This window comes from Xiphophorus maculatus, chromosome 3, assembly GCF_002775205.1.
Source record: "Xiphophorus maculatus strain JP 163 A chromosome 3, X_maculatus-5.0-male, whole genome shotgun sequence".
In the NCBI taxonomy this organism is placed as follows: domain Eukaryota; kingdom Metazoa; phylum Chordata; class Actinopteri; order Cyprinodontiformes; family Poeciliidae; genus Xiphophorus; species Xiphophorus maculatus.
Genome location: NC_036445.1, coordinates 30,138,346 through 30,273,589, shown reverse-complemented (window position 1 = coordinate 30,273,589; position 135,244 = coordinate 30,138,346). Strand labels below are relative to the sequence as shown.

The 135,244-nt window shown below is 39.9% G+C and overlaps 5 protein-coding genes and 1 pseudogene across 8 annotated transcripts; 3 read left to right on the top strand and 3 right to left on the bottom strand.

Annotated features, from left to right (window-relative positions):
- Nucleotides 1–51,079: 51,079 nt before the first annotated feature.
- Nucleotides 51,080–59,955, top strand: LOC102225625 (annotated as a pseudogene).
- Nucleotides 59,956–60,541: 586 nt separating this feature from the next.
- Nucleotides 60,542–71,657, bottom strand: LOC102231251 (acidic amino acid decarboxylase GADL1-like). Its single transcript, XM_023330411.1, has 16 exons — nt 71,309–71,657; nt 70,686–70,787; nt 69,218–69,336; nt 69,002–69,128; nt 67,335–67,425; nt 67,110–67,219; nt 66,241–66,356; nt 65,891–65,970; nt 65,632–65,686; nt 65,435–65,551; nt 65,294–65,358; nt 64,632–64,713; nt 64,259–64,458; nt 62,941–62,992; nt 62,755–62,844; nt 60,542–61,072 (listed from the first exon to the last, which is right to left on the bottom strand). Exons 2-16 carry the CDS (start codon nt 70,714–70,716, stop codon nt 60,899–60,901), a joined length of 1,509 nt encoding a protein of 502 aa, XP_023186179.1. The 5' UTR covers nt 70,717–70,787; nt 71,309–71,657; the 3' UTR covers nt 60,542–60,898.
- A 3,858-nt stretch (nt 71,658–75,515) lies between these two features.
- Nucleotides 75,516–103,676, top strand: LOC102225363 (dolichyl-diphosphooligosaccharide--protein glycosyltransferase subunit STT3B-like). Its single transcript, XM_014470409.2, has 16 exons — nt 75,516–76,265; nt 89,843–89,951; nt 91,143–91,430; nt 91,981–92,046; nt 93,232–93,331; nt 94,209–94,307; nt 94,561–94,707; nt 98,057–98,105; nt 98,236–98,390; nt 99,119–99,330; nt 99,778–99,965; nt 100,049–100,220; nt 101,335–101,508; nt 101,585–101,698; nt 101,797–102,006; nt 102,731–103,676. The coding sequence occupies exons 1-16, from the start codon at nt 75,991–75,993 to the stop codon at nt 102,809–102,811; spliced, it is 2,439 nt and encodes an 812-aa protein (XP_014325895.1). The 5' UTR covers nt 75,516–75,990; the 3' UTR covers nt 102,812–103,676.
- Nucleotides 103,677–103,953: 277 nt separating this feature from the next.
- kiaa1143 (KIAA1143 ortholog) lies at nt 103,954–107,010 on the bottom strand. 2 transcript variants are annotated; one of them, XM_005803471.3, is made up of 3 exons: nt 106,811–107,010; nt 105,225–105,366; nt 103,954–105,126 (listed from the first exon to the last, which is right to left on the bottom strand). In XM_005803471.3, the coding sequence occupies exons 1-3, from the start codon at nt 106,922–106,924 to the stop codon at nt 104,909–104,911; spliced, it is 474 nt and encodes a 157-aa protein (XP_005803528.1). In that variant the 5' UTR covers nt 106,925–107,010; the 3' UTR covers nt 103,954–104,908. The 2 variants fall into 2 exon arrangements, with proteins under 2 accessions (XP_005803528.1, XP_005803527.1); XM_005803470.3 differs by having other exon boundaries at nt 105,216–105,366; nt 106,811–107,009.
- Nucleotides 107,011–108,013: 1,003 nt separating this feature from the next.
- On the top strand, nt 108,014–110,125 carry LOC102230988 (transmembrane protein 42-like). 2 transcript variants are annotated; one of them, XM_023330458.1, is made up of 3 exons: nt 108,014–108,183; nt 109,125–109,193; nt 109,280–110,125. In XM_023330458.1, exons 1-3 carry the CDS (start codon nt 108,022–108,024, stop codon nt 109,421–109,423), a joined length of 375 nt encoding a protein of 124 aa, XP_023186226.1. In that variant the 5' UTR covers nt 108,014–108,021; the 3' UTR covers nt 109,424–110,125. The 2 variants fall into 2 exon arrangements, with proteins under 2 accessions (XP_023186226.1, XP_014325894.1); XM_014470408.2 differs by having other exon boundaries at nt 109,047–109,193.
- A 1,579-nt stretch (nt 110,126–111,704) lies between these two features.
- LOC102230729 (palmitoyltransferase ZDHHC3-like) lies at nt 111,705–130,235 on the bottom strand. Of its 2 annotated transcripts, none has more exons than XM_014470405.2 (7): nt 130,136–130,235; nt 128,044–128,476; nt 127,820–127,944; nt 125,896–125,992; nt 125,593–125,674; nt 124,443–124,573; nt 111,705–112,394 (listed from the first exon to the last, which is right to left on the bottom strand). In XM_014470405.2, exons 2-7 carry the CDS (start codon nt 128,401–128,403, stop codon nt 112,179–112,181), a joined length of 1,011 nt encoding a protein of 336 aa, XP_014325891.1. In that variant the 5' UTR covers nt 128,404–128,476; nt 130,136–130,235; the 3' UTR covers nt 111,705–112,178. The 2 variants fall into 2 exon arrangements, with proteins under 2 accessions (XP_014325891.1, XP_023186855.1); XM_023331087.1 differs by lacking the exon at nt 111,705–112,394 and adding an exon at nt 117,341–119,909.
- Nucleotides 130,236–135,244: the final 5,009 nt, after the last annotated feature.

The window sequence follows — 135,244 nt, the reverse complement described above, 5'->3', positions numbered from 1 at the left end:
CCATCCATCATTATCATTACTTTAGCTAGCAATAAAAAAACTGTTTACTGCCTTTTTTTCTCACCAGCAGGTAGCAATGTGAGAATGACCTACGTCATGCAAAATCCACCCTTCAATTTCAATTGCATATTGATGACTCCCTTGTGTATAAATGGTTTCTAAACAACAAAAACCTAAATGCAGAAGTCGGTCCAACATTAGCGATTAGAAAGTCTACGTCCAGTTCAGTGATGTGGGCCTGGATGAAGCAGGAGCTAATTTAACTCTTTCTAGGTAAAAGTGACCTCAAACAGTTAACAGCTTGTTTCCTATTAGATGAAATCCATTTTGAAAACTGACTGAAAAAACATGGTTTCTTAAGCCCCGGCGTGAAAAAGGTGCCTGAAGTTGTAAAATATTTGAGCAAAAGTCACTGAGAAACAACTGATTTGTCTTTTTTTTTTCTTTATCAATTGGACTTTAAATCTGGTCCTCCAGAAATGCTTAAAGTACAAACATTCAGCCTGGATGGTGACCATGAAGAAGATGAAGCCAGCCACAGTGTGTAAAGCCTGAGTAGAGCGAGGAGCTCTGGACCAGTTTGATGAAAGTCACGCCATGATAACTGATCCAAACCGGACTTAAACAAATAAACGAGGCTTTCAATTTTAAACCATTGCAGTTATCAGCTCAAACCACAACAATGAGCCCAGTTTGGTGGAGTAAGACTGCTGTGGCATCAGCTGAACGGTTTGGCTTTTACTAAACATGCAGTAAAAAATTGAAAGCTCTGTGTTCCCTTTTATTTGTTATACTGTGAAAACACTGTGTGCTCGTAAAAAAAAAAAAAAGAGAGAAAAATTTGGCTTCAAAGTCTCAGATAAATAAAAAAACAAGACATACATTTCTAAAAAGGTCCATGTGATCACAGCTTCCTGAGAAAAGACTTGTGCATTGTTTGCTAAATCATTTCTTAAGACTTGAATTAGAAACCTGGTCCTTCAGAATGAACATCCAGCCTGGTGAACAGAGCAGGGAGAAACTCCCATTTCTAGCCAGGTTCAGTGGACCAAACCCTGGGAAAACACACAACTCCAGTGCAGTCAGTGTTCAAAGAGTGTTAGCCTGAACTAGCTATGTTAGTGCTTGAGCTTTTGTGAAGATAACAACCTTTAAACAAACTGTACAAACAAGGAAATTACAAAAGATTCCCAAACATGAGGTGCAGCAGGTGAAAATGTTTGTTTTTTTTAAACTAGCTTGGTGTCATGAATTGGTGTGGTGAAGGGCGGTGAGGCAGACGCAGCAGGCCCAGGATGAGATGATTATGGCGATTTAATGGTGCAAATAGGCTCAAACAATATGGCTCAGCACTGGTAGCAACAGGCTACATGCATGGACAAGACACATAGACAAGGACCCGACAACACACATAGACACAGGTGAGACTAAATACACAGGAGGAAGGGGAAGACAGGACAACACGCAGACTCAGAGACACAGGAAACTCAAAATAAACACACAGAAAAACACGGAACGTTACACTTGGGTGTTAAAATACCTCAGATGTTGAACGAGACACGCAACTCGCGCTTTCTACTCAGCTTTCTACTCCCTGCCAGCCATATGGAGTCTGCGGCTACCGTAATAACAATTTATAGGAAACATTTTATTCCCTCATTCATAAAACGCTAAAGTCGGGGACTTTTCCGGGGACGTCTTCAGCCGGGGAAGTGTTAACAAGATACCTATCACGCATTAACGTGATTGCGCTCAATTCTTTTTCCCTGCTTGATAGCAATGCGCTTCCGTAGGAATAAGACCAGAGGATACTTACTTATACTTATCTACCAACCCTGAATAGGAGTATAGTTTATCCCCTTAACTGCAGGTACCAAAATCACCAAAAATGACTGAAAAGGTATACCCAAATGAAATCAGCTGCTGTTCTTGAACAATTTGGAGCAAAAGTTTGGTCTCTCTATGAAGAAGACAAGCTAAATTTTGTATTTATGTAGTCAAAAATACTTTAACTGTAAGTAGTTTGTAGTTATTACGTTTGTAACACAAACATATTTAAAAATTTTGCTACAAGAGTTTTAATTTTTATTCCTTGTAAATGCACATTGAGTGTTGAATGTATGGACTGGAAAATACAATAAATCTGTAGAATAAAGTATTCTGCTCGTGTATTTCAAGACTGATGTAGATAGCGCAAAAAAGAGATGTCATTTTGGACATGTTTATTTTTGAGGATGTACAAGTGTTGTCCTTGGACAACACCTGATATACAAACTTTAAATGACTGAAACTCCTCACTGCTTCAACAACATAAAGTCATCATGGTCCCTCTCTCCCCTCTACTCCTCCTCCTGGGATCGTACCCCCTCTACCGGTACGATCCCAGGACTAGCCAAGCTCCCACAACATGTCAAGCGATCTGCGGTGCCCCACACCATCAGGCTCCGGCTCTGGATCTCATCTGCGTCTAGGCCTGGATCTTCTCTATGAGTGGATCTTGTCTGGCATGAGTGGAACGGCGTTCCTTAAATATGATCCAGCTGGCCACGTAATCATTAGCGCCTCCCACAATCCAAGACCTTAATTGAGTGGCAATTAATCGACCACATTGCCACACAGCAGGAGGCCGTCACACTGTTGTACTCTTGTACAGAGAGGGTAGCCTGCGGAAACTGACTATGTCATTTCCATGATGAAATGACGTTCTTGCTTAAGATGACTGTTATTGTTGGTGTACCCACATGCCATGCTATGTGGCAGTTTCTCACTCTCAGCTATGTGTAGGTTGGAAAGACTGTGCGAATATTAAGACTGTAAAAGAAGAATGAGTGGCCAAAACACCAGTAACCATTTGAAGTACTTTAGAGGCTTTTATTTTTAAAATACAAGTCAAGAGGATGTAAGCAGAAGCCCAAGCATTTATGCCCGAGATCCGCTGAACTGACATGTGCACGCCTCCTTCTGGCCCTCTGTCATGCGCAGTTCTCCTTCAAGCTTGGACCCATTGGCTCCTTCAGGGGAACGCAACTGCTCCAAGGTGTGTACCTCCTTCAAGTGTGGGTGAGCGGCTCCTCTCCAAGTATTGAGCCACAACCTTCCACGCCCGTGCGTCTGTCTCAAATCTCCACTTGTCTCACACTGCTCACACGTTGGCCATGTGGAACGGAAGCCTCTGGGCCAAATAGACCAAAGTCCCCTTAAAGATGTCACAAACAATCTACATGCTTTATGGCTCTGATATGTTGTTGATGTCGTCTTAGTCCCCATCTGACCTTAGGTGCCTCGCATTCTGGTACCTTGATGGAAGCACAGTTAGCAGTCACAGGAGGGCATTGGAGTACAGTGAATTCATTGTCATTTTTATCAGTGAGGAAGATAACTGACTTTTTATAGGGAGAAACTTCCTGCAAAACCGGACTTGGGATAACTGTCTGTCTCCTAGAAATACCTGATTCCTCTGGTAGTCCTTCATTAAAACCCTTGAATCGCTCTTAGTCTGATCCCTCCCTTATGACAGCCTGCCCTGGGAAGCCTCACTACTGGCTGAACCCCAAGACAAAATCTCCATCTGGGTCATAGGGATACTCAAACCCCTCCACCACGTTAAGGTGGCGATTCTGCGGAGGGGTCACCAGCAGATCGCGATGGATGTTTAATCCAAGGGATCCCCCATCCTGAGCAAGCACAAGGCAACAGTGGAGAGGAAAACTCCCTTTAAAAGGAAGACACCTCCAGCAGAACCAGGCTCAGGATGAGCAGCCATCTGCCGAGGCTGGCTGGCTTCAAGAGGGCAAAAATAATAAAAAAATTAAAAAATCACACACAAACACAAAACTGTCAGCAACCCTGTGAAAGAAGAAAGACAGAATTAGTTACAATATTAGTTTACGTTACACATGTTAAAAAAGGGAGATCTATGAAAGTAGTGCTCAGTCTATAAGATAGATATTGACAGAAAATAGTGCCCAGACTGTTGCAGTCTGAGCCTGTAGCAGTAAACTACCTCTCACTGGAGTCAGTCCTGAACGAATAACATGTAACAAAAAGTTAAACTTCAATACCTGTGAAAGAACTTAAAGAATTGTGTTAGTTCACCATTATCTACAAAGTGATGTTGCTGTGTTCCCATATCCTGGACAAAAATTTTAAAATGTTTATTAAGAAATAAACATGTACTGTTTTCAGAGTTTATGTTTGTGTTTGAATATGTTAATGTTCTCAGACAGTGTATGTTGAATGTAACAACAGTTTATGTAAATCAACCATGCAGCGCCAATTAACCTAACAGTCATGTTCTTACTGTGGGAGGAAGCCGGAGCACCCGGAGAGAACCCACGCATGAAACTTTTATTATGTCTGAACCTCTTTTCTGCAAGGCAACAGTGCTGCCAACTGCGCCATTGTGCAGCCCTCTTTCCCAATCCATTAGAACAAAGTCTAGACTATTACAGTATAAATGGACGATGAGAATATACATCACTCCTGTAAAACTGAATAATTTAACCCCATCATTCTAGATTTGTGTATGCATGGAGGAGAAAGGGGCAATATTACATTGCTTATGGCAATGCAGCAAAACCAGAGCTTTTTGGGAGGAGGTTAAGAAAATAAGAATTATTTTCAAAGATGTGTTAATGAATCCTGCTCTATGTAGAGAGAGACAGGACAATCAACCATGCAACACATACTCACACCTAAGGAGATTTTGGACAGACCAATTAACCTAACAGTCATGTTTTTACTGTGGGAGGAAGCCGGAGTACCCGGAGAGAACCCACGCATGCCACTTTTATTATTTCTGTAGGAGGAAGCCGGAGTACCCGGAGAGAACCCACGCATGCCACTTTTATTATTTCTGTAGGAGGAAGCCGGAGTACCCGGAGAGAACCCACGCATGCCACTTTTATTATGTCTGAACCTCTTTTCTGCAAGGCAGCAGTGCTGCCAACTGCGCCATTGTGCAGCCCTCATTCCCAATCCATTAGAACAAAGTCTAGACTATAATAGTATAAATGAATGATGACAATATACATCACTCCTGTAAAACATATAAGCAATTGGTTCCTTTTGTACATGTCTGAGGGCCTTTATGTATATGTGTATGGAAAAAAAAATTCCCTTTCATATCTTTTATCCATCTTCTCCTTTTTGTCCTCTTCATTTTGCAAGTACACCGTGTACTCTGAAGTTGTAAAGGCAGGTGTAGTCCAGATTGCCCCAGTTGCTGTTCACCTGTAGATTTACATATCTGAAGGAATCAACTTTATTGGCCTGTAAGCCAAGACAGATACAAATTAGGGAGGTTAGATTGATAATCCATAGTTACAAATAGACAGACAATACAATCAAAGGAGGTCTGTCTTATGGAAGCCTAGTTCAACTGGCCTTGCTGTAAATAGTTTGTCTCAAGATATCAAGGTAATTATATTGAGGTTTTACTAGCCAGAAAACAAAATGTTATGTAGTAACACTGGGATTTTATTGTTTGTTATACAGAGACAAGGAAAATTATTGTTTTGTGAAAGTTGTTGTGACTTTTTTGCACTTATATGTTAAGTATAATTTGCATTAGTCTAGATTTAGATAGAGGAAGTTGTTTATTTTTGAAAAATGCTTAACATTATCTGGTTCTGTATTTTGTCACTGTCTTGCTTCTGTTGATTTTGGTTGCTAGGTAACGAACAGCCGTTGTTATCAGCTGTAACTGTTTTCTCAATAAAAACTGAACAAAAATGTTCAGTAAAAGAAATCCGAGTCTCCGATTGAGTCTCTTGATTGAAGAAGATTCCACACCGTAACAATAAGACGTTGACTTTTTGTTTTTTGTTGTCAAGACATAATAAAAGTCTTATTAACGAGATTTATGCCAAGAAAAAATATTTTCCTCCTCAAGTGATGGCCAAAAAAATCAACAGTTTTTTCCATCTGTTCAAGTTAATCACTCTGTATCTCTGTTTTGGAATAGTTATGGTTAAATAACAAAACTTGTGGCTACACATATGCAAGGTGGTGCATTTAGGCACTATTTCTAGCCAAAATAATTGTTACAATCTTGACTAATTAATTAATTTATCAATGCTATCTATCAGTTACAGTCTCTCTAAACAGCTATGGATGTGCAGAATTAACATAATTTCTAATGGATTAAATTGAAATTTTCATTGGAGCATTTTGAATGGAACAATAATACGGTACTTTATTTAAAGTATTTTTTATTTTAATTGAATGCTAGTAATACCCAGTGAAGAACCTTATGGTTGTATGTTCGGAAATATGATCAGTATTTATAACAGGGTCAGTCACTCTGGGCTTCTGTGAGAACAGTATTTGGTTCATAAAACATTAATTTGACACATTTACAGGAAGTTTGAAGGTCTGTATTTGGTCGCCATCTTCATCATACAAGAAAGTTCCCAAATGAGTTTCCCCGTCTTCTAAATTCTTCTTTCCCTGAGACAAAATTAGATAGAAATGCAGTTCATTATCTTGTTCTTTCTAGATATGTGAAAGTTAGTTGGTGTATCTAAAAACATGTCACATCCTGAGATAAGCAGAAAATTAATTAGTGCAGACAGAAAGTTTGCATAGTTTAGAATGAGATCAGGTGATGTCATACTGAATCAATGCTATCACATTTTAAATGTATACTTAATATATACTATAGGTGGATATATATGTTTTACAGTTTTGACACTCATTTTACTTGACTTACATAGACAGAAAATTCTCTAGGAGCACTAGAGATTGAGGAAGTTGGTGAAACAATTTTGGGAATATGACCCAGGGACACATGGGTGACGGTGGCTTTGTGGGACAGTGCTATGGATAAACGTCCCGGGAAATCTGCAAAGGCCCAGCATTGTCCTGGATCCAAAGTAGTTCTTCCCTGAAACAGAGAACAAAACAAAGTTTAGGTGGGGTACCAAGACTCAGAGAAAAGAAAACCGTAAAGCCTAATATTATATCAACAAGAAACACCACTTTTCCTAATATTCATTTAATGATCTGAGTATCATTCAGACCTTAATAACAATGTTTGGGCTAATAGGAGGTAGCCTGAAAGAAGTCCCAAACAATCCGCACGCTCTATGGCTCCGATACGTAGTTGAGCTTGCCTTGTGTAAAATCATTGCTCCTGTACACAAAACAGAAATAATGTGAGTCGGAAAAATTTAATACTGAAAATTTGAAAACTAGTTTATGATCTTATTTGTAATGGCTCACCTTGAGACTCCAGGGCAAAGTTGGCCCACAGATCTGCTTGTGGTAGAAGGTAGTCAAGCTTTCTCTCCAACAACTGCAGCCTGGAGGGATGTCCCTCATCCTTACATCCAGAGATTGCAACCTGTGCACAACATAAAAGTTAACAGCTTGTTCTCGTGTTTGTTCATGATAATTAAATCAGTGTTAAGATTAGGAAGAGAAAGCCTACCATGTCTATTAGAGTTGGTGTGGCAGATAACTCTGAAGGTTGTGATTGCAGGGAAATAATCCTCTTAAAACAAGCTGATAAACCTGAGCAGAAGATGACAGTGAGACAACATTCAAAATACAGACTTTCTATAACACTTCCAAAATGACTCTTTGTAGAAGGAGAGTATTTACCAAAAGCAACGAACATGAGAAAGACAAAGACAAAGATGTTAAAACCAAACTGCATCAGATTCATCAGAGTGTCTATCATCTGTATTTCTTGGTCAGTCATGTAGTTTTCACGACTATGAATCCTTCCTCTAAATGTTACTTCCCTATTTGCAGGGCGCCTCTTTCTAGCCCTAGATGGAAAATATACAAGTGAGTTAAGATATACATTGATCAGCAGATGACTGCATAAAACATAAGAGTTAAAAAAATTGCTGATTTAATATACCTGACTGGCGTCTCTCTGTATGAAATAACCGGGTTTCCATACATGTCATAATATCCGTTGTTTCTCAAACGTTCACTTGTTCTTTGCATGACTAAAAAAAACAAAGACAGGGAAATGTGGTCAGTAAAATATCTCTTCTCTATCTAACTCTTCAAATGGGTGAATTCCTATAGGAACTTCTCTCTTATTGACAAAGGTCCCAAAGCGCCTGATGACAGAAGATGATGATGTCACATAGTCAGCCTATGTAACATCACAATGCTCAGCAGAACCTGCCCACAATTCATTTCTGGCTCCTCTAAATTCATTTCAAACATTTAAAATAAATAATGTCCATTCTGCTGTTAAATTAGTCAATCAAATCACTGCTCTCAACAAAATCAAGAAATGTTTACTTCCCTACTGGCATTTACATAAAGTTATTGGACAGTTTTTTAGACATGTTTGATAAAAAATTTCCACTACTTCTCTAGAGCGCTTTCTCTGCAAAAACACACTGTACTGTACATTTCCTGTTATATGTTTACAGTTCAATATGCACATTATGTACATTTTGACAAAGTTGTCCTACTCAGTTGCACATTATTGAAAGTTTTTGCTATTGTTGTTGTTAATATTGTTTTCATATATACTTAAAAGTTTAGGAACTATTGTGTGAACTTGTATATATCCGAATGCAGTTGTTAAATCTTAATTTTCTATTTCTATTCTATTGAACTGGTAGACCAGGCATGTCCAAAGTCCGGCCCGGGGGCCAATCACGGCCCGCGGCCAGATTTCATACGGCCCGCAGCTTCGGTTTTATAATGTATTATTTATGGCCCGCCTGCACTGTGAAACAGAATAAATAAATCATAAAACTTGAAGCTGTAATTCCTCCTTTCACCAAATGGTGGCAGCACCACTTTAATACTATCAGTCTCTGCCTCCATGCAGCGAACCGCTCTCCACTCATTTCTGCCACTGCAAAGAAAACGAGGAAAGTTTACAGTGAGGGCCGCTGCTTTCAAGAGAGATGGGAATTATAATACTTCTTTTCTGAAAATCAAGGCGATTGTGCTTGTCTAATTTGTAATGAGACGGTTGCCTTGTTTAAGGATTTTGACGTAAAGAGACACTACCAGACTAAACATGCTAACACATACAACAAGCTAACAGGAAGTGACCGTGCTGAAAAACTAAAGCAGCTCCAAGCTGCACTGGCATCACAACAGCGATTTCTTTGGGCCTGAGTCAAAAGAAAACACCACCAAAGCAAGCTACGAAGTTAATGTTAATAGCTAAACATGGCAAACCTTTTACTGAAGGTACATTTATCAAAGACTGTGTTATGAAAATGGTGGAGAACATTTTGCCCTGAGAAGAAGCAAGAATTTGCGAATGTTTGCCTGGCAGTAACAGTGTGGCACTGAGAGTTGAGGACATGAAACTGAGAGTTTTGAACGGCAACGTCTGTCACTATCAGCAGTGAAAAGCCAAAAGAACATTTATGCACTTGGATTTATGGCACTTATTTTTATTAAACTCTTGAGTAAGATTTGGTTATGAACCTGTAGATGTGATACAAACTATTACTTTCTGAAAGATATTGTAAATGACAAGAGCAAAATTCACTTGTTTTAAAATTTAATAATAACAGACAACTTTGCATTACTTATAACTCCTGTTTAAAATGTTCTTGAGGCAAAGATATTTTTAAACTCATGTAAATTTAAGGTATTTTATACAGTTTGTTCAATGTTATCTGACTCTTCAGATATGAAAGAAAAGCAGAATTTCTGCTTTTAGAGTTGCCTGAGTGGCTTATATTTGGTTATTTTGTCATTTGAAAAATAAAGATAATTGTGACAATGAAAATTGTTTTATAACGGTGTGTATTTGCATGAAACTTTTGTAGTTAAAAAATGTCCGAACAAACTATTGGCCCCCAGGCATCTTGACTTTATCAAATCTGGCCCTCTTTGCAAAAAGTTTGGACACCCCTGTGGTAGACTCTCGTGTGAATAAATCAATGGATAACATAACTAGGACTAGGTACAAGAGTGCTTTGTATTGGACTGGATTGAAACTACTAGAAGAATTAAACATCTTTTAGAAAAAAAATATTTTCAAGAATTGATTAATTTGATGTTCCATAGCATAGACTGCATGCCTCTTTAAAGCATTTTAACATAATGCTGGTGAATAGTTAAAGAAATACATTGCAAAATAAGTGCTGTGTTGTGTTGCTCAGACTCATACAGATTTATTTTACCAACTTTAGAAAATAAAAGTTTAAAAAAGGAAATATAAATCAGTTCTTGTCTTTAATCCTTTTTGATTTATATGAATTACAGAAGTTAGAGGATATTATACAAAAATAATACTGACCTGAAACCAAAGTATATAAAGGAAGTTGTACCTTGAGTATGGTCATGTACCTCTGACAGCAAAGTCAACATAGTGATTCATGTTGCTGAGTTTTGTGATTTTGTGAGAAGTGATGTCAGCAACGCGTTACTTAGTTACTTAGTAACCTAGTTACTTAGTAACGCATTACTGACGTCGGACCACTTTTTTCAGTAACGAGTTATCTAACGCGTTGCTATTTCATATCCAGTAGTCAGACTACAGTTACTTATCAAAATCATTTTGCGTTACTGTGCGTTACTATTTTCTTTTGGAATTTAATTTTATTTCCTCTACGCGTCTTGTCGAGTGATTTTTATGCAACAGTGTCAGCAGCAACAGAAACGTAAACAATGGAAGAAAGAAGGAGATGCGCATTTTGTTGGTAGAAAAACAGGAACTACTTTGAGTTTCTGTCGCCAAGTCCGATTATTATAAGCGGCTTTGGGCTTTTTTGTTTTTTTAAGTCGCTAGCAAATGTAATGAGTTGCGGGTTGCGCTGTTTGGACTCGTTTTTGAACGTGAAGTTGCTCATTTGGGCTTGGAAATAAGCAGACAGAAACCCCAGAATGTGTCTGACCTCCAACTGGTTTTAGTCAGGCTCTCCCTGTCCATCATTTCCCGGATGATCCGTCCCGCTGTGTCGTTGTTAATGTCAAGTCAGTTATGTCCAGCTATCCAGAACACTGGAAGCATCGAGACTAATTTGAACTGAGCAATCCCAAGCAGAATGGGACTGCACAGAATGAATCGTCAGTCTGATCCTCTATGTTGGGTTTTCTTGTTCAGTACTCATATTTGCAATGAAACACACTTCTTTTCGTTAGATAGCTGTGTTCGCTTTATTGCTAACGTTCAGGTTATTAACTTCTTCACTTCCATTGGTTAGAACAGTGCTGCCTATACACAAGAACTCGCTCTCACTGCCCCCTCTGCCTTCCTCTGCCTCAACAGCTTGTCAGTGACAATGGCCGTCAGTTTACTGGAGAGGAGTTCCAGTGTTTTCTTAAGAACAACGGGGTACGACATATCACTTCAGCTCCTTATCACCCTTCAACAGAGGTGTGACCAAGTCACTGTGTTGCAAGTCTCAAGTAAGTCTCAAGTCTTTGTCCTCAAGTCCGAGTCAAGTCTCAAGTAAAGACAGGCAAAAGTCGAGTCAAGTCTCAAGTCAGGAACCTTTAATTTCAAGTCATTTTGAGTCGTTTTTATTATTTTATTTTTTTTATAATTTGCAATTATACATAAAATTCAAATAATAGACCATTTGTTCGTTTTAAAATATGTATTTATCTCAAATGATAGAACATTTGTAGCTGAACACAAAGTATAAAAAACATTTTTAAATTGGACCACTTTATTGCCCAGTTCTGTTAAACTTGATATTCAATAAAAAAAGACGAAAATGCTGACATTTCCACAGCACAATACAAAGAACCATAACAGCAGTTTTTTCCTCTTTTTTCCGACCTGTCAAAACAATATATTGTCAATATAATTTCCCAACGTAGATGTCTTCAAATACACCAACCATCCTTAGATGATACTAGACCCGGCTCATCATCATGATGGGACAGAGAGACTCTGTTCCCTGTGTTCAGGTCCAGAATCTGCTTTCTGTTCCGGAGCCCCGCTCACTATCCACCGGCTTCCTGAGCTAACACGGTGCACATTATTTGTGGAGGCATTTGAAGGACCGGATTTATGGTAAATAATCACCAATTTAACCCGGAGTACACATGCTAACACGAAGTTAGCTAAAGTCAACTATCTTACAGCAAAAGAAAAGTGCCACCTACCGATCTTTGTGAAGCTTCAAATGCCGGACAAAGTTGGACGTCGTGGCATCTCCATCCGATATTCTCTTCTTGCATGTTTTACAAGTTGCAGTTCGTTTTTTAGTCGAAAGTTCATAACCTACGTAGCCAAAAGAAATTACTCGCGGAAGCATATTCGAGCGGTTATTTCGTATTTCGTTCCCTGAGCTCTGTAGCTTTGCCGCGGTTTTTTAAACGTCCAAATCCTGTTAATTTGATTGGTTGTGCTGCAGCTACGTACACATACATACATAAGGAGAGAGGAAAACCATAGTGACGGTCTGCGCATATTGATACGGAATGAGTGAAATTAATTAATGACGCCACTTTATAAATAATGTGTTTTAAATTTTAAGACTTTGAGTAAAAAATATCAAGTCTTTTCAAGTAAACAGCTTCAAGTCGAGTCAAGTCCCAAGTCAATGGCATGAAAGTCAAAGTCAAGTCCGAGTCTTTGAGCATTTTTTCAAGTCAAGTCTCAAGTCGTGATTTTAACAACTCGAGTCTGACTCGAGTCCAAGTCATGTGACTCAAGTCCCCACCTCTGCCCTTCAACGAACGGACAAGCTGAACGGTTCATCCAGTCATTCAAGAGGTCCATGAAAGCCAGCCGGACAGAGGGGAGACCTCTGCAATTGAAAATCGACAACTTCTTACTGGCTTACAGAAACACAGTTCATGCAACAACTGGACAAACACCTGCAATGCTCTTCATGGGACGAAATCTGAGATCTTGTTTGGATCTGTTGAAACCGGACATTCAGAAGGATGTTGAGGACAAACAGCCTTCCTTGGTGGAAACAAGAAGGAAGAAAAACAGATCTTTTGACATTGGACAAAAAGTACTCGTCAGGGACTATAGATGCCCAAGTCAGAAATGGTAGTCTGGCACAATTGTGTCAAAGACAGGACCTCTGACATACAACATAAATGTTGGAGACAACTCAGTCTGGCGTAGACATGTTGATCAGATTCTAGATGTGGAGATCCACAAAAGTCTAGAGCAACCTGAGGACACATCTACATCTCAAGATTCAGAAGAGTTCACTTTTGCTACTTCTTCTGGGGTTCAGAGTTCGTGTGAAACCACCAGTGTGCCAACAGCTGAACTTTCCACACAGAGCACCATAGACTCTGGTCAAACAGGTAGACGTTATCCTGAGAGAAATCGCAGAGCACCTCAGAGACTGAATTTGTAGATTACCTGTTCATGTATAAAGGAGCAGTTTAAATGTTAAGAGTACCTAAGCTGTTTTTGCGTTGCAGATATCTAAATAGGTGTCATGTTTCTGTTTGAGCAAGTTTATTGGATTACAACATTTAGCTAAATATATTTTTGGTTCGTCAAAGCTGGATGGGAGGAAGTGTTATGTATGTGATTAAACAATACATTATTCAATGGCACTATTTTGTGTACTATGTGGAAGAATACCAAATGTGGTATCAGCACATTGATCTACCTATGTTCTTGGGAGAAATGTTCAATAAACTAAGTCACGTTACACCGAGGTTCTGTTGAGTTCATATAGTTAAGTTATGAGAAGACACATAACACGCCCTGAGGCGGCGAGGAACGCAGAGAGTCAGGGTCTCGGTTGGAACGCAGAGAGTCGGGGTCTCGGGAGGAACGCAGAGAGTCGGGGTCTCGGGAGGAACGCAGAGAGGAGCGCCGGCTGATTCAGGCGCAGCGAAGAGAGGCGGAAAAGCAGCGGCTGCGAGCTCGGAAAGCTCCGGAGGCGCTGGGGCTGGGTCTGGAGAGTGTGGTGGGGTGGCTGGAACGGATCTTCTCTTCTGAAGAAACTCGTCGTATAGTTCAAAAACCATCTCCAAGACGATTGAATCTCTTTTGAATCGATCAAACGGGTAAGAAAAGTCCTTCTCTGAACTTATTTCGGAAATGTTCATCGGAAATGATGGGGCTGTCGGGGAGTGCTTCTGGCTCTTAGCCAGGTCGTAGTCCGACTCCAAACCCCTCTCCTCCAGCAGCAGCGGAGAAGTCAGGATCTCTACGTCCTGGTAAAGATCCCTTTGCGCCAACTCCAGCTGCTGTTGAATCCATTTCTCGCTTTTGATCTGGGCCATGATTGCCGCTACCTCACCTCGGTCTGGTCGGTTCCTTCTGTCATGAATTGGTGTGGTGAAGGGCGGTGAGGCAGACGCAGCAGACCCAGGATGAGATGATTATGGTGATTTAATGGTGCAAATAGGCTCAAACAATATCCAAAGTCCACAAAACCTGGCAGCACAGTTGAGCGGAATGCTAGGGCTCAGCACTGGTAGCAACAGGCTACATGCATGGACAAGACACATAGACAAGGACCCGACAACACACAGGTGAGACTAAATACACAGGAGGCAATCAGGGAACGAGAAACACCTGGGAGCAATCAAGGGGAAGACAGGACAACACAGAGACTCAGAGACACAGGAAACTCAAAATAAACACACAGAAAAACACGGAACGTTACACTTGGGTGTTAAAATACCTCAGATGTTGAACGAGACACGCAACTTGCGCTTTCTACTCAGCTTTCTACTCCCTGCCAGCCATATGGAGTCTGCGGCTACCGTAATAACAATTTATAGGAAACATTTTATTCCTTCATTCATAAAACGCTAAAGTCGGGGACTTTTCCGGGGACGTCTTCAGCCGGGGAAGTTTTAACAAGATACCTATCACGCATTAACGTGATAGCGCTCAATTCTTTTTCCCTGCTTGATAGCAATGCGCTTCCGTAGGAATTACACCAGAGGATACTTACTTATACTTATCTACCAACCCTGAATAGGAGTATAGTTTATCCCCTTAACTGCAGGTACCAAAATCACCAAAAATGACTGAAAAGGTATACCCAAATGAAATCAGCTGCTGTTCTTGAACAATTTGGAGCAAAAGTTTGGTCTCTCTATGAAGACAAGCTAAATTTTGTATTTATGTAGTCAAAAATACTTTAACTGTAAGTAGTTTGTAGTTATTACGTTTGTAACACAAACATATTTAAAAATTTTGCTACAAGAGTTTTAATTTTTATTTCTTGTAAATGCACATTGAGTGTTGAATGTATGGACTGGAAAATACAATAAATCTGTAGAATAAAGTATTCTGCTCGTGTATTTCAAGACTGATGTAGATAGCGCAAAAAAGAGATGTCATTTTGGACATGTTTATTTTTGAGGATGTACAAGTGTTGTCCTTGGACAACACCTGATATACAAACTTTAAATGACTGAAACTCCTCACTGCTTCAACAACATAAAGTCATCATGGTCCCTCTCTCCCCTCTACTCCTCCTCCTGGGATCGTACCCCCTCTACCGGTACGATCCCAGGACTAGCCAAGCTCCCACAACATGTCAAGCGATCTGCGGTGCCCCACACCATCAGGCTCCGGCTCTGGATCTCATCTGCGTCTAGGCCTGGATCTTCTCTATGAGTGGATCTTGTCTGGCATGAGTGGAACGGCGTTCCTTAAATATGATCCAGCTGGCCACGTAATCATTAGCGCCTCCCACAATCCAAGACCTTAATTGAGTGGCAATTAATCGACCACATTGCCACACAGCAGGAGGCCGTCACACACGTTGTACTCTTGTACAGAGAGGGTAGCCTGCGGAAACTGACTATGTCATTTCCATGATGAAATGACGTTCTTGCTTAAGATGACTGTTATTGTTGGTGTACCCACATGCCATGCTATGTGGCAGTTTCTCACTCTCAGCTATGTGTAGGTTGGAAAGACTGTGCGAATATTAAGACTGTAAAAGAAGAATGAGTGGCCACAACACCAGTAACCATTTGAAGTACTTTAGAGGCTTTTATTTTTAAAATACAAGTCAAGAGGATGTAAGGAGAAGCCCAAGCATTTATGCCCGAGATCCGCTGAACTGACATGTGCACGCCTCCTTCTGGCCCTCTGTCATGCGCAGTTCTCCTTCAAGCTTGGACCCATTGGCTCCTTCAGGGGAACGCAACTGCTCCAAGGTGTGTACCTCCTTCAAGTGTGGGTGAGCGGCTCCTCTCCAAGTATTGAGCCACAACCTTCCACGCCCGTGCGTCTGTCTCAAATCTCCACTTGTCTCACACTGCTCACACGTTGGCCATGTGGAACGGAAGCCTCTGGGCCAAATAGACCAAAGTCCCCTTAAAGATGTCACAAACAATCTACATGCTTTATGGCTCTGATATGTTGTTGATGTCGTCTTAGTCCCCATCTGACCTTAGGTGCCTCGCATTCTGGTACCTTGATGGAAGCACAGTTAGCAGTCACAGGAGGGCATTGGAGTACAGTGAATTCATTGTCATTTTTATCAGTGAGGAAGATAACTGACTTTTTATAGGGAGAAACTTCCTGCAAAACCGGACTTGGGATAACTGTCTGTCTCCTAGAAATACCTGATTCCTCTGGTAGTCCTTCATTAAAACCCTTGAATCGCTCTTAGTCTGATCCCTCCCTTATGACAGCCTGCCCTGGGAAGCCTCACTACTGGCTGAACCCCAAGACAAAATCTCCATCTGGGTCATAGGGATACTCAAACCCCTCCACCACGTTAAGGTGGCGATTCTGCGGAGGGGTCACCAGCAGATCGCGATGGATGTTTAATCCAAGGGATCCCCCATCCTGAGCAAGCACAAGGCAACAGTGGAGAGGAAAACTCCCTTTAAAAGGAAGACACCTCCAGCAGAACCAGGCTCAGGATGAGCAGCCATCTGCCGAGGCTGGCTGGCTTCAAGAGGGCAAAAATAATAAAAAAATTAAAAAATCACACACAAACACAAAACTGTCAGCAACCCTGTGAAAGAAGAAAGACAGAATTAGTTACAATATTAGTTTACGTTACACATGTTAAAAAAGGGAGATCTATGAAAGTAGTGCTCAGTCTATAAGATAGATATTGACAGAAAATAGTGCCCAGACTGTTGCAGTCTGAGCCTGTAGCAGTAAACTACCTCTCACTGGAGTCAGTCCTGAACGAATAACATGTAACAAAAAGTTAAACTTCAATACCTGTGAAAGAACTTAAAGAATTGTGTTAGTTCACCATTATCTACAAAGTGATGTTGATGTGTTCCCATATCCTGGACAAAAATCTTAAAATGTCTACTAAGAAATAAACTCTGAAAACAGTACATGTTTATGTTTGTGTTTGAATATGTTAATGTTCTCAGACAGTGTATGTTGAATGTAACAACAGTTTATGTAAATCAACCATGCAGCGCCAATTAACCTAACAGTCATGTTCTTACTGTGGGAGGAAGCCGGAGCACCCGGAGAGAACCCACGCATGAAACTTTTATTATGTCTGAACCTCTTTTCTGCAAGGCAACAGTGCTGCCAACTGCGCCATTGTGCAGCCCTCTTTCCCAATCCATTAGAACAAAGTCTAGACTATTACAGTATAAATGGACAATGAGAATATACATCACTCCTGTAAAACTGAATAATTTAACCCCATCATTCTAGATTTGTGTATGCATGGAGGAGAAAGGGGCAATATTACATTGCTTATGGCAATGCAGCAAAACCAGAGCTTTTTGGGAGGAGGTTAAGAAAATAAGAATTATTTTCAAAGATGTGTTAATGAATCCTGCTCTATGTAGAGAGAGACAGGACAATCAACCATGCAACACATACTCACACCTAAGGAGATTTTGGACAGACCAATTAACCTAACAGTCATGTTTTTACTGTGGGAGGAAGCCGGAGTACCCGGAGAGAACCCACGCATGCCACTTTTATTATTTCTGTAGGAGGAAGCCGGAGTACCCGGAGAGAACCCACGCATGCCACTTTTATTATGTCTGTAGGAGGAAGCCGGAGTACCCGGAGAGAACCCACGCATGCCACTTTTATTATGTCTGAACCTCTTTTCTGCAAGGCAGCAGTGCTGCCAACTGCGCCATTGTGCAGCCCTCATTCCCAATCCATTAGAACAAAGTCTAGACTATAATAGTATAAATGAATGATGACAATATACATCACTCCTGTAAAACATATAAGCAATTGGTTCCTTTTGTACATGTCTGAGGGCCTTTATGTATATGTGTATGGAAAAAAAAATTCCCTTTCATATCTTTTATCCATCTTCTCCTTTTTGTCCTCTTCATTTTGCAAGTACACCGTGTACTCTGAAGTTGTAAAGGCAGGTGTAGTCCAGATTGCCCCAGTTGCTGTTCACCTGTAGATTTACATATCTGAAGGAATCAACTTTATTGGCCTGTAAGCCAAGACAGATACAAATTAGGGAGGTTAGATTGATAATCCATAGTTACAAATAGACAGACAATACAATCAAAGGAGGTCTGTCTTATGGAAGCCTAGTTCAACTGGCCTTGCTGTAAATAGTTTGTCTCAAGATATCAAGGTAATTATATTGAGGTTTTACTAGCCAGAAAACAAAATGTTATGTAGTAACACTGGGATTTTATTGTTTGTTATACAGAGACAAGGAAAATTATTGTTTTGTGAAAGTTGTTGTGACTTTTTTGCACTTATATGTTAAGTATAATTTGCATTAGTCTAGATTTAGATAGAGGAAGTTGTTTATTTTTGAAAAATGCTTAACATTATCTGGTTCTGTATTTTGTCACTGTCTTGCTTCTGTTGATTTTGGTTGCTAGGTAACGAACAGCCGTTGTTATCAGCTGTAACTGTTTTCTCAATAAAAACTGAACAAAAATGTTCAGTAAAAGAAATCCGAGTCTCCGATTGAGTCTCTTGATTGAAGAAGATTCCACACCGTAACAATAAGACGTTGACTTTTTGTTTTTTGTTGTCAAGACATAATAAAAGTCTTATTAACGAGATTTATGCCAAGAAAAAATATTTTCCTCCTCAAGTGATGGCCAAAAAAATCAACAGTTTTTTCCATCTGTTCAAGTTAATCACTCTGTATCTCTGTTTTGGAATAGTTATGGTTAAATAACAAAACTTGTGGCTACACATATGCAAGGTGGTGCATTTAGGCACTATTTCTAGCCAAAATAATTGTTACAATCTTGACTAATTAATTAATTTATCAATGCTATCTATCAGTTACAGTCTCTCTAAACAGCTATGGATGTGCAGAATTAACATAATTTCTAATGGATTAAATTGAAATTTTCATTGGAGCATTTTGAATGGAACAATAATACGGTACTTTATTTAAAGTATTTTTTATTTTAATTGAATGCTAGTAATACCCAGTGAAGAACCTTATGGTTGTATGTTCGGAAATATGATCAGTATTTATAACAGGGTCAGTCACTCTGGGCTTCTGTGAGAACAGTATTTGGTTCATAAAACATTAATTTGACACATTTACAGGAAGTTTGAAGGTCTGTATTTGGTCGCCATCTTCATCATACAAGAAAGTTCCCAAATGAGTTTCCCCGTCTTCTAAATTCTTCTTTCCCTGAGACAAAATTAGATAGAAATGCAGTTCATTATCTTGTTCTTTCTAGATATGTGAAAGTTAGTTGGTGTATCTAAAAACATGTCACATCCTGAGATAAGCAGAAAATTAATTAGTGCAGACAGAAAGTTTGCATAGTTTAGAATGAGATCAGGTGATGTCATACCGAATCAATGCTATCACATTTTAAATGTATACTTAATATATACTATAGGTGGATATATATGTTTTACAGTTTTGACACTCATTTTACTTGACTTACATAGACAGAAAATTCTCTAGGAGCACTAGAGATTGAGGAAGTTGGTGAAACAATTTTGGGAATATGACCCAGGGACACATGGGTGACGGTGGCTTTGTGGGACAGTGCTATGGATAAACGTCCCGGGAAATCTGCAAAGGCCCAGCATTGTCCTGGATCCAAAGTAGTTCTTCCCTGAAACAGAGAACAAAACAAAGTTTAGGTGGGGTACCAAGACTCAGAGAAAAGAAAACCGTAAAGCCTAATATTATATCAACAAGAAACACCACTTTTCCTAATATTCATTTAATGATCTGAGTATCATTCAGACCTTAATAACAATGTTTGGGCTAATAGGAGGTAGCCTGAAAGAAGTCCCAAACAATCCGCACGCTCTATGGCTCCGATACGTAGTTGAGCTTGCCTTGTGTAAAATCATTGCTCCTGTACACAAAACAGAAATAATGTGAGTCGGAAAAATTTAATACTGAAAATTTGAAAACTAGTTTATGATCTTATTTGTAATGGCTCACCTTGAGACTCCAGGGCAAAGTTGGCCCACAGATCTGCTTGTGGTAGAAGGTAGTCAAGCTTTCTCTCCAACAACTGCAGCCTGGAGGGATGTCCCTCATCCTTACATCCAGAGATTGCAACCTGTGCACAACATAAAAGTTAACAGCTTGTTCTCGTGTTTGTTCATGATAATTAAATCAGTGTTAAGATTAGGAAGAGAAAGCCTACCATGTCTATTAGAGTTGGTGTGGCAGATAACTCTGAAGGTTGTGATTGCAGGGAAATAATCCTCTTAAAACAAGCTGATAAACCTGAGCAGAAGATGACAGTGAGACAACATTCAAAATACAGACTTTCTATAACACTTCCAAAATGACTCTTTGTAGAAGGAGAGTATTTACCAAAAGCAACGAACATGAGAAAGACAAAGACAAAGATGTTAAAACCAAACTGCATCAGATTCATCAGAGTGTCTATCATCTGTATTTCTTGGTCAGTCATGTAGTTTTCACGACTATGAATCCTTCCTCTAAATGTTACTTCCCTATTTGCAGGGCGCCTCTTTCTAGCCCTAGATGGAAAATATACAAGTGAGTTAAGATATACATTGATCAGCAGATGACTGCATAAAACATAAGAGTTAAAAAAATTGCTGATTTAATATACCTGACTGGCGTCTCTCTGTATGAAATAACCGGGTTTCCATACATGTCATAATATCCGTTGTTTCTCAAACGTTCACTTGTTCTTTGCATGACTAAAAAAAACAAAGACAGGGAAATGTGGTCAGTAAAATATCTCTTCTCTATCTAACTCTTCAAATGGGTGAATTCCTATAGGAACTTCTCTCTTATTGACAAAGGTCCCAAAGCGCCTGATGACAGAAGATGATGATGTCACATAGTCAGCCTATGTAACATCACAATGCTCAGCAGAACCTGCCCACAATTCATTTCTGGCTCCTCTAAATTCATTTCAAACATTTAAAATAAATAATGTCCATTCTGCTGTTAAATTAGTCAATCAAATCACTGCTCTCAACAAAATCAAGAAATGTTTACTTCCCTACTGGCATTTACATAAAGTTATTGGACAGTTTTTTAGACATGTTTGATAAAAAATTTCCACTACTTCTCTAGAGCGCTTTCTCTGCAAAAACACACTGTATTGTACATTTCCTGTTATATGTTTACAGTTCAATATGCACATTATGTACATTTTGACAAAGTTGTCCTACTCAGTTGCACATTATTGAAAGTTTTTGCTATTGTTGTTGTTAATATTGTTTTCATATGTACTTAAAAGTTTAGGAACTATTGTGTGAACTTGTATATATCCGAATGCAGTTGTTAAATCTTAATTTTCTATTTCTATTCTATTGAACTGGTAGACTCTCGTGTGAATAAATCAATGGATAACATAACTAGGACTAGGTACAAGAGTGCTTTGTATTGGACTGGATTGAAACTACTAGAAGAATTAAACATCTTTTAGAAAAAAAATATTTTCAAGAATTGATTAATTTGATGTTCCATAGCATAGACTGCATGCCTCTTTAAAGCATTTTAACATAATGCTGGTGAATAGTTAAAGAAACACATTGCAAAATAAGTGCTGTGTTGTGTTGCTCAGACTCATACAGATTTATTTTACCAACTTTAGAAAATAAAAGTTTAAAAAAGGAAATATAAATCAGTTCTTGTCTTTAATCCTTTTTGATTTATATGAATTACAGAAGTTAGAGGATATTATACAAAAATAATACTGACCTGAAACCAAAGTATATAAAGGAAGTTGTACCTTGAGTATGGTCATGTACCTCTGACAGCAAAGTCAACATAGTGATTCATGTTGCTGAGTTTTGTGATTTTGTGAGAAGTGATGTCAGCAACGCGTTACTTAGTTACTTAGTAACCTAGTTACTTAGTAACGCATTACTGACGTCGGACCACTTTTTTCAGTAACGAGTTATCTAACGCGTTGCTATTTCATATCCAGTAGTCAGACTACAGTTACTTATCAAAATCATTTTGCGTTACTGTGCGTTACTATTTTCTTTTGGAATTTAATTTTATTTCCTCTACGCGTCTTGTCGAGTGATTTTTATGCAACAGTGTCAGCAGCAACAGAAACGTAAACAATGGAAGAAAGAAGGAGATGCGCATTTTGTTGGTAGAAAAACAGGAACTACTTTGAGTTTCTGTCGCCAAGTCCGATTATTATAAGCGGCTTTGGGCTTTTTTGTTTTTTTAAGTCGCTAGCAAATGTAATGAGTTGCGGGTTGCGCTGTTTGGACTCGTTTTTGAACGTGAAGTTGCTCATTTGGGCTTGGAAATAAGCAGACAGAAACCCCAGAATGTGTCTGACCTCCAACTGGTTTTAGTCAGGCTCTCCCTGTCCATCATTTCCCGGATGATCCGTCCCGCTGTGTCGTTGTTAATGTCAAGTCAGTTATGTCCAGCTATCCAGAACACTGGAAGCATCGAGACTAATTTGAACTGAGCAATCCCAAGCAGAATGGGACTGCACAGAATGAATCGTCAGTCTGATCCTCTATGTTGGGTTTTCTTGTTCAGTACTCATATTTGCAATGAAACACACTTCTTTTCGTTAGATAGCTGTGTTCGCTTTATTGCTAACGTTCAGGTTATTAACTTCTTCACTTCCATTGGTTAGAACAGTGCTGCCTATACACAAGAACTCGCTCTCACTGCCCCCTCTGCCTTCCTCTGCCTCAACAGCTTGTCAGTGACAATGGCCGTCAGTTTACTGGAGAGGAGTTCCAGTGTTTTCTTAAGAACAACGGGGTACGACATATCACTTCAGCTCCTTATCACCCTTCAACAGAGGTGTGACCAAGTCACTGTGTTGCAAGTCTCAAGTAAGTCTCAAGTCTTTGTCCTCAAGTCCGAGTCAAGTCTCAAGTAAAGACAGGCAAAAGTCGAGTCAAGTCTCAAGTCAGGAACCTTTAATTTCAAGTCATTTTGAGTCGTTTTTATTATTTTATTTTTTTTTATAATTTGCAATTATACATAAAATTCAAATAATAGACCATTTGTTCGTTTTAAAATATGTATTTATCTCAAATGATAGAACATTTGTAGCTGAACACAAAGTATAAAAAACATTTTTAAATTGGACCACTTTATTGCCCAGTTCTGTTAAACTTGATATTCAATAAAAAAGACGAAAATGCTGACATTTCCACAGCACAATACAAAGAACCATAACAGCAGTTTTTTTCTCTTTTTTCCGACCTGTCAAAACAATATATTGTCAATATAATTTCCCAACGTAGATGTCTTCAAATACACCAACCATCCTTAGATGATACTAGACCCGGCTCATCATCATGATGGGACAGAGAGACTCTGTTCCCTGTGTTCAGGTCCAGAATCTGCTTTCTGTTCCGGAGCCCCGCTCACTATCCACCGGCTTCCTGAGCTAACACGGTGCACATTATTTGTGGAGGCATTTGAAGGACCGGATTTATGGTAAATAATCACCAATTTAACCCGGAGTACACATGCTAACACGAAGTTAGCTAAAGTCAACTATCTTACAGCAAAAGAAAAGTGCCACCTACCGATCTTTATGAAGCTTCAAATGCCGGACAAAGTTGGACGTCGTGGCATCTCCATCCGATATTCTCTTCTTGCATGTTTTACAAGTTGCAGTTCGTTTTTTAGTCGAAAGTTCATAACCTACGTAGCCAAAAGAAATTACTCGCGGAAGCATATTCGAGCGGTTATTTCGTATTTCGTTCCCTGAGCTCTGTAGCTTTGCCGCGGTTTTTTAAACGTCCAAATCCTGTTAATTTGATTGGTTGTGCTGCAGCTACGTACACATACATACATAAGGAGAGAGGAAAACCATAGTGACGGTCTGCGCATATTGATACGGAATGAGTGAAATTAATTAATGACGCCACTTTATAAATAATGTGTTTTAAATTTTAAGACTTTGAGTAAAAAATATCAAGTCTTTTCAAGTAAACAGCTTCAAGTCGAGTCAAGTCCCAAGTCAATGGCATGAAAGTCAAAGTCAAGTCCGAGTCTTTGAGCATTTTTTCAAGTCAAGTCTCAAGTCGTGATTTTAACAACTCGAGTCTGACTCGAGTCCAAGTCATGTGACTCAAGTCCCCACCTCTGCCCTTCAACGAACGGACAAGCTGAACGGTTCATCCAGTCATTCAAGAGGTCCATGAAAGCCAGCCGGACAGAGGGGAGACCTCTGCAATTGAAAATCGACAACTTCTTACTGGCTTACAGAAACACAGTTCATGCAACAACTGGACAAACACCTGCAATGCTCTTCATGGGACGAAATCTGAGATCTTGTTTGGATCTGTTGAAACCGGACATTCAGAAGGATGTTGAGGACAAACAGCCTTCCTTGGTGGAAACAAGAAGGAAGAAAAACAGATCTTTTGACATTGGACAAAAAGTACTCGTCAGGGACTATAGATGCCCAAGTCAGAAATGGTAGTCTGGCACAATTGTGTCAAAGACAGGACCTCTGACATACAACATAAATGTTGGAGACAACTCAGTCTGGCGTAGACATGTTGATCAGATTCTAGATGTGGAGATCCACAAAAGTCTAGAGCAACCTGAGGACACATCTACATCTCAAGATTCAGAAGAGTTCACTTTTGCTACTTCTTCTGGGGTTCAGAGTTCGTGTGAAACCACCAGTGTGCCAACAGCTGAACTTTCCACACAGAGCACCATAGACTCTGGTCAAACAGGTAGACGTTATCCTGAGAGAAATCGCAGAGCACCTCAGAGACTGAATTTGTAGATTACCTGTTCATGTATAAAGGAGCAGTTTAAATGTTAAGAGTACCTAAGCTGTTTTTGCGTTGCAGATATCTAAATAGGTGTCATGTTTCTGTTTGAGCAAGTTTATTGGATTACAACATTTAGCTAAATATATTTTTGGTTCGTCAAAGCTGGATGGGAGGAAGTGTTATGTATGTGATTAAACAATACATTATTCAATGGCACTATTTTGTGTACTATGTGGAAGAATACCAAATGTGGTATCAGCACATTGATCTACCTATGTTCTTGGGAGAAATGTTCAATAAACTAAGTCACGTTACACCGAGGTTCTGTTGAGTTCATATAGTTAAGTTATGAGAAGACACATAACACGCCCTGAGGCGGCGAGGAACGCAGAGAGTCAGGGTCTCGGTTGGAACGCAGAGAGTCGGGGTCTCGGGAGGAACGCAGAGAGTCGGGGTCTCGGGAGGAACGCAGAGAGTCGGGGTCTCGGGAGGAACGCAGAGAGGAGCGCCGGCTGATTCAGGCGCAGCGAAGAGAGGCGGAAAAGCAGCGGCTGCGAGCTCGGAAAGCTCCGGAGGCGCTGGGGCTGGGTCTGGAGAGTGTGGTGGGGTGGCTGGAACGGATCTTCTCTTCTGAAGAAACTCGTCGTATAGTTCAAAAACCATCTCCAAGACGATTGAATCTCTTTTGAATCGATCAAACGGGTAAGAAAAGTCCTTCTCTGAACTTATTTCGGAAATGTTCATCGGAAATGATGGGGCTGTCGGGGAGTGCTTCTGGCTCTTAGCCAGGTCGTAGTCCGACTCCAAACCCCTCTCCTCCAGCAGCAGCGGAGAAGTCAGGATCTCTACGTCCTGGTAAAGATCCCTTTGCGCCAACTCCAGCTGCTGTTGAATCCATTTCTCGCTTTTGATCTGGGCCATGATTGCCGCTACCTCACCTCGGTCTGGTCGGTTCCTTCTGTCATGAATTGGTGTGGTGAAGGGCGGTGAGGCAGACGCAGCAGACCCAGGATGAGATGATTATGGTGATTTAATGGTGCAAATAGGCTCAAACAATATCCAAAGTCCACAAAACCTGGCAGCACAGTTGAGCGGAATGCTAGGGCTCAGCACTGGTAGCAACAGGCTACATGCATGGACAAGACACATAGACAAGGACCCGACAACACACAGGTGAGACTAAATACACAGGAGGCAATCAGGGAACGAGAAACACCTGGGAGCAATCAAGGGGAAGACAGGACAACACAGAGACTCAGAGACACAGGAAACTCAAAATAAACACACAGAAAAACACGGAACGTTACACTTGGGTGTTAAAATACCTCAGATGTTGAACGAGACACGCAACTCGCGCTTTCTACTCAGCTTTCTACTCCCTGCCAGCCATATGGAGTCTGCGGCTACCGTAATAACAATTTATAGGAAACATTTTATTCCCTCATTCATAAAACGCTAAAGTCGGGGACTTTTCCGGGGACGTCTTCAGCCGGGGAAGTTTTAACAAGATACCTATCACGCATTAACGTGATAGCGCTCAATTCTTTTTCCCTGCTTGATAGCAATGCGCTTCCGTAGGAATTACACCAGAGGATACTTACTTATACTTATCTACCAACCCTGAATAGGAGTATAGTTTATCCCCTTAACTGCAGGTACCAAAATCACCAAAAATGACTGAAAAGGTATACCCAAATGAAATCAGCTGCTGTTCTTGAACAATTTGGAGCAAAAGTTTGGTCTCTCTATGAAGAAGACAAGCTAAATTTTGTATTTATGTAGTCAAAAATACTTTAACTGTAAGTAGTTTGTAGTTATTACGTTTGTAACACAAACATATTTAAAAATTTTGCTACAAGAGTTTTAATTTTTATTTCTTGTAAATGCACATTGAGTGTTGAATGTATGGACTGGAAAATACAATAAATCTGTAGAATAAAGTATTCTGCTCGTGTATTTCAAGACTGATGTAGATAGCGCAAAAAAGAGATGTCATTTTGGACATGTTTATTTTTGAGGATGTACAAGTGTTGTCCTTGGACAACACCTGATATACAAACTTTAAATGACTGAAACTCCTCACTGCTTCAACAACATAAAGTCATCATGGTCCCTCTCTCCCCTCTACTCCTCCTGGGATCGTACCCCCTCTACCGGTACGATCCCAGGACTAGCCAAGCTCCCACAACATGTCAAGCGATCTGCGGTGCCCCACACCATCAGGCTCCGGCTCTGGATCTCATCTGCGTCTAGGCCTGGATCTTCTCTATGAGTGGATCTTGTCTGGCATGAGTGGAACGGCGTTCCTTAAATATGATCCAGCTGGCCACGTAATCATTAGCGCCTCCCACAATCCAAGACCTTAATTGAGTGGCAATTAATCGACCACATTGCCACACAGCAGGAGGCCGTCACACACGTTGTACTCTTGTACAGAGAGGGTAGCCTGCGGAAACTGACTATGTCATTTCCATGATGAAATGACGTTCTTGCTTAAGATGACTGTTATTGTTGGTGTACCCACATCCCATGCTATGTGGCAGTTTCTCACTCTCAGCTATGTGTAGGTTGGAAAGACTGTGCGAATATTAAGACTGTAAAAGAAGAATGAGTGGCCACAACACCAGTAACCATTTGAAGTACTTTAGAGGCTTTTATTTTTAAAATACAAGTCAAGAGGATGTAAGGAGAAGCCCAAGCATTTATGCCCGAGATCCGCTGAACTGACATGTGCACGCCTCCTTCTGGCCCTCTGTCATGCGCAGTTCTCCTTCAAGCTTGGACCCATTGGCTCCTTCAGGGGAACGCAACTGCTCCAAGGTGTGTACCTCCTTCAAGTGTGGGTGAGCGGCTCCTCTCCAAGTATTGAGCCACAACCTTCCACGCCCGTGCGTCTGTCTCAAATCTCCACTTGTCTCACACTGCTCACACGTTGGCCATGTGGAACGGAAGCCTCTGGGCCAAATAGACCAAAGTCCCCTTAAAGATGTCACAAACAATCTACATGCTTTATGGCTCTGATATGTTGTTGATGTCGTCTTAGTCCCCATCTGACCTTAGGTGCCTCGCATTCTGGTACCTTGATGGAAGCACAGTTAGCAGTCACAGGAGGGCATTGGAGTACAGTGAATTCATTGTCATTTTTATCAGTGAGGAAGATAACTGACTTTTTATAGGGAGAAACTTCCTGCAAAACCGGACTTGGGATAACTGTCTGTCTCCTAGAAATACCTGATTCCTCTGGTAGTCCTTCATTAAAACCCTTGAATCGCTCTTAGTCTGATCCCTCCCTTATGACAGCCTGCCCTGGGAAGCCTCACTACTGGCTGAACCCCAAGACAAAATCTCCATCTGGGTCATAGGGATACTCAAACCCCTCCACCACGTTAAGGTGGCGATTCTGCGGAGGGGTCACCAGCAGATCGCGATGGATGTTTAATCCAAGGGATCCCCCATCCTGAGCAAGCACAAGGCAACAGTGGAGAGGAAAACTCCCTTTAAAAGGAAGACACCTCCAGCAGAACCAGGCTCAGGATGAGCAGCCATCTGCCGAGGCTGGCTGGCTTCAAGAGGGCAAAAATAATAAAAAAATTAAAAAATCACACACAAACACAAAACTGTCAGCAACCCTGTGAAAGAAGAAAGACAGAATTAGTTACAATATTAGTTTACGTTACACATGTTAAAAAAGGGAGATCTATGAAAGTAGTGCTCAGTCTATAAGATAGATATTGACAGAAAATAGTGCCCAGACTGTTGCAGTCTGAGCCTGTAGCAGTAAACTACCTCTCACTGGAGTCAGTCCTGAACGAATAACATGTAACAAAAAGTTAAACTTCAATACCTGTGAAAGAACTTAAAGAATTGTGTTAGTTCACCATTATCTACAAAGTGATGTTGCTGTGTTCCCATATCCTGGACAAAAATTTTAAAATGTTTATTAAGAAATAAACATGTACTGTTTTCAGAGTTTATGTTTGTGTTTGAATATGTTAATGTTCTCAGACAGTGTATGTTGAATGTAACAACAGTTTATGTAAATCAACCATGCAGCGCCAATTAACCTAACAGTCATGTTCTTACTGTGGGAGGAAGCCGGAGCACCCGGAGAGAACCCACGCATGAAACTTTTATTATGTCTGAACCTCTTTTCTGCAAGGCAACAGTGCTGCCAACTGCCATTGTGCAGCCCTCTTTCCCAATCCATTAGAACAAAGTCTAGACTATTACAGTATAAATGGACGATGAGAATATACATCACTCCTGTAAAACTGAATAATTTAACCCCATCATTCTAGATTTGTGTATGCATGGAGGAGAAAGGGGCAATATTACATTGCTTATGGCAATGCAGCAAAACCAGAGCTTTTTGGGAGGAGGTTAAGAAAATAAGAATTATTTTCAAAGATGTGTTAATGAATCCTGCTCTATGTAGAGAGAGACAGGACAATCAACCATGCAACACATACTCACACCTAAGGAGATTTTGGACAGACCAATTAACCTAACAGTCATGTTTTTACTGTGGGAGGAAGCCGGAGTACCCGGAGAGAACCCACGCATGCCACTTTTATTATTTCTGTAGGAGGAAGCCGGAGTACCCGGAGAGAACCGACGCATGCCACTTTTATTATTTCTGTAGGAGGAAGCCGGAGTACCCGGAGAGAACCCACGCATGCCACTTTTATTATGTCTGAACCTCTTTTCTGCAAGGCAGCAGTGCTGCCAACTGCGCCATTGTGCAGCCCTCATTCCCAATCCATTAGAACAAAGTCTAGACTATAATAGTATAAATGAATGATGACAATATACATCACTCCTGTAAAACATATAAGCAATTGGTTCCTTTTGTACATGTCTGAGGGCCTTTATGTATATGTGTATGGAAAAAAAAATTCCCTTTCATATCTTTTATCCATCTTCTCCTTTTTGTCCTCTTCATTTTGCAAGTACACCGTGTACTCTGAAGTTGTAAAGGCAGGTGTAGTCCAGATTGCCCCAGTTGCTGTTCACCTGTAGATTTACATATCTGAAGGAATCAACTTTATTGGCCTGTAAGCCAAGACAGATACAAATTAGGGAGGTTAGATTGATAATCCATAGTTACAAATAGACAGACAATACAATCAAAGGAGGTCTGTCTTATGGAAGCCTAGTTCAACTGGCCTTGCTGTAAATAGTTTGTCTCAAGATATCAAGGTAATTATATTGAGGTTTTACTAGCCAGAAAACAAAATGTTATGTAGTAACACTGGGATTTTATTGTTTGTTATACAGAGACAAGGAAAATTATTGTTTTGTGAAAGTTGTTGTGACTTTTTTGCACTTATATGTTAAGTATAATTTGCATTAGTCTAGATTTAGATAGAGGAAGTTGTTTATTTTTGAAAAATGCTTAACATTATCTGGTTCTGTATTTTGTCACTGTCTTGCTTCTGTTGATTTTGGTTGCTAGGTAACGAACAGCCGTTGTTATCAGCTGTAACTGTTTTCTCAATAAAAACTGAACAAAAATGTTCAGTAAAAGAAATCCGAGTCTCCGATTGAGTCTCTTGATTGAAGAAGATTCCACACCGTAACAATAAGACGTTGACTTTTTGTTTTTTGTTGTCAAGACATAATAAAAGTCTTATTAACGAGATTTATGCCAAGAAAAAATATTTTCCTCCTCAAGTGATGGCCAAAAAAATCAACAGTTTTTTCCATCTGTTCAAGTTAATCACTCTGTATCTCTGTTTTGGAATAGTTATGGTTAAATAACAAAACTTGTGGCTACACATATGCAAGGTGGTGCATTTAGGCACTATTTCTAGCCAAAATAATTGTTACAATCTTGACTAATTAATTAATTTATCAATGCTATCTATCAGTTACAGTCTCTCTAAACAGCTATGGATGTGCAGAATTAACATAATTTCTAATGGATTAAATTGAAATTTTCATTGGAGCATTTTGAATGGAACAATAATACGGTACTTTATTTAAAGTATTTTTTATTTTAATTGAATGCTAGTAATACCCAGTGAAGAACCTTATGGTTGTATGTTCGGAAATATGATCAGTATTTATAACAGGGTCAGTCACTCTGGGCTTCTGTGAGAACAGTATTTGGTTCATAAAACATTAATTTGACACATTTACAGGAAGTTTGAAGGTCTGTATTTGGTCGCCATCTTCATCATACAAGAAAGTTCCCAAATGAGTTTCCCCGTCTTCTAAATTCTTCTTTCCCTGAGACAAAATTAGATAGAAATGCAGTTCATTATCTTGTTCTTTCTAGATATGTGAAAGTTAGTTGGTGTATCTAAAAACATGTCACATCCTGAGATAAGCAGAAAATTAATTAGTGCAGACAGAAAGTTTGCATAGTTTAGAATGAGATCAGGTGATGTCATACTGAATCAATGCTATCACATTTTAAATGTATACTTAATATATACTATAGGTGGATATATATGTTTTACAGTTTTGACACTCATTTTACTTGACTTACATAGACAGAAAATTCTCTAGGAGCACTAGAGATTGAGGAAGTTGGTGAAACAATTTTGGGAATATGACCCAGGGACACATGGGTGACGGTGGCTTTGTGGGACAGTGCTATGGATAAACGTCCCGGGAAATCTGCAAAGGCCCAGCATTGTCCTGGATCCAAAGTAGTTCTTCCCTGAAACAGAGAACAAAACAAAGTTTAGGTGGGGTACCAAGACTCAGAGAAAAGAAAACCGTAAAGCCTAATATTATATCAACAAGAAACACCACTTTTCCTAATATTCATTTAATGATCTGAGTATCATTCAGACCTTAATAACAATGTTTGGGCTAATAGGAGGTAGCCTGAAAGAAGTCCCAAACAATCCGCACGCTCTATGGCTCCGATACGTAGTTGAGCTTGCCTTGTGTAAAATCATTGCTCCTGTACACAAAACAGAAATAATGTGAGTCGGAAAAATTTAATACTGAAAATTTGAAAACTAGTTTATGATCTTATTTGTAATGGCTCACCTTGAGACTCCAGGGCAAAGTTGGCCCACAGATCTGCTTGTGGTAGAAGGTAGTCAAGCTTTCTCTCCAACAACTGCAGCCTGGAGGGATGTCCCTCATCCTTACATCCAGAGATTGCAACCTGTGCACAACATAAAAGTTAACAGCTTGTTCTCGTGTTTGTTCATGATAATTAAATCAGTGTTAAGATTAGGAAGAGAAAGCCTACCATGTCTATTAGAGTTGGTGTGGCAGATAACTCTGAAGGTTGTGATTGCAGGGAAATAATCCTCTTAAAACAAGCTGATAAACCTGAGCAGAAGATGACAGTGAGACAACATTCAAAATACAGACTTTCTATAACACTTCCAAAATGACTCTTTGTAGAAGGAGAGTATTTACCAAAAGCAACGAACATGAGAAAGACAAAGACAAAGATGTTAAAACCAAACTGCATCAGATTCATCAGAGTGTCTATCATCTGTATTTCTTGGTCAGTCATGTAGTTTTCACGACTATGAATCCTTCCTCTAAATGTTACTTCCCTATTTGCAGGGCGCCTCTTTCTAGCCCTAGATGGAAAATATACAAGTGAGTTAAGATATACATTGATCAGCAGATGACTGCATAAAACATAAGAGTTAAAAAAATTGCTGATTTAATATACCTGACTGGCGTCTCTCTGTATGAAATAACCGGGTTTCCATACATGTCATAATATCCGTTGTTTCTCAAACGTTCACTTGTTCTTTGCATGACTAAAAAAAACAAAGACAGGGAAATGTGGTCAGTAAAATATCTCTTCTCTATCTAACTCTTCAAATGGGTGAATTCCTATAGGAACTTCTCTCTTATTGACAAAGGTCCCAAAGCGCCTGATGACAGAAGATGATGATGTCACATAGTCAGCCTATGTAACATCACAATGCTCAGCAGAACCTGCCCACAATTCATTTCTGGCTCCTCTAAATTCATTTCAAACATTTAAAATAAATAATGTCCATTCTGCTGTTAAATTAGTCAATCAAATCACTGCTCTCAACAAAATCAAGAAATGTTTACTTCCCTACTGGCATTTACATAAAGTTATTGGACAGTTTTTTAGACATGTTTGATAAAAAATTTCCACTACTACTCTAGAGCGCTTTCTCTGAAAAACACACTGTATTGTACATTTCCTGTTATATGTTTACAGTTCAATATGCACATTATGTACATTTTGACAAAGTTGTCCTACTCAGTTGCACATTATTGAAAGTTTTTGTTATTGTTGTTAATATTGTTTTCATATATACTTAAAAGTTTAAGAACTATTGTGTGAACTTGTATATATCCGAATGCAGTTGTTAAATCTTAATTTTCTATTTCTATTCTATTGAACTGGTAGACTCTCGTGTGAATAAATCAATGGATAACATAACTAGGACTAGGTACAAGAGTGCTTTGTATTGGACTGTATTGAAACTACTAGAAGAATTAAACATCTTTTAGAAAAAAAATATTTTTAACATAATGCTGGTGAATAGTTAAAGAAACACATTGCAAAATAAGTGCTGTGTTGTGTTGCTCAGACTCATACAGATTTATTTTACCAACTTTAGAAAATAAAAGTTTAAAAAACGAAATATAAATCAGTTCTTGTCTTTAATCCTTTTTTGATTTATATGAATTATAGAAGTTAGAGGATATTATACAAAAATAATACTGACCTGAAACCAATGTATATAAAGGAAGTTGTACCTTGAGTATGGTCATGTACCTCTGACAGCAAAGTCAACATAGTGATTCATGTTGCTGAGTTTTGTGATCTTGTGAGAAGTGATGTCAGTAACGCGTAGTATCGTGACTAGGCCTGTCACGATAGCAAATTTTGCTGAACGATTAATTGTCTCAAAAATTATTGTGATAAACAATAATATTGTTTGAAGACCTTTTTCCACTGAAAATGACGTAATAATGCATGCGATTTCTTGCCAAAGTTAGATACACTTTATTTTCAAAAGAACACTAAACACTGGAGCTGATAAACAAAATACACAAAACAACCAAAAACAAAAATAAAATGGATTCTCAGTCTCCATTAACAAAAAATGTACTGGAAAAAAAACTAAACATAAAGCCAAAGTGTAAATAAATACTGCATTCAACCAAATTAGGGCAGATTATGAAGTGTGTATATTATGTTGCCCTTCAGTAATAATTAGATTTAAATAGAGAAGATGGGCACATCGACTACCTGATGCAATAGTTCACACTACACGATTTTTTGCTCCTATTTTTCCCCTTACAACAATCTTAAAACGTTGGTCTTTCTAAGATTGTGTGGTGTGTTACGGTAGATCATCGTTGCCGCTCCGATCTAAATCAGGGATTTTTCTCCACTGGGACCTTAACGCAGCCTGTTGAATGTGACAGGTAGGCAATCAGAAAGCGCGGATTCTCCTCCGTGTTTTCTGAGGGGAAATTACGGAGGGGAATCCCAAACAGCTGACACGGCGCAACCCGAAGTCCAGCGGACATTGGAGATGATATGTGGAAACATTAATGTTTATTCAACATGCAAAGAATATAGAAATGACAAGGGGAGGAGTTGGAGCGAAACCGGTAACTTTTCAGCTGTTCTTCATAATGATTTTCATTCAGTCAGGACTTTACGCTGACACTAGCCACATGCATTGCAGGTAGATTGTAGCAAAGCATTGATTAATGCCTGGTTTTAAAATTAGTTCACTGAACTTGCAGCCATTATTTTGTGCCCATTGTTGGACACCACACAGCAGGACCGAACCCGATCGAACCGTTATACCTAGGATTTCTGTCGGCTAATGTGTGATCTGTCAGGTTTTGAAAATGGGCCGACAATCGGCCGATAGCTCTAAGATCGTGTCGTGTGCACTGGGCTTTACACTAAGGAAATGAGGAAGGGAGGAGTCAAGAGATACAGCCGGCATTAGGAGAGCAAGCTGAGTAGTATAAAAGTTGAATGGTGAAAATAGCACAAAGTATGCAGGAGAAGAAGCGTGGCGAAATTTACGGAGCAACCAGGAAAGTGGAACTCAATAGTGTGAATGAATGCCTACAGCATTCACACTAATAAAAATGTGTAGAGGGGTAAAGTGGAGGGACCAATGGTTCCCTGGCCCAACCTGTTCTGGCGAAGCTGCGCAGGTCACTTCCAGTTCAGACTTGTGGGAATAATGTATTTAGTGCCCACAGATTATTTATTTTCATAGCGCATGCTCACTGTGACCTATTAGTACCCCAGCAACAGTTGCCATGCTGCTGACAATGATGTCATCAGCCTGATTTCAAATGATGTCAGTGCCACTAGGCCCTTCTAAGGATGCCTCTGTGATGTCATAGTCCATGACATCACCAACTGATCAGTTGAGTCTCCGGTCAGTCAACACAAAATTCATTTGGACACTTTAGCTGACGGAATAAAGATGAGCAACGAAAGTGAAGTTTATGTGAGACCCAACGTCTCCTTTTGGAGCGAAGTCAGAAAGACTTGTTCTAACAGAGTTCATCCTGGGCAAACCACCCCAGATTATAGGAAGAAGAAATTTCTTGGAGAACTTCTTTGGAAAATAATAGAGAAAGTGGCAGACGGCCCCACCATGCATCTCGTCAGAGAAATCTTTTCGGAACAGCACAAAAAACTTTTGGCCTTACTGCTAAGGAAAACAGGGGAAATAAACGTGGACGTACTTTCAGACGTAGCAGAGGAACTGAGTGAAAGAATTTTCCAAAGTATTGCGAGGGACGCGTTCCACTTTGCTTCAGGACTTAATTTGATTGCACTACTCGACTACCCAGAAGGACATGTATTTATCGTGAGAAAATTCAAACGCCACTTGGAGAATCCGGTTCCTAAAAAGAAAATGTTTACGACTACAAAAATGAAGATCAGGAGGACATTTTTTCCCAATGAGGATTTGTATAGTGATGAAAATTGCCAGAGTGAGTCTTACACTCAGGCAGAAATGGATCCAGAACAGTTTTTGAAGGACGCAAATGAAATGGGATTTAAACGGGGAACTGAAGCTCAAAGAAAAAATATGGTGGAAAGAATATTTTGGAGACTGATTTATATATCAAGTTACAGATCCAGCTATGGCGCTTATAAAATGAAGGACACCGACCCTGTCCACAAGAAGCTTGGTCCAAAACTTTGGGAAGCAGTAAAAGAGATAGATTTTGTATTTTTTGAGGAGATGGAGACAAAACTCGGCCAGGACATATTTCAACTTCTCAGCGGCAACGATGACTTAGTTCAAGAATTATTATTTAAGATGATAAAAAGTGAAAACCCGATAGTGATTTACAAACTCACTGAATGCTTCAGAAGAACCCTGGCACGTCCAAGGAATCTTCATCTGAAGAAAAATTATATTAGCAAGGTGTGGAAGTGGATTGAACAGGCTGTCTGCTGTGGAGAAGATTTGGAAGAGAGTCAAGATGTTTTTAACAATGGACCAAATGTTGAGCCTCGCCCTGCCTCTGACTCGGAACCGGCTTCTGACTCGGGACCGGCCTCTGAGTCGGGGCCGGCCTCTGACTCGGGACCGGCCTCTGAGTCGGGGCCGGCCTCTGAGTCGGGGCTGGCCTCTGACTCGGGGCTGGCCTCTGAGTCGGGACCGGCCTCTGAGTCGGCACCGGCATCTGAGTCCTGTCCGGCCTCTGAGTCGGGACCGGCCCCTGAGTCCTGTCCCACCCCTGAGTCCTGTCCGGCCTCTGAGTCCTGTCCGGCCTCTGACTCGGGACCGGCCTCTGAGTCCGGTCCGGCCCCTGACTCGGGACCGGCCTCTGAGTCCGGTCCGGCCCCTGACTCGGGACCGGCCTCTGAGTCCGGTCCGGCCCCTGACTCGGGACCGGCCTCTGAGTCCGGTCCAGCCCCTGGCTCGGGACCGGCCTCTGAGTCCTGTCCGGCCTCTGAGTCGGGACTGGCCCCTGAGTCCTGTCCCACCCCTGAGTCCTGTCCGGCCTCTGAGTCCTGTCCGGCCTCTGACTCGGGACCGGCCTCTGACTCGGGTCCGGCCCCTGACTCGGGTCCGGCCTCTGACTCGGGTCCGGCCTCTGAGTCTGGTCCGGCCCCTTACTCGGGGCTGGCCTCTGACTCGGGGCCGGCCTCTGACTCGGGGCCGAGTTGGGACTGGCCTCCGAGTCAGGACTGACCTCTGAGTCGGGCAATAGGGCGAGTCGCCTTTTGGCATTTCAACTTAGAAAAGCCCAAATAAATCGACATGTCCCCAAAATAAAACCCCCCTCAACAATGCAGACTAAAACACAACTCAAAGAAATAGCTGAAGCATTCGCAGAATACTATAAAAAACTATATGATAATACGGACAAAACACTCAGGAAGATGTAACATCCTCTTTTTTCAAAAAGATTAATCTCCCAACTTTGTCAGAAGAAGAGTCGCTGGAAATGACCCGACCTATAACTTCACAGGAAATTATGAATGTTATTAAAAACCTCAAAAACAACAAATCCCCGGGGACAGATGGACTGCCAGGGGAATTCTACAAAACATTTAGCCAAGAACTAACGCCAGCAATATGTAAGGTATTCAACAATGCACTAACAGAGGGTGACCCCCCTAAATCATGGTCTGAAGCCATTATATCGGTAATCTATAAAGAAGGTAAAGACCCAACTATGTGTGAAGGCTATAGACCCGTGAGCTTATTATGCAACGATTTAAAAATACTAACAAGTATAATGGCAAAAAGAATGCAAAAATATATAGCTAAATTGATTAAACCAGACCAAATGCGATTTATTCTGGGGAGGCAGGGAGCAAACAATATTAGAAGAATATTAAATGTAATGTCATATACAAAATTTAAATCATTATCCTCCCTTTTAATTAGTTTAGATGCCCAAAAGGCTTTTGACAGGGTAAAATGGAGTTTTCTATACCAGACATTATTGAGATTTGGATTTTCACAGCAATTTGTTGAATGGGTGAAAGTAATCTATAAAAATCCAAAATCCCGAATTCGAATTAATGGGTACTGTTCAGAATTTTTTGATCTCAAGAGAGGAGTTAGACAGGGGGACTGTCTAAGCCCTCTACTATTCGCGGTTAATATTGAACCAATGGCAGAAGCAATAAGACAGAATAAACAAATCCAGGGAATAAGAGACGAGGGAGGGGTGGAACATAAAGTATCGGGTATCTGTGATCCTGGATCCCTTCATCCCTCACCGTCATTATTGCTTTTCATCCTGAGGTAATACAGTTTCTCATGTGCCTCAATAGGGAACACAGTACCATCTTTACTCAGCAGTTCATTCTGCCCATCTGTGAATGTTACACTAGCTCCATTGGCTGTAGCTGATATCACAGAAAATATGCTCTGTGGGTAGGACGGGATTTTTCATAGTAACTTTAACGTACCTCCCCTTTGAGTTCAACAGTTCAATCCGTGCATCACCACGCTTCAGTGCAACATTGTTCATCTTCTTTCCATCTGCCAGTTCCATGTAGTTTCTACTTGGGTGAAAAGTCTTGTCAATTCTTGTGAACAGCTCTTCATCAGTGATGATGTGTGATGTGGCTCCACAGTCCACCATTATTCCATTCAACTTGATGTTGTCAGGCAGAAGATTCAGGCTGACTTTAAATACCATGGTCTGGTCCTCCTCATGGTTGTCCTGAATGTCTTAAGTCTGCTTGGCATAATCCTTCCGTTTCGATCTTCTGCATGTCTCGTCACTATGGGTTGTACTTCTGTGGTAGCTGCACCATTTTGGCGCGGTCTTTTGGCGGCAGTCTCTCGCCATGTGCCCGCGCTGTCCACAGTTGTAGCAGTTTACTGTCGTCATGTCCACTTTCATTACATTATCTGACTTCGGTTTGCTTCCAAACTTTTCTGTCTCTTCATAGCTTCGCAGTCTGCTCTTAAACTGAGTGAATGTCAAATCTTCACTGCTCTGTGTTGTGTGAATAGCAAAAGGCTTGTATGATTCTGGGAGTCCCTTCAGAATCATTGCTATTATTAGTCCGTCACTAATAACCTCTTTTGCATTTCTCAGAGACGTTATTGCTTTTTCAGCACGTAAAACATAGTCTGTCACTGTCTCGCCGGGTTCCTTTAATAGGGACGTGAGCTCCGTGTAAAGGGCGATGATCCTGGGCTTACCCTGGCTGGCGTCATGGCCGCGTAATATCTGCAGAGCTTTCTTCCCATTGTCGGCGGCATCTCTCATCACCAACGACAGGCTCTTATCGTCGAGGACCTGGATTAGTTCCGCGTAACATTCCGCGTTTTTCTCTTCCTCTGGGTCCGCGGTAGATAGGATGGTGTCTTTTAAGCCTAGAGTTCTTAAGTAAGCGAGGAACTTTACCTCCCAAAGTTCGTAGTTGTTTTCGTCTCCGTTGAAAACTAGTCTGTCCCATCGTCCTCCCGTCCGGTGCCTGGGCCCATAACCTGTTGCGTTTTCTTGTTCACTACTCATATTTGCAATGAAACGCACTTCTTTTCGTTAGATAGCTGTGTTCGCTTTATTGCTAACATTCAGGTTATTAACTTCTTTACTTCCATTGGTTAGAACAGTGCTGCCTACACACAAGAACTCGCTCTCACTGCCCCCAGTGGACAACAGCAGTACAACATGCACATAAACATAAAGTGACAGGATACAGAACTTGCCACGGTACCTTTCAAAGTAAATTAGAAAACATGAACACATAATACAAAATAACTCAAAGATAAGTTAAGATGAGAACATATTCTAACACTCTAGATGTGGCAGAGTTCCTAACTGACCGTCTGGACCGAAGCTGATGTTAGCTTCTGATTGTATCAGAGATTAATTATCTAGTCCAGGTTTTAAGTATGTTAACTTTTAACCCTCGTTTGCAACGGTGGGGGTAAATTAGACCCTGCTTGGCATAACTGCTATGTGTTATGGTGGTGGTGTTAGTTCATAACAACAAGGTTCAAATTGGATTCCTCTGTGTTTTACGGTCAGGACGGTGGAGCTGGCCAGCTAACTGTGTTCACTGGGCTGCATGACGGCATCTAACATGAACTCTGGTGTTCACTTGAACGATTCAGTAATTCTGAGAAGGTTTAGAAGGACGATCTGTGATGTTAGCATCATGGTCTGGGAACATAAGCATATCAAAAAAGGCACATTGAATAAAATGGTGTATATCAATACATCATTTTATTGATATACACAACATCTGGACACGAGTCCTATGGTTTAATGCAGTGATTTTTTAAATAAGTTGTACAAGTTATTACATTTTCAAATATCAGACCTGTTGTGTAGTGTATTACATCAACAAAGTCAAACAAATCAATTAGATTTTGGTTCTTACTCAAGATTTGACATTTCGGTTTGCAAAACCCCCATCAGTCTTTGTACTTGTACAACATTTTGTCCAAATCTTGAGTGATTTTGTTGATTAAACGTCACATTTTGTTTTTAAAGCAGCAGCACTAGCTGCTCAAAGCGACTTGAAATCCCCTCAGTCACAAAGGGCAAACATTTAAATCAAACAGCTTTTCAGATTCAGACAGGAACACAAGCGCCCCCTGGCTTGGATTCAGATGTTCATCTCAACATCCTGACCCACCAGTTCAGAGGCAGAGACTCTTCTTCTGTAGAGACTCTTGGGTTTTATGTAAAGCCCTTCTGAGACTGTGATAAAGCTGTTTGAATATTAGCAAGATTGGGTCTGGTAAGCTACCAGTAAACAGCCATGAAGACTAAAACAGATCAAATGGCAGACAGCACTAGGCAAACATTATGTCTATGTTATGTATGCCTCATGTTTTCCTGAATCATGTCTTTGTTTTCCTATGTCTCTGCTCTGCTGATGACCTCAACAAATCTTTTCTCTCTGCCATTCATAAATGCCTCATCACTTTCTCACCCTCCTGCCTACATCTTCCATACTCTTTATCCTCAGATTTAATTCAACCTACACATGACCGTCTCTCTCTTATAAAGCAATTTCTCTGCTGTTACCATAGCAACATTTGGCAAAATCTCACAGCCATTGATAAGCTTTCTAGCCGAGGGCTCCGCGCTCACATTTGAATAGAGGCACATGCACAAACACCCACAACTTTAAATATATTGTAAGATAGCACAACCAGTGAGGTGTGTGTATGTGTGTGTGTGAGGGTGTGTGTGTGTGTGTAGGAGAATATGTGGGTGTACAAATTTGAGGTGGGCAACAAGTACACAAATGTGATCCACTGTTATAAAAATTTATAAATATATATTTTTTAAAAAAGCGTAGCTGTGAAGCAGCCAGTCATGTATAATGGATCTGATATCAGTGCTGAATTACTCACTCAGAAGATCAAATAGAAACAGTGATATCATACACAGACTGGATGTGTGTCAAGACTGATCCCAGTCTCATCCAAATAATGAGTCACAGCGAAGTGGAAATGCTTCTAAACAGGAACGCTTCAAACTTCCAGTGCTCTCGTTATTTTTAAGCTGTAGGAATTTGGTGCAAAGTATGTAAAGCAGCTGCTGCAAAGAGACTAACAAGACTTAAAGGGCCACTGCACAAGGAGCAGAATAGGAAACGGAACATTACCTACCTACCTACCTACCTACCTACCCCTAGTGGGGTTGAGAGGGCTGCTAGTGCCTACCTCCACCGGTGAATGGGCAAGAGGCAGGTTCCAAGCTTGTGAAGCTGTTGGTGTATGTAAATGTGCTGTATTGGTGCAGCTATTAAATAAATTTGTAATTCAGTACATTTTATGTCGGTGTTTCAAAAAAAGAAACATTGGACAGCTGTAACGATCCAAAAGTCATTTTGGATTCCACAGTGTTTCCTGAGCTGTAAAACTTACAAGGTCAAAAAAAACAAGTACAAATAGTTAAGAATAAAAGGAAAAGAAAAAAGGAAAAGCTATTGCTATACTTTTAAGTCTCAGAAAGAAAACAGAAAATTCCTTCTGTCCAGAGATTTCACTTTCTTCGTTCCTATCCACAATAACGGCTAATTTGTGTAATATTATTACATTACTAAGAAAGGGTTCGGATTAAAATAAACCCTCTTTTCTGGCTGCAGACCCTGGGGAGTCCACCCAGCCTTGGACTGAACCACATCGATCCTCAGTGCTGGATTTGAAGAGCCTCCAGCATCGGGCTCTTGACTCCAGCTGTGCTCTAATCCCCTCAGACAGGAGAGGATTCTGTCAGACAAATCCAGCCCAAATCACACACACACACGCACGCACAACGGTTGCGCATGTCCTACAGCTGGAATATATGATGCAAAACCTGTGATCAAATGTCTATATCAAGTATAAGTACTTCATGGAATTATTTCTTGCACTCACAAAAACACATTTTAGTAAACACAATCTGATTTTGTTTATTTCAACACACTGAGAGGCCATGTATAAAATATGAAGACAGAAAAATGAAAAACCACACAGGAGGTAATGTAGTTATTTGACTGTGCTATAAAGTGGCACTATGAGCCTGGAAAATACATAACACTGCCCCTTTAAGCCGACATACATTAACCATGGGTGCATGACACGGGTAGGAGAGAGAAGGGGGAAAATAAAAGTGGTTGACCTTTGATGACATCTAGAACACATACTAAAGAACACATTCTAAATTCGCACATTCAATTCAGAGTGAAAATAACAAAAAAAAAATATAAGGTGCTTTCAGACCTCCAATAATGCAATGAAAACAAGTTCATAATTATTTAGAAACACTAATGTTTTTACTCCAGAAGAGCTCAAAAATCAATATTTGGTGGAAGAACCCTGAGGTTTTCAGTGGGGTTCAGTGCAGTGGTCTCTTATCTTTTTCTTATCTTGTACCCTATATATGTACAGCTCTGTCAGTGACATGTGGTGAGGTTCGTAGCTGGTTATGGACAACGTCCATAATAATAGCAATCCATAATAACTGCACAAGGCAGCTTTTTAGATGAAACACAGTTTAAAACCTACCATTAAAACAAAAATCATACCACCCTCTTGTGTCAAAATGGAGAAGAATGGCCGCTTACAAATAACCAATTCCAATAAATAGAGATAGCTTAATATTTTATATGCATAAATGTCTTAACAATTTGTTCTGTGCTCGAAACAATTAAATATTTATAATCTTTTAGGATCTTAACTCCTCAAATTCCAGCTAACTAACATGAAATTATGACTGTTAACATGTTTAAAAAAGAAATAAGCAGAAGTAGGACTGGTCAGAGTTCAACGAGAAGGAGGTTTTCTCATTTTATTCTGCAGAAAACCTTTCTGCAGACTCGTCGGTTCTAAAGTGAACACACTGATGGCTTGTTCAGACAGAAGAATTATATCAGAAAATCACTAATCTGTGGTGACTGCTTTAAAAGGCTGAATGAGAAAAGAAGTAGTTAAGAAATGATGTGTCTCAATCCCATGAATAACATTGTTTTCAGTGTAGAGTGACAAGGTATCAACATTTAGCCCTCCCTATATTTTTGAACATCTTTGAAGAATTGCTCCTATTAAAACACTGATTTATGTTGCTCCTCTTATTTTTGTTCGTCCAACCAGTCAAGGTCCTTGAAAAATGCATTATTTGTTTCCTTGTCCAATCATGTTGGACAAGATGGATTATTTTGATTATAATCCATCTTGCGTGACACTCCTTTATCCCCCTAACTTCATGGCAGAGAATACAGAAATGAGGCATTCGTGATTCGTTATTGTTTATTTCTTCCTTAAATGAAAAGTAAATATTTGCCATTGAAATGAAAAGCAGAGCAAAGCGAAAATAACATGATTATAAATGTGAACTATAAATGGAAAGTTGACAGCAGAAGAGAAAAGTGCATCCAAATCGATGCTCAGACTGTTTACCCAAATGTTGCTGTTCACATTAACATCCTTTAAAGAAAAAGTAAAGAAAAAATATTTAATTGGTTTATTATTGCCTAATAAACTGTATGTGCTTGTATTGTACTCTATGAACCGTACAAGAAATGTGATCTTGTAAAACCAACGGCTTTTGACAAATATGATCAAAGATGTTGAAGTTTGATCTAATGAGAGATCATCGTTTCATAAACAATAAAAGCCCAGAGGTTTAGATTTTAGTCCATTACTGGAAAGTTGATCATCGGGGAAAATAGTTATTTTTAACGTATAACAAGGAAAATTGTCTGAAACATCCTCACAGCAGCTGTAAACGGTAAAATTCAATGAACAATGCAACTGACCTCTGGTGTGGGCGGGGCAGGTCGTCTTTGGTTACTGAGTGAACAAAACAAGATAATCAATAAAGAACCAAATTAATCACAGCAGTCTTTTGAAGCCTGAAATAAACAGTTGCTCTACTCACTTCTTTGGTGACAGATAACGCTGTTTGTTGACTTTTTTCTCGCAGACGACCACTTCTGCAGCAGGAGCAAAAATGTATTTCACAATATCACATTTTTAGCACTTCTGCTCATTATAAAATATTTTTGAAACCACGGCTGAAAACTTACAAATAACTGACTCTGAGGTCAGTCGAGTTGTTTGGGCGTCTGCAACAATTATACATGTTGTTCTTAGTCTACTTTTAGTTTTTTTAATCACTTAATGTCTGATATTCTTGTTTGCAATAAACATAAAATTATTACCTTGAAAATCTATTCCAGATTTCAGGCTTTATTTTTGATTTAAAGTTTCATTTAAGGCTGGACAGTGTCTTTTTGCACTAGGTTTCTATTATAACTGCTGCTGGATATTTGAGGGTTTTGATTTAGTTGGTTTGATTTTAATAATGCATTTTAACTTGCTTTTATTACTTCTTTTATTTTTATGTTATACTTTTTAAGTAATTAAGCTGATCAAGTTGAGTTTATGTTTTTTTAAAGAGAGGGCCCATTCCATTTGCATTTAAGAAAATTAGAGAATATATTGGACATAAACTGTTTTGGGGTCATTTGTTATGTTTGTAATCTATCTGAAAATTTATGGAGGGATCTGTTCTTCACACATTTGCTCTAACCTTTTGCAGAAATTAAATTTGAGAATCTGTGTTTATTCTCTAAAAGGTCTTGGAGGTAAAATTCTTGCCTTTTCTCTGGTCTTGGCGGAGGCCTCAGAGGGTCCTCGGTGTGTTTTCTAGTGATGAGAAAATTGTAATTTCTTAAGGTCAACTTCAGTTACTCTAATTGGTCTCAGTTTTGAAGGTCAGCAAACATCAACTCAACACACACAAAAGCTTATATTACTCGATTTTGAGAGATTTACTCACCTTTTCCTGTAGAAGAATATGTTTTTTTTGTGTGTGTGTGTGTGTGTGTGTGTGTGTGTGTGTGTGTGTGTGTGTGTGTGTGTGTGTGTGTGTGTGTGTGTGTGTGTGTGTGTGTGTGTGTGTGTGTGGAGGCGTGTGCAAAGAGGATCAGCACAAAGATGATGGCAGGAATAGAAATAACCACATGGATAGATTTCTGCATCTGGTACTTTGTAGTTCCTGGAGATGAAGATTTAAAATAATCATAATGAGAAAACCTCTCAGTTCCCTGTGTCCAATGCTTTGATAACAAAAACATTTTTGTTGAGTCTAACCCTCTACAATTAATTTGAAAGTCCTGGTTTGATTCCTTCCACGCCAGAAGGGGGCGGTACAGTTTAGGTTTCTCAGTCCATCTCCTCCAGCAACCACAAACGTGATGGTGGATGTCGTCTTCCAGACACCTCGTGATATGAGTGTCGCAGTGTCTGAAACCTCGTTGTTGATGGGAGGGACACTCCATGAAAACTTTGGAGGATGTGATGAACATGAGTGACTGACAGAGCAGGAGACATTTACAGGTGAACCAGCATTCACCTGAGCTGGAACTGAGCTCATCACTGGTTCCTCTGGAGAAGCTGAGGATTAAAACCAAGGACATTTGCTGTTGCTCATATTGTAAGAAAATTAATCAAACAGCATGTGAATGATGTAAAATATTAGTAAGGATTCTTGACCTTTCATGACAATAAAAACACAGCTGTTGTTAAATCTGTATTTGTTTGTTCCTTTCTCTCCATAGAAACAAAAAGGGCCGTTGTCAAAGGGTTTTATATCATCAACCTCCAAAGAGCAGTCTCCTTCATTCAGGTTTCCCATAATTTTGGTCCGATCCTTGAAGTGGTCCAAAACATTACTGCGGGCACTGTGGTACACCATACACCCAGTTTTTTTTTGTACCAGATGCCACGAGTCAGGGGCTGATCCTCGTTGTCCTGGAAACTGCAGGGGATGACCACACAGGACCGAGTCAAGGCACTGAATCTGACAGGGATGTCAGCAGCCAGGACAAGGAAAGCTGTTTGGCCGGGGGAGGACCACTTAAACTTAAAAAGGTGTCGTCAGAAATTATAGGATATTCAATACAGAAGACATGAAAGTTATACAGGTACACAAAACTGACAGCCTTAAATATGAAATAATGCACACAAAGAGAAAAAAAAAATGCAGGACGCAGAACAAACTAGAAAATTCCTGACAAAATTTAACCGGGGCCTGCCAAAGTGTGCCTGTCAGTTTGGACCCAGCGTCCTGATGCTAAAAATTAGCATCAATGCTAAGCTTAGCTAAATAGTAGCCAATAGCATGTGGAAAATCTCAAGCATCTTGACTAATATGGTGGATCCGCTAACAAAATCCTCCAGTGTGAAGCGGCAGCTACATACGAAAGTGCTCCCTGTCTTTATGCAAAAGTCGGGACCTTCATCTCTTCGGATCGCGTGGATCCACTGCCTCCGTTGGTCCGGGTCCGGACAAAACTGAGGCAGTGAACAAAAACAACTACGCCAAGACTGAGCCATTTTCCTAGCCTTTTAATGCTAACGCTTTAGCCACCGGAAGTTGTCGAACCCCACATCCACTTTAAAACCCAGAAGCATGAAAAGGGTTGCTTTTTCACTTGAACACGGGAGGGGAGGGCTGATGATTAGGACTACAAATATGCCATATCTGTAGTTCTAACTAACACTCAGTTAAAACACAGGGCTTTGCTGCCACTTAGAACTACTGGCTGTTTTGGCCAGTGTATAACTGATTTAACCCAAACACTGTTACTCATAGGATTAGTGTAGCCCTTTAACATAAAGCTTGCTGAAAATTTACAAATAAAAGCCTGAATATTCCTCTCAGGCCTTTGTTTCCCTTTTCTCTCAGGTTAGTGCAGAGAGAGCTACAGATATGAATCGTGGTACTATTGGAGAGGAGAAATAGCCCTCTGCTTCAAATGGTTTTTGGATCGGCCTTATGGTTCCTGAACGGGAAGGAGTTGTTTGGACTGCTTTGTTCAGAAAATGTGACCAAAGCAGTCCAAACAACTCCTTCCCAGAAAATGTGACTGCTTCAAACAGTTAGAATTCTGTCTCTCCCTGTGTGTCTCACTCACATGACAGTTGAGCTGCTCTTTAGGACTACAATGACTGAATGTCAGAACTACAACATGGCGGAGCTGTCAGTTACTACAAAGGAGGACTGAGCTGGCCTTTAGATCTACTTGTGTTCTGGGCATTATACTAATCACTGTTACACCTGGGATTAGTTTGGCGCTTTGAAATGAAGCTTACTGAAAATTTCAAAATAAAAGCCTTGACAATTTTTACATCAAGTAATTGCTCTTTTGGGCTTAATGTGACTGGTTTATCCAAAGCACTGTTACACATTGGATTAGTGTGGCCATTTAAAATGAAGCTTACAGAAATTTTCAAAATAAAAGCCTGAATATCCCCCTCAGGTTAGTGCACCTTAGCTATTTTTCTGACTTATTAGCCATATCTAGTATACTGAATGGAGTAAGTCAATTATAGACAACATTCTAGTGATGCCCCACATGCTGCTAACAACATTCACGCTAACATAAGGATTTTGGCTCATTATAACTTATACACTCATTTTAAGATACTGAATAATGCAAGTCCATATTAGTCTTTAATTTTTGTCCTCTGTTTATCACTGTAAATAATAGCCGACTCTATGAATAAATTTTCCTGACTCCATGACTAACTGAACTCATATAGAGGATACTACAGCTACTTCCTCTGCTTTCATGATGATGACATCTGTTTAAGGTCGAGATGAATATTTGCTTCTGCGTACGTGTAAAAAGAGAAAGGCATATTACACAGGATGGATTAATAAGTTATGTTTTATGTTAAGTGTCAAAAACTGCCATAAGACCTTTTCCAAGTATCTTATCTGAGAAAAAACTTGGACTAGAGCCAGATTGTTCCAAGAAAACACAATATAAGGTGTCTTGATAAAACTGCTTTAATGAAAAACACATTAAAACAAGAGTTTCAAAGCCATCCCAGCTAATATGTGAGCTCAAAAAATTGCAGATGAACTGGTTTTACTCATGTCCATGAACTTTCAAAACCATTGATTCTGATTTGTTTGCAGCCCTTGGGTTCCTCGAGTTACGCTTGAAGAGGTGCCGACACATCATATCTTATCTAATCTCTCAGTGAAAGAGAGAGAACTCTACGAAACCTAACAGGTACCAAAGCAGCAGGAGAGAATTTCAGATGAGTGCGTGTCTTCAGCAGTAATTGGTTTGTTAGCGGCCAGGATTTATTGCAGGTTGCAAACTACTCAAGACGGGGGCATGTTATGTTCAAGGACTTTCCTGTTCCTCAATGATTTTATATTCACAAATGTCTGATAAAGGTGAGAGGTTCCAAAAAATATATTAAACTCTTTGATTCTGATCAAAGGTCAATCTAAGTGAATAGGAGGTTTCAGCAGGAGAAGGCTTAAAATATATATATGTACAGCTCTGGAATAAATGAAGAGCCCACTGCACTGGACCCCATTGAAAACCTCCTGGTTATATCACCAAATATTGATTTCTGAGTTAAAACATTTGTATTGTTTTTTCTAAATGAATATGAACTTGTTTTCTTTGCATTATTTGAGGTTTGAAAGCACTGCATCTTTTTTGTTAATTTGACCATTTCTCATTTTCTGCAAATAAATAGAGAAATTTTATTTCTCATCAGAAATTGCTTGGAGAAATTCCATGCAATTTCTCCAAAATTGCTTGGAATTTCAGAGAAATGTTGTCAGTAGTTCGTGGAATAAAAGTACAATGTTCAATTTACTCAAACATACACCTATGAAAAGTAAAGTCAGAGAACTGATAATCTTGAATGGTCTATTAATTTTTTCCATATATATATATATATATATATATATATATATATATATATATATATATATATATATATATATATATATATATATATATATATATATATATATATATATGTGCTGGGTGCTGGAGAACTGAAGAGAACCCATGGAGAGCGAGTCACAGCAGAGAGGCAACAGAATAAACGAAACAAATTCCTGTGAGATATTGTCATATTTTGTAGCGTGTGAAAAGATCACATGTGAAGCACTTTAAGACTGCCTTAAAGTTCATTTCTCCGATTTTCTTTGTGTTTCACAGCACTGGCTGCATTTCCATTACCTATAAAATTGAGCAAATTGAAATGATGAAAATAAATGCATTTCATAAAAACACACCAACTTCAAAAATCCCATTTTATGATAAAACAGTTTTTGTGCTAGGAAGAGGAGGTTTTCAGCCATGTTGAAATAGATTTTTTACATAAAACTGCAAAGGTAAAACTTTTTTCGCATCACAATCCAAAGCCGGATGTTACTACTGGTGAAAACAACAAAGACGACAGGAAGTAGGAGCAGGGTGAAAATTTGTTTTAGTTTTTCCAGACAATGAGCACTGGCTCCATCACAGCTCTCACAGTTCAGAAAACGTCGTGTCATTCCAATCCACTGCTCTTCTGTAAATGTAAGTGGGCGGGGTTTGTTGCTCCAACACATGAATAAGATGTCAACGTCTCCTCTGAGATGATGAGCACTGAATTATGAATATGTAAATATTTACATCCGGTGTTTCCATGTTTTTTTAATGATCTATCACATGTGACTGGAAATTAATTTTGCAACATCTCAATTGCAAAATTGTGCTTTTTCGACATCAGACAATGATTTGTGCATATTGGTAATGGAAACACAGCTAGAGTGGAACCTGGCACTGAAAGTATCGCCATAACAAGAAGAAGTCAGCATCCACTGAACTGAAGTTTGTCTCAGATAACATGATCTTTGGTCTCTCTCCAGTCTTCCAGACAAGGTCACCAATGGACTATATTGACTGGATTTCCCTTTCTTTTCTATACTTATCATTTGAATACCCCATGTGACTGATATTGACAGATTCTTAGATTCATTAACTTCCCTCAGTGCAGTCACTTTCAGTAACTTTCCATCCTGAATGAGAGGGGCAATGTTCAGTTTAGGGATCCCGTGGCACAGCAGCATTTCACCCACTGAAAGAGGATTGCATAACCTTAAGTTTGACTGCAGCTTTGAGTGGATTTGTGTCGGCTACGTGTCTTTTACTTCTCCCTGCATCAAAATGTCCACTCTGCCCTAAAGAGTTATTGCATATTTAGTCCAAAAAGCTCAAACAAAAAAACATAAGCTCAGTTGTTGGATCTGGAGCAAACTTAACTTGACATATTGCATGACTGGAAGATAGTAAGACTAAAATCCTGAAGAATGATATGCAGCTTAGAAGTTTTCATGATACTGTAGTTTATTTGTATTTTTCCAGCATGTTGTGATGCTTCTTGTTGAAGGTCATCAAGTGCGAAATGTTCAATGATTAGCCAGAGCTTCATTTATGGACTGAAATCTTTCAAACAGCTTTAGAGTGGAGAGCGGCCAGCAGAGGTGTTTAGAGCTAATTAATGCTGATAGCGTTGCCCATTTGGTTTCTGCACCTCCAGCAACCCAATTGTTTTTATCGCTACTGTAATTATGTGCACATCTCTAAGCAGTTATGGTTCGATGTGCCATAAATATCTCTTACTACTCTCCAGTCTCCTGCTTCTGCTTGAAATGAAAATATATTTGTAAATTTTGCTTTAAAAAAATCATTCTTGTGTGACAATTATACATAGCATTAAATAAAACTGTAAATTCAGGTGTAATCAGGCAACATGGTGGCATGGTGCACCTTTCCTGGTGGTTTAATGTTCACATGGATCAGTGGGAAATTCCATGACATCAGGACAGTCCAACCTTCTGTCTGTATATATAGAGGCATCTTACTGTAAGTGTGTATTTGGGCTGCAGGCAACAAAAATTACAGTTGCATCAATCTGACGATCAAAGTATGGACAGACACATGAACGGTGAGTTCTACAAAACACAGCTTTGTTCATTTAATTTTTTTCCTTTAAATTAATTCATTCATTTACTTGGTTTGCATAACAAAAGCTATGGAAGAAAAAAAAAGTCAGACTTTTTTCCCTCAGAATTATGACTATATTGCCAGATTAGTCAGAAGTTTTGGGGAGGGGAAGTCTAAATTCAGAGATTAAAGAAATAATTTTTTTGAATAGGCCTGTCAGGGAAGAAATTACTTTAACAAGAGTCTGGATGAGAAGAAATAAGAAATTTATTAAAACCTTGCAAGGTCAGAACGGAAATACAGAGTCAAAGGAGTTTGTCAAGTTTGCTCTGACTAACAGTGGACTTGGCTTCCTTTTATAGGTTCTGGTCAGAGAAGAGAGACTTGATTGGACAATAGGTGTGAATCCCTGATTCTTATGTAGCAACAATTCTGTGGAGCCCAACTCAAATGGTCTTGCCATTTCTTTATTGTTAAGGAAAGGGGTTTGTTCTTTAATGCTAAAGGGGGCAGATAAGTCCTGGGTTGGGGAAGTAACACTATAGTCTCCAGGAAGGTTTGAAGGGAAAGGAGGAGATAGGATTAGAGGAGAGAAAGAATCAACAACATAGAAGTCTGGCTCTACGCCTGCAGAAAGAGATAAAAACAAAAAACTGAGAAACCACAGCAACAAACAACATATGCAAAAAACTGAGAAACATATATTATAATCAGAACAATGACAACATCACTGAAAAATACGCAGTACAAGTTAATACAAGATGTATTTGCAACAATGTAGTGCAAAAATGTAGTGTATCTGAAAAACACCTGAATTTAAACCTCTGTAGGGGTGTGTGTGTGTGTGTGTGTGTGTGTGCGTGTGTGTGTGTGTGTGTGTGTGTGTGCGCGTGTGCGTGTGTGTGCGTGTGTGCGTGTGTGTGTGTGTGTGTGTGTGTGTGTGTGTGTGTGTGTGTGTGTGTGTGTGTGTGTGTGTGCGTGTGTGTGCGTGTGTATGTGAGAACCAGGTTTTTATATCCTTGTGGGAACCTATTTCTATCTACAATGTGGGGTTGTGGGGACCACTGCTTCTTATGGGGACATTTTCTTGATCCCCATGAGGATGAGGCGAAATACTTTTTTGGGGGTTAGGGGTTAAGTCTGTGATGGTTAGGTATAGGGTCAGGGTGAGGGCTAGGTATGTGATGATAAGGGGTAGGGTAAGAATTAGGCTGTAGAAGATTAATAGAAGTCAATGTAATGTCCCCACAAGTCATGAAAACACGACTGTGAGTGTGTGTGTGGTTGGTAGTGTGCTGGTTTATATAAGATTCTCCATAAATTTACATGAATTTGTATGTGATTAACTTTAAAGGTCAGACCACCGTGGAAGAGCTGATGAACCCAGAAAAAGGCTCTCCAGGTGCTGGTGAGGACATGGAGGCTGCAGAGAGCTTCATACAACAAGCCATGGAAATAATCCTCCAAGAGGCCGTGAAGAAAGCAACCAATGTCAAAGAGAAGGTCAAACTATGTCCTTCCTTCCTGTTCCTTAGCACTTCACTGCTGTGCTACAAAGTATACAGGGTGTGTGACAGTAAAAGTTGGCCTCTGTTAAACAGGTGTGTGAGTGGCGGTCCCCTGAGCAGCTGAAGGAGCTGCTGGACCTCGAGCTCAAAGACACGGGAGAGTCTGAGTCCAAGATCCTGCAGTGCTGCAGAGACACCATCAGATACAGCGTCAAGACTGGTAACTGAGTGAAATGTTCTTATTTTGTGTGCTTGATAACATAAACATGAGGATGCAGATGAATTGAATTGAATATTCTTCATTGATCAATATATCTTAATGTTAAAGTTCAAAGTACTCAAATGTATCAATTTTATTTGACTGATCTTTCTGCCATAAGCTGGCCGCTGGCTGAGCACTGAGCTCAGGCAAGAGTGGCCTGCAGTACCTTAGATGTTGTTTTGACAAAAAGCACACAGCAGGTCAATCTGAGAGTCAAAGCGTAGATATATTTCCTGAAGTCACAAGTTGCCGCTGTAAGTTGGTGTTTCAGACTTGGAGAAGTGTCAACCAGTCGATAAGCTCCATCATCTTATGGGTACTCATTTTCACCTCTACAGGTCATCCTCGTTTCTTTAACCAGCTGTTTGCAGGGATGGAGCCTCATTCCATGGTGGCTAGCTTCATCACTGAGGCAATAAAAACCAGCCTGTGAGTGAGACAGCATCATGTTATAAGCCTCATGAAAACATATTTACCATTGGTTTTACATACAGAGTATTATAGCCAACCTGCATTATTCCATGAAATTCCATCAGGTACACATATGAGATGGCCCCGGTCTTCACTCTGATTGAGGATGCTTTACTGAAGACCATGATGAAGCTGATTGGATGGGAGGAGGGAGGCGATGGACTCTTTAATCCCGGTGCGCATAGCAGCATTATTTCTGTCATTTGTTGAATCATAATGGTCTTTATTGGAATCTTCATTCCTGTTTCTGACAATTGCTGCTCTTCCTGGGTTTACTTTCTCCTCCAGGAGGCTCCATGTCCAACATGTATGCTGTGAATTTAGCTCGGTATCGTTACTGTCCAGATTTCAAAGAGATCGGGATCTACGCTTCTCCACGACTGGTCATATTGACATCTCAGGAGGTGTGATTCTACAGAAACTCGTCAGAAAAGTTAGGCTTTAGATTAGTTTTCCAACACTATCGACCAAACAGGAGGGAAGGCCATAAAGAAAAACCTTTGTCATTATTACCTCTCCTATGACGTTTCATTGGCAAATGCATTTGAACCCAGAAATATACGTACATTGGATAAGAAGACATGACTTTTTCTAACTGTCTGACATTGAATCAGACTAAAGTTTTCCAGTCTAAAGTTTTTGTGATGTAGGATCATAAAAACTGCTTCTGTTTGCTATTTGCCAAAATAAGCACATTAGGCAAGCTATTGCCTTCCTATGCGATTCCAATTGATTCTCATCTACCTCCACTGCTCTGTCTAGGAGTTTGTCCACACAGCACAGTTCCTCCAGTAGAATTTAATTTGATTAGCAAACAGAAAGAGGTATTGTGAACAATGACATCAATTCTCTGCGCTGTTTTAGAATTGTTGTCTTCCTACGGTTGTAGTTTAGCAATGACAGGGAGGAAGTGAAAAAAGCTGTTCAGTTCGTGTTGGCAACACTTCCACATACTGAGCAGTTAAAGTCAGATCAAGACATATTATTGCTGGGAAAGATGTTCGACTTGGCACTTCTGTCTTCGCAGTGGGGGATGGCTGCTTACCTAGCACTCAGTTTCTCGTAGGCTTCATAGCGTAGTTGACACATGACATACCTCACGGCCAAATGTTAGCGATTCTGTAAAATTTAGTCCACACCTCCAGGACGCAATCGTTTCTCAAGAGCTGAGGATCCAGATCTACTGGGCGAAGCAAAGCATAGAACAAAGGGCTGGTTTTTAACAGACTACCACAACAGTAAAAGCAAAAAGCTTTGTGAGAATGCTAACTATAGCTGGTAAAAGAGTGTCACTATTTATAGTAGAACAAGTCCTGTACCGAGAATTGCTGACTCAGCATAAAAGAAGCCATTACTTCCAAACCAACACAAGAGGTTACCGCATTTGTTTTCTTGTGTTGCTTTCTTGAAGTGTTTGGCCGTATTGACCATGACAACGTTTGGTAGAAAAAAATGGGGAAGCTAAACCGTCCCAACAGCAAAGTAGAGAAGTTGAAGCATCATGTTATGTGTGTTATTTGTTGAAATGTGTTTTTACAAAGTGTGTATCTCAGCTTCACAATCTTGGCATAAAAAAACTGAAGAAAGCTTTAAGGGTGAAAATACATTTTCACATCATCATATGTTAACAATGGAGAGAAAGAAGTAAGTGTTGATCCCACTGGTGAAATATATATGAGCGTTATTTAGTTGCCCTTCAGTCAGTTAAACAGTTTCTTGTTATTTTAAATAGAATAAAATATAAGTATAGAAAAGTAAGCGTTGCAAATATTTCGATTTCTAAGCAATGTTATCGTTTTCAGGGTCATTACTCCCTCGCTAAGGCAGCAGCTTTGCTGGGATTCGGCACGAAGAACGTTTATGTGGTGCCTTCTGATAACAGGTAAACTGTTCCTGACACTTTCTGGCCCTCTTTCAAGTATTATTTCTGAAAAAGCACAAAGAAAAGTAATATGTAAGGGGTACTTTTATCTGGCACTGTAGAACTACACTGTAAAAAAAAAAAAACGCGGTAAATTTACAGTAAAAAATGGTGAAATGCCAACAGTTACTGACTGTAACTTCCAAAACATTTATTACCATAGAAAATACATGGAATTACAATAACTCAATAAACATATATTTCAAGTAATTTTGACAGTCATGAAATGTAGAATGTATTGTAAAAATATTGTAATACTGCCAGCAGTTAATTACCCTAAAATTAACGGTACTAATCAGCCACAATTACAAATTTTGCTGATATTTATATCTACAATGTAAAACTGTAAACCAGACAGTAAAAGTCATTTTTAAAAAGAACAGAATGCTGGTGTGATATTTTGGTTTCTTTTTTAATAATGCCTTTCAGTTTCTCAAAGGTGTAACTTTGAGAAACTGAAATTTCAAAGATAGACAAAGGATCAAACAGGCGAAGCACCGATTGCGAGGCAAACTCCTACAGCCAACGCCACCATCGTTTATGAGAGACTTTATTAAATGTTGAATTTGGGATTATTTAAGGCTACTAGTTATTTAACACTACTAGACTAAGAGCTCACAGCAACAGGTGAGATTAACATTGTTCTAAAATGGCTGCCTCATATAGTTGATCTTAAACCATATATTCCCTCCTTTTCAGGGGAAAAATGATTCCATCTAAGCTGGAAGAAAAAATACAGCTGGCAAAAAGTGAGGTGAGCCACCCAGCTTATTTGTGTGTGGGTGTGTGTGCGTGTGTGTGTAGGAGCGTGTGTGTGTGGATGGGCGGGTGGCTTTATTTTTTGCATCTTTCATATGTCTTTGCATGTTTGCACACACGTGTTTCTTCAGGGTGCAGTTCCTTTCTTCGTAAATGCCACCGCTGGAACAACAGTGCTCGGCGCGTTTGATCCCATCGATGAGATCGCCGACATCTGCGAGAAGCACAACCTGTGGCTCCATGTGGATGTGAGCAGCTCCACTGGTTTATTACCCCAGGTCTCCACAGCATCTCACATCATCATTGTTGTATTTTTATTTTCTTCAGGCATGCTGGGGCGGAGGCGCTCTTGTGTCAAAGAAGCACAGGCACTTGTTAAAAGGCATCCAGAGGTGAGCAGCAGGGCAGTCGGAGGGTATTTTGTGCCTGTATGGGTCACACGTATGTAAATGAAAGCATCTGTTACAGGCTGGAGCTCCACTCCCTAAAGATCTCATTTAGAAAGATTAAAAACAGTCAGAGTTTATTATTCTTATTCACCCTCCAAAGTGACAGATAATAACATCAGACTAATTAAGAGTTAGTTATAAAAACATTCTGAGTTCTGAACTAGCAGAATAAGATGACTCCCTCTGGAGGACACACCCTAATAGCATGGCATGGTCTTAAAAGTGACTCAAAATCACAGATTCCAAATGTTAGCATGCACTGCGTAGTACGTCGTTTTAATTATTATGTTTTTACCCCCTAAAAGTAGCAGATTCCATGCATTCTAATAATCACCTAAAAATACATTAATTGATTTATGGGCAATTTTTATAATTTTTTTATTTGAGTAGAGTGACAGTGGATTTCCTACCAGTGCCACTGCTGACAAAAAATAATCTCAACTTTCATTTATACATTTATGAAAAGACAGGATTTAATTATGACTGAAAACATGCTTACTGTTCCTGTTTGTTCCTGATTAGAGTCAATTCTGTTGCCTGGAACCTTCACAAAATGCTGATGGCTACCCTGCAGTGCTCCGCCTTCCTGGTCCGAGACAAGAGTGTAAGAGATTACCTGATTACCTGATCTGTTGCAGAGAAAGGCATGTTTTAAAAAGTCACTAGTGGAGGCAACAATCTGCATTTTTGTATTATGGTAAAGCAATATTTTAGCTCCCCTAAAGTCGAATATTTTTCACAATTGTATCTAAACTTTTTTTTTTCTTCTTCTTTTTACAAGTGTCTCCTACAGCGCTGCCACTGTGCTGGGGCTTCATACCTCTTCCAGCAAGACAAGTTCTACGATGTGAGCTATGACACCGGGGACAAGTCGGTCCAGTGCAGCAGGAAGCCGGACGCCTTCAAGTTCTGGCTCGTGTGGAAAGCAGTAGGAACCAGAGAGCTGGAGTACAGGGTGGACAGGGCCCTGGCTTTGGCCCGGTGAGTCCTGGGAAGAGGAGTCTGGGATAGTTTACTTTTTCTTACAAACAGATATGCAGAACTGATAGTCAAAAAAATACAAATGAAGGATTTGTGAAAAAGATTATTGAGCAAACGGCACCTTTCTGAATAAACACAGTTTATACATTTAAATGAGGTGGTATGAATACATTTTGTCAAAATTCTGTAGGTGCATTTAAAAATATAACTATTTTGAAAAGTTCATTTTTTGTCACTTGTTTCAAAGTACAATTTATATGTCACATAGATTCATCACACTTGAAGTAAAATAGCTCAAGCCTTTATATCTTGTAAAGTTGATGATTATGGATAATTACTAATGAAAACCCAAAATTCAGTTTGTTGAGAAAAAGTTTTCTGTCTAAGTAAACCCAGCAGATTGCATCAAGTTATTGACTCGCAGTAATTCATCATACTGGGCATGGATGTAGCCACAGTAGAGGAAAACTCCCCTCTAACAGAAAGAAACCTCCAGCAGAACCAGAACCTGGCCCAGTGTGAAGAGGCTGAGTTTAAGAAGTCAGATCATACACATCAATCTCTTCTGATTTTAAATCTTCTTTGCAGGTATCTCGCACAAGAGATCAAAAAAAGAGAAGGATTCAGATTGGTAATAGAGGTGGGTTTTTCTTTCAACCAATATATGTATAATTCCAGACATATTCATTGAGGTACTTATTGTAAAAGTTATCAGATATGTGACAAATTTCCATGTCTAAAGTATTTTGTTTTGAAAAAAAATGTCATTCACAGCCTGAGTTTGCAAATGTTTGCTTCTGGTACATTCCACCGAGTCTGAGGAACCTTCCAGAAAGCCTCGAGCTGTGGAAGAAGCTACACACTGTAAGGAGTCTGTTTTTAATATGTTGGCATATGAAGGTTACATTAGCTTCAGCATCTTTGTTCAGATAGAGCTGCAGTATGCAACTTTCATTTAAAACAATATGACTTTGACATATTTGTTAAAACTATCACAATGTCGTGACAGATAATCTGTGAAAAGTTTGATCTCCTCCACCTCCTCCCTTTGCTGCTACTCAAGAAATGCACCACCTCCAACTGAAAACAACCAATCAGAGCCAGCAGGCGGGTCTTAGTGCTGTCACTCATTCTCATGTACTCACTGCTGAATGTGCTAATGGCAGAGAAACTACTTACCATTACTGGAGAACTGTTTATCTGCCATCCTCAGTGGACATGCTAACTAGCCTGAGTATCCACAACAGACTATGCTAGCTACAGTGTAGCAAAGAGTAAGGGCAAAGGAGGTCTTTTTCTTACAGAGTGTCTCATACCATAGTGACAGTTTCATCAAATATGTAAAAAAAAAAAAGTGTTTATAAAAGTTACTGCAGCTTTAATCATTGAATCATGTTGGCGAACAGAAAATTCTGCTTTTTCTTACACATGCCACTGCTGTTTTTTTGGTTTTTTTAGCTGAGTTAGAATATAAGAACATAAGAACTGCTTTTACTCATCTCTTAGGACCATGAAGCTAATGTTGAGCAAACACTCCGTGACTTTTAAGCATGCAATCCTCAGTCTTTCATTCCTGAACCAGACCTCTGCTGGAACCTGTCTGTAAGTGTAAAAATTAAAAACCGTGAAAGTTGTAGCCTCTCTCCTTCGCCTGCAGGTGGCGCCAGCAGTTAAGGAGCGTATGATGAAGTCTGGCAGTATGATGATTGGATATCAGAAGCATGGCGACAAGCCCAACTTCTTCCGGATGGTGGTGATCAGCCCTCAGGTGAGCAGGCAGGATTTGGACTTTGTCCTGGATGAGATACACAGCCTGGGAAAAGACTTGTGATTTCCATCAAGAGCTTTTATTCATCCACTGGATGGACTTGAAAGGTCCATTGTTTTCTGGAAGTTAAAGGAATCAACAGAAGCGGTAGTCGTAACGAGAGTCTGCATCAACACCTGGATCCTGCAAACACATCTGGTGATCTGTACATGTACAACAATTCTTCTACTTTTCATCCATACAAAAGCCAGAGATGAGCTATAATTTCCAAAAATTGTCAATCCACAAAAATGTATTGAATATGCTTGTCTAGTCTATGAATTTGATGCATTTTAAATTTTGACATGTTTGAACATTTTGTATGTACACTGAACAGCACTGTTTCCTTTTTCTATTCATTGTGTTGTGCCTTCATTTCCATTATTTTTGTGCTATTTTCATGAGTTTACTTGTATTAGTATTTGTTATTGTTGATTTACTTTTTTCCATGAAAGGTTTTGCAAAACAGCACTAAGTCATGAAGTTTAAGTGTCCATCCTCACATCAAACAGTAGCTGTTTCTATTGACCATACAATTGCACAAATTGAAATTTCAAAATAAATTTTCTTAATGTAAATGTTTGACATCAGACTTCTTTTATTAGCTACCCACACTTACACCAGATTACAGTCCAAACTGTAGAAAGTTACTGTACAGCTTTAGTCAGAGATGCTGAAATCAGAAGTCCAGTCGGTCTCCAGTTTTCTACAGTTGTCCGGTTCATCAAAGCCCTCAATCATCAGAATAATTACTGTCAAGCACATCACTGACAGTAATGATCAGGCACATGGTTACTGAAGGGCTTATAGCCTCACCTTCAGAAGCTGTTGCCATAACAACAGCAGGTGCAATTTGTACTTAAACAGTTTTTATCCAGAATGCTTATATAGCACAGTGTAAAATATACAAATGTTGGAGGTCACTAAAATAACCATTAAATAGATACAATTCTGAAGCACATGAATAAGTTGTCATACGTGTTTCATGAATGTCCTGCTTGAGACGTCCCCGTGTCAAACGTTTTTGTGAACACTGCTACGAACAGACAGCATTTATTTTGAGGGGAGAGAATGTGGAGACCAATAGATACATCTGACCTTATGACCCATGATCCTGAAGTCTCATTTACACAATGAAAATGAACAGCACACACGCTTTAGAATGACCAGAGATAGTTGGTTTATTTTTTTTCCAGTTCCATGAAAAAATATTTCTGACACAAAGTATGAATTCAAAGATGACATGGAAATAACGTTGCACTCTTACAACACTGTGTGCTGAAAACTTACATAACGCAACTCTAAACCCCACACCCTAAACTTAGATCACTTTTCACACTTGTGAAATCAACAGCTTCCTCAATTGAAAATATAAGAGTCATTGAAGGAAAAAAGTGCCAAAAGTAATATATTCCAAGAACAAATTTCAACTCAGAGTTGTTAATACAAGATATGCAGGGACACGATTCCACAAATGATTCTTTCTAAACTTTCAGAAGATATGATCCCCTGAGAAACTGTCAGAGTATCATAAGTCCTTTCCCAGGCTGTGTATCTCATCCAGGACAAAGTCCATGTCCTGCCTGCTGACCTGAGGGCTGATCACCACCATCCTGAAGAAGTTGGCTTGGCCTCTGTGGGGCTGGTAGCCCACCATCATGCTGCCCTTCTTCATCATGCGCTCCTTAACAACTGGCGCCACCTGGAGGCACAGGGGGGCAACAAAAGGTACTAAATAAAAACTCCGTAATTGTGGATACAAACTCAAACAACAATAGCATGCCAGAGTCTATAGCAAGAACTCATGACCCGTAGGTTCAAGGTTCAAGTCTGAATTTTAGATACTGGCACAGATCTGAAACTATTTCTGTCAGACTGATTAAATCCGTCTATACAGTAACTCACTAGCCAAAAGAAATACATTTTGAAATACCAATTGTTTGCAGCACCATCTATTCATTGACTGAAAAACATAAAGGGCACTCCAACTTGGAGTTTATTTTAACTTAAAATTGACCAGCAAAATTATTTTTCTAAGCCCAAAGAAATAACACGCCTTACTTAACAGGCGTTACCCATTCTTCTACATACCCATAGAAGAATGGTTATGTATTAACAAAAATGACCAAAAGAGCTGTTCTCATGATTCATAAACTAAGTGCAGATTGTAGTTTTGAATGTTGTGTTGATCTAAGGGACAGCTGAGCCTTGGCTAAGAAGGTCACCAAACACAGAAAGACAGAAGCAGATAAAATAAGGTCTCTTCTATCACTATTACAACTGTAAAACATTTGGGAACTGAGGACAATGATTGTTGAAGCTGTGTGTGTGGAATTCTTGTTTGTTCTACATCTTCATCTGGTCAACAGTCCAGAGTCTCCTTTGGTGTGTATTGTGTGCTTCATGACGTGCCATTCATATTGAGACGGGTCTGTACTGCAGACAGGCCAGCCTAGTACTATATTATAGAGCCAATGTATTGTAACATACAGAATGTGGGTTGGCATCGTCTGGCTGGAATAAGCAGGGGCCTCCATGAAAAACATGTTGCTAAAAACCTGAATGTACCTTTCAGCATAAACGGTGCCTTCACTAGTTACTTATTCCATACACAGGTCTGTACCATCACAGACACTAACTCCTGAACTGTGTACAGGGAACAATCCGGACAGTTCTTTTCCTCTTTGGCCCGGCGGACACCACCTTCAAGATTCCAAAAACAAAAAAATAATCTTCTGATCACAGGACGTTTTTTTCACGTTGCGTCAGCCCATCGCAGATGAACTGGGGCCCAGGGAAGCTGGCGATGTTTCTGAGTGTTGTTGATGTATGGCTTTTGTTTCACATGGTAGAGTTTTAACTTGCCCTTATAGATCTAGTGACAAACTGTGTTTACTGACAACTGAATATTCATGGGCTGCACAGTGGCACAGTTGGTAGCACTGTAAGAAGGTCCTGGGTTCGATTCCCAGCCCGGGGTCTTTCTGCATGGAGTTTGCATGTTCTTCCTGTGCGTGCGTGGGTTCTCTCCGGGTACTCCGGCTTCCTCCCACAGTCCAAAAACATGACTGTCAGGTTAATTGGTCTCTCTAAATTCTCCCAGGTGTGAGTGTGTGTGTGCATGGTTGTCTGTCCTGTCTGTCTCTGTGTTGCCCTGCGACAGACTGGCGACCTGTCCAGGGTGAACCCGTCTCTCGCCCGGAACGTAGCTGGAGATAGGCAGCAGCAACCCTCCCGACCCCATTAGGAACAAGGGTGAACAGAAAATGGATGGATGGATGGATGGATGGATGAATATTCATTGAAAAGGATTTGCAGGTTATTGTATTACATATTTTTTTATGTTTCTTCACACTTTAACAATAACATTGTTTCATTACATACATTGTGTAGTTTTTCCTGGAACTCTGGCCCATCTGGCAGGTCTCTCAGACTTGGCGGGATGTACCAGAAGCAAACATTTGCATATTCAGGCTGCAGAAGAACAAAGCAAAAAAAACAAATAATCACACTATTTAAAATTCAAATCTAACGAACGTTTAACATTTCATTAATAAAAGGTAAACTTACCTCCATTAAAAGGCGGAAGCCTTCCCTTTTTGTAATTTCATCTGCAAGATACCTACAAAAGAAATTAGTGTAGTAAAAGAGTGCACCAGGTGAAAATGGTAAAATGAAAGGGCATGCTTCAAGAACTTAACCGAAGAAAAAAAAAATACATTTGTCTTTTGCAAATGTTAAGGATTAATACCTCCTTTTGGCAAATAAGATCTCAATATTAGTTTTCTCTGCTTGGAACTAAACCCCTTGTTCAGAGACTCTCTCCAATGCAGAGAGCAATGAGAAGACGGTTGCAGGAAGCTGAAATAGCCCTGCAAGGTTGTTTGTTTCGAGGCTACAGACTGGGATGCACTGTGCTAGCCACAAAGAAAGGACATCAATGTCATGACTGAGTGTCTGAAAGACTGTATAAACTTCTGTGTGGACAACATCATCCCCACCAGAGCAACCAGAACAGTGGGAAGCTTCCCCAGTAACAAACCCTGGATCACCAGTGACCTGAAGAAACTGATAACCAAGAAAAGAGAGGCTTCATTGAGGGAGACAAGAAAATATCACAGAAGCAACTTAAAGTCAACATTAGAGGTGGCAAGGAGCTGAGGTTCAAAATGCCACCATACAGCTGCTTCAGTAAACCCACCGTCACCTGAATGAAACAGGAAGCACCGAGGATCAATGTTCTGTCTGATTTCACATGTCAGAAACTCCAGAAGACACAGATGGATGCCTAAATAACCACCTGAAAAACATATTGCAGTTTATGTGTCTGTAATGCTGATGTTTATAAGAAAGGGAAAGCAGACTTTACTTCTTGAGGAAGCTTAGGTTCTCCAGTGTTGTTGCAACAACACTGGAGAACCTAAGCTGCATTTTTTTCTTCAAGCGTTGTGGAGAACTCAATCTCTCCTGCCATCATCTGCTGGGGCAGCAACAAAGAAGCTCAACCAGCTGACTGGGAAACAGTTCCAGAACTTCTGGAGACGACTGTGTAAAGAAGGACTCTTCATAAAATGAAGAACATTACAGATAATTCTGTATAACTCATTTGGATGAGCATCCTCTTCATCCAAATGTCAGACAGCAACAGAGTGCCTCCAGTCAGAGGTTTCTAGAGAACCACTGTAATACAGACCACAACAGGAGATCCTTCCTGGCTGCAGCCATCAGAGTCTACAACTTTTTTTTCCTCTTTAGAATTAATAATGTATTTTTGGATTGAATTGAACTTAGTCACCACAAAGCACAGCAAAAGCCTTTCTTAATTCCATCTGGACAGGTTCCATCCTGATGTAAGCAGGTTGAACCGTCGCCCTGCAGCCAAACTGACCTGGCCATGGCGAGAGCTCTGTCCACCCTCTGCTCCAACTCGCTGGCACCCAAAGCCTTCCACATGAGCCAGAATTTGAAGGCATCTGGCTTCCTGCTGCACTGGACAGACTTGTCCCCGGTGTCGTAGCTCAAGTCGTAGAACTTGTCCTGCTGAAAGAGGTAGGAAGCCCGAGCAGAGTGGCAGCGCTGGAGGAGACGCTGCAGAGAGACAGCAGGGCTACATGTGATGGTTTTTTCCCCCTCTGAGATTGCATTTATCCAATTGCAATTCCTAGGTGTCTTATAAAATTTAAACACCAACATTTTTGCTCAAGTGTTACAAGGTGCCTTGCATTTCTGAGTAATGGAGAAATCATCAGAGCTGCTCTTACACTTTTGTCTCTGACCAGGAAAGCTGAGCATTGCAGACAGGCCATCAGCATCTTGTGAGGGTTCCAGGCAACAGAGTCGACTCTTTACAAAGGAACAGAGGTGAGACATTACAGTCAGTGGCGTCATCACAGGAAGCACCTGGCTTTTCTATATCTCATTTCAATGAAACTTAACATACAACCAAACACAAATTCTCAACTGATTTAAAGGAAACATCAGACTCATACTCGTTACTCGTCTGAATTGAGGGGTAACAACTTGTTCTTCGGTCTCACTGTTACTGGATGCTGATCACTGCACTTCCTACTGAACATTTTTTGTTAAAGTTTACTTTAGATTTGCAACTAAAGATATTGACTTTAGTTGCAAAGTCAATATTTTTGCAACTAAAAGATACTGACATGGAGAAATATCTTGTGTTAATGTGTATTAAGTTATATTTTCTGTTTGAAGTAATAAAATAAGCACTTAAAAGCATCATAAGAGGATGTCTCAAAAGTGGCCTTTTTACATGACAATCATTTGTTTTTAATGTGCCCGTTTGTGTTGTTGCACTGTGCCCTTGAATTGCCGCTTAGAATTGAAACAAATTAGCAGATGTTATCTATTCTGGAACGGTTGTGTGTCTTTCAAACACAAATGACGTTAACCGGTGAATCACCTGTGAATGCCTTTCATTAGGAGCTTGTGCTTGTTGGACATGAGAACTGCTCCTCCCCAACATGCCTGTTAAAGAGAAAAACAAAATGATCATGCATGCTAATGTCATGGTTGCGTTGTGGGAATGAAGTCCTAGACTTACATCCACATGCAGCCACAGTTTGTATTTCTCACAGATGTCTGCAATTTCGTCAATAGGATCGAAGGCTCCAAGGACAGTGGTCCCCGCTGTGGCGTTCACTATGAAGGGAACTCCACCCTGCACTCAAACACAAGCATTTGATCTGACTTTCTCACAAAAGTGTTGACCTTACATTTCTTTCGAATAAAGTTTCTCACCTCACTTTTAATAGACTTGATTTGCTCCTCAAGAGTAGAGGGAATCATCTTTCCTCTAAAATACAAAAACAAGTTGGAGTTTCATCATAACATTTCTTCAGAATAAACAAACACGTGCTTTTACACAATTGCAAAAGAAATTAAACCTTTTGTAGATAATATTAAATTATTAATAATACAACCAGGTCTTTGAGACTAGATCTGAGAGAACTAGAAGCAGCAGAGCAGGATGAGTTCCAACGTGTGTGTGGCGATTTACCTCTTATCAGACGGAACCACAAAGACATTCTTTGTGCCGATTCCCATTAAAGCTGCAGCTTTTGAGATGGAGTAATGACACTGGAAGAGATCAAAACAGAGCTTATGTGCAGTTAAAACAAAAACCATGTAAAGCCGCCTGCCTGATCTTCCTTTTTAAGAGTCAAGTCCACTTGGTTGTGAAATCCACCAGCTCAAACAAGCAGTCTCTTTATTACACTATAACTGATTATTTTTTCTTATTTTTTTGCTGACAGGAAAAAAAAAACTGCTGCCTTTTATACTGTGAATCTCAATGGAAGTTTTCTGCTGGGACATGTTTAGGGACACGTTGTAGATTAAGAACCATACCTCTTGTGATGTGAACACCGCCAGCCGGGGAGCTGCAGAGTTTCCAAGCTCCTTGATTTCAGGAAAATGACGGTACCTGGCTAGGTTCATGGCGTACATGTTGGACATCGACCCACCTTAAAAAAAACAAGATGGACACATGATGACCCCAGATCTACTGACAGCTAGTCTGCTCTGCTGTGAAAACAAAAAACAAGCAGCATCTTTGGGTTCCTCTAAAAGCTGCCAACAACATTTGTTCCTTTACAGACTTCCTCTGTTTCTGGTTTTTTGTTAGTTTTAGATTTTCATTATCAGAAAAAGATAAGCTCATAAAACTGCAGTTTTCAAACACTGGTTTCATTCGTTGAGTGATTAAAGCTTTATGAACACACGGTTAAACCTGCTGGTGGAATTGTAATAAATGTGTGCCGTTTGGACAACTTTATTTTACTTATGGAAACATGAGTGGAAGCAACTATGGAACTGTGACTTCTCCGTCAGAAAATACTGGAGGATAAGATCCAGACATGATCATATTGTCTATGACTTGTGTCTTCAGCAAAACAATTCTGTAAAGAAAAGCAGGCAAAAGTTCCACAGCAAGGTAAAAATACTCATTTCCTGTCAACAATGCCAATTCTTGCCTGCCTTCATTAAGTGAGGAAGTTAACTATCTTTTCACACAGGGTCGGCTTGGTTTGGGGCTTTAGTCAAGCCTCAACTAAATCATTTGACTCCTGCATTCGTCCCGGTTGATATTTTGTTTGATGATTCAAAACATTTTAGTGGGACAAAAAAAAAAAACAACAAAGAAATGTTTAAAGGGACAAATACTCTTTCACTGTTTAATATCTAGTAGTGAGCTGACTGCCAGTGTAGACTAATACCTGCATTAAAGAGTCCATCTCCTCCTTCCTCCCAGCCAACTGTCTGTATCAGCTTCTTGAGCACAGCATTCTCCATCAGAGTGAAGACTGGAGACACCTCATAGGTGTACCTGGGCAAAAAGACACATTTCACCATCAACATCCTATGATATAACAGACAGTAATATAACAGTAAGGCTAAAGCATAATTACTTCATATTAATTAATAATAAGTGAGGGTCTCACAGGCTGGGTTTGAGGGCCTCAGTGATGAAGCTAGCCACCAGGGAGTATGGCTCCAGCCCCGCAAACAGCTGGTTGAAGAAATGAGGATGAGCTGGAAATGAAACACAGACGGGTTCATTCAGGGAGACAAAAAATCTACTCGCATATCATCACAGAGCTCCAACTAGGACAGAATAATTATGAAAGATTAGAGATTTATAATAACCCATTCCAGGTTTAAGCTTTCTATGTGATGCAAATTAAAGTAGGGCTAAAACCAAATAAGCATTAAGAGGAGTATGCAGACTCCAAAAAGGCTAATTACAATCTATTCACAGCAGTAATGAGACAAAACTGCAGAATAAAATTTATACATTTCCATTTCAAGTAAAACCTTTGTCTGTAAATCTGTTCAACCCAGAACTCAAGTGGTAGTTTTAACTTCACCTGGTTCAAATCTTGTTAAAAAAAATGTCTATTAAGCAACTTCTGCTGTTAAATTACAGCTGAAATCAGTCAATTCCACAAAAATAACCAAGCAGAAAGAGTTGAGCTTTTCACATGTTGATGTCAGAATGATTTTTTTAGCTGCAGATTCATCCTCTGCTACAAATGATCAACCATTCACTAAAGGAATGCTGTTATTGCATTTCAGGGAATACAATGTTTGTATGCACCTCAATAAAGCCATGCAATAAAGATTTGCCATGTGATTCATATCAATATCCCACAACAGTGATACAATTACACAAATATTCATTTTTAATTGATAAACATCAAAACTTTAAACAAACAGTCCAGGTTAAAATGTATTGAAACTACTATCAAGCATTGAAGAAATGGTGATTTACAGTGTTCCTCCCTACAAACTGCAAAGAGAAGCAGGATCCATTCACAACTGCATTGTCACTTAACGAGTCATGATGAGATTGCAAAAGTACCCAGGAGCAGCAAACCTCTAGTGGAGGTAATTAATGAAAAAATATTGGCTTACAAAAATACCAAAAAAAAAAGATTGATCCAGTGGATTTCGCCTTCTCATTGTTCATCAGAAACCACTGAAGTTCATTACTGCTCCACTGTAGAGCAGAAAGATCAATTCTGTTACTATGGACACAACACAGCGAGGCTGGCTGCTTCACAATCATACATCTGGTGCTTCGATCTGAGTTCATTCATGGTGTTGGAACTATTTATTCTCCTTTTTTTTTATCCATTTGAATTTTGTTAGTTTATTTGTATTTTTTGTATTATTTGCAGAGTTAATTTGTAGTTTAATAATTGTTGATTTTATTTATCTTTTATTTTTATTATTTAATTGTTCTAAGTAGACAGGAAGTAATGTGGGTCAGTCCACTTTCTATAAGTATAGGGGCCTGGTAAAGGACCAGCAGGCATTTGGGTTTGGGGCCTATGGTTTTTACCAGAGCAAGAGAGGTAGCATGAGAAGAAAGGAAAGTTTGAACTCTGTAATTGTTTGTTGAAATAGGAAAATAAATCATCCAGAACAATCAACAAGTTTGGACATTGAACCTTCTTTTGCCTGCGTACAGAAACTTGACCCCAGAGCCTTATAGTGGCTTGATGGAACTTTAATTGGATGTTTGGTTTGGCAAACAATCGCCACTACACATGATATTCATATACTGGTCTTGGCTTCCATTTGAATTCATTACAGTCCGACTTACTGGGCTTGACACTGTATCTGATGGCGTCTCGGCACAACTCCAGGATCCTTGCCTCAGACTCTCCACCATCTCTAAGCTCCAGATCCAGAAGCTCCTTCAGCTCCTCTGGGGGATGCCACTCACAAACCTGTTTAGCAAGTACAACAGTGTTCCTGCCAAGGTTCACTCAAGTATTACTTTCTGCTACATGCAAAGGAAAGATATTAAATTTTTAACCTTTTGTCTGACATCAGTGGCCTTCTTCACTGCATCTTCTAAAATCATAGTCATTGCTTGTCGTAGAAAGCTTTCAGTAGCAGCAAAGTCCAGAGGTGGGTCATCCAGGGGATCATTGTCTACGATTACAGAGCAAACATTCTAGTAGTAGTGCAGACTTAAAAACAAACAAACAAACTTATATATACAGTATATATACAAACACTATGCCAGTGTTATGACTCCTATGATCTTTGTATTGTTAAAATTTTTCTTCCTGTATTATTTGTGGCATGTGTTGCCTTTTAGTAATAGAACAAGATTTGTTAAAAGCAAATACTAGCATTTGAGTACTTATTAAATTATTTTCTAGTCAGCCAAGGCTGGCAGAAGATCCACAATTTTAAAGGTTACCTGGTGTAACCCAAAAAGACAACTTTTCCCCAAAGGTTGTCAAATTTCACAACGTGACCTTAAAAAAAAGTTTCCTCATAGGTTATAGCAACCTTAACAAGAGACTATGATAATATACTTGTGTGTGCGTGTGCGTAACATTTCTGCACTTTCACCGTGAATGGACAAAATATCTTCCACATTCAGCCCCGGCGGCATGGAGGACATGGCCCGCCCACCAAGTCAGCCGTGCTCGCCATGGATTGGAAGCTGTTTTATTATTATTCTTTTTACCTCAGCGTGGCCAAATTTCTACTATTTCTGCCTCGACTTGGTGCAGCAGAGGCTTCCGGACTTCCCATTTCTGTGCCCCGCACTTTTTTTTTTTTTTTTTTTTACCGTCGCGAGTTTATCCGAGCCGTCTTTAAACGCAACATGAACTCTAAGACGCTCGCGACGGTTTGCACAGTTTTTTTTTTCCCCAAACAAACTGAGTAATCTGAGTGATGCAGATAATTTTACCTAAATTATTTCTCGTTAATCCATACAATACATGACGTTAACATTGCTAGCAAGAATAACTACTAGTTTTGTTGTCATCTGTTCAGAGGTGGATTAGATACTTTTGGGGGAAAAGGTACTTCTAAGAGTATTTTACTGCACTCTACTTTTTACTTTACTTGAGTACTATTATGTACTACTGCTGCTACTCTTATTTGAATAGTTTGGTTGTGCATTTATTTATTTAATATTAATAGACATTATAATTATATCTTGTTTATAATCTATATTAAATTAAAAGCCCGTTTTCTGTCCCCTTCCAAACCAAGCCATCGCCCCCTCTGGAGCCGGGTCTGCTCCTACATGGATATTATGAAATATGTCCACGTGCATCAGTAGCAGCCTTGCACACGTAGCCAGTGTCTAAGAAATTTGTAAAGTGGCATGTACTGTATATTAGGAAAAAAAAAAATCCAAACAAGCAAAAAAAAAAAACTTTTTTTTTTTTTTTTTTTACGGTTTTTGAATAATAACATGTACAAAATAAATGAAATAGCAAACTCTGGAACGGAAGGATACAAGTGTTGCATCTTACCTTCGATGTGCGTTTCTGTACTTGAAGCCATTCTTTTAGTGTCGTCCTTCTTTCCGTGCTCCTAACTTGACTTATATCTGCAGTTGTATGTCGCGCTGCCCTCTAATGACAAGTTATGGTTATTAGGCAGCGGCTCACTGGAGAGTTTAAGCGAGTTGTCAGTTTTACGAGGACGTGTCAGGACAGAGAAGCGGAAAATTCCACAAAAGATTTTGCTTTAAGAACCAATGGAAACCAATGTTCCGTCCCTTCTCATATTACAGCGGTTCCAACTGTCTTTTCCCTGGATGGATCTTTATGGATCACGTTCTTGTGGACATACGAACAAGAATAGACTAGGTTTTCATCTCTGCTGTATTAGAACCCGATAGACACTTGCGTGTATAGCAAGCCGTTCTAACAATTAATTGCCAGACTTGCCATCGCCTCACAGAATTTCAAAAGGACGTGGCTTTAAAATTCAAGTTTGGTAAACTTGTTTTAGTACAGCAGAGGATTCGAAAAGCCTGGAGAGTGGGACATGGTGTCAGCAGTGGCCCCTGAAATTCATGTCTTTTATTTGTTACAAACAGAGTAATGAAGCCGAGGCGCAAATTCAAACTGGAAGACTCTATTCATCTCACCTGCCCAACCAAGGATGTCGTCATGCGCCTCCATTCCAACCTATCGGTGATGATCTCCTCCTCCAATCATCAAGCGTCGCTCCCTTGATAAGATTCAGCTGTTCATCGGTTGACTGAGCTTCAACCTTCCTCCGCCTTCAGCTCAAGACTTCTTCAATGTCCATTCAGTCTTCGGCATCCTCTCCACCACCAGTGTCCGAGCCCACGGGGGGAAGACGTCTCCAATCTCCACACACAGCGGCTCATTCTCTCTGACAGCGGTCTTCCTCCTGGGTCCGAGCGCCAAACACTTTCATTTGTCAATTAAACTTTCTAATACCACACTCTCTCTCTCCTCTCTCTCTCTCTCTCTCTCTCTCTCTCTCTCTCTCTCTCTCTCTCTCTCTCTCTCTCTCTGTGTACGAGTCTTTCCAGATTGAAATTATATTTCATACATTTATGCCTCCTAATTTTGAGGACTATACCTTATAACTAATGAAAACCCAGAATTTCGTTTCTCCATAATATTTAATATTACGTGAGAACAATAAAAATGATTTTAAAACACAATGTGGGGGTACATGGACCTTGCTCGTGTACTGTGTGATTGGTAAGGGATCCTTTATGAATGATGCATGAAGGCATCCAGCCTGTGGCATTGAGAGGTGCTACGGAAGCCCAGGTTTATGGCAAACCTTTTTGTATTTATTCAATAACGATATCAACATTAACATCAATTTCACATCTACACATCTGTAGTTATACACAAGTTGAAATGATTAATTTAGATGAAATATACCAACAAAGACCGTATGTACACTAGTCAAAGCTTTGAAAGCTTTACCAATTCACTGGTGCAGCTAAAATATACTAGCTAGTTAACTTGTGTCTCTAAGACATGTACCAGTATACTGGATAGTACAGTGGATAAAAACACACCAGTTAATTAGTAACTTCAATTTTGGCCCAGATGTCAATTAGTAAGGTCTAAAATGTTCACTGCTTCAATGGTTTGGGGCCAGGGCCGGCCCAAGCCTCCATGGGGCCCTAATCGAAATGTGGTTTTGGGGCCCTCTATTTCTGCTAACAATGTGAACTGGCTGCAATCAGCAGTCCGATCATTAGATCATTCACACACCTGCTATAAACCTATTGCCTCTCTGGCAGTGCTGTTTAGATTATATACATGTATAATATAGGATACATTTATTGGCCAACTGATTTATTGACCAGTTGATTTCTGGGCACCAATTTCCTTAATTTTGGGGGAACGTGATCTGCTGATACTTACACGTGAAGTCCATCTTATCCCCTAATCTTATCTTCATCAGCAAAGGTTTAAAAATCAGTCTCTGTCCTCTTCGCTCTACAGTGAGAGGTTTGACTGACAGAACGACCCACCAGGTCAGGTCTGAATGATTATAGTTAACAATATTCACCCCACTGTTGCCAACTCAGTGACTTCCTTGCTATAATTAGCGACACTTCAGACAAAAAAAAAAATTCATAACAGCCAAAATCAAAATCGGCAGGTCAGGCTTTTTAAGAATCGGTAACCAGGGATCGGCCAGAAACTGCAATCAGTGCAGCTCTACACACATATTCTTTTACATTATATTACATTATATTACCAAGGCACATTAAAACAAACCTTTATCTTGGCTTTTTTCTGTTCTCCCTCTTACTTTTGTCCCGTCCTGAAGTATAAGTCCTTTTATGAGTCATTGTTTTGCTTACTTAACTTCTGACCGGAGCTTTGGACGTTTGGATGCAGCTCATGGTACCGGCGAAGCGTGCGGTACCTACCGCGGCCACCAGGGGTCCCCAAGAGCAATAAATATTTTTCTTTTTTATCCATGAAATAATTATTTCTACATAAATGATCAAATATATATTATTGTAAAAACAAATCACTTCATAGTGAAATTGTGTTTTTGTTATTATAATAACATAGAAATTATTATTAAAAAAGAAAAAGAAAAGAAAGAAATCAGCTCCACTGAAGGGGACCCCTCAGTGGCCGTAGAGCCCTAAGTGGCTGCTTAGTTTGCTTATGCCTTGTGCCGGCCCTGGTTGGGCCCATTTCAGATGTACTATTGAATTAATTGATCTAAAAATGTTGGCTAGTTAACTAAGGCACCTTAAACAAGTAGAGCATCAAGTACTGACTACTCACTTATATGTACATTTTTTGTCTGCAAGACTAGGACAGAGTAACTGACAGTATAACAAAGGCAGAGGAACAACATGCAAACTGAGATGGCCTTGGTTAAGTTTACAACCTCAAACCCTCATTCTTCCAAATCACCACACCAGGCAGCCAGGCATTCGTCCCTCAGCTGAGCCCATATTTATCCAGGTCTCAGGGTTTTTTAGGTGGTAATCATACGCAATTATGCTCCTATAAAGTAAACAATGATCCACAGGAATTACAAAAGATTCCAGTCATGCTCTACGGCAAGTTTTTTTTTTTTCTTGAGAATTACATCTGTCAAAATATAGCTTCCCTTTTTTAATATTTTGCACACATAATGCCCCATGGTGATGTTAAAAGATCAGCAGTGGTACAAAAAAAATATATAATAACTTTTATGGATTCAGTGGAAAATGTGAGTAGGGCCGGAAGTTAGCAGAAGTTAGCAAGTGTTGGGATAAATCGGCTCATTTACAGAGCAGCTGGAAAACATTAAATTCAAAAATATGGACACTAATAATAAAAATAATAACAATAGCTACCTGGGAGGGCTCCGGGGTGTCCGGGGCCCTGGCACTGTGAGGCTCTCAATACTATTTAATGATAAATAATAAATTATCACCTCTGATAAAACAAAAAATATCTATGAATATTTGCAAATTACATTTCAAATTTTAGTGAGAGAAGAAAAACTTTTTTTCTAAATGGATGAAATGTTTACCTTTGATAAATAATCTCTATTTTTTGGCATTTAATAACCGTACAAAAGTATGTTCTTCTCCAAACTCTGATTTTATAATCATTTTGATTAAAAAAAAAAAAGTCAGCGCAGACAGGATTTCCTGGGATTTTATTTTTTGTTATTTAAAGTGTTATAACATTGCCAAAACCCTGCAGTAATGTTGATAGATTCTACTCCAGATGTTTCTCTAGTTAAAGACGGCTGCAGTTCAGCAAAAGCTTGTTAAGCCACTAATTGAAATCTAATGTGTTGCAGCTGGGAAACTTCCAAAACAGGGCCGTGTCCCTTTAAGGCGAGGTTTTAAAACATTAGTCTTGTCTGAGCAAATACAGTGACTTGGTCAGAGAAGTAGTCTAAACACAGATAACACCGCCACCTAGTGGTAAGTGTACTTATCCTCCAGGCCTTCCTCAAAGTTTTGCCCTCAGTCACGCTAAGTAAAAATAAGTTTTGCTCAGCTTGACCGCAAATGTTACATGACCTTGTGAAAAAGAGACAACTTGTAATTTCTGATAAATATCTACACAACAAGAAATGTGCTATCATTTCAAAAGAGTTCTAATTCCATTTTAATTCTATTTTTATGTTTTAAAATAAAGAAACAAAGCTTTTCCAAAAAGAAGATTGGCACATATTCTTAGGATGTTGGGATTTGTGATAAATTATGAATAAAAAAGATACCCCTAATGACGGGAGAAATAGAGTTGACGGGTGAAATGTATAATTTAAATTTGTTCATGATGTGCTTCAGCGCAGGAATAGAAAGTCATTTATTTAATCATTAAATTATTATCGTCTAGCTTTTCTAATGATATCAGTAATACAAAATATATTTAAATATATTAATAAATTATTTCTATATTTATTTCCAGTTTTAATACATTAAAACTAAAAATAAATTTAATACATTAATAACACATTTAAATTGTTACTTCACACACACACACACACACACACACACACACACACACACACACACACACACACACACACACACACACACACACACACACACACATATACAGGGGTTGGACAATGAAACTGAAACACCTGGTATATATATATATATATATATATATATACCCCTGTATATATATATATATATATATATATATTTACCTCTATTTCTTGCGCAAATTTTCTCTCTATTTAAAACTGGGTTCAGTTAATCTCACAAAAAAGTGCCACTGAACCAGGAGCCATCAGCGCACATGATAGCTGGTCACCTGTACCGCAGTCGGCCCCTCCTCCTGCCCCTCCCCCGCCTCAACGGCTTTTGCTTGTAGGGTGGGGGGAGGGAGGGAGGTACGTCATGAGGGTCAAGCTTCGGCTTTCTCATTAGTCCTTATGCTTGTCTGTCACGCTCCGTGTCACCTGATTGGACTTCCGCATTAGCGGTGTCCGTCCACGCTGTACCTGTCTCGTTGTGAGAGGCTGACGACTCTTCCTGTTCCACGAACAGATCCCGCCCCTTTCATTCAGCTCCAAGGAAGGAAGGAGGAACTCCTCGAGCCGCGTGTGACACTTCTAGGGTGCAGCCAAACTGTGCTGCAATGTGGTTCCTAGGAATCGTCTAGCTGCTCCTACCTTCAGCGGGGAATAAGGTCAGACAGTCGGGAATCTCAAAAGCTACCTTGGAGGGCTCCGGAGTGTCCGGGGAAGGTGCTGCGAGTGGCGCAGAATAGGAAGGCAAGAGGGGGGTCCCTTCCTGTGTGATAACAGATAGCTCCATTTGCTTGGTTGCCACCGCGAGGCTGACGTAGAATAATGGCGGAGCATCACCAGATTTCCGAGAGCAAACACAAATCCTCGCTGACCTCCGCGGCGACGTACTCTGGGAATGGCCGCAGCAGCACCGCGGCGGCGGAGAGAGACGGCATGGCTGGCGCCGGGGGAGGTCTGTCCGGCGGCCTGTCGCAGCCGGCCGGCTGGCAGTCCCTGCTGTCTTTCACCATCCTGTTTCTGGCCTGTCTGGCCGGCTTCAGCTCCAGGCTCTTCGCTGTCATCCGCTTCGAGAGCATCATTCACGAGTTTGACCCTTGGTAAGTTGTCTTCTATAAAGCCGACTGGTTGCCAAGATTTGCGGAGCCTTCTTTAAGACATATTCCGGTGTTTTCTCGCAAGTTTTCTGGGTGTTTGGTGATCCTGAACGTGCTGTTGCTGATAGAAAGAAGCGCTGAAGCAGCAGCAGCAGCGTAGGAAATTTGGGGAATGATGACAATTTCAACCCGGAAACAAACAGCTGCGCCACCAGTCCCTCTACCAGATTTCTCCGTTGTTTACTCAGCGTTCACCTCTGACTTTGTTGCTCTGGAGCAGCAGCACTGATTGCAGGCTGTAATGTCCACATGTTCTGGTTCTCAGCTGCTTTGCAGTTTTGCCGCACACTACAGAAACTGTTCCTGTAGACGTTGGAATGTTCCTTAAGTATCAAAACCTTTACTTTAGTTTTAGAAGTGAAATTATCTCATGCAGCTGATTGTTTTTTTTAAGTGCCTATCTAGTGGTGCACATTGCGCACTGATCAGAGTTTAGATTTTCAAAGCTGAATGCAAAATCTGCTCAAGGAACAAATATTGAGGATGATATTCAGACATGCACTAACCAGCCAGTTTATTGAGCACAGCTTATTGGTAGACTGTCTCCCTTTTAACTTCAGGTCTGACTGAGTTCCTCAAGACCTGAATGTAAGGAACTGTTGGAAATATTCCTGAGATATTAGCCTGTTAACCTTGTTTCCATCAAGGTTCTTTATGTACATTTTCCAATATGTGGAGAAAATGGAAAATGTTGATGGAAACAGCAAAATTCAAGATAACTTACTCGATTTTGCAAAAATGTTTTTACGCTTGCTTGATGTGATTTTTGGCTTTTCCAAGAAAGAGTTGATGGGCTAAAGGGGAGATGGAAATACATTTGTTGAATAATTTCAGACGTAGTGAACGCTCACATCCACTGGTGTGTCTGTGTCTTACCAGACTCATGAAACTCGCATTATCCAAAGTCTAGAGCCCCAGCTCAGAGGGGAACACTGTCTTCATTTTCCTGAGATGTGTGCTCCATGCTAGTTTGCAACCTCTACTTCCTGTTTATTACAGCCACCAACATTGGAGAAAAATCCTGCATAGCCTGGTTGATTCCCTGCAGACCAGTTGATGGGAACATACCTAAATCACATTTTCTGTTTTTTTTTGTTGTTCTTTTTTGTGACATTTTTAAAGTTCGCTTAATGTTCACATGACACTTGGATGGAAAACATAGCTACAAAGATCTTCACCATGATTCACCAAATTATCACCATGCAAAGCTCCCAGTCCAACACTTCCCAAAGGTTCTCTGGTTGACATGTGGTGAATGGAATCAAGCTGATCTTCAAGAACATGCTCTGAGATTATTTGTAAAATTGAGCAGCTGCAGATGGGAAAGAAATACTCAGTTTGTGCCAATTCTCTCACACCTTTATTAATATTGTCATTATTATTATTACCCTATATTTCACCAGAAAAAAAATTAAACATCTCTGACAGCAGCACACAGTTTACAGAGCATTCACAGCAAAACAGAAAAAGTTAACACCATCATAAATAAGTTAGCTAAAAGACTCTACAAGTGAAACATTTACAGATGAGTGAGTCCTTCTCAGAATCCATCTTAAAAACATTTTAGTGACAACAGCAACCTGAGGTTTGTGTATTTCTGATCCAAGAAGATGGAGCAGAAAACTGAAACGATTTCTCTCAAAGTTCAGTTTGGACTTTTAAGTCCTAAAGGTGAACATTCCAGTTTTGTAGACCAACAAATACAGGGTGTCCCAAGCTTGGTAGCCCACCAGGCTTATAATTCACTGCAGGAAACCCTGAAAGTTGAAGGACGAAGTCCAAGTACAGGATTACAAATAAAAATGCACCAACGATTGAGTCTATGAGAGACTAAGGCCATCAATCCAACCCAGTTGTATAATGTGCAGTGATGTTTAAAACCTTCTAAACCTGTTTGCTTTACATCACCAGCCTACCAGAAAGGATGGAAAAATGCTTTCAGGTTTACCCCAAAATTCTGACTTTACCATCTAAATGAAATACAGACTCATCAGACAAGACAATGTCTTTCCTAACCTCTGGTTGTCTGTCTGAGTTCAGGGACTGTGCCCTTCAAAGGCAGCATCTGAAGGTTGATTACATCACAGCGCTGTGATGAAGGACGGCCAAATCCGAAGGCTCCTCCAAACATATCCTTGTTTCCTTGGATTTAAAGGACAAGTGGTGTAGGATCCTTAGCAACCCACCTATCTTGAGATCCATTGAAGGCTGAACAGGAGATTCCAGAAAACGTCCTAAGCCAGGCAGTCACCCTTCTTTGCTATTGCTGTTACTGGTGTATAAAAACCCCTGTAATAAATAAACAATGCTTAGACTGTTGGGGGTGCAAGTAAAGCCTGGTGGCTCACCAGGCTAATGATATACTGAGGGAAGGCCTGGGAGATTTGTTTTTATAAATATGGTGATCGAAGCAGGAGTGCAGTTTTAAACATAAGTACATTAAAATCTGGGGTTGCAAAAGTTTAAAACTTATCAGTTTTTAAGGCGTTTATCATCCCCATATACATGTTTTAGTGTGATTTATTTATTTATTGTTAAAAAAATTGTCAAGTCACCCCTGGCAGGCTGCAGAATTAGGTCACCAGTGTTTTCATTCAGACGAAGGGCTACTTTGTTTTTGCACACTACATTTTTGCTTGATAAGTGCAATTCATAAAACAAAATTGCTGCTGTTTTGTTTTATTTAATTTGAGAGTCCACCAGCTTACATTCTAATCTCAATCTACCCAAGCGTTCTATTTGGCTGTTGCGTTTTCCAAGTCTGCATTGCATCACTGAGAAGCGTTTAATGATTACTGAGTCTGCTGGTGTGGATTTAACGGCCGGCCTGGTGTCTGTCTGCTGGCTCACACAGAGCAGACCTGAAAGCTCTTCCTGGGTGAGAATCCTTTAGTTCCTGCGCCGTCGCTCTCCGAGAGCCTAATGCAGCACGGCACGGTGAAATTTATTCTTACAGTGCTTCATTGTTCCATCACCCTCCTCCACTGTTTGACAGGTGGCTTTATGTAAACGAGATATTTGGTTAGCTGGGGAATCGTGGGAGTCCTCCTGTGTCTGTGAATGTGCCTGTGTTCTGTCCTTTGCCCACATCAGGAAGTTAGTAGAATATTTAGGCAACGTTTGGCCAAAACCTCACATCTGGCTGATGTTTAGGGATTAAAGACGCAACAATTAGACTTCTGCGTGCCGGTTTCAGCTCCTAGTCATTTTAAATGATTCAATCTTTTTTTTTTTCATTTTACTGATGGTGATATTTTTTTAAGAACATATAAAAACTATGTTCATACTATATTTTTCTAGTTTTTCTCCTATGAGTACTCTTTAGGAACTAGGTTTTACTAATATTTTAAATCAGAAATTAAATCAAAGTATTGATTTTACATTGGAAATGCATAGAAATGGGAAAATAAGCTTCTTTTTTTTATTCTTTATGGGAGTAAATGATGTACCACTATACCAGTATCCTTAACAGACAGCTGGATGTCCAGATTCAAATGAAAACTCTTCAGATTCCAATGATCAGGACCATAATGACTAACAAATTGGCACTCCTACCACTGGAGATGAGAACGTGAAGTGTCTTGTCGTCAACGGTGACTTCCTGCCTTCCTATTAATAAGTTCAGATAGCCAGTCTCCTGGTTGTAATGTTTACAAGCATGTTTTATGATATTCTTTAAGCTGATGTTAGCTTACAAGCCATTTTAAGTTGTCATGTGAATCAAAGACAAATTGATTACAAAGTTAATTATCAATTAATGAATTAGTAAATTAATTGCATCTTGCTGCAAATTTTGTATTCCTGTTATCTGCTGGAAGTCTTGCTCTCTCTCTCTCTTGCACCCTGAATGAACCGCAGCCATCTTTCCGTTTGCCTAATTAAATTTTTAAACACCTTTTTGATACTGGAGATAGCTAGCTTTAATTAGACTTTCCTCAGTAAGGCCCTCCACCCCAAAGAGTGTTGTCTTCTTCTGTGGTGCCCATGCTGTGTCTGATTCAGTAGTCAGCTGATTTCTTGTTGCATCTCTGATGGAATCGCATATTCTGAAAGGAGTTTTCATTCATCTAGTGGAAATCTTGTGTTAAATAAACCTTTGATATATATTCTATATATAATAGTGGGAGTTTTTCCTTAAAGGGTGAACAGGAAGTGAATTTGCTCTGGTTGATGACAGTGTCCCTCATGGTGCCTCGCTACAAGGTTGCTATCTTTTTGTTGTTTATCTTTAGGAAGAACATTGCAGGAGAGCAAACGGTTGTATGAGCCCCCTGCTGTGCTGCTCCCCCTCCTTCCTTCCTCCTCACCTCCCCCGCCCCCCACACCCTGTGTCTCTTTGATGCGTCTGGTTAATGGTCCCTCTCCTTCAGAAGCTCCAGATCAAGCCACTACAGATCTGACAGTAATCGACGTCGGCATGAGGCAGCTAGCCAGTAGTTGGTAGTGCTTTGAATGTTGGTCGTGTTAAACATGCACCGATCAGCAGCAGAATCAGAGCAGAGAGACAAACGGCTTCATTAGCGCTCATCTCTGTCTGGTGCGCTGAAGCTGGTTAGCTGGACCTCCCTCTGAGGGTCTGGCTCCATCTGAGCCACGTCTCAAACGCCGGCCGACAGTCCAGCTCTACGGTAACGCCTTACACATTCCACAAGAGTATTCAGTTATCACTTCCAGTGGCCTTCGACTTCTTTGTGGCCAATTTAAATTCATGAGCCATTTTGAAGCATAGAAATTCCACTACATTTTTGGAAAAACTGTTGCTGAATGTGGCAAATTCCATTCAAGATGAGATGCTTGAAATCAAGACTAAAAACCCACCAAAGATACCTTTGATTCATAACCGAAACATTGATCCAGACTTTCTATGTACATTTGCTTCATGATTTTGATGTGAGTGTTTGACAAAATGTAATGTTCATCGCTTGCTAGTTAATGACTGCATGATGTTTCTATGATATAAAGCATTTTGAACTGCCTTGTAACTGGAATGTGCCATGCAAATAAACTACCGATGGTTTTTTTTGTAATAAGTGACACTAACTGCGTTTTCATTACAACTGTGCTCAAAACCCTTTTTGATATTCCACTAATGTTGAAAAAGCGCAATTTTGCAATATCTGTGTTTCCATTAAATTAGAAATACAATCAAAATCACATGTGAATAAGTTTGTTCACTCGATAAATCAGTAGTAACATCGGGTTGTTGACTCGCGTGATGTGCAAAACGTCTTTCCATTGCAGTTTTACAAAATGCACTAATTTTGTCGCAGCCGAAACGCCACCTCATCCCAGCGCAAAAACTTTATCAAAAACCAAAAAAGTAAGTTTCTTCGAAATTGACGTGTTTTCTTGAACAAATTGTATCCATCCATTTTCTTACACCCATGTTCCATGTGGGGTCAAGAGGGGTGCTGGTGCCTATCTCCAGCGAGGGATTTTGGGCGAGAGGCAGAGTACACGCTGAACAGGTCACTAGTCCATCGCACAGCAACACAGAGACAGATGGGACAAACAACCATGCACACACACACTCACACCTAAGGAGAATTTAGAGAGGCCAATTAACCTAACAGTCAGGTTTTTGGACTGTGGGAGGAACAGAACCCACCATGCACAGGGAGAAGATGCAAAGTCCATGAGAAAGGTCCCTAGGGCGGGAATCGAACCCTGGACCTTCTTGGTGCAAGGCAACAGTGCTATCAACTGTGCCCCATGAAAAAAAATATCTTTGTAATTACAATTGTTTGGTCAGTGGAAGCAGCTGGTGTCAGATGTTATAAGGTCACAATACACCTTGAATGTTCATATCTTATTTTCTAGACCTTTGTAGAGGTAGATGAGATCGGTTTCACATGCAGGTATCAGTCGTTCGCTCAAAATGAAAGAAATCAGGGCAATCGATCGGCACATTCCTACTCCTTTAATACCAACATCCTATTTGCCTCATCACTAAAACTCCCATGTTTTTCATAAGTCTCTGCAATTTTAAACTGCATCTGTTTGCTGATATGGTGTAATGTTGATGCTTTCATATAATACTGTGAATATCTGAATATGACACATTAACTTTTTCTAGTACGAAATCCTCACTAGTCTAAAAGATCCATCCATATTCATCCTACATAAGAGTCCTTTGTATTCGTGAGTAGACATTAGAACGCAGTTTTATACTTTAGTTCTCCAACATTCAGCCATATACACACATTCCCTGTCCTGGACTGCCTGTTGAGTTCAGTCTTAGCTATTTATAGTATTTTTTAAAAAAGGCTCAGATTAACTTCAGATAACTGGTTAAGGAAATGTATAAAAATATTTACATCCTAACAGTGGTGCATAACTTAGATACTGAAACTTCAGATGGCCTCATTTTTCATGAGCAGTAACGGTAGAAAGACGCCTCATCTTCACAAAAGGCTTTTCAGCACTGTAAAAGGGGGATGTGCTCATTTAAAGTGTGCCATCATACCACATTGCAGCTCAGTTCCGATCTACTGCCAGGTCTGGTTAAACGCCGAGCTGTAGCGTTGGTGTGTTTCCATGGCAATACTTCATTCAGTTTCTCCTCGATAACTGCTATGGCATTTATCCTGAAATTCCACATTTGTTTGGGGCTGCTTCATCTGCGTTTTGGTAGATCCATAATCCTGTCTTTCAATGTGTTTTTTAACAATAGGGCGTCTGAAATCAGATCCTCTTGAGGATTGTTTTTACCAGGCCATATGCTTCGCACATCTCCCCGAGTACTGGTGATGTGGACATCATAAAAATAAAGCTTTCTGTCAAATTTCACTCTGGTGTTTTCTTATAACACTGCTCCTGCATCTGAGGTTGCTTGTAGCCGACGATTGTTGTGCATGGAGTTGGATCTGTCACAGGTTTTTGCAGACATGCTCTGTATCTGCTCTGCAGCGTAGCCTGCCTTTTCCACAGTTCAGTCACAAATTTTGTGGGGCTTCTTCCTTATGCTCCATCATTCCACAAATATTAAAGTTATTTTTTCTAGAACCTCTCTGTTGGTAAACTATTTTGACTTGCATAGTTAGAGTCTTCCATCCTGAGGCGAGCTGACTCGGCAGCAAACCAAACTTGAGCCTCTGTGAGTCTTGTGTTTTGACTCCTCAGTTCCTGTAGAACTTCACCTTAAAACTCTCACTCTTCTTTTATAGATTTTTTTTACACTTTGTTTAAAGTAGTTTTTTATTATTTCCCAATATTTCAGGGTTTTGCAAAGCAGAATAAGGTCTTCTCGCTCTTGATCATTACTTGCTGGTACAGTTCTTGAATTGTAGGTTATCTTTTGTGAGGCATTATGTGCTGTGTACTTCTAAAGAAATACAGACTTGGGGAGCTCACCACTATCCATCGTGTCATAGCACCCATCAAATCCTCCCCTCAGAACCGTCTCTGTGATTAAAGGGGCACGTAGTCAGAATTTAGCCAGCTGTCGTCATTTATAATCGATTGGAACGTCTGTGACGAAGACTGTGATTGGCTGTAACACTTTTTGTACAGATTGTTAGCCTTAGAAGTGAATTTCTATGTTGCAAACATCCTTGTGCTGTTCAAGCAATCTGACAGACTGTGATGATGAAACTGCTTTGTAATAAGCCTGAAGGTCCTTCCAGAAACCCCCTAATGTCATCTTGTTTTAGTTTGATCTTTTGGGCTTACTCAACGTCACCCATGGCGGTTCAGTAACCAGAGGTGTTGCAGGGTAAAACGAGGTCCAGTTCTGTGATGAGAGCTGCTTTGCAGATGTGTTCCTTGAACATGTTCAACTTATTTGCAGTTCACCCCACATGCTTTCTCCCTTTGGTCTCTCGTCAGAGCTGTTTACTACCATCAGCGGCTAATTGGCTTCTTTTTATTTGTCTCTCTCTGCCTGTGGAGGCGTCCTGGTCTGACCTTACTGGCATCCAACAGACCATAGCGGGAGGTACGTCTCTATTAAATATTGCCAAAGTGAAGGTTTTACTGAAGTTCATCAGTTTGACAACATTTCTGTACGATTTAGATCTGTGCACTTCTTGATTACTGTAAGGATTATACATGGATCTATATGCCTATATGCTTTTAATACTGAAACTATTGATTTGAATTAATTGTGATGAAATGATTATTCAACTAATTTAGTAGTCGATCCATCATTAAAACTGGAGAATGTAGCAGCTGTCACCATGTCGTGACCGTATGGCATGAGACAAATAATCTGTGAAAAGATTAATCTCCTCCACCTCCCTGATCTACTATTCTGTCTGAATGAATTCACTGGTCCCAGGCCAAAACAACCAATCAGAGCCAGGAGGAAGGCCTTAGTGCTGTCAATCATCCTGTGTACTTGCTGCTCAATTTGCTAATGGCAGAGAAACAAACTTACTGAGACAGAAAAACTGGTTTATCTGCCGTCATCAGTGGCCATACTAACTAACCTAGAATTCACAACAGACTGTGTGATTGTGATTGATGGCGCTCCTGTCTTTGATTGGTTGTTTCTAGTTAGCACTGAGAGAAGGAAGAGGAGCTTTTTTTCCCCCCTTTTTTTTCCCTCACAGATAATTTCTCATAACATATTGTCATGACATAGTGACAATTTCAACAAATATATAAATATATATTTTTATAAATATATTGCAGTATGTGTAAATATACACATACTACAGCATTAACTGCAGTATGCAGAATTTTAAAAAGGCTATTTGCAAAAAGAACAACATTCTTTGGGCAATAGTTAAGCCAACACTAACACTATACAAACAAAACTATACATTTTACATTTAAGATTAAATACATTTTGTCTTATTGGTACATCTCTACTACAAATGCCTCTTCTTCCTTGATCACACTGAGCTACAGAGACATTAGCTTTCTGGAGTAGCTAAAATGATTAGTCATTATTATTACCAGTACCTTTGGAAGTTTCCTCCTCAGCTTATTTGCAGTAGAATACTACGGAGCCCTCCAGGGGACATGGGGAATTGTTTTTCTTTTGCGTTCCCTTGCAAAACTTTTGCGTTCCCTCGCAATAATCTACTGATCAGTTATGCGGCATAATTGAATACTGTAAGCCTTTCTTACGGTGGCCGCCGTATTTTCTGCCTTAATACAAAGTTATGTAAGGTTTTTGCATGTATGCTAATATTTCCTTGTGAAATAGTTAACATTTTATATTTTTTTCTTTAGTATAGAAAGGCACCACAAACCTATGATATAAACAGAAACCTTCCGTAAGGAGGAAAGAAATAAAAATACATCCAAACTATTTGGACTATTTCTGAGTTATTAGCGCCGGTAATAAGTCATCTGACAGTTTTGATTGCGTCTCTATTGTGTTCGTAGTCTGAGTGGTTTAAAGAGCTGCTTTCAGTGCCGCTCCATCTTAGCCTTAACAGACATAAACATGCAGTAAAAAAAAATCGATTTTCAATCAGTGTTTTGCACCAAACAGTTAATAATAATAAACAAGTTTTCACTGAGGCTCTGTAAGAGCCATATGAATGAAATAAGTAATTATTGATATGACAGGAGCAGCGGCTTTGACACTTAGGTGGTGGGTGTGTCAATGTGGGCGTGGCTGTCATCAAGTATGTATGGGAATGTTACTGGCCTGCTGGCTTTGTGTGTATGAGGAAGCGGGAGAGCGGGGCGGTCAGTCCTTGCAAAGTTTGGAGCATGATAATCAAAATGGAATAAATCAATAATTGTGACAGAACATAGAAGTGGTTTGGAGTTGATTGATACACGGACAGATGAGATTGTTACTGTCATTTTTTAGTCCTACTGTTTGGAACTGGAATTTGAGTTGATTGACTGAACTCTATTGTTGGATTGAATGTAAATATGACTGGGTTAAAATTGCTCCTGTTTGTTCTGGGCAGTGCCCTGTGGTGACACTTGGGGTGAATCAGCCTAAATGAGCTGATCTGAACTCGGTGTGTACTCTTCTCTGTGGTTAAGACGGAGTGTTTGCCAATTTCTGTGTCCAAACACAGTTGCACTCTGCATGTTTGAATAATCTCTCACTCATTGGTACTGTATCATATTGCGCTGTGGAGTAGTGCTGTACCACTGTAAGCAATATTAATGCAGCAAACTGCATGGAGGAATGCCATTCATTTTTCTTGCTCCTGATTGGCTGTACTGCCAACAGTAGGGATGAGAAAACAGTGGACGTTATCTTCCATGGTAGTGCTAAGACGGTTTTCACTGTGTGTATTAATGTATATTTGGTGTTCGAACTATTAAAAGAAGGGGTCTCAAATATTCATAGACTGTGGCCCCCCGGGAGTCCAGTATATTACCTTTGTAGTATTTGTTGTTTAAATCTAAAGGCCTTATAAAAAGACTTAGCCTGGTGGCACGCCAGGCTTATAATGCACTTGGGGGAAACCCTATAACTGACAGACCCGCCCACCAGGGCTCAATCAACAGTCACCCACTGTTACCAACTTAGCGACTTTGTCTCTAAAACAAATCCATATTCGTCAAATTCAGAATCGTCAAGTCGGCTTTTTAGAATTCAGTGTTTGGCCGGAAAACTGCAACCAGTGCAGCCCTGAATCCAATCAGTATTGGAATCAGGGCTTTTATGCTGTGAAAGCATCATTTTAATCTTGGTGGATCTTAACTCGCAAGCTCACTGAAACAGTAATCCTCCTCTCACTTCTGAAACATAATCTAATCATAAAGGTTCCAGCCCTACAGAGTCTGAGCTGTTAAGCTGTTCTCTTTAACGACTGAATAGGTGGAACAAAGAAACTTGATGATAGCTGAGAAGTTTTTTTTAGAAAATATAAATAAGGTACAAAAACAAAAGCAGAAATGATTAAGAAAAGTCAAAAAAACAATGTCACAAAATCTAGCACTTTAGAAGTCTAACTGAAAAATATATTTTGAAATTTGCTTAATTACGTTTTTTTTTATTCCATTACAGCTGATTAACAGTGAAATGATGCATTGAGAAGAGTCCCCATGGCTGCTGCTAAGGAATATTTATCAGGATTAATCATCTTTGTCCCACTTTATTTGCTGACCTAGTGAAATGAAGAAAAGCTGGGGTTCTGTATCTTTCAAAGTATTACAACATATTCTGTACTTCAGAGCCAAACACTGAAAATTATTCCAACTTCACCTGTTAAAATGTTTCTGCTAGCTTTTCTCTTTGGGCTTTACGACACAGCTGAAAAACATATTGTGATACAAGGGTTTCATATCAGTCAATATCGATAATTATAATTTTTTTTTTTAATATCTGAAATACTGTCAAACTGATATGACCTTTCCTTTCTTACAGTTTTCTTATTTTTAAACAGTTATGAGTCACGGTGGCAAAACCTAAATCTGCTGCTGCGTAAATTACCCAGTAATTTGTTGCTAGGTAACCATTGAGTGAGTGAGTTGGTTGATGCTGGCTGTGAGAATTTGAGCAGGTAAAGCCTTTCCTATGTCTACATCCCCCAGAATGTTGTGCGGTTCTGGATCAGATTTTGGTGGAAGTGTTGAATATTCCAACAGATTATCTATTGATATTGATCACGTGTCAGTCGCATTACATATTTTTGATTTATTTGTCCAGCCCTGCTCTCTCTGTCTCCTGTGGGTTTTTTCAGCTTATTAAATGTAAACATTGCTAGTCAGCATGGCAGCAGGGTTTAGATGTCTGGAGCCCATTTTAAAGTTAACAGGAGGATTTTGAGGAAGGCGAATGTTTGGCAGCATTACTATTGATTGCTCAATATTGTGCATGTTCTCACATAGTGCTCGTAAAGTTTTATGTCTTTCTCTTACTGTTGCCCGGCAACTGTCCCTCTTCTCTTAGTTTGCTTCCTCAGTTTCATTGAGCTGGTGCCCTAAGTTCCCCAACACTGGGCTGTGGTAGAGGCCAGTGTTGTCTCATCAGTGAGAGGAACGGCTGCAGCGCTAGTCGCCTACTCATCAGTAATTATTTAGAGAGCAGCAGAGGAGAGGAGAGTGTGGACAGATTGGGCTCTCTGCCCAGCTTCTGGGCTGTGATGAAAAGATCAGGTATGTTCTCTGAGAGCTGCTCTGCTGCCGCTGCACACCACACTGTGCTGCTTCAACCTTTATGGAACAAACTTCTGCTGTCATCTGCTGGGGCAGCAGCATCACAGCCAGAGAGGATATTAAGATCTGGAATTAGTTTTTCCCTCCTGCTTTCCTTCATTCTTTCATTCCTTCATTAGTTCCTTACTTTCTTTGTTTCTTACTTCCTTTTTTCCTTCCTTCGTTCCTTTATTCCTTCATTTATTCCTTTCTTCCTTCTAGGGGGTACCGACTGCAGTTTTCTGGCCGATTCCAATTTTGGCAAATACCAATTTTTTTTGTCTGAATTGTTGCTCAATATAGCAAGAAAGTTACTGAATTTCCACAGTGGGGTGACTTTTATTAACTGTAAACGTGCAGACCTGACCTGGTGGGCTTGTCTGTCAGCCAGACCTTTCACAGCAGAGGCAAAGAGGACAGTGGTTGATTTTTAGTCCTTTGCTGAGGTAGATAAGATCTGTGAATAAGATCGACTTCACCTGGAAAACCTCCACAGGTGGAGACGCTGCAGGAACATCCTGATCCCATCTCTGAACCAGGTAGCAGTGGCCATGAGCTCCTCTCAGATCAGCTTGAAGGAATCTGTGTTGGATTGACTGAAGTGAATCTTCTGTAGCCTGAAGGAATTTAGCAACTCTAGTGAATGTTAAAGTAGTTTGCTTATTTCTGGTGCCAAACTACACGATGCTGTTTGCTTTCAGAACAGGTGACACCTCCCATCCACCTTAGAGTCCTGGGAGGGTGAAGGTCAGTTGGTGCTTGGTTTCTTTGTTTTTCTCCCACACACAATTTTCCTCTTTTGTGCCCCTTCCCCTTACTGCTGCATCTCACTGTTATACTGAAAGAAAATCCTTTCTATGGAGTGTCTACAGGTTCTGTCAGGTCCAGAGCTCACTGAGCAGAGTTCACTCAGCCTCTGCAAGACGTTATTTAACCCAACACCAGGTTTCTACAGGGATCAACAGGGTGGTGCATGTGTTGCCATGGTGATCTCAGACGTTTGTCTCAAAATAAGGAATAATAGAAATGTATTTTTTAAAATGATGCCGCTCAAAAGTATGGACCTGAGAGAGGGTCAAGATTATTGTATAATTGGGAAAAAAAACTTGGTCAAAATTGAAAAAATAAATGTTGAAGCCAGCTGTTGAATTATGATTTCGAGATCGGGGGAAAAGATGCGTTTGAAATAAAAAGAACATGTAACTAAAGTTCCTTTTAGTTTGAATAAATATTTATTTACATTTTTTATTACACTTTAAAAAAATTTTACTTAATTTTTTTTCTTTGAAAATTTACGTCATGTACTCTGCTCTTGTACGGTGCAGAGTACATGATGAGCTGTACGGTGCTGTGGCAGAGCGAGTCCAACACAGATGGAGGCCGCTGCTTCCCAGCAATGGTTGGTGCATTTCCTAAATTAACCAACTGCTCCTCTTTTTTTTTGTTGACTCATGTTGCAGGTTCAACTACAGGTCCACTCACCACCTGACCTCCAATGGCTTCTATGAGTTCCTCAACTGGTTTGATGAACGAGCCTGGTATCCTCTTGGTAGGATAGTCGGAGGCACGGTAAGCGTTATTTCCACTTTCTGTCTTGCGTACCTTGCAGGGCAGCTTCTTTTTATTCTCTGTATATGTCTCAACTAGCAACCTATGATATCATGGATAAACCATGATATCATAGTATGCTGATCTGATTCAGTTACTACCCTGTAAGTTCTCTCCTCTTCTGTATTGCTCCTGTTTCTCAGTTCTCCACCATTAACTGATAAAACGACTTCAAAACTACATTTGTTTCATCAGAAGCAGAGAGAAGAGCAAAAACCATATTACACCGGGTTTCTGCGCATCCTTAAAAAGTCTTTAATTAATTTTAAAAAATTAGATGGCCTTAAAAATGTTTATCACAGGGATTACATTTTGTCGTGGCAGGACTATTTAAACTCATATTCTATGTAGTTTATTTGCATGTAGCTTAGTCTTCATTCCGTTCTGTGGGTTGAGGTAGTTGAGGCCACCGCTAGCTAGTTGCTAATATACCCTAACTAGATAGCTGGGTAGCTTTTTTTTGCATCTATCATGGGGATATGTACATTTATGATTGGTGCTGGACAATGTTTGTCTTTGCCACTGTCTCACTTCTGTTGCCAACCCACAAGATGTTGCATGCATTCTGTGCAAAAAGGCTCAACACTACTACAATATCAAATATGCATTTTTCTTTTGTACATTTCTGTCTTAATACAGGTCTTACATTTCTTTCATAATGGTCTTAAAAAGTCTTGGAGAGTCTTAAATATGAGCTGGTAAAACCTGCAGAAAGCGTTATGTTAATGTTAAGAGATTTAGTAAAAAAATAAAATGAAATCTAATAGTAAATAAGACTAATATTAGATTATTAGGTCTTATATATCAGTTAGAACTGAAACAACCAGGATGAGTGCAGTGTATTATTGTCCCAGTGCTTTTTAACCTGATTCATCCGTATCATTACAGTCTCATAAATATGATCTGTACAAATCACTCTAACTTTGACTTAAACTTTCAGGACTAAATGTTCAGGTTAAACTACTGGTGTCTTTCTGAAGATTGCACAATGATGTAATTAAACTACCATAAGTACCTGTCATCGTTTGTGTGAAAACAAGTGGTGGACCTTTTACGCTAAACTGTACCCCGAGTTGTGTAGGTGACTTTTTCATTGAAGTGTTTGTTTTTTTGTTCTTTAACTGGAGTGGTTTGCCGCCCGTCTGCTCCCAGGTGTACCCGGGCCTCATGGTGACGGCGGGCCTCATCCACTACGTGTTGAACCTGCTCCATCTCACCGTCCACATCCGGGATGTATGCGTTTTCCTGGCGCCCGTGTTCAGCGGCCTGACCTCCATCTCCACCTTCCTCTTGACGAGGGAGCTGTGGAACCAGGGGGCGGGGCTACTGGCGGCCTGCTTCATCGCCATCGTCCCAGGCTACATCTCCCGCTCCGTGGCCGGCTCCTTCGACAACGAGGGCATCGCCATCTTTGCCCTGCAGTTCACTTACTACCTCTGGGTACGCCCAAGCAATTTCTAGCAATGTCGATTATTATGACTTGAAACTCCACTTAGAAGTGTTTTATAACCCAACTTAAATTACATTTCCTCTTGGCATCGTCTTCCAGGAAGCTGGAATTGGCACATTTCCATTTCCAATCTGTTCAGTTCCAATTAAATTGGGCTAAAATGGAGTAAAAACAGGATTCCATTGTTCCATGTTGACTATGATGAAGTTGACTCTATTAGTCTTTTCACCTTCCTCATTGACTCTTTCTGTACTTTTTTAACCTCACCTCCTCCATCATTGCAGCAGCAGCTCTAACCTGAGTCACTTAGTCAGGCCTCGTTAACCCTGTTATGGCCTCATTAGCCACTGCAGGGGGAAAATGTGCAAGACACGGCGCCTAACTTTGTATCAGTCATTAAAAAAAGGAGAAACATGATGAATAATTCAACAGTTGGACATGCTGCAACAGAACAAAGTCCTAAAGTATGGAGTAGCTCAGGCTAATGGAAGCTTTTCATGTAGGTGTGTGTGTGTTAATGCTCTCATTTGTGCACTGCAGGTAAAGTCAGTCAAAACTGGATCTGTCTTCTGGGCCATTGGCTGTTGCCTGTCGTACTTCTACATGGTGAGGACTCGCACACAAATGCTTCTTATAGTTTTATTTATTTTTTGTTTGTTTCATGACCGTAAATGAGTTATTGGTCACTTCTGTTGTGATCACAGTACTCAGATTTTCTGTTTCTGTCTTTAATCACAAGAAAACATTTACACTGCCTCATTAAAGTATTAATAACCAAGGATCTTGTTAATACAAGGAAAAAAGGGTCAGTTCATATTCAAATATGTACTTCTTGAATGTAATCCATTTTTTTTCAGTCTGATTCAATATAAAATTGCAAATTAGAGTTCAGTTCCACACCGTTCACTTGACATGACTCATGATGCTGATCAGGACCAGGCAGGAAGGGATGGCCGCGTTAGGGAGTGGATCAAAGTGTCACTTGTGCTTTTTTAAATCACCAGAAATCCCCAAAGTGATTCTGAGAGTTGTTGAATATGAGCTTCAAACCACAAACCTTGAATGAAAGTGTGAGCCAGTCATATTGACACTCCAGAACAGTCACTCTGGCTCATCTTTCCCCCTACAAAAAGTCAGTGTCATCATATTTCTCACAGTCTGTGAAGCCCTGAATCCCAAGCATGGAAAGTCTCTCTCTCTTTTTTTTTTTTTAGGATGATTAAGTTGAATCTGCAATATGTAAATATTTATTACAACTTCCACTATGACCTCACAGTATAATGTGAGTCAGATAACCAGTGAAAAAAATAAAAGCTTTAATAGAAAACTTTTTTGTTGAGAGGCAAATTTTTCTAAATAGTTGTTTTTGTGATGCCTCTTGTGGCAAGAAGAGGTATGGCACAAAGATGCATTCTTCTGTGCAGTAAAGGTAGAAAGACATGGCACAACACATTGCCCACCCAACCAACTGCAATAAAAGGACAGGGCAAAATAAAAATCTACTCTAAATTTGTTTGATGACAATACAGATCTGATGAGTCTGGCAGTAATCAGGCCTGGATGTGAAAAGTAAAGTTGAACTCAGATTTCTAAATTGCGCTTAATCGCAGCTAATTCATTATTTAACATAGAGGTTGTTACCTTTTCACTGGTTGTTCTTTTTTTTTGGCTCTTTTCTCTTCATAAACGAATGCTTTTAATCTATTGGTGATATGTGAGAACAAGCAGTTTGTCATTGACATCTCAGGCGATGCTCTGAATGAAGTAAATATGTTGTGCTGTGTGTGGCAGGTGTCAGCCTGGGGCGGATACGTGTTCATCATCAACCTGATTCCTCTTCACGTGTTTGTCCTCCTGCTAATGCAGCGCTTCAGTAAGAGAGTCTACATAGGTGAGAAGCAGCAGAGAGACAAGCTCTGCAAAAATCATCCTATCTGTTTGTATTAAAAGCATAAACTGAATGTTTGTTGGGTTAGCTTTGCATGCTTAGCAACTCCACTAGCAGAGAAAGTACTGAAAGGGTGAGTATTCAGGAGAATGTTTCCTCTACGCCCTTCTGTTCATCCAGAATGTTTCCTGGATGAACTCAGTGTAGAGCTCTAGATGCTCCGGAAATCAATTGAATTAGATTTTCATTGAGTACAGAAAAAATAGAAATATGATTTTACTCAATTTCATAATCAGAAAAATCCTTTATTATCCAAAAGGGAAATTAAATATCATAACTTGTCATGCATGCATCTTCAAAGAGTTGCTGTGGATGGTGCAAGCCTTTCTGGTAGCAGTCAGTTTTGCAGCAAATCTGAAGTGGCCTCTGACTGAAGACAGTTATAATATTCAATAGGAACATGTCTGTCGTTGGCAAGCACTGCTTATCCATTTCATTTGCTTTTGTCATTTCTCTTTAAATCTGTACTTTCTGTTTGCTCCGGGGCAACAGCTTTTATTAACATAATTTACCAGGACAATCTCCAGTGTGGGATGAAGATCAGTCAGCCAGGTGTGCTTGATCAGCCGCGCCTAGCTACCTTTTTTGTGTAATATCCTATGAAAGCCGCCATATTGGACCACACCCAGCTTTTCCACTTTGACTGTTTTTCCCCAGTCATTTCTTTCTATTCACCTCAGGTATATTGAAATCATTTTTAGAACCGGAGAGTGGCCAACTCATATAAAACCTAAAGTCAATACAGGGTGTATTTATTTATTGATTTACTATAGGTGTATCTGTGCTGGTGGTTTAATCATTAACCTGCTTGTCTCTGCAGCATACAGCACCTTCTACATCTTGGGCCTGATCCTGTCTATGCAGATCCCCTTCGTGGGCTTTCAGCCAATCAGAACAAGCGAACACATGGCAGCAGCAGGTACATGACCAATCAGAGCGAGTGACGGAGGAAGTTGTATTTAAACAACTTTCCCTGCTGATGAATGTTAATCCTAGTGTCACATGTCAGATTATAGTTTTATAAAAGTCTTTTAGAACTTTAAATGAAGATTACATCACAGTTTGAATCTTGTAATAACATAACTACAGTATGTTCAGATTGAGTCCTCATTTGTCATTTTGTTGGATGGAATATTGCAGCGTTCCTAATGTTTTGCTCCTTTTGCCTGTAGGCGTGTTTGTTCTGCTGCAGGTCTACGCCTTCCTGCAGTATCTGAAGGACCGACTGACCAAGCAGGAGTTCCAGACACTCTTCTTCCTGGGAGTTTCTCTGGCTGCTGGGGTGGTTTTCCTTTCTGTCATCTACCTAACATACACAGGTAGGTGGGGCTTTAAAAAAAATAGATATTTTTGCTTTGCACTAGAAACAAAATCTGGATAAATATTTTACTGCTGGTGCTTTGTAGCTAAAGATTCACAGCTTTAGACTCTTTCACTAAATATTTCTGTTGTAATCCAACAGAAATAAGACTTCTCTGGAATCCCTCTGACCATTCATAGATCACAAGATTTTCAAGAAGAATAATGGTGGAGAAACTATGCTTAAGATTTTCATAACATACCTCACCTTAATCATGCCTTCTGGGTCTTGTTTATGCATGTTCAGGAATGTCTCAAAAAATTAGAATGTCAGAAAAAAGATTCATACATTTTTATCACTCATTTTAGAAAGTGAAACTCATTTTATGCACATTCTTTGCATATAGTGAAATATTTCACGCCTTTATTTCTTGTCATTTTGATTATCGCTTACAAATAATGAAAATTCAGTGTCTCCGAAAATTAGAGTATTGTGAAAAAGTTAGAATCATGGAGTCCCAATAAGTAAGGCTGTTTACACACCTGATAGGCCAGTAGATTCGCTTCGAGTGCAGACCAAAATTGCAACATTTGTTCTATTTTTAGCTGCTTTGGTTCTCTTTCACACTTCACCAAGAACCACTGAAGGAAATGACATGAAAACCTCTGATAAAGACATGAGCACAACTTTCTTTTTCACAGAACGTAAAAATAATGGAGTGGCATCAGACTTTAGTGGTTGTAGGATTTGGTTTTGTAAAAGACCATGAACCATTTCTCCCTCTAGTGCTAGACTCACGCATTTGTTTTGGTTGCATTTACCCAGAATGCCCTGAGCTATTGTCCACTTCTTCCTTTTGGAGTGGTATCCAGTCAGCTTGGCATTCAAGATGATTCACCGCACCAGAGTTTACGTCAACCGAATTGAGACGTAAGGTTGTAGATGGACCAGAGTTAGATTTGTATTTTTTTTTTGGTCTGCATCAGAGTTTGATTATGCATTCGCACCTTCTCAAACAAACTGAACTTTGACTTAGTGAAAATGCCTGCAGAGGTTTCCAAAGCCTCTAAATGGTGAAAAAAGTTATTGACATCCTACATAAGGAGAAGAAGCCACAAAAGCTTTTGTAGCTTCTGAAGAAGCTGGTTGTTCAGAATACTGCATCCAAGCACAGTCATAGCAAGGAAGGAAAAAGTGTAAATCTGCACCAGGACAGGGAGAATTGCAGCCTTGACAGGACTGATGAGCAGAATCCATTCACAAATTTTGGGGATCTTCACAAGGAATGGACTGAGGATTAAATACCTGCTAGGTTCAGATGAATCCCATACATGGGCTACAAATGTTCTGTTCTTGGTGTCAAACCAGAGAGAACGCCTGAAGCCTCTTACCTGAGCTAAAGAGAAAATGAACTGGATGGTTGCTTAGTGGTCCAAAGTCCTCTCTTCAGATGAAGGGTTTCATTTAATTTCAAATATTAATGTCCCAGAGTCTGGAGGACCAGAGTCTATGTTAGTCTAAGTCCAGAGTGAGGTTTCCACTGTCAGGGACGGTTTGGGGCGCCAGATATGAGTTTCACTTTCTGAATCGACTGACAAAAAGTATGGAACTTTCTCAACGTGTTCATTACTGTAGATGTGTGCCTATATATCCTGTTGCTGGCTGGTTGCACAAACCATCACCCCCTCGACCCGCTAAGCTAACTCGTCCGTCGATGGTCAACCTCGAGCTCGTTTGACAAATCACTGGCGTAACAGAGGCGTAATGACTTCTACCTGCCCTGCCTCATGGAGATGGCTAACAGGCACTTTAATCCAGTGTTTTGTTAAAGGGGTTCTATGAGATCACCCTGAAAACCTGAGATTAAACGGCTGCCGTTGTATTTAGTTTGGATGATGAAGCTAATTGTCTGGCAAAAGCTAATGCGGAGCTGAAGAGCGCTTTAGTCCATTCCTGTTCATGCCGCAGAGTCGTGCTGCGAGGGAACAACTCTGGAATTAGCGAGCAAAGGTTGTTTTGATAGCAATTACCATGATGGGGCTTTTACCCTGTCAGTGATAATGGGTCTGCTTTTTCAGCTGGTAACTCAGGCACAACAACAAGCTCACTACAGCCAAATCACTCAGTTCTAACAGCTCAGGAACGACAAAACGAGGTGAACACTCTGCCGGCCGCTTCTCTTCTTAGCTGGCAAAATGCTGTTAAAATACTTTTTGTTCCACACGGAGCCTGTTCTCATTCTTAACACATTTATGCTAATGACATAAACAAAATAATAAACCCCTTGGAGAGAAGGGCAGCCATTTACAAATATACAACACAAATATGATACTTTGTTTTCCCCCCACACACTTTTACGACCTGTTCTTGCTAAATCGAATCTAAAATCTAATCTGTGTTTAAAAATGTATGCTGTTTTTACTGTTTCTGCACAAATCATCTAGTTATGACAAGCTGCTAATCAGAACCATAACTGCACAGGTGCTACAGCACTGAAGCAGTTTGCTCAAAGAATTAGCAGCTATTTCTGTTCAGATAAAACACAATCATCCTTATTATTTAGCCCTCTACCCTGTCATTGGTAGTACAAATATTTGATTTATGGGATCTAGAAATGATGTGTTTTAGAAATAAAGTATCACATGTATTAATTATGCAGCAGGTGGCAAAGACTTAGCTCAGTGAGGAAGGAAACACACAGATAGTGTGTTGGCATAAAACACTTTTAGTGCCCAGTTTGGACCAGATTACTGCTAGAACAGATTAGAATTTGTGCTCAAACCAAAATGTTTCTAAGTGACCTTTTGTTGATCAACTAATATAACACAACCACATGTATCAGTATACTTTAAACTAGACTTTAAAGTAGTTTCAGAGTGTGGAACATGACCAGCTTCCTCCTGAAACACAAACGCAACAAGAGGGTAATAAACATTAGTTGCTATTAGCAACCTTGTTTTACTTATTGGACCGATACCGATATGTTAAATGATTAATATGGGATTGATACAACAAGTTAAAAAGCAACTTATATTGGATCCATACCGATATCTAAAAAAATTACTTATATCTGATCAATGCTGATATATCGTGTACCCCTAATCTCAGAGGCGTCGTCTTTATTCCATGTTATCTTTAGAAAACATGGAATAGGTTGCCATGGTGACACATGCAGCCTGTAGATCACATTGCATATGCTGCAGTGTCAGACATGTTGATGTTCACCTGCGCGGTGGGTCTTCCCATGCAGGCAGATAAACTACTGTATAGATGTCACACCACTGGCACACACCCTGCAGTGTGTGTTCATGCTGGTGTGTCTGTGAGTGTAGCATTTAGCTCAAACATTGTGTGTGTTTCCCCTCCAGGGTACATTGCTCCATGGAGCGGCCGGTTCTACTCCCTGTGGGACACCGGGTGAGTTCTCACAGTCCTGACCTCAGCCCTGCCGATTCAAGACATTCCTGTCTGTAGAATAACATTCATGGGGGGAGATAAAGTGGAAGAAGAGCATCTAAAGGCTGCTGCTGATGTCTCTACTTCACAGTTACGCTAAGATCCACATTCCTATCATAGCCTCAGTGTCGGAGCATCAGCCCACCACCTGGGTCTCGTTCTTCTTCGACCTCCACATCCTGGTCTGTACGTTCCCCGCTGGCCTCTGGTTCTGCATCAGGAACATTAATGATGAACGCGTCTTTGGTAAGCTCACGTCAGAACATCGACATGCTGTTTACAGCAGAGGTCCTGAACCTGGCAGCCAGAGTTATCATCAGAACTACTATGACGATTTTTAAGCAAAGTTGGTGTTTCCTGACAGAAAGTGAAGTAGGTTCCAGTAGAAAGCTGTTATGTAGTTACCATCACTGCAAGCAAACTGTTAGGAGAGGGAGCTCTGTCGTTTCACAGTGACTGCCTGTGGAATTGTGCCATATAAAGGGCCATATAAAGATTATGGATGACCTTAGAGGACCGGTAAAGGCAGAGTGTATTTATAAAACTATCCATGAAAGCTGCAGTTTGTAACTTTTAGAAAACCCCCCATTGTTTTAAAGATTTGTTGAAACTATTACCATCCTGTGACAGTATGTTATGGAACAGATAATCTGTGAAAAAATGGAGCTTCTCTGTCTTCTCCCAGAGCTAATTGGAAACAACCAATCAGAGCCAGGAGGCGGGGCTTATCGCCGTCTTTTTCTCTAGCTATCTATCTCTCTCTGTCTTTTTTTTGTGGCATTTAGCAAATAGTAATAATTGAAGTAATTCTAACTGACCTGAAACAAGAGAAGTTTGGTCTGATGTAACTTCAGACAGTAAGGAATAAAAAGTGTTTTTGTCTTTTTTAAAAATTATTATCTTTCAAGAGTATGTAAACTTGTGGTTTCATCTATAGCTCAGTGCCTCTAACCTCGTCTGCCTCCTGCCTCCAGTGGCGCTGTACGCCATCAGTGCCGTGTACTTCGCCGGCGTCATGGTGCGCCTGATGCTCACTCTGACCCCGGTGGTGTGCATGCTGTCGGCCGTGGCCTTCTCCAGCGTTTTCGAGCATTACCTGGGCGACGACATGAAGAGACAGAGTCCGCCCGCCGAGGACAGCAGCGACGAGGACGACAGGAAGAACGCAGGAAACCTCTATGATAAGGTGAGGGGCCGCTGGGGGACCGAGGTGTGCAGCCTTACCCATGATTGGCCAGCTAGCTGTTGTTTTGAAGTGAATGCAAAGTTAGAAAATAAATCTGTTGAGCCCAGAACTCCTCAAGAAGCTGTTTTAGCTTCATCTGGTTAAATAATGCAAAAAAAAATCTAACATCTTCTGTTCAGCACATTTTGCTATTTCTAATATTGTAAAAAAAAAAGGCATAAAGTGGTTAAATGAAAAATCTGCAGAATGTAAAAAATGTTTGTCTGAATAATCTATGGCTAATATAGCAGTTAGCTCTAAAAAATATCTAAAAAGCCATTTTAGGATTTTTATGACATCTGATCCAACATGACAGTTGAAGTGATTGATAACCAGCTGCTTTCTGCTGCATGTGTGTAATAATCCTACTGGACCTCCACTAACCTGTCCTGACTGCACCCCCTGCAGGCCGGCAAGGTGAGGAAACACGTGTCTGAGCAGGAGAAGCCAGAGGAGGGCCTGGGCCCCAACATTAAGTCCATCGTCACCATGCTGATGCTCATGCTGCTCATGATGTTCGCCGTCCACTGCACCTGGGTCACCAGCAATGCCTACTCCAGCCCCAGCGTGGTGCTGGCGTCCTACAACCACGACGGGTACGCCGAATCGCAAGCCGGGGTCGTTGGCGGGGGGATCAAAGCAAGCACATGGATGACATGTTTCCGTCTGTCCCGGTCAGGTCCCGGAACATCCTGGACGACTTCCGGGAGGCGTACTACTGGCTGAGGCAGAACACGGACGAACACGCCAGAGTGATGTCATGGTGGGACTACGGCTACCAGATAGCAGGCATGGCCAACCGGACCACTCTGGTGGACAACAACACCTGGAACAACAGCCACATCGCTCTGGTGAGAGCCGCCTCTGCTTCCACACAGCTTTTCATTAAAGACCCTCCAAATGATGATAAATAACCCTACAGATCCCCCACATGGTGAATCCTCTAACAGAAGTATAATTAAGGGAGCAGCATCTTGTGGTTTTCAGCCACATGGTCACATTTTATATAAAAATTAAATGGCTGTTAACTTCAGTTGTTATATATCACGTTACTTCAAAGAAATTTGACTTTGTTATTCAGCGCCTTGAAACTGGGCCTCTGTTTCTTTAAGAAGCTCCTGCATTTTCTGAAACTCCGCCTCCAGGACGTCCTCACAACACGGCTCTTCTATTAACCCTTTAATGTTTTTATCAGTTTCACTGAGAAGTAGCTCAGCTGATGCTCAGTTCCACCAGGTGTTTGCTAATTGCTGTTGGCTAGTCTGAAGGAGACTCTCATAGAAACATTTCAAGCCTTTATTTCTTGAAACTTTGATCATTATAGTTTACAGAGAATGAAAACCCAAACTTTGTCTCAGACATTTAGAATATACTTCATAGAATAACTAGGAAACTGATGGTTTTCACACATAAATCAGCAAATGAATTCCAAACACCTGCTGAGGCTTCCTGAACCTCTAAACTTCTCTGAGTCAGTAGGACACACTGACTGAGTAAATGTCCACAAGAAGAAGCTGTGTTGAATTTAAGCATATTAACAGAAAATTAAGTGGAAGGAAAAAGTGTGGATGGATAATCACATACTTAAGAGCATTGTCAAACAGACTCCATTTAAACATTTTTGGGGAGCTTTGCAAGGAGTGAACACCGTATTATTAGTCAAAGGAACACAGACTGCTACAGAAGATCCTTCCTTACGCACAGCTGGAACCTTCTGGAACGATTCTTGGAAGAAAAATAAATAACAAATTCCTACAAGATCAAACTATCAGATTATTATTGGGTTGAATAAAATCTGCTTTAAGGTCCTTCATCCGTTAATGAACGGCGGTTTGGTTTCAACGTGGTGGACGCTCTGAGAATGAAGTGTGCCGTCTTCATCATCCTCCACCAAGAGGAAGATGTGTTCGCCCTGTGGCTGAACAATGAGTGTGTGCTCAGTGTGGTGTGTGTGCTCTGATGCAGGTGGGCAAAGCAATGTCGTCCAACGAGTCGGCAGCCTATGACATCATGAGGTCTCTGGACGTGGACTATGTCCTGATCATCTTCGGCGGGGTGATCGGTTACTCAGGGGACGACATCAACAAGTTCTTATGGATGGTTCGCATTGCTGAGGGGGAGCACCCAAAGGACATCAGGGTAAGTTGACCTCTGACCCCGCAGGTATCAAGACTTTTTTTATCGCTTTTCTGACCCGACCCCGCTCTGACCACAGGAGAGCGACTACTTCACCCCCCAGGGAGAGTTCCGGGTGGACAAGGCCGGCTCACCCACGCTGCTCAACTGCCTCATGTACAAGATGTCCTACTACCGCTTCGGAGAGATGCAGGTACCGGCTGCTTCACCGCGGTTACCACAGCAACCAGTGTCATCAAACCAGAACACCGCCTTTATGTTTTTCTGTTTCTGTTCACGTCTGGTATAAAGCTGGACTTCCGGACCCCTCCCGGCTTCGACCGGACCCGGAACGCCGAGATCGGCAACAAGGACATAAAGCTGAAGCACCTGGAGGAGGCCTTCACCTCCGAGCACTGGCTAGTCCGGATATACAAGGTGAAGAGGCTGGAGAACCGGGACCGGCTGGAGGGCAAGCTGCGCAGCACCGACGTCCTCAGGCAGAAGTACACCTCCAAAAAGGTAAGGGTCAGGGCTACGCTAACGCTAACATGCATTTCATAAGCATCAGTGACAGATTCACCTTCCATCAGGACAATCACAGCAAAACACCAAATATTAACAAGTAGCTTTAGTTTCTACTGCAAATAACTTGGTACTCTTGAAATAAATCAAAACCTATAAGTAACTTTACAATAAGAAGTAGGAGATTGTTTTAAGTAAATAATTTCTTAATATTGATTTTAAATATATAATGCTTCCACTGGTAGATTATTTTACTTATTACAATATATTTTTCCCATGTAATTAATAAATTGAGTTAAAACAAGCTCATATCTGTCTGAAAAGTTACTTGTAAGTTAGTTTTGTCTTATTTCAAGTGAACTTCAACATCTTCACTAGAAACTAGAATAAAAACACTTGGCAAGATTTGGTCTTTTGCAGCTACAGTTAAAATGTCCTAGTCAATGTCCAGACCTAAATGTAATAAATCTGGGAAATATTGACACTCTGACAATCTCTGCCCAATCAGGAAGGCTTAAACAAAATAAAACCACCACAAAAACTATTTTTTTGTAAAAACTAGGAATCATTTTCCATCCAGATCAAAATGATGTCATACTGAAATACAGCACATATATGGTTGCATCATGATTAAATCTAAAAACAAAATGAAAAGGGTTGAATACTTCTGAATAATTTCCACCCTGATGTGTATTTATTGTTTTGTTCTTCCTGTGTGCAGACAGCCAAGAGGAAGCGGGGCTTCATCAGGAACAAGCTGTCCATGAAGAAGGGGAAGAAAATGACCAAGAAGTCTCTGTAGGGAGCTGACCACCAGCAGACCCAGACCGACAGCAGGACAGGAGACCTCCACCCAGAAACACACACACACACACACACACACAGCAGGAGTAAAGACGCAGCAGATCAAGACCAATCAACTTCTCCAGAAGGTTTTGTCTGGAAACGGAGTGCTGCTCATCCATTAGCCAACAGGAGGCGCAGCAGAAACAAAACCATGACCTTTGACCTTCCCTTATTGTAACCGCAGCGGGACGCTAGAGCCAAACGTTAACTGCTCTTCTTTCAGGAACTCATGACAGCTCTCCAGCTCTTCCAGAAGGTTCCTTCAGTCAGACAGGCTGGAAACCAGCCGCCATGTTTCCATCTGCTGAGTCAACACAATTTATCACGCCTCACCGGATTCTGTCACCTTTACTTTAAACGTAGCTCCAAATCCGCGTCCTGCCTGCAGATTTCGATGTTTGTGCAGCATTACCGTGCTTTTTAATTTCCCCCCAGTCACACAGTTCCTCGGTTTCCCTTTTCGCTTCTGGATGCTGCGGTGAAAACCCGTTTGAGTCTTGCCGGAGCCGACTTTACCTCTGCTGTGAGGCTTCTGCCACAACATCCAGCTGTTGGTGTCGGGACAGGCCTCATCAGAAACAGCTGGGTCTTTTCCTCAGCTGCTCTGTTATGGGGGGAAGTATTTATTAGACGGACAGCGGACGGCGCAGAGACTAAAGCGAGCGCGCCCGTCCCGTCCTCATAATGCAAAGTTTTTATCCGGGCTCCATTTTCAGAGAGAAAACGTTCTTCCATCAATTGTAATGATCTGGATGCAGGTGTGGGAGTTGATCATACCTTTTGGAATAAAGAGGTTCAAATAAAGTTTCTTTAACACTTGTTTTTCTTGGACAGTGTGAATTGATCTGGTGTGTTTCAAAGTGGGGCCCATAAGGGGGCGCTGTGGTGACCTCAAAGTTAGAGGGAAGATGAGGGGAAAAAAATGCAAAAAACTCATTTTTATCTTAAATTGACCTGCTTTTCAGCCCTGTTTTTTTTTTTTTTAAATATATCAAATATAAGTTTAAATAATTTAAAATTACTCCTCAAGCAAGAAATGGAAACGTGACAAGAAAAAAACTGGAGGACACTACTGCAAAGAACCACCAGAAAAATTGATCAGATTGACATAAAAATTACATATTTTATGATCCGGAGGGGATTGTGATGAAAAATTACATTAACGGGTCATATTCATATTATATTGTCAGGTAATAAAATATTCCACCACAGAACTCATAGCCAACTAACATCAGACAGTATGAAGCAGCACTTATGAAAAATGATTGTAATAATTATTGGATAGTGAATTAATAAATGAGGTAAAATTCTTTTTTAGTAAATTCATTGGTGCAATTTAAGTGTATTGATTTATTTATTGGGCCATTTATATATTTCAGATTTTATTTGTAACTGAGGTTTGGTCCTCCATGGCGTTCTGCTGCTGTAACACACAGAATGTCTGTACAGACAGACGGGACTCCTGACACGGTGAGCTACAGGCAGCGCTGTGCTGGGTTTCTAAATATGCTTTTATATCTCATCGATGTCCCAGTTTTCCTTCTTTTTTCAGTGGTGCTGATTTCAGAAGGTTTAGACCCAGTTAGAACCTGGAGCAGTGATGCTGGTATTTCTAGTGAAGTTAGAGTCATGGCAGTAGACGGACCAGCGGGCTGATCCGTCTCTACGGTTCGGTCAGGTCTTTAACAATCTGAGGACAGCTGCCAAGGATAATTCTTGTCCACTTGTCTAAAGTGGAAAAAAAAAAAAAAAGTCATTACACAAAATGAACAATGGAGAGATTTAAAAACGCTGAAAAAACTCAGGAGTCTGGCTTTTTACAAGCAACAGAAAGAGTAGAGGAGTTGCTGGAGACGTCAGAGCGGTACCGGATACAGATGAAAGTGTTTGTGGATTTTGTCAGAAATGGTCGCCGGTCCAGACGGGACCAGTTCAGCTGGAGATTTATGAGCAGCAAACAAAGGAGAATAGAGACGTCCTTTCAGACCAAACATGACAACATTTAACTCCTTAACATCACTTCTGGTTTCTATCCCTCACTCCAGTCTTCCATTTAGTCGTTCTCTTCCTCTTCGTCGTCTCCGAATGACAGCAGACTGTTATTTTTAACTTTCTTCCCAGATTTTCTATCTTTGTCCTCGTCCTGCTCTCCTGCTCTGTCCTCCTTCTTCTTCTTGCTGGAGCTGGCAGTGATGCCCTGGAACTTGTCAGAGGACGAGCGCTTGGCTGGTTTCTTGAAGAGAATTTTGCCGTCTGGAGGAGCTTCTTCACCTGTGAACGGGACAGAGAGGAAACGGCGAAGGGTTTTAACGCTGCGAACGCTGCCGCCTCCCGTTCTGTAACTAGAGGAGCGTCCTGACCTTTCTCACCCTCGCCTCCGTCTCGCACTTCGTCCTTGAGCTTCTTCACCTCGTCTGCACTCAGGTCTCCGCTTTTTAGGACCACCACTTGAGGCAGTTCGTCTTCTTTGTCGCTTCCGCTGTCGTCGTCCGGCGTGGGCATCGCCTGACGCTGAGAGAGCGCAGAGAGAAAAAGTTCTGATAAGGTCAAATCTAACATGTTGAGTTTCACTAGAGGGTTGATTGTATAGAATGTTCACCAGGGTTATAAAAGTGTAACTCGAGTTTAGTTTTACTTTTGTTGTGACTTTTTGTCTAATTCAGTTAACTTTTGGAGTGTGCTAGCTAGCTTTTATTAGTTAAATCTTGTTTAATTTTTATTAGTTACCGTAATGGTTTTTTACAAACTGGTTCATTTCTTAGGTGTATTCAAAAGGTCAAAGTATTGTATTGTGATTATGTATACATCCATTGGGTAATAAATACTCAACAGGAGATGGCACTTTCAGAAAATGTATTTAATTATTGTTGAACATCAGCTGAAGTTTTCTCCCAATTTTTTCTGCCTCCATTTTGCCGTCCAGCTTATGTGCTGCCAGGAGGAGAATGGAGAACATTAATCTGCTAACAGTCGACGTTAACTGCTTGTGTGATGGAAAAAAAAAATATATAATTACACGGCATTTTAAAAGGCTAATAAATAAACAAAACAATAATAAACATGTCATATGTTTTTTAAACACCTGATATAATTACGGTTAGTTAAAGGTTTTTTTCCCCAGTAATGATCATTTTTATTTCCGTTAACAAAAATGTTTTCTCAATTTCCGTTTTCATTGTTTGATATACACAGTGCAGCCATTTTACTAGGCTCACCTGTTCAGGTAAACCAGGATGTGCAGAACACCATGTAAGCAGCTAAAGCAAATGAGTCGGATTAGCAGTACTAGCCAAAAACGTATGGTTCCATCCAAGAGGTCTTACTGTGAAATATCGTCTGAGCTGCCCATATATTGAGCTGCTAACATGTCATAAGACCGACATGCAGTAACAGTGAGTCTTCAGTCAGAGGTCTCTTTAGATTTTTTGCAAGACTGACTGCTACTGGAGATCCTTCCTGCTCACAGCATCACCATCTATGAGTCTAACCCTACCCTAACCCTATTTATTTTTGGGATAAATTAAGTAATTTTGAATATAACTAAATTATTACCAAGAAAATAACTTCATCACCAAACATACCTTGGATTTATGGATTTATGGAAGGATAAAAGAGTCTAAAATGGCCCTGCCCACCTCCTGCAGTTACCTGACATGCAGCCCAGTTTAAGAACCGACTGTGTAAATGTTGGTTCTTTTCTTCAGAGACCAAACACTGAAGTAACATTTCATTTCATAATTCATTCCCTTAAGATCCGAATAATTTCTTCCTCTGCTTAATGTGGAAAAAATGCTGATTAGCTGTAATGAGAGGCTGATTAAAAATGTTTCGTCTAAATTTGATAACTAGTTAAATAATTTTGGGGGATGGACAACATCGATTCCCTGTTACTTAATTAGAGATGAAACGGGTCCCAACCTGAAGCTGACTGTGTCCCACTTCTACAGAATCTTACCTTGGTGTCAACATTTGGTCCTTCTTTGAATCCCACGTCGGTTTTAAACTTCTTCAGGAAGGACGGCTCCGCCGGTTTGACCCACGACACGCCGCTGGCTTTCCCTTTATTCATCGTTAAATGATCTACAACAGAAGCTCAGCTAACGGGCTAACCAAACAGCCAAGGCTAATGCACCAAAACATGAACGTGACTACAGGAGCTGCTGTGATTGGTGCAAAACATCGCCGCAATGTGAAAAACCCGGAATACGGAAAACTAGTGACGCTTTCAAAATATAATCATTCATTATTATAAAATTATATTTTAATGCGTTTGTTTTTGTCAATAATCTTGATTAAGAATAGTACGTGCAATTCTACATATTGATCAATCAATCTTTATTGCTGCGTGTGACTTTTCAACTTTGTCCAAAGAAAGTTTTAGCAGATGGAGTTTGTGTTTGGCTTAGTGTAGATATCTATGCACTTATTTATGTAATGATAATTTTAAAATTATATTAATTTTGTAAGCTATTCTACTTTTTTATTTTCAGATATGTGTGTGGAGTCCAACGCTTTTTGCAGACTAACAAAAAACAAAACAAAGCACAATGTATGGTTTCATGTTCATTATCCCATTGAGTTTAAAATCTGATTTATAGAGTTGTTGATAGATACAACCTCAATATAACGAAACGCATTCCATTACATTGGTAGGAGAAGATACCCAGAAATGTTGATATTAATTTTGTTGGATCTTTCTTCTTGTAAATTATAATGCCACTTACCACACTGGAATGAATTGTGTTTTGTTAAATGTAGTCTTAAAAAATTGTGCATTTTTTGTGTAGTAAATCTAATCCATTAATACTGATAAACTGTAATCTAATTATTGGCTTTCCAAGTTTGACAAGTTTATGTATTATCTTTCTGTCCTTGGTCAAATTGTTGATGTCTCCTTAAAACAGTTAGGAGTCCATAAGTTGCAGAGTGTGTGTGGTCTCTGTTTCATATCATAGGTTTCTGGGTATCATGAGGAGCTCTATCGAAAGTATTTTTGCGTGACATTTTTGCCCAGTCACGTGGTAAAAGTGACATTTTGTGACACTTTTGGCTTTCCATGGAGCTCCGCCGTGATACACGGTCTCAAAATGACAATCTGTTGGCATGCTTTTATTGTGAAACTGTCCAGCGCGTGCAGCCGGATTCATCTGTCGGCTTATTTCAAAGATGGAGTTCAGCTCTGTTTACGCGCTGTCAGCGGGCTTTCTGGCCGCTGCTGGCTCTCTGTCTGCGAAGCTAACCCTCGGCGCAGACTACCTGAGGGAGATGTGTGAGTCCGGCCTGAGCGGCTGGACTCAGAGTCCCGGCGGAGCCACACGGTGTGACTGGGTAACAGCCTTTTAAACCTTCCGGGTTCCTTCCTTGAATAAAACTGGTTGTTCCAGTGTGAAGGTTGAAGCTGCGGCGCATATCTTTACATTTGTCAAACATTTTATCTACAGTTTTACCCAAATAAAATTAGAACATTATTTCAGTTATTCGGTACAAAAAAAAAGTTAGATTATTATCTAAACGTTTTTACTATGGCTTATGAAAACGCAAAATTACAATTTTCTGAACGTTTCAACCAAAGCGTCATGGCAGCCGACAAACTGCAAAGAAGGAAAATGTTGCTGAGGAAACTTTCAGAGTGCAGAATCCAATTATTAACACAAAAATAACTGGATGGGAAAAGATGTACAAGCAACAGAGAAAACTGCTGCCTTCAGGTAAAACACAGAGGATTTATGGAGAATCAGAGGAAGATGAGACACCAGAGCCAACAGATTGTTTTAGTCTGAGCGTCTTCAACACTTTAGTAGTCCCACATGCGGATTCCCTCTATTTCATTTTGCATTGATGCAGTCATTTATAATATAAATATATAAAAGCACTCATATATTTGTATCAAAAATATATTTTTTCAAATACATAAATGTGAATTCTAATTTTCATTTTGTTGGTGTTACGTTGTTAAAGAGTCCCTCTTCATTTCAGAATAATTTAGTCAAACTATTGCAGTTTTCAAATTGGAATCTATCCAGTTTGTTTCAGACAGCTCAACTACAGTAAAATCACCCACTTCTCAATTTTTATACAGTGTAAAGGTATCAAAAACAATAAACTGTGTATTAAAAAAACTGTCTTTAATGTTTGACTTGTGATTCTAAGTAGGACTCTACGTAAGTAGCTAACAGTCGCTCTGTTCTCAGCTCCATGTTCCCCTTCGGCTGTTGTGTGGAGTCCTGCTACTCAGTTGTAACACTTTAATGTGGACAATGTTCTCCAAGGCTCTCCGTCACGGCTCTTCTTCAGCAGGGGTCACTGTCACCACCACCGCCTCCAACTTCATCTCCTCTGTAAGCGTTAGCCAGAAGCTCATAGGCTCAAAGTTTCTGTTTGGGAAACCTTCACATTCCTGTTGCATCCCTGTTGGTGTGTCCAGGCTGTCATTGGGAGGCTCATCTTTGGTGAGACTCACAGCACCCTCTGGTGGATGGGCATCTCTCTCACTCTCTGTGGACTGCTGGTGATGCACAGTGCGACTCCTCAAACGTCCCCACAAGAGGCCGAGAAAAAGGACAAGTGATGGATCAGGGAGAGACATTTGTCGAACTTCTCACTGCACTTTAAATTGCACATATTGTTGGACAAAGCGAGACAAGCCAGGAAGCATTCAACACTTAGAATTGGTTTTCAGTGGTTTTTAGAAGACTTGTTTTCCAAGAGGCTGACTGGTACCAGTGACTGCAGTGGGCCCCAAAAGCAGGCCTGTCATGTTTTATCTCTTGTTTGGACTGAGCTGTACGGTAGGAATGGTAAGGAATGTCTCTAGTCTCTAGCATGAGACATGCTAGTGTATGTCTCATGCACTAGTATGAGACAAGCAATGATGTCCTTCTGTCTCCCAATCAATGAACTGTGTTGTATGATGCTAGTTAGCTCCGTACAGTTGTCTGAAGACCCACAGACCTAGAACTGAAGGCTCTAGGTCTATAGGACCTTCTGTTTCCATTGTCTGTTACAGTGGAAACAGACAAAATGTCGTACAGAACCGTTCCGACCAGTGTTCTACAGCTCAGTGGAAATACGGTTTTAGAACTTGAGCTGGGTGACTGATAAGTTACCAATCAGAAACTTGTAAAAGCCCTTTAAATCCTGATCAGTAAAATTAGATTATATTTCCTGTTGACTTGGACTTGTCAGGTTGTGGCTGATGCCTCTAATCAGTGAATACTTGTAATTATTAAATCGTTTAGAATAAAAATAAATTCATACTTTGGTTGTATTATTAGCTTGTGATGAGTTTTTTTTCTTAACAGTTTAACTTGTTCCTATTAGGGATACGTCATCCTTGGCTTTAGAAACAGATTTCATCCAGGAATCCAGGCTGCAGGAAACTGAAAAACTACAATTCACAAAAAGTTCACGTATGAGTTTATTTTGTTCAGGTATGAGAAAGTTCTACAAAATGCTTGCTTTGTTCATGTTTTCACTCCACCTTGTGGTGGCTTTATGCATAGCACTGTGGAAGACATGAGAAAATCACAAAGTCTCAACAAACGTCCCTCACTTAAATCTGCAGGTATTAAATAACATGAGCTCACTGCCACACTGTTGTTCTTAACCTTTGCACAGAGTAAAAAGATAAACGTTGATCAGACAGAAATTTTTTTTAAGTTCAAACCTTCTGTTTCATATACTTTTCTCTTTTTTCCCCAAAATTCAAGTTTGTCTGAAGAAGCAGTTTTATTTTGTAATTAATTTTATTAGTCATATAAAACAGCTTCAGAAGAACAGAGAATATAAATATCTGTATATATTCATTAAGAAATGAAATCACACAACAAAACAGAGGCCGGAAGAGACGATAATGCCGATAATTAAAATGACGTCGATAGTTGTAATTTATCGTACGAGTAATCGATTTATCGTTTATCGCGACAGGCCTAATTATGCATAGTTCTATAGTATCCAGAACCCATTCACCATTTAATTAACATTATTTCATCTAACCAATCAGTTCCAGGTATGTTTCTAAGATTTCATAAACAGAAGGCGTGACACACTCCAACGAACAGAGATCAGATGCTGAAGTGAATCCACTCAGATTAGTCATAATTAAGGATAAGGCACATGATAAGAAACTGTTTTCAGTACTGTGGCTTTTTTTGTCTTATTTCAGAAATAAGTGACAGTCCAGTAGATTACAGGGATCTACTGTTATTTAGCAGTATGATTGCAACTCCACTTAGATTGATGCTTGAGGAAAACATTTGGTTTGTAGTAATTTGGGTCAATTTCTTTGGTCTGAGCAAGTTAACCAGTTTCCAGATGAATCGAGCAGATTTGTTCTGGTGAAGCGCCGCCAACTGTCCGGCATGCTGTCCGTTTATGTTCGCTCTGCAACAATAATTGGATGTCTCAGACGCTTCGCTCGCTCAGTTTTCCCTGTTCCACCAGCAAATTATTTCACTTATAAGATATTTTTCCCATGTTAAAAGTGAAAAAAATCTGCCAGTGGATCCAGTACTTCTTCAGTAAGATATGAGCCTGTTTAAGTAAATAATTCCTTAACCCTCTATGGCATGACTTTTTATTTTTGTGGGGAAGAAATATTTTCCTGCATTCTTTGGGAGCTTGGTGGTCCCTAATTACATGTCAATCATAAAATCGGACTCTGACACCTCCTGGAACCAGATTTGGGTTTGTTGCCTCAGGGTAACATTGGTCTAGAACACCAAGATTGTCTACACTGATTATGAGAAATGAAATACAAATCAAACAAAAACTATATTCATAAAAGAACTATTTTTTGGACAAAAATATGTCAAAAATCATGCCCCCCAAAAAATAAAATAAAGGAGCAATGTGAGGTACAGCTATGTGGTTTGTTGCCTGAGGGCAACGCCATGCCATAGAGGGTTAATATTGATGAAAAGTTACTAGTAAGTTATTTTGATCTCATTTCAAGTCTAGAGATATTTGCACTAGAAACCAGACCAAACCAGACTCTGTGTTTTTGTAGTGCAGCAGCAGTCCTGATTACCATGACTGACTCAACCACCAGAAAAATCCTGAGTAATTTTGGAACCTCAGATTGCAGTGGTAGGATACTGACTGCTCATAAGTACACTACACAACTCTGCTCAAAAACAAACCCTTATCCCCCTAAGTAGAAAAATATTTCTGGTTTAGTAAGTACAGCCTCCCAACACCTTAACAGGGAAAACACATTCAATCAAAAACACATGAAATAAGTTCATATTGTAGACAGTATCATTTCTATTTTCAAAAAAATGAAATAGAAAAAAAAACACAGTCCCTTGTCTAAGCCTTGGTCGTCATGAAGTAGGTGTGAGTGGTATCTCTATGATGTCCTGCTCAATGATGTCCCCCTGCGGGACGGGGACGTGGTCCACAGGCCGGTTCTGACAGCTGAGGCCTGTGAAGGGGCTGAACCAGGACGGGGAGGGCCGGCCCCCGAACGCCGTCTGCATGGCCTCCCAGCAGGGCACTTTGCCCCACCTCCCCGTCTCCCCCTTTAGACGCTCGATTCCCTGAGGACGACACCACAGTGAGCATGTGCACGCACTGTCTCACACACACACACACACACACCTTAATGCTACATGACTGACGACGGTGCAAACACAGCTGGAGCATTCGAGGTCTTTAAAAAAAAACAACAAAAAAAACAGTAAATTGTACTGGTTTCTGCAAATCATTTCTCCTGTTTGTACTGGCCTGAAAATCTGACAAGAAGTGCAATATCTTTGATATGTAGTGGACCGCTTGGCAATATTTCTACATTGATATTTAAACCAGATCATGAAGCTGCCAGATGATGTCATGGAACAGTTTTTTTTTTATATCTCCTGAAAGCTTTTAACCTTCCTAGACCAATAGAATGGAACATTCTGTCCAGATCAACAACACTGGTGTTTTTTGCACTATAATAATTCTAAAAGCAGTTCTTAAAGATGCAGTATGTAACTTTTTATGTTTTTCACATATTTGTCAAAACTGTCACCATGTCCTGACAGCATAACATGAGAATCTGACAAAAATAAAGCTCCTGCTTATGGTCCGACAACCATCTGCAGAAATACACTGCTCAGTCAAAAACAACCAATCAGAGCCAGGAGGAGGGGCTACAGCTCCTCCTCCTGGCTCTGATTGGTGGTTTCTGACTGGAGGCGTAGTCCCACATGGCAGTAGGACTACAAGGAGAAGGTAGAGATGATTTTTTCACAGATTGTCTCATGTTATGATGTCATGACAAGGTACTAGTTTTAAAAAATACGTAAAAAAAGAAAAAATGTTTATAAAAGTTATATACTGCAGCTTTAATGGTAAGAGTACATTTAGTGACCACTGTCTCATAATGTTCCTACTCAATGGAAATGTATGAAATATGCTTTTGGCATTTTCCAAGTCCAGATCCACAAAATATGTGCCAAACCATTAGAATACACACTGAAGCCATGAATCATCCCAGGATCAGCTCATTCCTGTCAAATAATGGATGACCCGGCAGTGGAGAGGAGCGATAAGCTGTTAGTTTTGATCAAAGTAGCACGTTTTCCCCACATTAATAAAAACGTGTCAAAATTTAATTCCAAGCATTTCCAGACTGCGTAGGAACCGTGTGTGTAAACTGGTGTTTTAACTTGATGGCCAGTAGAAACAGCAGCGCCTCTACCAACAGTGGACTACAACACATTCTGAATGAGAAACAAAACAGCAAAATTAAAAAATAAAAATAATAAAAAAAAGAAAGCTTGCAAATGAGAAAAAAAAAACCGTCCACAAATAATAAAAAGAATCAAAATGAGACATGCAATATTTTCCTCACTAAGCTCACTCATTCATTCCCATTTGTTTGGTTGAACTTAAAACAAAGAGGAACCGAGACACATTGGGCCTGCCATGACTGAAACCTGCATGCTGGAGGCGCGCTAAGCTCGACGGGACGACTACAGCGACGAGCTCCTCCTCAGCTTACCTCCATCACGGTTCTAAAGTCTGCCTCAGAAAGCTTTGGGCAGAGTGAGTTATCAACCAAAGCAGAATGCATGAGTGTGGAGAGGACACTGCATAGGAGAGAGGCAGATTAAAAGACAAAGAATGGAAGAAAAAAAAAAAAAACAGGGATGGAAGGAAAACCAGGGGTCATGTGTGAGGAGGGGGTCAAAGAACAGTGTACAGTTCAGGGAAAGTTTAGTTCATCATCAGTAACACAAACTCCCCCCACAAAAAAAGCCAAACACATTCTGCTTTGCAACGGAGAAGGATTTATTCTCTGCATCAGTGGAAATATGTGTGCGATATTTAAAAACCATTTGAAAAATTTGTAAAAAAACAACAAAAAAATCAATCTTGCCATCCGAATCATTTCACCAGCTGTTTTCACAGACATGACCAAACTAACTGCCATGCATAAACGCTTCAGAGGAACCAAACCTGAAAAGCATTAGGTGTGTTTCCATAAAATTGCGCAAATTGACATTACAAAAATAAATTTACTGAATGAAAATAAATAATTTAAAACAAACAAACAAAAGAAAAACACGTTTTACACTAAAAAATTGTACCGCTAGGATGAGGTGGTTTTTCAACCTTATCAAAATAAATGTATTTTACAAAACTGTAGTGGAAACACTTTTTACCTCATCACACGAGTCATGTGATCAGCAGCCGGATGTTACTACTAGCGAAAATGACGAAGAAGACAACAGGAAGTGGTAGGAGGATGATGGTTTCTTCTGTTTTTTTAAGACAATATACAGCTGGCTCCACCAGAGCTCTCACAGCATCTCCCTGTTCATAAGAAGTTGCGTCATTCCAACATTTTGAATCTGTAGATCTTCTGTAAAATTTCCCCAAAATGCCGCATAGAGAGCCGTTCCCAGGCATTAACTGCTCGTCGCTCCAACGCGACATCTTCTCTGATGGCTTATAGATTAGTTCTAGCGCCATCATGGCTGAATTATGAATGTATCTCATGTAACTGTTTACATCAGTCACTGCTATGAGTTTTAATGACTTGTCACGTGAACAAGTTTATCCCCGTGTGATTTTAATTCCATTTTTTATTTAATGGAAAGACCGCATTTGTGATTCTTCTCCCCCCTCGACATTAGCAGAATATGAACAGTTTTGCGCACATTTGCAATGGAAATGCAGCTTCAGAGAGAATATGGAAACAATACAAACAAAGTGCAGCTTTGTCATTTTTAAGCACGTGTAAGTACGAATGGTGAAGGTTTAGACTTTCCTAAATGCCTTAACGCAGTCCAGAACGGTGCAGGATGCCATGCCGGGTGTTCCGGCCCAACTCCCATCCACGCCGGATTCCACTCCTCTTCCAGCAGCAGAAGCTTTTAAAGACGAGCCAGCGCTCCTTCAGAGGGTTTTCACAGTCCACCCAATCAGCAGAAGGTTGTGGGGCTTTGTGCTGATTTTGGCGCACTTTTACAGCAACCGAGTGGCAAACGCTCATGAACAAACAGGGAATGAAGGTGAGAGGATCATTCCTTCTTGAATAGAACTAACAGAATCTACTCTGTTTTCACACAGCCAGTGTTTCAACAAACATCTCACTGCTGAAGCACAAGTCAGGGTTTACAGCAGTGGTAACTGAAACATATGACCAAATCCAGCTGGTGTTGGGAGACACACACTCTTTGACTGAGAATAAAATGCACATTTACAGACAGACACAGGTTGTGTGTGTGTTAAGGGAAAAATATTCCACACTGGTGCAGCATGGAAATATTACAGTTATGTCAAATACACAATAAGACACCGGTGAGCCGGTTCTCCATACCAAAGCTCAGGAGGAAAGAAATGCTGGCATCAAGAAAAATCAAACGCAAGTTTTCTGTACCTGAAATTTCAGAGTTAAACAATCCAGAAGAGGCATGGGCCTGTATGGGCCACAACCATGAGCAAAAATGCAGCAGTTTCATTGTATGGTGGTCTGCCACAATACACCCCCGACCCCAATTAAATAATATAGTTATTTAAACTTTAAATACCTAGAGGGTATTATAAAAAAAAAAAAATGAATATGTTTTTGGGCTTACTGGTTGTTGATTTCATTTGGAAATGAATAAACGATGTAATAAGATCTAGCTACTGGGTTGTCATGGTTGTGCCACCACAGTATTTACATAATCATTTAAAGCAAAAAAACCAAAAAAAAAACCCAACTCAAACTATATCAAATTAATGATATCTATTGTTCTTTTGACATTACTACACATCTGTGTAGTAGAAGTAAACAGAACAACAGCAACAAACGTTTTCATGAATGGTCTCGTTACTACAGAGGCTCCGGTTTCTCATAACAGACTCTGTATCCCTCAAGTTGATAAAATACCATGCAAAGTGGTGGAAATGTGCTTCCATACAATACTTATGGTGGATGCGAAATTTGCTCTGTTGGTATTTTTTTTATGTAAGAGGAGCAAACAGAATTTTCAGAAGTCAACTTTTCAAGTTCAGACTTCACCTCCTGTTTTAGTAACGGATGGAAAGGCATCCACTGATCATGTTTCCATATCCTCTAATGGAAACGTAATTCCATTAGAGGATTACATTACATTATTTCAGCCAGCTGTGGTGCAGTAGGAGTTCTTCGGCTCGTTGAAACACACAGTAACTCACACATATGGCCATATTCCAGCACTGCAGCACGTTCTCCTCCGTCTCATTACAAAGACTTTAAACTACAGGAACCAGACCGGCCCATGCCTGTTTCACAACATGAGAAAATAAATGTTTACAGCAGTACCTTTGAAATATTTTAGAACCGTACGACATTGAGTATGCACTTGAGTTTGTATCACAATTTTATAAAATTCAAAGAACTTAAGTTAGGGGCTGGGCATTTATCACATCTTTTATATTTCGAGAAATTTTCTTTTAAGAATTTTGATTTATGGTAACAGTTACAATAATGACTCTTGAAAACTAAAAAAAGAAAGAAAAAGTGTTACCATTTTTCCACTGTATGTTCCATGAGGCCATCGATAAATATTAAAATATGGTCAAACGCAGTTACAGTGTTACAGTCTGCTGATAGACTGTAGCACTCCTTTAAGAAACTGCCGTCATGAACAGGCCTTTTTCTAAAGCAGTACTTGTGTTAGTGGGGCTGTGATTGCTGTCATGCAAAGTAATAATAGTTTAGCACTTGTATCGTTATCACAATAGCACCACAAAATATTGTGATAAAATTTTAAGTCTATCGCCTACCTCCAATTCAAACCATAAATAGTAAAAAAAAAAAGAAAAAAAAAAGGCGGCATAAAAACATAAATAATACATCTGATTATTATTGGCAGAGTGTCCGAACAGGAAGTTCCCTTCAGGTCTGAGTTCTCATACAGGTCTGCCACAGACACTCCTGGACAAAAGCTTTAGCACTGAGCTGCAACAAGTGGCAACATCCGAATCTTTCTCCCACTGGGTTTCCCTTCCCTGATACATTTTTAACAGTTGTCATAATTTATTGGCTTTTTTTGAAAGTGTGATGCCTCAGCACTGAACTTAGCTTCAGTATGTTTCCACCATTTGTTGCACTTCCAAAATACAAAAAAAAAAAAACAACCGTTGTGACGCAGAGACACCTGAGGACTTTGTGAAGAGACTGAAGGCAAAGCGAAGCAAAGCGGCCAAGATGGAGGCTGATCAGAGGAGGAAAGGTCAGGATAGTACGGTACAGGGAGAACTAAACAATTTTCATTTCTCTGATTCTTAGAATCTGCCCTTCATACAAAATAATATTAAAAAAAATGAATAAATAAAAATAGTTTAACCCAATTGGAAACAGCAATAAAGGAGCTGCTGATGTGCAGCTTTTGGCGGCAATTAAAAGCTCATGGATCTGGTTTCACAAAGGAATCACTTCAATAAGAAAACGGAATTTTGCCAGTCCAAAGAAAAAAATAAAAAAGATCGTTCAGCTAAATTACAGAATATATTTACCACTAATTTCCCATTTTAGCTCATCGTGGGAGTGTAGCAGAAAAAAATGATTTTAGATGATTAGAGGCTGTACAGCAGCTTGTATACCTAGAGATAAATCCTTAAAGTGCCTTACATCTTGAACTTGTTCACCTTTCATCACAGTTAAGTCACAATGTATTTATATAGGATTGTAGGAGAGAGACTGGCACAAAATAGTGCATACTAGGATAGTAGGAGTGCACCGATTGTAGTTTTCTGACAGAAAACAAATCATTTAAAAGTCTGACCTGTCGATTCAGATTTTGACCAATACAAATTTTTTGGTCTAAAAAGTCCAAAAATATATAGATATACCATAAATATAGTGACAAAAATTGTATGTATGGATTCATATCAGCCCTGTTCAGTCCTCATTAATCTCAGTTTGTCTGTTTAGAGGGTCTGGTTCGTTTGGAGAGGTGTGAATGACCAATCAGAAAAATGGATGCAAACTATCAAAAACAAACTCTGGTCCGCCTACAAACCTAGAGTTGTTGAGCTGAAGTGAACTGATGCGCCTCAATGCATATGTGAACACCAAGCCCGCTTCAAAAGCAGAAAGCGGACTATAACGCAGAGAATTCTGGGTAAATACAACCAAAATAGAGGAGTGAGTCTAATGCTAGCTGGAGTAATGGCTCATCAATTGCCCACTGGGGATAGGAATAAATCTGAATCTGAATGGCTTGGTCTTTTATCAACGCCAAAAGAAAAATCCTACAACAACTAAAATCTGATTTTGGCTTTATGAAGAAAGAAGCTCCTCTCAATATCCTCAGCGGTTTTTATGTCATTTCCCTCAGTGGTTCTTGGTACAGCGCCTCTGCTGGCAAGGAGGGGAACATGTCTTTCAAAGGGTTTGGTTCATTTGACACACTGTAGTGTGAGAGAAAACTGCTTCAGCTGAAAATAACAAATGTTGCAGTTTTGGTCCCCAGTCAAACTGACCCTAGCGGACTATCAGGTGGGAAAACAAACCAAGTTGGCAAAAGTGAGGTGACTATTGTTAATCACTCATGTGCAGAGGTGACCTGCTGCACAAAACAGGACAGCGGCTGATTTTCAGACCTTCGATCATTCATCACCCAACATGAAGGAAATCAGCACCGATTTATCGCTGCATCTCTTGTCTATAGTGGTGCAGAAAATGATTTATTCAACTCACATGACCCAAAACGTTGTAGAACCACTTTTAACTGCAGTTCCAGCTGCAAGTCTTTTGGGATGTGTTTCTTACAGTTTTGCACATTGTTCAATGTTCACTGCAAAATGGGAAGAAATCAAGGGGCATGAAATCTTTCAAAAGGCATCATGTATACTGGATATATCTCAGTAGGTGTATCTGGACTGAACCAGTGGCTAAACATATTTTTCAGCAGATGAGGTAGGTGCATTCCTTCACATGTCCCTGATAAAAACCTGCAGGATAAACTCTTCTGGCTACTCTCATAACCTAATCATTTGATTTCATTTTGATTTTTCACCGTTTTAGTCACCTAACCTACAAGAACAGCCATATACCTGCAGGCTGAAGTGATGTCATTTTCCATTTTATCCTTTTCTTTTGTAATTTGGCTGAACGTATCCTTGAACAAAACGCAAGAAGATTATGCACCAAGCAAGAACAGACAGTTTCTGATAAGAGAAAAGACCAGAAAAAAAACTGATTTATCACAGTGTTCGCAAAAAGACAGTGTTTCTTTTTCTCTGCAACTCAACTTGTAAAGGCAAACAAAACAAAAAAATAAATAAATTAGACATTGCTCACTTAGTTGGCAGCACAAAGAGCACATGACAAGCTGTCCATGGCTTGTGTGGGACGTACACTGTAAGTCAGGCTGAGTGGGAGCAAACAGGCTAGCTTTTCCAGGCCTTCTCATTCCCTGTCCTGAGCTCCCTCACACCACATACTGGTAGGTTTCAGCCTTGCCGTGGTCAGGGGTGGAGAAGGGGCTTAACCACAATAAAGAGAAATGGTGTCCAAAAACCGCCCTCATGTTCATCCACTTAGTTTTTTTAGCCCATCTTCGCTCTTCCTTTTTCAACTGCTCTATGCCCTGAAAACGAGAGACAACCAAATTTGAGTTTGCATGTTTTCGTCTGGTAAAATTATCTGTCAAAAATGATTAGAAATTTGGAAATAATAGAACATATTTAACACGGCTGTAAAGATCACACCACAAACTTTTGCTGGATGATAAATTGTCCCAGTAATTACTGTATTGTTGTTTTGAGACCATTTAATGGTAATACTGATAATTGCGTAATGATACAAGTTCGCCCTCTCAAAGATCAATAAACTTTCATTGTGTACAGAAACCTTAACACTGGAACTGGAAGATATATTAAATATCCAATATAAATAAACAACCAAAAACAATAAACAGAGGTAAAAAAAAATACTCAACCAAAACCATAAAAAATGTAATTGTGTCGTCTCTAAAAAAAATTGTCCTTTGACAAATATCAGAATAAATATTATTGAGCCAATTAATTAAAAAAAAAAATGAAATTAGCTGATTAATGCCACTGGCTTACCTGTAGGATGATTGTTACAATTACTTTACAGTATAGTTAAGAATAAGTGACTAAGATTTTTCAATGAACACATTAAAACTTGATGGTTTTTATTAAGATTATTGTAGGTTGTAAAATTTCTGAGCATCTACTAAGAGCATTCCTCCACCTGCCGCCGTGAAGCAAGAACATTTTAACTTGTACCCCGATTATACTCCAGCAGGTGGAAATATTCTCAAAATCAACTACCGTACATTAAAACTGAAGAGAGAACAAGAACGGCTAAAACAACGATAGGCTAAAGATTATCCTAAAACAAGCACTTCTTTCCGTTAAGCTATAGGTTTAAAAGAAACGGAACAAAAAAAGTACAAACAGAGACAAATGTGGGAAGAAAACATAAAAGCAACTTCACTGTTATGGCTTAAACCCCGACTGGTCAAGAGCAAAGTCACTGTCATTGTTTTGAATAGTCTCAGTACATCCAGCTCTCATGTTCAGTACAGAGCACAAAGAGAGCTTTAAATATTTGCACTCTTTGAAATTGTTTTTCATGAAAGCAACACTTTTCTTCTGCGTGGAAGCTGCCAAAAACTACAACAGGGGCAGTGAGGATACTGTAGCTGCTTGTGTCGCACTGTCCTTTGAGCTATGCTAGCTCATTGACATGCTCACATTTTTATTTGTATTAGGAGTTGCAGACAAAAAGAAGTTAAATGCACAAGAAGAAATTTGGAAAGGTCAGTTTGTCCCATTAGTTCTTCACCTGAGATTTATCTAAAAGATCCACACAACAACAATAAAAGACAGAACAGAAAGACGTAGCTTCAATATATGTCTACCTCCAGTAGCACAATTACCTGGAGTAACAGGAATGATCAATGATCTGTGTCAGATGAGATGAAAAGGTGGGGAAGAAAATGGAGTGTGAGAATTAGACAGACTTTAACAACTGATGGGTTCCAGTTTGTAGGCAGCTGGATTACAGCATCAGTAAACCTGCTGTTCTTCTGGCAGGTTTATAGACTGAACGAGCAATACCTGCCACAAGATTTTCATGTGGAGAATGTATCTAATCATAAGATTTATTCACACAGAAGATCTAATGTATTCAAAAGAAAATGCAGCTGGGAAGCTGACCAATCCTGGTGCAATACTACTTGATGCTATTGGCTGATGTTCTCAAAGCAGCCAATGCAGGAGAGCAAGACGAGTCGTGTTTCTGAAAGGTTGTTGTTTTATTAAGATAATTAACTCAATCGAATAGTATTATTTCTTGTTGTGTTGAATCAAACACTTCTTTCAATCACACCACATGATGATACGAATTCTATTGTTCTATTGTCTATTTATTTTCATCTACATCTAAAATTAATCCAGCCTCTTGACCAAGATACGCAGCAACCTCAAACTACAGACAATCAACCTCAATAAACTGGTATTTTGTTGCCTTTTGGTGCGTAAAGAAACGTGAATCAGCCCTGTTCGAAAATCTGTAACAGAGTTGTAAAATTACATTATCCTTCACTAAATATGGTTTCTTAAATCACCATGTGTGATCCATAATAACTATCGTATATATATATATATATAAAAAAAAAATAATTAAAAAAATCTGAAAAAACTGTTTCAGTGCTTTGGCATCTAAACCAGACCAGCAGTCAGAGTTTGATACGTTTTTTTATTTGCTTCAATCAAGAGAAACACATTAAAAGTGACCACTGTAAAACTGACTGGAGACTGTGCTTGATTTTTAGTAATTAATGAAGAATAAACAGGTATAGCACATGGAGATACTGAAATGGCTGGTTTAATGTAAGTTCATGTTTTTGATTATAACATGAGTAAATGTGTTAAGCCTTCCTGGCAAAGTCTATTCAGGGGTCCTGGAGAGGAGGGTCCGTCTGATAGTCGAACCTCGGACTCACTAAGAGCAGTGTGGTTTTCGTCTTGGTCGTGGAACAGTGGACCAGCTCTACACCCTCAGCAGGGTCCTGGAGGGTGCGTGGGAGTTCGCCCAACCAGTCTACACGTGTTAAGTGGACTTGGAGAAGGCGTTCGACCGAGTCCCTCGGGGAGCCATGTGGGGGTTCTCCGGCAGTATGGGGTACCGGGCCCTTTGATACGGGCTGTCAGGTCCCTGTATGACCGGTGTCAGAGTCTGGTCCGCATTGCCAGCAGTAAGTCAGGCTCGTTTCCGGTGAGAGTTGGACTCCGCCAGGGCTGAACTTTGTCACTGATTCTGTTCATTACTTTCATGGACAGAATTTCTAGGCGCAGCCAAGGTGTTGAGTGGATCCGTTTTGGTGGCCTTAGGATCACATCTCTGCTATTTGCAGATGATGTGGTCCTTCTGGCTTCAGCAGGTCGTTTTCTACAGCTTTTACTGGAGCAATTCACAGCCGAGTGTCAAGCTCGATGAGGATCAGTGCCTCCAAGTCCGAGGCCATGGTCTTGAGCCGAAAAAGGTCAGAGTGCCTTCTATGGGTCGGGGGGGTGTCCTGCCCCAAGTGGAGGAGTTTAAATATCTCAGGATCTTGTTCACAAATTAGGGAAAAATGGAGTGGGAGATCGACAGACGGATTGGCGCAGCGTCTGCAGTGAAGCAGGTGCTGTACCGGTCTGTCGTGGTGAGGAGAGAGCTGAGTCAAAAAGGAAAGGTCTCAATTTACCAGTTGATGTACGTTCCTACCATCGATGGTCATGAGCTTTGGGTCATGACCAAAGGAATGGGGTCAGAGATACAAGCGGCCGAAATGAGTTTTCTCCGAAGGGTGTCTGGGCTCTCCCTTAGAGATGGGGTGAGAAGCTCAGTCATCCGCGAGGGTCTCAGAGTAGAGCTGCTGCTCCTACACGTCAAGAGGAGATAATTGAGGTGGCATGAGCATCTGGTTAAGATGCGGGCATCTGGTTAGGATGCCTCCTGGACACCTCCCTGGTGAGATGTTCCAAGCACAACCCACTGGCAAGAGGCTCAGAGGAAGACCAGGACACGCTGGAGGGACAATGTTTCTTGGCTGGCCTGCGAACGCCTTGAGATTCCCTCAGAGGAACAAGTGGCTGAGGAGAGGAAAGTCTGGGCCTCACTTCTTAGGCTGCTATCCCTGCAACACGACCCCGGATAAGCGGAAGAAAATGGATGGATGGAAAATGTGTTTCAGAAAGCTAAAATATAAAAATGTGCAAATATCCTTTCGCCAAAATACTAGACGTACAAACCTGTAGGCCTGTCATGATGACACATTTTACTGGACATGCATTGTCCCAGAAATAATTGCAATAAACGATAATATTGTTGTTTTGAGACTATTTTCAAGTAATATAGTGATAATCGAATAATAAAAGTTTGCCCTCTCAAAGATAAATAAACTTTCATTTTGTAAAGAACACTCAACACTGGAACTGGAAGATATTTTAAATATCTAAAAAGACAAACAAAGCAAACAAAAACAATAAACAAAATGGAAATAAAAACCACACACAATTTAAATCATAAATGAAATGTATGATGGGAGGTCTGTGAACAAAAGTTTCCATTCAGAAAGTATTAATCAATCAGAATGGAAGTTATCAAGCTCCTTTTAATTTATCATGCTATTAATTGATTTATTCATTATTGTGACAAGCTTACCAACTTGACTGAAAAGGTATGAAAGAACTGCAGATTGTTGTAGCAGCACAGACATCTGTTTATTCTATATTGTGATAATTATGGAACTAACCAGCAACCTGCAGAGCAAACAGCACAGCATCAAGCTGTGAAACTCATGCAGCTTTACTAATATAAAAATCTAGATCAGTTCCTTGAGCTGTTCTCTGAAAATCAAAGTGTCCATCTGGCAAAATACTGCTGTAGTTTCAAAACGGACGAAAAACAATTAACACAAAATCAAAATAAAAACCATTTATTCTTCCAACCTGGTAAGCATGTTTTTGGTGAATATCAGAACTTGAAGGTCAAAACTGACTAAGTAAGGCAGAGCAGAGGGAAGGTCCACAGAGGACAAGGAAACGACAGGAAGTTATGAGAGAATAGCAGAGGGAAGTCAGTCGCCACTGAACGGATAACTTACTGTCTCATCGGTACAGATGGAGTGGACCTGGGTGCCAAACATCACAGAGGTGAAGATGAGGAAGAGGAGGCCCTCAAAGCACAGGAGGATGAGGAGGATGACTGTTGCTGGAGGAGAGAAGGAGCTGCACTCTGGGTGATGGAGGGACATGGAAGTGAAAGGGCAAGTCAATGGTTACATGAAGGACTGAACACTCAAGTCTCCTCACAGATACAATGACTTCCTGTTGACTGCTGCAGTAAAACATTAACACTTCAATAAGGAGGTTCACAACATGAAGGCGGTTTGCTCAGTTTGCTTTATATAAAGACAGATTTCTAAATTAGGACAGTTATGCAAACCAAAGCACTAACAGAAATAATTCAAACAAAAACTGATTGACCTGTTTTGATAACCTCGTCAGCATTCTTAATTACTTAAGCGTTTAGGTCAGAGGTCACCAACCTTCTAACAGAGTTAGATCATGGCACTGAGTAATATGAAGGGATACTCACTTCTAAAATTTGATTAGTTTACTTTTTCTTCGTACCTTTGAGTTGCCATTTTTTACATTTTATTGTGCTTTCTTGCACAATAACATATTAAATTCTGATTGTGATCACCAAATGTTTTATCTATCTTCAGACTCTGATCACATTTATTATTTCTCATAATTATCAACAGGGACCCAAGGTAGGAAACAGACAAATATCAGTTTGTAACACTTTATATCAACCGTCCTAATATTTCTGACAAATCATGTTGCATATTGTTTAAGACAAATCTTATCCATCTTGTAACCATGTAATAAATCCACTATTTCAATCACTACATTGAAATAGCGTAGTATATTTACATTATTGCACTAGTGTAACAGTGTATTTAAATTGTATTGTAAATAAAAAATATAGATGTTTTTGAAAAAAAATAAGTTTGGGTGTTATCTATTATGTTTAATTTTTTGAATCACAACAACTTATCCCTTTTTTAAACAAGGGTGTGCACATTTGAAATCTCTTGTAAACACAAACATTAATCTAAGCCCAATAATTTTATTTTATTGCTTAAATGTGCAGATCTATTATAGAGAATTTAGCAGCGTCGATGCAGGTTTGCTTTTGAATCTAGATCACTGAGACAAGGTGCAACAGAAGAAGAAAAACCCACTCACTTGTCCAATCATCTTCAAAGCAGTAGAGGAAATGGAAGACCACCATGGCCAGAGAGTGCAGAGAGATGAGTGCAATGTACATCTAGGTCCAAAAGGAAACAGTAGTGAGACCATGTGAAACAAAAAAACAAAAAACTGCCAACTTCCTGACAACCACTGAGAAACTGTGTCGAGTTTACATGGAAGCATTACAGAAGTAAGCAGTTAACAGGCTTTCATGTCAAACATCCAGATTTACCAGTTTTTCAGTGTCATTTTTAAAATGCAGATAGATGCAATATTAGAGATTTCCTGTGAACTTACTGTGAAAAGAACAAAGTACTTTTGGTTGTTTTCCCCAACACAGTTGTTGACCCAGGGACAGTGGTGGTCCATCTTCCGTATGCATCGTTTGCATACACTGGGAATCAGACGGAGAGAAGGAATTCAGCTCATAAAGCAGCGATGGAATATATTACATTTATCAGGACCAGGGTTTGGTTCCCATGAGGTAATATTGTTTCTCAGAAAGTAAAACACCAAACTAAAAAATGGTTTTAAGAGATAACATGCATCAGTGTATGTAAAAACACACACACACTTCAACACAGTGAGCATAAAACTGAGGAGGCTGAATGCCTCAAAGTGTTCCTCCGCTGTTTGTGAGCTGTTAGCTGAGGGACTAAATATAAAGTAGGGTGGTTTGGAGTTTTTTGCTTCCCACTCTCGAAGTGGTTCAGCCTTAGAACTGTGAACCAGTCTACAGTTTCTACCTGAAACAGCAGCAGCATGAAGCAAACAGTGCTGCAGATATCCACCAACAGCCTTTAATCAGACTGCAAGAGAGACTCAAATCCCATCCTACATTAGACTTAGACTTATTTTATTGTCATTGCTCAAAGAAACAATGAAATGTCATTGCTTGGCCACCAGACCAGACACAGAAACACAAGTGTGCCTATAATTACATAATAAACAAATAACAATGTATTGCTAAATATATATAACCGAGTCTGCAGCTACCTGCTTCTTTGTTTAGTTAACTACAATTGGTATATAAACTGCCTGTCATTCGTCTTTCTACAAACATAAGAAGCTTTAGTCATTTGCATATTTCAAGAAGAAGAAAAATGGGGAGCATATTTATTCGTCAGTAAACGAGCTTCAAGCATAACTCATTTTGATTATAAAATATCAATAAATTCAAATAGTTACTAAACTAGACTGACTCACAAAAAGATGAGATTGGTTCTGATTGGTTTCTGACAGAGCAGGGTATTTCTGTAGATAGCATTAGGACCACAGGGAGCTCCATTATTTCACAGATGATCAATCTCATACAATACTGTCACGACATATACAATTTTAACAAATGTTTAAAAAACAAAACAAAACAAAAAAACATAAGTTATAAATAGTGCAATTTTAAACTGTCTGAAGTCTAAAATAACCTGGAATTTATGATGCAGTGCAATAAAAGCAGTATTTCTCCTCCTTGCAGATTTCTTCCTTTGGATTTTAATATGAGACGAACAGTAGAGTAAATTCAGAATAGAGTTTTTAAGCTGTAACTTATTAAGGGATAAAAGCCGTACTAATCAAGCCAACTCCGTGAAAGTAATTGCATCCTAAAGCTAACAAGTGGCTGTATTTCCTTTAGCAACAACTGCCATGACTGCAAAAACTGGCTGGACAGGAATTTTGGCCCCATCTTCACTGCAGAGTTATTTCAACTGAGTCAGAGGGATCTGAGCATGAAGGGCCTGTTGAAGCTTCTGCCACAGCAATTTATTTCATTAGGGAAAGATAAATGTTTAAAAAATATATACTATAAATATGGAATTTCTATTTATTTATTTATTGTGTAAACTGGTGGTCATTCTCATCTGTGGCCTTGTATTCCCTCGGGCCACCAACAATAAAAGTTAAGCTCCACTTTCCGAAATTTCCCATTTATTTCAGGAACTCTACTAACATTCAAACGTATTGAATGTGACTCTACATAGACATATGGAAGTTATTTTCAACTTTGTTGAATGTTAAAGTTTGGTGCATCCGTATATAAAAGATGGAAATCTTGATCCTAAAGGGTAAAACTCAATTCTTCACAAAGTACTAAAGATAATTGTAGTCAACTGATTAAAATTAGGAAAAACTGAAGGTTTCTATGTAGATTAATCTAAATCATTTTCTCAAGTGAAGCTGTACGGACTGCTGCAGCAGTTGACAGCTGCAGCCGTTCCCTCACCTGCAGTGGTGCGCTCTGTCAGGCTTGATGCTGCAGCACTTTGGACATTTGTAGACCACCTGCCCTGGTTTCAGCTGAAGGCTTTCTATGTATTCCTTAGTGGCGTTCCCTTTTGGCACGGCCCCCTGGCACAAAACAAATAATTTACAAACATCTTAAGGACCAGGACTACCGACGGAAAAGAGAAAACAGTAACAGAAACAAATCCATCTCAGTATACATACAGGGTCAGTGCACATGGCCCTGAGGTGTGAGGCGAGGGCCAGAAAGGCCAAAGTATTGAACAAGGTCCCGTTCACAATACTGTAAGTGAGATTCTTGGAGGGCACCAGCATGACAAACAGCACCACGAACTCAGCATAAAACACCAGCAGCCACGTTATGATGGCGCACACGATGCCGCAGGTGTCCCTGATGAACCACAAGGCTGAGGAAGAAGAGGAAGTGATGACGTCTTTGGAGACAGGGATGCGCTGTTCAGGTTGTAGGCAGTTGGACCCTCCCCCACCACCAGACCCGGCCCCAGACCCGGCCTGCCCGCGTCCGTGCTCCACGTCCCTGCATCTGTGCACCGGGCTCTTCATCCTTCATTGAAGCTGGATGCTAGCAGGTCCTGCTGCCGCAGCCTCTCAACCTTCAGGCTTCAGTCATCACATGCTGGGGGGGAAGAGGGGTCAGAGGGTCAGGAAGAAGCAAGGGGCAAAATATTACATAAAAGACATAATGAGGAATATAAATATGTACAATTCGTGCTGATATAGTATCGGGTTACTATCAGTATAGGCCAATACTCAAAGCTTCTGACACTTTGTATCAGAAGTGGATAAAGTTATATCAGGACACAGCTACCAATTTCAATAGTAAACTGAACTTGACCTCATATTTAATAACTCGATTAATAGACTAGCAATAAACTAGAGCCGTATAATAAAGGTAGACATAGACCTAAAAGATGAAGAGCCAATGATAACAAGAGTTGCACTGGGCTAAACCAATCATGTGGCTGGAAAAGAGCCACACAGAAATTTGATCGGACGATATAAAGAACTGCAATTTATTTTCTTTCATAAGACAGACAATGTCTGTTTTATTGGTTTCTTTTATTTTTCCATGTTTCCCTGAAAATTTTAGTTTAAACTAAGCCAACTTCTTTTATTAAGCCAAAACAGCTGCAGAAAGTTCAATGTAATGTTTATCTTTAAAAAAAAGCAGCATTTAAAATAAAAAATAACCTGATATACAAAAGATTGACAAAAACAGTCATTTGTTTTGTATCGTGCTCAACTGATATGAAACATTTCATCATGATTGGATTTTTACCAAACTGCCAAGCTCTACAGCAGGCGTTCAAGATGTCTACATGATTGGATTGGATTCACTGTACATCTATATGGACACATTTTATGTTATTTCAGTGATGAACTGAATATTGTTTCAGAAGTTTTCTTGTTTGAAAAAACATGTCTCCCATCAATATAAATCAAAATTAATAAGTCCCACTATCCATATGAATTGGACTACACAGTAATGGCAAAACATCAAGGATTTCACCATCAACAGAAATGATCGAGCATTTCTCAACTGTTGACCTCCTACCCACAAAATCTTGGCGTCATTTTCGATTTCATTGCTGTTTTAGGTAAAATCTTTTTGCTTTGCACCTCCTTCTCAGAGAACACGCATGGGCGTTGCTTTGAATCAAAGATTTTACTTGTAATCATATTTATGATGCATGTTCCTGTCCATAACTCTGTTCTCTAGCATAAAAATCGGGAAAAGCATCATATGAAGCTGAAACAGACAACACGGATAAGGAAAACCAAGAGACAGATACTGGATTTTCTAATACAAGCGGTAAAGAAACGAGCAGAAGATGTTACTGGTAGCGCAATAGGATTTCCCCCCCCCTGTTTATTTCCTTTACAGGAAGTAAACTGGGTCATTGATTCCCAGCTTTCGACATGCGCCAATGTGTCTCTGTTGGTGCTATATACAGGCTAACACAAGTCAACTTCAGATAAGAATGAAAATGTAATTACTGGTCATGTCAACATTGGTACGTACAGTAAATGCTGACTTAAAGCAAGTTTTACATGGACTTTGTTGCATTTCAAGAGTCCAAACCGAGCCGAAACACACCTCATTCCATCTAGCTAATGCTAGCCAATCAGCTAAAAAGGGACCATTTAAATTTCCGTATTACTGTTTATTTTTGAAACGGTCTCTTTTCTTTTACCTCTAACGCGGTAGAGACCCAGAGGTGCTATTGCTGTCTTTACAGAACAGGAAGCCTTCCTATATTTCACATTAGCTCACCTTGAAGATAAGCATCCTCCGCTCGCTTCCTTCCTTCCCTGCTCCTGCTGCTGTGGTAAACCCCCCCACCCTCCTTCATCGTCTGCCTCAGCGCCATCAGCCACCCCTCTATAAAACATCAGGACGTCATGACGTCAGAAGCGGAGCCAATGGGATAACCAGAAAGGTTTAAAGTACAAAAGGTAAAGGAAGTTCACTTCAAAATATTTCATAGAATATATAAATATCCCACAAACCAGTTTACAAAGGACTTGGGTGAATCGTGTACATTTATAAAATCGCTACAATTTTTCTACTTTTATTTTTATTTTATAATAAATGTATGTTAAATATTTTTGAACTGAAATCGAACACTTAATTTAACTATATTGTGGCATTAAAATTAAGTTTTGATATAAGAATATTATTTCTTTGAACAAAAAGAAAAAGTCTTGACCAACCAAAACTAATTTATTTACAGTTTTTTTATTCTACTTTTTAAATTCTCAAAAGTAAGGGATCTCATATAAAACCCAATGCCCCTCCACGCAATCAAATTCAATTTAATTTATTTTATTTTTAAAGAGACAGTTCACAACAAATCTTCTTAAGCCACTTTACCAAAACCATTTAAATTATATATTCATTCCTATTGATTCTAGACCTCAAGACTGAATTGATACTTTGAAACCTTAAAAGTTTTAATAAGCCTAAAAGCTACAAAGGCTCTAACTCAACCCAAAGCCTTTAAACATTTTCTATTAAAAATTTGACATGTACTCTTCTTTTGTCTTAAGTTTGGATATTCTTATCTTTTAACTTTGTATTGTAACTTTCTTTTCCATATGTTGTCACCACCCCACCACTCGGGGGTGCCTTTGTGTCTGTTTTTCAGGTTGGAACCTGACATTAGAGGAATGAGATGCAGTGTGCTCCTGCCTGCTCCTCTGCCCAGTGGGGAGTTCGCCTTGGCCACCTCTGAAGTTTGGGTTTTGCACCATGTACATTTCCACATATCCATGCATTCTGAATTTACTAATAAGTTTTGATGTTCAGCTAAATCATTTATTGTAGTTCTGTTCATCAGTTTGTTACAGCCCTTGAGTCAGGCTGTAAAAATGTCATTATGTTATATTAATTCAAATCAATTTTCAAATCCTTTATTGATTCCAAAGGAAAAATAAATGTTGTAGCTGATTTAGTTCATGAGTTATTGTAGATGCTGAAGGCTACAATTATGTCATGTATGACCCTTACTTCACGGACAACCTCTAAAGTGTCAGTGGAAGAGGTCTATGAGGAATGTCCCAGTAATGCTGTGTGTGGAGTACAAGTTATTCAGGCCAGAACTAACTTTGTTCTTGTTCTTACCACCTTGATTAACCAAACACATTTCTCTGTTCTTGGTTCAGGTTTTACTGTGTTTTAATTACCGGAACATAAGAAACAACTGGTGGCTTGGACGGCCAATTGGTAGTCAGCAGCCTTGCAAAAAGGCCAATGTGTGGGGGACAAAACATAAGCTTCGTTCACAAAGCTGTTCTGTCATGAACCCACTCAGAGCTGCCTTTGGGTGGCCATAAATCTCAAATGAACAATATCCTGCACACATTTGCTCTTTCTGAGGCATCGCAGAGCCAAAGGTGTGAAGCGGAACTCAGTGGCTTTGAGTGTTACACATAAACTAAGAGTAGGGCGCCTTCCATTTTAAAATGAAGCATGTGACACACCCTATGTTTAGTTCTGCTTTATTGCACAGAGACCGCATTATGCAACGCTTTGTTCTGCTGCGGATGCAAATTAAATCAGAACAATGTCCATCAGCAAACAACTGCACTAGCTTCAGAATAGTGAAGTGGTGAAGTGATTGGCATGTCCCCTCAGTCACTCGTCTGCTCTGGTCAGTTGTAAAGGAATTAATGGCTAATATGGTTAACTAGAAAATTCCTGAAGAAATTTAACCGGGGCCTGCCAAAGTGTGCCCGTCGGTTTGGACCCAGCGTTCTGATGCTACAAATTAGCATCAATGCTAAAGAAAGCTGCAATCATATGAATACAATGACAAGAATGTTTACTAACATTGACTTGCACCATTCAGTATGATAAAGTAAGTGTATCAGCTAAAATTAGCAAAAATGCTAATGTTAGCGTGATTGCTGTCAGTAGCATGTGGGACATCACTGGGATGTTTTCTATAATGGTATTACTCCATTCAGTAGACTAAACATGGCTAATAAGTCAAATAAATAGCTAATAGCTTATATAAGCTAAAATGCTAATGCTAATGAACTGCCTTGCTGCGCAAGGCAATTCCCTGACCTGAGAGAAAAAGATAATGCAGAATAATATTATTGCACCGCCTGCGGCGGTGCACTAACCTCAGGGGCATGTTGAGGCTTTTATTTTGAAATTTTTGTTAAGCTTAATTTCAAAGGTCCAAACTAATCCCATGTCTAATAGTCATTGGGTTAAATCAGTTATTTATTGCTCAAAAGAGCAATTACCTAATGTAAGATTTCTCAAGGCTTTTATTTTGAAATTTTTGTTAAGCTTCATTTCAAAGTGCCAAACTAATCCCATGTGTAACAATTGCTGGGTTAAATCAGTTATATAATGCTCAAAAGAGCAATTATCTGATGTAAAAATTGTCAAGGCTTTTATTTTGAAATTTTTGTTAAGCTTAATTTTAAATTGCCACACTAATCCCATGTGTAACAGTGCTTTGGATAAAAAAGTCACATAAAGCCAAAAAGAGCAATTATCTGATGTAAAAATATTCAAGGCTTTTATTTTGAAATTTTCAGTATGCTTCATTTCAAAGCGCTAAACTAATATCATGTGTAACAGTGCTTTGGATGAAAAAGTCAAATAAAGCCAAAAAGAGCAACTACATGATGTAAAAATATTCAAGGCTTTTATTTTGAAATTTTCAGTAAGCTTCATTTTAAATTGCCACACTAATCCCATGTGTAACAATGGTTGGGTAAAATCAGTTATATAATGCCCAAAACACAAGTAGTTCTAAAGGCCAGCTCAGTCCTCCTCTGTAGTAACTGACAGTTCCGCCATGTTGTAGTTCTAACCTTCAGTCATTGTAGTTCTAAAGAGCAGTTCAGAGAGGCAGACTAAATTCTATGTCTATTTTGAGTCTAACTGACACTGTTTTGTGTCAGTTAGACTTTTGTTTTGAGTTAAATTTGGCTCGTTTTTTGTTAATTATGTCGCCACAGTTACTCGAAATGCCAACAAAAGTAATAGCTCCCCTCACGGGATTGAGCCTCACGTTTTGATATATATATTGTGAGGGGGCATGCAGCGGTACGAGCCGCATTAACGGTAGTAGGAAGCGGCAGTTATTTTGAGGTGTAGAACAATAGGTGCCTGCCATGCAATGCATAGGGATTACAATCCCTATGCATTGCTATGGGCAGGCCCCAATGATAATGTGAGTAAACATTAACTAATGTTGGGCCCAGACTGGAGCTGACAGAACAGAAACTGGTTAGAACATAGTTATGTACCCTTCTGACTAGTTGATCAGCAAAGACAAAACAACAGAAATACAGACTGACTGCATAAACTAGATCACTGTTCACAACATAAGGGACCTGATCTTTGTCTACTCTACACCGTCAAATCTTTTTGTATGGGTTCATATATGTTAACAGCGATAACAAACATATGTTTTGGAACATAATAATCATTTATTTGTCACTGAGGGGGTAAATGTTTGTGAATTAGCAGCAGTAATAGGTAAGTGGCAGAACACAGATACACAACACAGAACATTTCAATGAAGCATAAAGCTAAGAAAAAAAATGACCTAGGTCAGGCCACTTTGCTTGCCAGTCAATCACAGTGACACTATGGCCATTTTTCTCCTAAACTGGACTTTTTGATATCAGCAAAATGTGCTTTGACGCAACTTTGATATATTTACCACCAGAGGGCAGTGAAGCGCAGACTGTTTTCAACAACTGAACTCCAGCTGACATGACACCTTTGCAATTTTACTTTAGTTTTAAAAGTACATGCTAAGTAGTTGTTGAAAATAAATAATTTTAAAAAGAGAACATGTTTTGCATATAAGTAACCAAGTGAGTAAAAACTATTTATGTGAAGCTTGTGCAGATTAACCACAAGCAGAGTGAAACATTTCAAGCCTTTATTTCTGACAGTTTTGATGATCCTGGCATCATCCATAAGGATGATGAAAGCCATAAAATGAATTATCTCAGAAAATTAAAATAAAGTGGAAAATAATTAAATATTGGAAACTCATGGTGTTTCTTGAATATCTGATCTCTGTGTCTAGACTGCAAAGTCATGGTGAAGACTGCTGACTGGATAGATGTGTAGAAGGTAAAATGGTTATTACTTAATAATCAGAATCAGAATCACTTTTATTGTCATTGCCCGTAAACAAGTTCAAAGGCTAGGAAATTGTTTTGATGTAATGATGCATAAATAAATAAATGAATAAATAAAGTGGGTTAACATTAGATTTTAGGTTTTCATCACCTGTAAGCCATGGTCATCAATCCACTTTCCAAAGAGTGCAGGAGTCTCTGGAAAGACGATAGATAGATATTTTATTTATTTAGGGACGTTTTATATATCCCATAAAAGATCAGCACACAAAAACCCTACATGCATGAATCCATCCTAAATGTCCAACAACACTCAAGCTGTGCACATTCAGTGTTAAAATAGTAAAATAAAAGGCTTGTCTGTGTTGTGTATTTTAGCTACTTTCAATGTACATTTTATTAGCCTATGTCTGCTTTTTAAATGATAAAACCAAATTCTTTATGTCTAAAGACGCATTTTTTTCTGTCTTATGTTTGACCTGAACAAGCATCAGAATGTAATTTTCATAGGAAGGACAAAAGCATTTTGTTAAGTCGAACTTCTTCTTCCTGTTGTCCACCATAGGCAGCTTGTGTGAAGCCAATTTCCTCCGATGAAAATACATTGCCTTAGAGAATTAGGAAGCAATAAAACCCTGCTTTTGAATTTAACGCGTCTTCAATAATTAGTTTCCTGTACAGAAAAGACGGACGCAGTCCCGCTAGAGCAGTTTCTCAATATGCACTCATGACTAGTTTCAGCCTGTCCATGTTTCTCTGT

Bases quoted from the DNA above. Each gene is read 5' to 3' on its own strand.
- LOC102231251 (XM_023330411.1), bottom strand. From the start codon at position 70,716: ATGGCTTCAAGTACAGAAACGCACATCGAAG. The intron at 65,552-65,631 runs GTGAGAAACTTT...GTTTGAGTGCAG, and splicing joins TCAAGTCTATTAAAAGTGAG to GGTGGAGTTCCCTTCATAGT. The intron at 64,714-65,293 runs GTGATTCACCGG...TCCTTTGTAAAG, and splicing joins CTAATGAAAGGCATTCACAG to AGTCGACTCTGTTGCCTGGA.
- LOC102225363 (XM_014470409.2), top strand. From the start codon at position 75,991: ATGGCGGAGCATCACCAGATTTCCGAGAGCAAACACAAATCCTCGCTG. The intron at 91,431-91,980 runs GTACGCCCAAGC...TGTGCACTGCAG, and splicing joins AGTTCACTTACTACCTCTGG to GTAAAGTCAGTCAAAACTGG. The intron at 98,391-99,118 runs GTAAGCTCACGT...TCCTGCCTCCAG, and splicing joins TAATGATGAACGCGTCTTTG to TGGCGCTGTACGCCATCAGT.
- kiaa1143 (XM_005803470.3), bottom strand. From the start codon at position 106,924: ATGAATAAAGGGAAAGCCAGCGGCGTGTCGTGGGTCAAACCGGCGGAG. The intron at 105,367-106,810 runs GTAAGATTCTGT...GCGCTCTCTCAG, and splicing joins GACCAAATGTTGACACCAAG to CGTCAGGCGATGCCCACGCC. The intron at 105,127-105,215 runs GTCAGGACGCTC...TCCCGTTCACAG, and splicing joins CGGAGGCGAGGGTGAGAAAG to GTGAAGAAGCTCCTCCAGAC.
- LOC102230988 (XM_014470408.2), top strand. From the start codon at position 108,022: ATGGAGTTCAGCTCTGTTTACGCGCTGTCAGCGGGCTTTCTGGCCGCT. The intron at 108,184-109,046 runs GTAACAGCCTTT...CTCTGTTCTCAG, and splicing joins GAGCCACACGGTGTGACTGG to CTCCATGTTCCCCTTCGGCT. The intron at 109,194-109,279 runs GTAAGCGTTAGC...TGGTGTGTCCAG, and splicing joins CCTCCAACTTCATCTCCTCT to GCTGTCATTGGGAGGCTCAT.
- LOC102230729 (XM_014470405.2), bottom strand. From the start codon at position 128,403: ATGAAGAGCCCGGTGCACAGATGCAGGGACGTGGAGCACGGACGCGGG. The intron at 125,993-127,819 runs GTGAGGGAACGG...TCTGATTCCCAG, and splicing joins GACAGAGCGCACCACTGCAG to TGTATGCAAACGATGCATAC. The intron at 125,675-125,895 runs GTAAGTTCACAG...TTTTGGACCTAG, and splicing joins AGTACTTTGTTCTTTTCACA to ATGTACATTGCACTCATCTC.